General features: G+C 45.9%; 4 protein-coding genes and 1 long non-coding RNA gene across 6 annotated transcripts; 2 read left to right on the top strand and 3 right to left on the bottom strand.

Moving 5' to 3' along the window:
* Positions 1–13589: 13589 nt before the first annotated feature.
* On the bottom strand, positions 13590–43632 carry STARD7 (StAR related lipid transfer domain containing 7). The gene is made up of 8 exons (XM_070572127.1): positions 36883–43632; positions 25014–25222; positions 24620–24669; positions 22955–23065; positions 22792–22874; positions 22029–22128; positions 16363–16447; positions 13590–15525 (listed from the first exon to the last, which is right to left on the bottom strand). The coding sequence occupies exons 1-8, from the start codon at positions 37185–37187 to the stop codon at positions 15341–15343; spliced, it is 1128 nt and encodes a 375-aa protein (XP_070428228.1). The 5' UTR covers positions 37188–43632; the 3' UTR covers positions 13590–15340.
* LOC103564057 (uncharacterized) lies at positions 37144–43947 on the top strand. The gene is made up of 2 exons (XR_011525897.1): positions 37144–37754; positions 43627–43947. It is a non-coding gene; the product is annotated as an uncharacterized lncRNA (long non-coding RNA).
* A 5893-nt stretch (positions 43948–49840) lies between these two features.
* Positions 49841–61894, bottom strand: TMEM127 (transmembrane protein 127). Of its 2 annotated transcripts, XM_008539588.2 has the most exons (4): positions 61585–61894; positions 60856–61173; positions 53055–53219; positions 49841–52271 (listed from the first exon to the last, which is right to left on the bottom strand). In XM_008539588.2, the coding sequence occupies exons 2-4, from the start codon at positions 61097–61099 to the stop codon at positions 51964–51966; spliced, it is 717 nt and encodes a 238-aa protein (XP_008537810.1). In that variant the 5' UTR covers positions 61100–61173; positions 61585–61894; the 3' UTR covers positions 49841–51963. The 2 variants fall into 2 exon arrangements, with proteins under 2 accessions (XP_008537810.1, XP_070428230.1); XM_070572129.1 differs by lacking the exon at positions 60856–61173 and having other exon boundaries at positions 61585–61819.
* On the top strand, positions 61797–67694 carry CIAO1 (cytosolic iron-sulfur assembly component 1). The gene is made up of 7 exons (XM_008539589.2): positions 61797–62177; positions 62723–62871; positions 63047–63158; positions 63273–63361; positions 63604–63805; positions 64470–64557; positions 65405–67694. The coding sequence occupies exons 1-7, from the start codon at positions 61811–61813 to the stop codon at positions 65643–65645; spliced, it is 1248 nt and encodes a 415-aa protein (XP_008537811.2). The 5' UTR covers positions 61797–61810; the 3' UTR covers positions 65646–67694.
* A 699-nt stretch (positions 67695–68393) lies between these two features.
* Positions 68394–96299, bottom strand: SNRNP200 (small nuclear ribonucleoprotein U5 subunit 200). The gene is made up of 45 exons (XM_070572126.1): positions 95990–96299; positions 95315–95478; positions 93861–94032; positions 92923–93115; positions 92383–92438; positions 90927–91025; positions 90407–90559; positions 90207–90306; positions 89893–90029; positions 89199–89282; positions 88929–89102; positions 88492–88629; positions 88101–88256; positions 87347–87517; positions 85957–86150; positions 85640–85763; positions 83132–83281; positions 82779–82889; positions 82082–82213; positions 81724–81912; positions 81168–81365; positions 80603–80755; positions 80409–80489; positions 80042–80125; positions 79279–79385; positions 78817–78935; positions 78357–78511; positions 78056–78245; positions 77677–77850; positions 76509–76669; positions 75964–76191; positions 75420–75611; positions 75154–75332; positions 74800–74951; positions 73831–73939; positions 72901–73009; positions 71969–72158; positions 71707–71871; positions 71356–71477; positions 70939–71082; positions 70667–70843; positions 70220–70380; positions 70038–70119; positions 68941–69033; positions 68394–68836 (listed from the first exon to the last, which is right to left on the bottom strand). The coding sequence occupies exons 1-45, from the start codon at positions 96032–96034 to the stop codon at positions 68693–68695; spliced, it is 6411 nt and encodes a 2136-aa protein (XP_070428227.1). The 5' UTR covers positions 96035–96299; the 3' UTR covers positions 68394–68692.
* Between the last annotated feature and the right edge of the window lie 18154 nt (positions 96300–114453).

The following is a 114453-nucleotide window of genomic DNA, read 5'->3' as shown; positions in this document are numbered from 1 at the left end:
ACCTGTCTAGGGCACTTACCACGAATGGAGCCTGCGGGACTGGAAGTTGCTCGCGGTGAGTCAGTGGGCGAGTGGTGAGTGAGTGTGAGGCCGGGGACCCTACTGCGCACTCCTGGAGACTCGACAACACCGTACACTTAGGCCACGCTAAATTTGTTTTAAAAAGCTTTTCTTTCTTCATAATGAATTAACCTTAGCTTACTGTAACTTTTTTACTTTATAAACTTTTTCATGTTTTTAAACTTTTTGACTCTTTTGTAATAACACTTAGCTCAAAACACAAACACATTGTACAGCTGTACAAAAATATGTTCTTTATATCCTTATTCTCAGCTTTTCCTATTTTTAAAATTTTTAATTTTTGTTTACTTTTTAGGCTTTTTTGTTAAAAACTTAGACAGAAATACACACATTAGCCTAGGCCTACACAGGAGCAGGATCATCAACATCGCTGTCTTCTGCCTCCACATCTTCTCCCACTGGAAGGTCTCCAGGGGCAGTAACACACATGGAGCCGTCATCTCCTCTGATAACAGTGCCTCTTCTGGAACACCTCCCGAAGGACCTGCCTGAGGCTCTTCTTGAGGAGGTGCCACTCTTTTCAGAAATATGTCCTCAGGGGCTGGCCCCGTGGCCGAGTGGTTAAGTTCGCGCGCTCTGCTGCAGGCGGCCCAGTGTTTCGTTGATTCGAATCCTGGGCGCGGACATGGCATTGCTCATCAGACCACGCTGAGGCAGCGTCCCACATGCCACAACTAGAAGGACCCACAACGAAGAATATACAACTATGTATATGGGGGGCTTTGGGGAGAAAAAGGAAAAATAAAATCTTAAAAAAAAAAAGAAATATGTCCCTGGTGGTTGGCTTGGTTTGTTCTTTTTTTCATTACAGAGTTACTTGTAAGCAGATAATGGACCACGAACATTTCTCTCTGTTAATGAAAACCTTTCAGGGTTGGGGTCCATGTTTTCAAACTTTTTAAGCAGATGGTTAAGATCTGCAAAGGCTTCTGCTAAGACTTTCGCTATGAATTTTCTTGGGGGTTCGTCTTCTCCTCCTGCAGTTTCCTTCTCTCTCGCCTCTTCTTCAGCCGAGTGCTTCTGTTCTGGTTCCATCAACTCATTCGTCAGTTTCTCAGAAACCACCTCCAGCAGCTCCTCAGAGTCCTCCTCAGCCACAGCCAGGGTCAAGTTGTCTGCCCTCTCAGCCACAGCCTTGTCGCCTTCTGCAGCCTCCTCATCTTTGGCAAATCCTTTGAGTCATGGACAAACCTCTTGAGTGTCTCCTTCCAGATGCCATTCATGCACTCCTTGGTGACATCACCCCAAGCCCAAGCAAGGTGCTTGATGCAGTCACAGATGTTGTCATCCTTCCAGAATTGCATCAGTGTCCTCTCAGTTGCAGCAATAGCCTGGGCAAAGGTCCTCCTCAGGTCGTAGGCCTAAAAAGCTGCGGTAACTCCTTGATCCATAGGTTGGATCAAAGCGGTGGTGTTTGAAGGGAGAAACACCTCTTTGATATTGGGATGAAGATCACCAATAAAAAGGGGATGTCTGGGAGCATTATCAACAATAAGCAAAATCTTGAAAGGTATGTTATTCTCCAAACAGTACTTCTCCATTTTGCTGGCACAGCAATTCAGGAGGGCATCTTGGAAGAGGCGCTGGGTCACCCATGACTTCTTATTGCTCCTGTAGCGCACTGGCAGTGCGTGTTTACTGATATGCTTGAAGGCCCTGGGGTTCTCACTGAGCCAGATCACAAAGGGTTTCAATTTGTAGCCCGCCACATTGCCTCCAAGCAAGACTGTTATCATGTCCTTAAAAGCCTTGAAACCTGGGGGCAGGCCCGGTGGCGCAGTGATTAAGTTCACACATTCCCCTTCTCAGTGGCCCAGGAGCCCGGGGTTCGCCAGTTTGGATCCCCGGTGTGAACATGGCACCACTTGGCACGCCATGCTGTGGCAGGTGTCCCACATATAAAGTAGAGGAAGAAGGGCATGGATGTTAGCTTAGGGCCAGTCTTCCTCAGCAAAAAAAGAGGAGGATTGGCAGTAGTTAGCTCAGGGCTAATCTTCCTCAAAAAAAATTTAAAAAAAAAAGAAAAAGCCTTGAAACCTGGCACTGACTTGGCCTCCTTACAGCTGAAAGTCCTTTCAGGCATCTGTTTCCAGAATAGGGAGGTTTCATTCGTATCGAATATTTGCTCTGACAAGTAATTTTCCTCCACAACCAGATTATGTAGAGTTTCCAAAAATTCTTCAGCTGCCGTCACATCAGCACTCGCAGACTCACCGCTCACTTTCACATGATGTAATGAGCAATGATTCTTGAATTGTTTAAGCCACCCAGAGCCGCAGTAAATTCAACATCGTAGTTGGGTCCAGTCTTTTCTTTCAACATCACAAACTTTCTGCTTTGGCCATGATCGTCATAGCACTGAGAGGGGTACACTTCTGTGTCTGGTCTTCAATCCAGGTCATCAGAAGTTTCTCCATGTCTTATATAGACCCTTCTCTAATTTTTTTTTTACATTTTATGTATTTATTTTTAATTCCTTTTTTATTGTGGTAATAGTGGTTTATAACATATAAATTTCAGGTGTACATCATTACATATTTCGATTTCTGTGTAGATTACAACATGTTCAACACCCAAAGACTAATTACAATCCATCACCACACACATGTGCCTAACAACCGCTTTCGCCCTCCTCCCTCCCCTCTTCCCCTCTGGTAATCAGCAATCTAATCTGTGTTTCCACGTGTTCAAATTTTTGTTATTCTCGTTGCCTTCAATAAAGCAGATCCTTTAACAACTTTTGTCACTTTGTTCTTGTTCTTTTTTTTTTTTTTTTAAAGATTTTATTTTTTCCTTTTTCTCCCCAAAGCCCCCCAGTACATAGTTGTGTATTCTTCGTTGTGGGTTCCTCCAGTTGTGGCATGTGGGACGCCGCCTCAGCGTGGTCCGACGAGCAGTGCCATGTCCGCGCCCAGGACTCGAACCGACGAAACACCGGGCCGCCTGCAGCGGAGCGCGCGAACCCAACCACTCGGCCACGGGGCCAGCCCCACTTTGTTCTTGTTCTTTAAGATTGTAACTATGGTGGAATGGGACATGCCTGACTGGCGAGCAATAACCATCACAGATTTTCCACCTTGTAGTCCTTAATCACTTTTTTCCCCCAGGGGAAGATTTGCCCTAAAGCTAACATCTGTTACCAATTTTCCTCCTTTCTCTTCCTTTTTCCCCCTAAAGCCCCAGTACATAGTTGTGTATAGTTGTAAATTCTTTAGCTCCTCTATGTGAGCTGCCACCACTGCATGGCTACTAACAGAAGAGTGGTCTGGTTCTACACCCGGGAACCAAACCCAGGGAACTGAACCCAGGCCACTGAAGTAGAGTGCACTGATCTTTAACCACTAGGCCATCAGGGCTGGCTCCTTAATCACTTTTAATTTCATTTGCAGGTCAATCACTCCACGTGGGCTCCTACTGGCAACATTAGCAGTGGATTTTGTACACTTAGGGGCCATGCTGAACAAAACAACGTGAGGTTAAATCAAGCACAAGAGAAATGATGCAATCAAGAGACGTGGTAAAGATGAGACGTGACGCTGCTACCAGCGTAACACGGCATCCTGCTTCACAGAGAACTTTTTTTATAAGTAGAAAGAGTACGTTCTAAAATAATGATGAAAAGGATAATATATTAAATACACAAACCAGTAACATAGTTATTTATTATTATCAAGTATTATGTACTGTACATGACTGTATGTGCTACACTTTTATACGACTGCCAGCACGGTAGGTTTGTGTACACCAGCATCGCCACAAACACGTGAGTAATGTGTTGCCCTAGGATGTTAAGATGGCTACGATGTCACTAGGCGATAGAAACTTTTCAGCTCCACTATAATCTTGCGGGACCACTGTCATACACGCGGTCTGCTGTTGACTGAAACATTGTTATATGGCGCGTAACTGTAATAGCAATATAAAGGAATGAACCATTGATAAATGCACCATGGACGAATCTCAGAATCATGCTGAATGAAAGAAGCCATAGAAAAAATAGCACGTACTGTATGATTCCATTGATATAAAATCCTAGAAAACGTAGGCTATTTTATGGAGACAGAAAGCAGATCAGTGCTTGCCTGAGAACAGGGCTCTGGTAGAATCACAAAGTGCCACAAGGTAACCTTTGTGGAGGATAAAATCTTCATTATCTTAGTTGTGATAATGATGTCACAGGTGTATATACACGTAAAAATTGATTCAATTGTGTTTGTTTTTTTTTTGAGGAAGATTAGCCCTGAGCTAACTACTGCCAATCCTCCTATTTTTTTGCTGAGGAAGACTGGTCCTGAGCTAACATCCATGCCCATCTTCCTCTGCTTTATACGTGGGACGCCTACCACAGCATGGCTTTTGCCAAGCAGTGCCATGTCCGCACCTGGGATCTAAACCGGCAAACCCCGGGCCACCGAGAAGCAGAACATGCAAACTTAACTACTGCACCACCAGGGTGGCCCCCTCGATTGTGCATTTTAAATACATGCAGCTAAATGTATTTTGATTACACTTCAATAAAATTGGAGGAATAAACTACATAAAGAAACAAACAAGAACAGAGCTGGGTAAAAATGTTGGATTGAAGAAACACATTTACTTCTGCTCCTTCCTAAAATCCCACTTCAACAACAGCAAAGGAAACAAAATTTAAGGCAAACCCCACACAATCAAAGAGAAAGGAGAGGAACAACAGGAAAAATGTTTTGGAGACTGGAAAGCAGTGCACCAAATGGTAAATGGCTTAGGGGAAACAAAAAATTGAATTCTTAACCAGTAGTGGGGACAAGAGCCAATCCAATTTACAAAACAAAATCCTCAAAAGGCTCAGGATAAGTGAGGCACCAAGTGGATTAAAGAGAGGGGCTAGAATCAGAACCAGTTGAAAGTCTGTGTAATACACAGTCAGCCCACCCTACAGTGAAGTTCATAGCCAGCCGCGAACACGTACACGCTCAGAGCCCCCAGTCCGAGTTTCTTCATATGAACAAACCACCAGTGGCTTTTAGCCATCCAAGCAAAGCCTCCATCATGCAGGAGAGGGACCCAATAGGAAAAAGCAGCTTGGACAAAACAAACGATGCAGGAAGAAGAAAACATTAACAAAAATCACTAACATCCTTAGAAGGGGAAGATACTGCACCCATGGAACAAGGAGAGCTACCACAAAAAGGGAACATTCAGAAAACAGATCTCTTGGGTAAGAAAAACAAGAAAGCAGAAATTAAAAACTCAGTATCAGGATTGGAAGATAAAGATGAGAGAAACTGTCAGAAAGTAGAGTGAGAAGACAAACGGTTGAAAAACAGGAGAAAAACGTTAAGAAGATGAGAGGACAAGTCCAGGTGATTGAACATCTGAGTGACATGAGGGCCAAAAGAGAGAAAAGGGAGAATGAAATAATTCAAGAAAATTCTCCAGAACTGAAAGATGTGACTTTACAAATGACGTCCCAACGACAGCACAATAGATAAAAACAACTCAGACAGAAGACCAGGAGCAAAGAGAAGATCTCAAGCTTGGAGGCTGGAGGATGGGGGAGGCTACACCTCAGATCAAAGATCAGGAATCAAAACATCTTCTGCCTTCGCCAAAATTCTAAAGGAAAAGTATTTTCAACTAGTTTTTCTCTACTTGGCTGAATTATCCAACATGTGAGGATCTGAAAAATTTTACCTCCTGTGTACCCTTTCTCCTTTGACAATCGAAGAGGAAATAAACCAAGCCGGAGGAAGAATGCAGTACAGAGAACACGGGATGGACATGCAAGGAATCGCAGGCGGAAGGAGCAGGGAGCTCTCAGGCGCCAGGTGGGCACCCAGCGCAGCACCATCTGCCCAGATCTCCTCAGGGAGGAGAAACTGTTAATACCTGATGTGGCTGAAGATCAAGAGATCACAACCGACACAGAGGGTGGGGTTAAATTTGTGACAAGAACATGGAAAATGAAGCAAACAAAAAACCAAGTACTCACTTTGGGAAAATAAAAAGGTGTTCAAGAAAGAAGTAGTCGTGGTGTCTTATCTTGTCCCCGAAAAATATTTCCAAGCTCCTAACAACATAAATGCTAAATAATGCTGCAACTGAAATTCGATATAACCACTTTGGGAGGATGAGAGGATGGGAAGAGTACAGGAGGGGGAAGGAAGAGAAGAATTTTCAGATAATGCCTAAGATGAAAAGTCAAGGTGTGGTAATACGAGCACATTATTTAGAGACCTGGAGGAAAATACCAACACGATCCCCCGTGAGAGGTGAACCTGGCTGTCCGTGAGAAGGGAAATGGTAGGGAAGAGGGTTCCACAACAAACCTTATAAGAACTATTGGACTTTTTCAACTATGTGCATGGATGCTTAGATAAGACTACAAAAAGAAAGAAAGAAAGAAAAATGTTATATACAGACATAAGTATAGAAAAAAGATACTGATTCTCTGGCTTGCAAGGATTACAGATAACTTTTCTTTATATGTTTATGTATAAAATAAATGCATTACCTTTTTAATCACATAATTATTACTTTAGAAAACAAAAGACTATGAAGGCAAAATCCAAGAGTATCAAGAATGCTCTCCTATATCAAATTAAAAAGCTTCTGCACAGCAAAAGTAACCATCAACAAAATGAAAAGACAACCCACCAACTGGGAGAAAATATTTGCAAATAATATATCCAATAAGGGTTAATTTCCAAAATATATAAAGAAGTCATACAACTCAACAATAAAAAAACAAACAACTTGATCAAAAAATAGGCAGAGGCTCTGAACAGGCATTTTTCCAGAGAAGATATACAGATGGCCAACAGGCACATGAAAAGATGTTCATCATCACTAATTATTAGGGAAAAGCAAATCAAAACTCCAATGAGATATCGCCTCACACCTGTCAGAAGGGCAATTATTAACAAGACAAGAAATAACAAGTATTGGAGAGGATGTGGAGAAAAGGGAACCCTCATACACTCCTGGTGGGAATGCAAACTGGTGCAGCCACTATAGAAAATCATATGGAGATTCCTTAAAAAAATTAAAAATACAAATAGCATATGATCCAGCTATTCTACTTCCAGGTACTTATCCAAAGAACATGAAAACACTTATTTGAAAAGATACTTGCTCCTCTATGTTGACCACAGCATTCATTATTCATAATAGCCAGGAGGTAGAAGCAACCCAAGTGTCCATCAAGGGATGAATGGATAAGGAAGATGTGGTGTATATATACACAACGGAATGCTACTCAGCCACGAAAAAAGATGACATCGTGCCATCTGTGACAACATGGATGGACCGTGAGGGTATTATGCTAAGTGAAATGTCAGACAGAGAAAGACAAATACCACATATGAGTGACAATAACCACATATGAGTGACTTCACTCATATGTGGAAGATAAACACACACACAGATATGCAGACCAGAGGGAGATGGGGCATGGGGAGGATGAATGGGGTAAAGGGACACATTTGTATCCTGATGGATGGAAACTAGACTTTTGGTGGTGGGCATGATTGCAGTTTATACAGAAGTTGAAATATAATGATGCACATCTGAAATTTATATAATGTTATAAACCAACGTGACCTCAATAAAGTAAATTTTTAAAAAAGAATGTTCTCAGTGATGAATCAACACAACACTATCTTAAATATATTCCAGACTGCTCGCTGGTCTTGTGAATGGAGAGTTCCACTTCACACCGGCCTGCCCTATCCTCGCCACACACAAGTGACATTCTGTTTGTCCTCACTGCTGTGTTGTTTAATTCTGTCCTCTTCAGTGTTGTCTCCCCAGCTGCTTCGTAATTCTTTTGAAAGTCATGAGGCACATAGTGGGCCTTCCTTGCTGAATATCATCATCATGCTTTCTTTCCTAGACACAAAAGTACAGCAAACAAAAAAAAGAATTACAAGAGGAAATGCGGGAATTGTAATAGGAGGATTGGAACATCAAACAGCTGGGTCCTCCACTTAGCCTACCAGTCCTGGCTGGATCTGGCGGGGCAGACCCACCTCCCTGGACTGGGAACTGGATTGGCCACCAGGAGCCTCCTGCTGCGAGGGAGGAAGCAGCAAATCACAGCTGCTACCTCCTTATCTCCATCTCTCTCTCCCACGCACACACTCCTGGTCACCCGGCCGGGGGCCTGTGACTCTCCCACTTGCCCTCGCCTCCTCTTCCCACCAACCTACTATATACGCCCACACAGGCTGTGGTCGTCTGACCCATTTCCTCTCTTGTTTATTCATAGGTCTTGATGCCACTTAAGGCTTTGAGGAAGAGTTGGTGGTGCCCAAATAACCACACTGAACTCTCAGTTTTGTGAGCTGTAAAATCCTTCCAGCAGCCAAGGGCGGCCTGAGGAGAAGAGGCTCCTAGCAGGTGGCGCAGCCCTGCCCCCTGCTGCTGCCACACAGAAGCTACAGGACAGGCGCCTGCGGCCAGGCAGGAAAGTCTTTCCAGACTCTGTAAGGAGCCATTTCCTTTGGAAAGTCATTCTCAAATTGAGTTCTCTGTGATCTCCTCTTGTTACAGTTCGAATTGTGTCCCCTCAAAATTCATATGTTGAAGTCCTAGCCCCCAGAACCACAGAATGTGGCCTTACTTGGACAGAGTGCCATTGCAGATATAATTAGTTAAGTGAAGAGAGGTTAGTAGAACAGAGTGGGCTCTGACCCAATGACTGGCGTTCTTACAGAAGGTGGAAATTTGGACACAGACACACGCTCACAAGGAGAAGCCATGTGAACTCGAAGGCAGAGATCTGGGTGATGCATCTACAAGCTGAGCAACGCCAAAGATGGCTGCCAATCACCAGGAGCTGGGGGAGGCGTGGAACAGTCTCTCCCTCGCAGCCCTCAGGAGCAACCAACCCTGCTGATACCTTGATCTCAGACTTCTAGCCTCCACAACTGTGAGACAATGTTTCTGATGTTCAAGCCACTCAGTTTGTGGTGCTGTTACGGCAGGCCTAGAAAACAAATATCTACTGGCATCTTTGCCTTTTTAACTGAACCCAGAGCCCCTGAAGTGATGCTTTTTAAGTTGTAGGTGAGTATGTTTTAGCTATAATTTGGCAAAGCCAGCCTGTGGCCCTCTATTTCCATTCTTCCTCAGCAAAACTACCTCTGAATTTTAACTGGGCACACGGCTGCTCAAAGTATAGACTATTTCTCAGAGGCTGGATGTGGTCTTTTGACTGAGTTCTGGCCACTGGGCTGTAAGCAGAAATGGTGACCATTCTGGAAAGTGTCCTCAAGGGGAGAGTCATTCTTTTCCCCTTTGCTCCTGCCCCCTGGCAGAATACAGACATGATGGCTGGAGGTGGAGCTGGCCCCACCTGTGAACAGACACAGTCCCTGTCCTCACAGTGCTCACTGCCATGGAACAGAGTTGGGGCCAGCCCTGGGCCCCACATTTTAGGAAGAGCATTGACAAACTACAGTATATCCAGAAATATAACACAATGCTTGAGCCTCATCCTGAGATCCTGATGTAACTGTGATTCCACCTACGTGTGACGAAGTCAAGACCAGAGCAGGAGCCTGGGTCTTGGAGAACTGAGGAGCTACCACACCAGCCCCGGATTGGCTACATTCACAAGAGAACATCAGTGTTAGCCTTGTTTCAGCCATATTGTGGGTTTCTGTCCCTCCAGGCTGAACATAATTCTATCTCACGTACACACCAGTTTTGTTTGTTTGTTTGTTTTTGAGGAAGATTAGCCCTGAGCTAACTGCTGCCAATCCTCCTTTTTTTGCCGAGGAAGACTGGCCCTGAGCTAACATCCGTGCCCATCTTCCTCCACTTTATATGTGGGACGCCTACCACAGCATGGCTTGCCAAGCGGTGCCATGTCTGCACCGGGATCGGAACTAGGAAACCCCAGGCCGCCAAAGCGGAACGTGCACACTTAACCACTGTGCTGCTGGGGCCGGCCCCCACACCAGTTTTAAGATATGATAAAATGCATTAACCATAAAAACACCCAAATATTACTACTTTCCAACATTCACCCTATCTTTCTAGTTGTGGTTAGGCTCTTTAAAAGTAGATGATGAAGTTAGGTCATTTATAAGTTAGCCGTTTGAAAATCTTTTGAAGTGTATTTGTGGATCAGAATCAACCATGAGGTTATTAAAGCAATGTGACAGTGTGTGGCCTGGGGGTTCTTTTCGAATGATGCTCTATCAAACTGAGGTTTGTAGGAACAAGCACATTTTACATTAAGATCACTTCCATTCACACACTATAGTTTATTTATTCATTTTGCTGAGGAAGATTAGCCCAAGCGTCTGTGTCAATCTTCTTCCACTTTATACATGGGTTGCTGCCACAGCATGGCTGACAAATGGTGTAGGTCCACGCCTGGGATCCAAACCCATGAACCTGGGCCACCAAAGTGGAGCGCACCAAACTTAACCAGTACACCACAGGGCTGGCCTCTAGTTTAATTTTTTAGACACTTTCAAGTTTATTTGTTAGAAATCAGAATTCTCAAATTTTATGAAGAGTACTTTCATTTTGAAAAGAATTTCCAAACTCCCATCCTATCATGCTGGTACAGAGACTGGTTACTTTGTAATTAAACACTTTTAGAAAATGCTACCTCAAGATGTCCCCAAGAATACTACCCCCTCCCTTTGTATTAACCCACGCCATGCTAGTGGTGTACATCCTTAAGTTTTCTGGAAAGAAGTGATCTTTATGCTTCCAATACTCACAGAGCCCCATCAAACAACTGGCAATTGGATGACAGGACTAGGGGATGGGGAGGTTTAACCACATAAAAATTAACAAGGATGGATAAAAAGAAAGCCTATGATCCAGGTTCCAAAATAAGTCCACCTCCCTGGGAAGGAACCTAGCCTAACAGCATTTATGAGAAACTAACCTGAGGTTGAAGCCATGCTGCCAGAGGTGTCTTTGGAGAGGTCAAAATTAGGTCTGTGTCCTGGCTCCATCACTTCCTGTCACCTTGAGCAAGAAAATTACCTAACCTCTGAGGCCATTTCCTGGCCCATAAAACAACGACAGCTACTCACAGGGCTGTTGTAGGATTAGATGAGATCCTGCATGAAAGCACGTACTGGTGCACAGCCCAGCAAGTACTCAGTAACAGTGGCCATACTCGCTGACCCCAAGCCCAACTAAGCCAACAGTGTGACAAGAGTGGTGACAAATTAATGACACCTTAGCTTCTATCAGTAGTATGCAGATCAAGGGAGACTGCAGCCTATTCCATATCCTTGTGATTGCATTACCATTCACTACTTTCACCCCCAGCAATTCTGACATAATTGGTCTGGGGTGGGGCCCAGGCAGGGGAGTTTTCAAAGCTCCCAGGTGCAGCCAAGTGTGAGGATCACTGCACTCCCCTCCACAACCTGAAGCACCCATGGAGCCACACGACAAACAAAGGGCAGCCTACCGCTGACTTAGTTACTCAGCTGCTGTTGACCAAGACACAAATGCAACACACGCTTAATTGGATCCTGGATCGGGGTGGGGGCAACAGTGGAACTTGTAATATAGATTGAATTATTAAATTAGATACATAACATTATTTGTCTGTGTGCTAATGGTAGAGTGGTTACACAGACCATCCTTAGTACAAAAAAGCATGCTCAAGTGTTTAGGGGTAAAATATCACGTTTGCAACTTACTTTCAAATGGTCACGAACAAGTGTATTAGCCCACTCAGGCTGCCATGACAAAATACCAGAGACTGGGCGGCTGAAACAACAGGAATTAATTTCTCCCAGTTCTGGAGGCTAGAAGTCCAAGCTCCAGGTGCCAGCCGATCCTGTTCCTGGTGAGAGCTCTCTCCCTGGCCTGCCCTCAGCTGCCTTCAGCGTCCTCACATGGCGGGGGTGGAGAACAAGCCAGCCTCTGGTGTCTCTTCTTCTAAGGACACTAATGCCATCCTGGGGCCCCACTTTCACTACCTCATCTAAACCTAATCACCGCCCCAAGGCCGCCCCTTCCAAACACCACCACACGGGGGTGAGGGCTTCAGCATACTCACTTTAGGGAGAGAGTCCCATCAACAGCCAAATGTATACAGACAGAAAAAGATAAAGAACACACTACAGCAAGTTGTTAACAACCAGCAAGGGGAGGGAAGGGTATACAAGGTTTTATTGTCATCACTCTTGCAACTTCTCCATATGAAAATTTTCAAAATAAAAAGCTAGGGGGTTTTTGAAGTTGCTAGTGCCATAAAGCCTAGGAAAAGCTTAGGGTCACATGAATTCTGCCTTCAAGAACATGAAGTGCTATCCCATAGAAGTGTTTCCCGGGGGCCGGCCCGGTGGTGCAGCGATTAAGTGTGCACGTTCCACTTCAGCAGCCCGGGGTTCGCCAGTTCGGATCCCAGGTGTAGACATGGCACCACCTGGCACACTATGCTGTGGTAGGCATCCCACGTATAACGTAGAGGAAGATGGGCACAGATGTTAGCTCAGGGCCAGTCTTCCTCAGCAAAAAGAGGAGGATTGGCAGCAGCTGGCTCAGGGCTAATCTTCCTCCAAAAAAAAAACAAAAAAAAAAGAAGTGTTTTCCCTGTGTCACTCCGAGGACAGGGCTGGACCCACGGGTAGACGTTGTCAGGAGGCACATTTAGTCTCAACGTAAAGAACTTCCTGAAAGCCAGAGCTGTCCAACGACAGAGATGTCGCTTTCAGTTAAGAACTCAGGTGCTTCTCAGCGGAAGTGTTCGCACAGAGCCTGGAGAACCACGTCAGGGATGCTGTGCAGGGGCCTCTGCAGCAGGGCAGAGGCTGGCACAACCAACTCTCCACTTTGAGACGATACAGACACACACGCACTCACAACACACAGCCTCTCACAAGCAGTCTGTAAGTCTCTCCAGTGATCAGCTCAGAGCAATTTGGAGGAACAGTGGTGACAGTTTGGATGTGTATTTGTGTTTACCTACTGTTTCCCACAGGCAAAATCACGCAAACTCAAAATTCACGTTATGCTCCAAGTATCTCTAACACATCAATTACCTGAGACAAATGTGCGTTCTAGCAGAACTGCCTCTAAGTGTGACCCAACTTCCCACCATGGCGAGTGGGTTGAGCTCACAGCCCTCACTCTCCAACCAGGGTGCTGAATTGCCCTCCACAACTCCAGACCTAGGCTGGCTCCAGCTCCCTCCTCTCCTCACTCCCTCCCAAGTTTTACCATCAGCATAGCTCTAACAGTTTCCTCAAGTTGATCCTTCTTTAAAAGCCAAGGACATGGGTTAATAGATCAAGATGAGGAAGTAGAATAGACAATTTGTTTTCAGTTGCCAAACTGGTCACCTGGAAAGGGCTCGCAGTCTCGACCAGGTGGTTAGCTGTGTGTCAGCACTACCAAGAAAGCCCAGGCCCTGCTACTGCCACGCACCAATGCCAGGGGTAGAAACACTCTTCTTCACACCGGTATCATCAGGAAGAAATGACAAGCCCAATAGGCAAGATTTCCCCACCACCATCTGTCCAAAGACAAACACTCTCTCGTACCAATCTTTATGTATTTATTCACACATTTGATAAAAATGTCACAGTTAGGAGTGAAATCATTACAATGACATAAGTAACCACAGATCAACCCCAAGTGCAGAGTCAAAGTGCCAAAAATCAGAACATGAGCAACACACAGCTCCTTAACACCTGTGCACTCATACACACTCCTGCCCACACCCATCCACATCCCAACAATCACAGGCCCTAAGTTCAGACACAACCCAGGGACTCTTCCCTGGCTTCTGTCAGGTCCTGGGGATGAGAAGGGAGAAATGAGCAATGGTTAGAAGCCGGGACTGTTCAGTGCAACTCTCTACTCTGCCGACGACTCAGAGAAGACAAGACATGAAACACCGGGCCAGTTACTTCGTTGGCACAAAACTTAACAGGCAATGAAAAGGCCAGGGGCTTAAGTTAGTCTCAGGTTTAGATACCTTTTTCGACAAGACAAAAAGGTAGCAGGTAAGGAAAAAAGGGAAAAATCCAGCCGTTTAAATTCTAGGAAAAAAGAGAAGGAAGGAGGATTTAAAACTTGATCCCTATTCTCCCGTCACATTGCACCATGACCATAAGCAAAATCAGCTAGGCCAAACTGCTGTCATCTGATGGTGACTTCATCCAAACGGCATGGTTTGCTTTTATTTCAGCTCTGAAGAGAGGAGGAAAAACTTTTCAGAACAAGAGGGTGACATAAACCACATCCCCACTGTATCAGTACTTGAGGCAAGATTACATCTGTTTGTTCACACAGCTTGTCTACACCTCTGAGAGCTCCGGAGTGGCCCAACCCCCATTCCTCTGCCTTTAGCCTTCCAAGACGGACAAGTCCTCAGCATCCAGTCAAACCTGAAGTGTGGAAAGTAATGCCTGAATCAAAATGGTGTTTTCTACACAGTGGGACTATGGAGAAATCCTATTCAGCTCCCCTAATTCCTACTTTTAGACACAAAGGTTAAAAAAAACCATGCAGTGTGATGTTTTGAGCATCTCCACTGACGCTATCAAAACACTGATGATACAGAAAGCTGTCTAAAAGGATTTACTTCCCAGTGTTCTTGGTAAATATGCTAAGGAAGGAGCTGATGATCCAAATTAATGCAGTGCATGAATACAGAAGGACTGGCCAATTCAAAGGAAACTGCTTTGGATAGGGTGAGTCAATTGGGTGATATCTGGGAGGCAAAGAGAGAAATTTCTTGGTACAAACTTTACATCCTAAAGATAGAAGCAAGGTGAGGACAAGGCACTTACACTGCCAAGCAACAGTTCACATCCCTCCAACACTAGGACTGTTACCAAGAACACTCCCAGTGACCCTCACTGAAGACTCAACCAGCGCAATGCACTTTCCAGTTGGACCTTCAGAACTGAAGGGAATCCAAAGGGCTGCAGAACCGATGATGGGAACTGGAATGTTGGCAGAGGAAACAACTCAGAGGAAGCAAAAGGAAGTCATCTCCTTCTGGCCTGAGGTGAGAGGTTTGTTCCAGATTAGCTCAGTGAAATACCGAATTTCAAAATGCTTGGCCTGAGAATATGACACGCCCCCATGGATGCCTCTTTCTTCTCTCTGTTTTGATAAAGAGCGATAAGGGCTCTGAATGAATTCGGACACCAGACATTGAATTATCTTGCACTGGTGGTTACAGCAGATGCCTTCTAATACACGTTTCCGTTCTGTAGCAGAGTGATAAGGGACCAAGACAGGGCCAGAAGTGACCTGTCCCTTCTTATCCCAAAGCCCTTCAAGCGTACTCGATCCGGGCAGGGCCACAACTACCCTCATTCTTCCGCTCAGAAGATGAGGTGGTGGCCTTGGCTTCACTGCTCATTTCCAGAGGCTTAGATGAGATATAGTCCTTAACTTTGATCTCCATGTTCTTGGCTTTCAGAGTGGCCATGTGCAGCTTCTCCAGGAAATCCGGCATGCCTGTTGGGAGAGAGGGAAATTTGGGTAGGGCTAACATACAAACCAATAGCAGTCTCAAAATTAGAAGGCCCTATTTCTTTTATGGTAGGGAGCCAACTCCTCCTTATCGAGATCAGAGCCGGGCAACAACCTGGGACAGTTGCCCCCCAAAATGTGTAAGGCATGAAAACAAGCACTCTTTGAGAAGGGGTACTGATCAAGCCACATAAGCCCCAAAAGGCTTTCTTTCAGGTGATTAAACCATCACTTATCAGTAGCACAGCCTAAATATCTGCCAATTTTATTTAGACAAATGTCAAACATAAACACCTAATGTCCTCTCCATTCTCCCCCTGAAGTGAGAAGAAGCTGCCTATGGAGGACTAGAAGAAAATCACATGAAGATGCTTCTTAAGGCAAGCAATTGGAAGGGAAAGGTGCAGATACAGCCATGATGTACAGCCTTTGTTAAGATAGTTGGTGGCCCCTTTCTCCAGGCAACTGTCCTATAACCACATTTTCTACGCCCTATTTTATGGCCTCCAACACTAAGAAGAAATTTTTTTTTAATGCATTAATGTACACAGTCCATATTTAAGAGATTAAGCATATGTCCTTCTCAAAACTCCCCTCTGGGCACAAGTTCCTTTCTGGGGCTCCATAACTCTCACTCCTCCAAACCCCAGCTGCAAGCTTCAATATCTTCACAGTCTTCGAGAAAGAACTTGGAAGGCTGTTTAATTCCCCCAGTAGGGCTCCAGTGAGACAAGTACTGATTTTCTTGCTGCCATTAGAAAGCTAGAGAAAAACACAATGCTCGACCCAGGTTCCAGACCCTGTTAACAAGGGCTCACTCACCACTGGAAACCATCCAACTAACGCAGTAACGAGGAAACACAGTCTGGGGATTGTCACTGTATGTCAACAAGTAGTCAAAGCCATTCTGGAAAAGAAAAACAGTAAAGATGAAGGGATTGGAATTACCCACCAGAGCCTCATATCCAGTACCACAGAATAACCATGATCTGATTCTGACGCAGAGAGGGGCATTTTTTTGACCCTGTGCAGAAAACAGTTAACACTGAAGACCTGAGAGGCTGCTGTCCGCAGAAGGGCCTGCGTGCAAGGTCGCAGCTAGGCTGCTATCTGGGACCTCAGCTCCCGGAGTGCCTCAGTCAACAGTTAACTGCTAAGAGTAGCTCCCTGTGTCTCTCTGTGCGAGCCACATGGTTTATGCTGAACACCTGCTTTCCTTCTGCGGATGTGCAATTTTGGTATGTGCTAGGCAGAGGGTGCCTATGTGACCAGCCCCCAATAAAAATCTTGGGTGCTTCCCTGGGCAGAAACATCACACACACGCTGCTGTATTTTTGTTGCTGGGAGAAGAACATGCTCTGTGTGACCCCTCACGGGAGGGAGAGAGCATGAGGACACCTGCATGTGGATTCCTCCAGACCCCACCTGTGTCTTTTCCCTTATGATCCAGCTGTATATCCTTACTACACCACTGTAGAAAATCTTAGCCATGAGTACAACTACATGCTGAGTCCTGTGAGTCCTTCCAGTGAATCTTCTAATGTGGGGTGGTCTTGAGGACCCAAACACATACCCCCAATGTTTAAAGATCTTAATCTTTACCAAAATAGTATTAACTCTACCACTAATAACAACAGCAAACATTTATATAGCACTTAACTATGTGCCAAGAACCGCTTCAACTCCTCACAACAATCCTGTAATAAAGGTACTGTTATCCCTCATTTTTACAGATGAGGAAACTGGGCACAAAGAGACTGAGTAACTTTGCCCAAGGTCACCCACATCTCAGCAAGAGCCACGATGAAGCCAGAATTCTGAGTGCAGGGCCCGTGCACCCACTCTTTCTGGCTCTGATACGGTGAAGAACATTTACAGGGGTCCTGCTCCTAGGAGAGGTCTGAACCAATTACGCTCCACCCAAAGGGGTAAGAGAACCACTACTACATCTGCACTTTGTAAAGCAGACTGGCCACAACTCCGGGTGGCAGAGCTAACGACTTTAAACTCTCATGCCTCTAAACCAAAAGCCATCTTCTTTCTTCCCTGAGTGAACTGTTTAATCTTTTATTCATTTAACTCAACATATATTTGATTGTCCGCTATGTGTCTGGTACTGTGCTAGGTGCTATAGAGGAAACAAAAACGTGCTAGTCCTTGCCCTCCGGAGCTTCCAATTAATAGGAGAAACAGGTGCCATACCAGAGATACAGACTGAACATCATAGGAGCAAAGAGGAAGGAGAGGTACAGCCTCTAATGGGAACAGTGACAATACCTACCACAAGGCTGGTTATACAACTAAATGAGTTAATGCATGTAAAAGACTATTCTTCTCATAAAACACCTGGAGTGGGAAGTCAAAAGACCTGGGTTCTCATCCGCTACTGCTTATACAAAAAAAAAGAAGCCCAAACCCAAAACAACAGTTACCTATAGAAAGAAGGAAGTGGACAGAGCAAAGGGGATATGAGCTAAATTATTCCAAATACTTATAAATCTGACTTTGGAAACATAAATTTTTTTTCATAATTTAACAAAACAAAACTAAATTTAAAAAGCAGTATCTAAAAATCAAAAGTAAAGTGGAAAACAAGGAACCTTACTATGAACTGAGTTGGTAGGAAAAACCACAAAGAGGGGATTTATTTCAACTATTTTGTACACAGTGCACATACCCTAAGAACAAAAAGACAGACAAATTTTTAGTTATCACTTATTGGTGATCTTGTTGGTATTATTCTGAGGCTGGTGTGTGTGTATTTCAGGCTAAAGCAAATGAACAGTTATGTTGAGGGGTATGAGAAGTGAGCTTTTTAGCACAGAAAAAGATGATAGACATAAGATATAGAATATAACTAAAAACACTACAACCCTGAATTTGAATTAAAAGTATTAGCATGCACCCAGGATTTACCTTTGAAATAAACAAACAAAACTTATTACTTAGTTTTATCTTCTGAAGGGGCCTAAAAGCAACAAGTACGCCAGTAGCTATTAAGTACTCCTAGAAGCCAAATTGTGGTATTTAAATGACATTTCCTTAAAAGGAACCAGGGTTCCCTGAAGAAATGCTAATTTCCAGGTTTAGAACAAAAACTACACAAGATGAACCTGGAACATCATCTAACACCAGAAAACAAGAGAGCTCCTGAGGTCAAGTCAAAAGGACTCAAGCCAGTAAGATGAGGCTCCTAATGGCCAAAAATGAGATAATTTGAGAATCAGTAAGAATAACTGTAATGGATTAAAGCTAACCAAATGTTTAAACGTGTGAGTTTCTAATGGTATTCCTTTAAAAAATAAAAATAAAAACAAAACCTTTACCTTTGGAGGATCCCTAGTTGAAAAAACCAATTCATTATTTTGAAAACTAATAAATAAAGGAAATGAATCAAGCGTTTCTCTTATTTCCCTTTCAAATATAAACTACAGGAAACCAAACAGGTGATGAGGAAAATTTTCCCTAAAGTATTTCAACTAACAAATGGAAATAAATGAAGGAAAAAGGAACTACAAAATCAGCATTTTGTAACCTATAACGAAATAACGGAGCCGAGCAATAGTCATCGATTGCTTCTAAATTCACAAAGAAAGGGACCATCAGACATTATTTGCCTTCTAATCAAGTGATCTTGCCCAAAACAAACAACCTCAAGTTATTCAAGTCTCTAGATCTAACTACCAACGTGCAGGAGATACAGGGCACAGAGGAACTGACACTGTGGACACTGTGGGGATACAATCAGCAAGGTCTAGGATCAAGAACCCTGCTCTTCAAATACAACTGCAAGAAAAAAAGAGGGAGAACTTACTGATTTCAAGAGACTCAAGAGATAGTAGGAATAAATTTCAATGTCCGAATCTTGTTTGGATCCTGATTCAAATAAACCAACTACAAAAATTCATGGACAATCAGGAAAATCGGAACACTGACCAGATATTTGATATTAGGGATTATTATGATATTGAGGTTATATTTTCAAAAATGTCTTTTCCTTTTGAGATAAATACTAGAATATCTATAGAAGAATTCTTCTATGGGTTCTTCTACAGCAAAGCTAAAATCTGCTTCAAAATAACCAGGAGAGTGGGAAAGGGTACAGATAAAACAAGTTTGGCCATGAGCTAGGGATGGATACACAGGGCTAATTATACTATTCTACCTTTTTTTTTTTTTTTAAGATTGTCACCTGAGCTAACATCTGTTACCAATCTTCTTTTTTCTTCTTCTTCTCCCGAAAGCCCCCAGTACACAGTTGTATATTCCAGCTGTTGGTCCTTCTGGTTGTGCTATCCTCTCTACTTCTTTATCTTTTTTATACATTTCAAATTCTCCATGGCAAAAAGTAAAACAAACAAAAACCATACCGTGACTCAAAGATCTACTTTCCATCTGGCAAATCCAAACTTAGCTGCCTGGTTTTCAAGTACCCTCTGTACACGGTCAATGTAATTTACACTCGTCCCGAACCTCCCCCTTCCTTTCCAGGCAGTGCGACTCTGAACGGAACCGTGGCTCGCTGCCATCTCCATCCTTGTCTTTGGTTGAAGCATGTCTTCCACCTCCAGTGCCCTTCCTCTCCTCCTCTATCCACAGCCTGTCTTTTCACGAGAACCAACTCAAGTCTTACCTTTTTCATAAGCGCTTGCCACAAATATACTAAAAGAATTATACAGATTATTCATATCGGTCCCCCACCCACCACAAGTGAAAGAAATTATTTATTGGGTGCCTACTAAACGCAACACACTCTGCTAGGTGCTAAACTACGCCTTGGCAGTCTCATGGTCACAGTTTCTAAAGGCAGCAATGCTGGAACTCCAGTTGCTTTTTTTCAAATAGGAAATACATCGGCACAGTTCAAATTTCAAAAGGAACACAAAGGAAAAAGAGTGAGGCATTAAGCCTGCCTCCCACTCTGTCCCGGGCCGGCCCAGGCTCCCCTTCCTAAAGGTAACTAACCATCCACAGCAGCCTTCCTTGTCCCCCCCCCATCTTCTCAAGCAGGGGCTTTCAAACATTTCTAACTACAACACACTGTAAATAACCCTTTTCACATTGCAACCCAGTTCTGTCTCTCATACACACATATTCATACATGCTTATGGAACCAAACAAAAGTCTCATGAAATACACTTACACTCAGTTTCTATTCTGTTCTATTTACTCTTTTTTTTTTAAGTTGGTCATAATGCACTAAATTAATTTTGTCTTCCACTAATGGGTAGTAACCCATGGTTTGAAAAATACTGCTCTAAAAATAGAACAGATGTAAACACACAGATCATCTAGTAAAAGAGTCAACCACACACTGGCTGAGGTGAACCACCATTTCTCTATCATAGTTAAAGTACTGCTTCAGGTGGTATGAAGAAAACAACTTGAGGAAAACAACAAAACCATACTAAAGAACACAGTTCATACAGCTCTAAAACAAACAAAAGTGATAGCGCGAAACAAAGCCATCATAAAGAGAAAGAGAGCCAAAAGCAGCAACTACTGGAATCGATATGTACGCTCATCGGAGATTTGGCTAAAAAACAAAAATTAAACACCCCACTAAGTCAAAGACAATATTCTTCTCCAAGAAAGGTCACAGAATTTCAAAGAGGCAGACAGCATTAGTCTAAGCCTCTCCTTTTACAGACAAAGAAAGAGAAGTCCAGAAAAGTTTTAAGTGCTCTGCCCATTGTAGTGAAATTTTTTTTTTTCCTTTTTCTCCCCAAAGCCCCCCATATACATAGTTGTATATTCTTCGTTGTGGGTCCTTCTAGTTGTGGCATGTGGGACGCTGCCTCAGCGTGGTCTAATGAGCAGTGCCATGTCCGCGCCCAGGATTCGAACCAACGAAACACTGGGCCACCTGCAGCAGAGCACGCGAACTTAACCACTCGGCCACGGGGCCAGCCCCTGTAGTGAAATTTTGACGGGAAAAGTACTCGCTCTAGTTCCTAAAGAATGCTGCTGGGGGGTTGCGGGTTCGGATCCTGGGCGCAGACATGCACTGCTCATCAGGCCACAATTAGAAGGACCCACAACTATGTACTGGGGGGGATTTGGGGAGAAAAAGCAAAAAACAAAAAGATTGGCAACAGTTGTTAGCTCAGGTGCCAATCTTACAAAAAAAAGAATGTTGCTAATGATAAGCTGATGTGTCAGAGGCTATCATCTCTCAGATAAACGGGGGCCAACAGGTAATCACTACTTTGTCGCGGGGGATCTTCTAGGTACATCACACTACAGCAGGGGTTCCCAAAGTATGGTTCCCGGCAGCTTGAGCCTCACCTGGGAATTTCTTAAAAATGCAAATTCTCAGGCCATACCTCAGCACTGTATTTTAACAAGCTCCAGTGGATTCGGACCGTGCCAATTTTGAGAACCACTGCCAGAGACCAACTCACGCCTTCCCCAGATCAGAAAAAAGGTATTCCCTGAGAAAATTCCAAAGCCACTACACATCACCTCTTGGATGATGTAAAACTCACCTCATCAAACGACTTGTGGGGACGGATAACCATTTGGGATTCGTATGATCTGACCCTTACAAATTCTGGAGACTCTGGCACACTAGGGTGCTCCACAGCACTGGTAAGGAGAAAAGTTAAGGAAACTCTTAGTAATGTCTATGTAAAACAGCACAGGAGCTAAAGTCGAGGGAAATCCAAAAAGCTGGCTCTAATTTTTTAAATAAAACAGAGTCGTCACTAAGATGAACGAATACAAACTAAGTTTTAAAAACAAAGTGAGGAGCCGGCCTGGTGGCGGCAGCGGTTAAGTTCATGTGCTCTGCTTCCGCAGCCCCAGGGTCCACGGGTTTGGATTTGAGGCCGGGACCTACGCACCACTTATCAAGCTATGCTGTTGTAGGCATCCCACATATAAAATAGAGGAAGATGGACAGAGATGTTAGCTCAGGGCCAATCTTCCTCCAAAAAAAACACAAAAAAACAAAGTGAGTTCCCTGGGTGATTCCTGGCTCACTAGGCTTTGTGAAGAAGAAGAGAACACTTTTTTATTAAATTATCAACATTGAGGAACTGAAAAAACGGCATAATGAAAAGCTTATATCCATCCCATCTTCCCAGACAGTCATTAGTCACAGCTCACCCACGTTCTAGCTGGGATGGATGGGGCCCTGGCCTCACATATAAGGGCACTGCAAACGTGCAAACTCCCACCAGACAAAAACGAATGAAGGACACAGCTAAAGGGACCCAGCAGGGGCCACAGGTAATGATACGTACGTACCGTGACACCAACACCATCACGTTGTTTTCCTGATCCACGCTATACCGCCGAACATAAACATAATCCCGTGAGTACATTGGATACTAAGGAAAAGAAGGGGCAGGATTAGTGTTCTGCCTCACATGGACATGACAAAAGTAACACCAGAAGTAAAAATACTCACAGGAAAATGGGTTACCCAGTGAAGAACCTCAGAACCACTAACCACATCCCTCTCAATCACTTCCAGCTTGATTACCAGGGCATCCCACTTTTTTCTGTACTCTGTATCCAGCTGCACAAAGAGAAAAGACCATGAACACCCAAGAGATCCAAAACGAAGCTGCAGACGCTTCTCCAGATGCTTGGCCCTCTGACCCAAGGACCTTATTCTGAAACAGTGATCCGACCTAAAAGACAGTGCCAGAGGCCAGCCTAAGTGGTATACCAGTTAAGTTCATGCGCTCCGCTTCAGCAGCCTGGGGTTCACGAGTTCAGATCTGGGCATGGACCTACATGCCACTCACCAAAGTATGCTGTGGCAGCATCCCACATACAAAACAGAAGAGGACTGGCAATGATGTTAGCTCAGGGACAATCTTTCTCAAGCAACAAGAGGAAGACTGGCAACAGATGTTAGCTCAGGGCCAATTTCCCTCACCAAATAATTAAATAAAAATAACAGATCGTGTCAAAGTATGAAAGACATGGCTGTGTTTACTACAGATGAGTTTTTTTAAATCCCTTCTTATAGGCCAATACCATTACCTTGAAAGTGAATCTTAACAAGAAAAAGACAAACCAAACAAAAGTGTGAGAAAAAATATCATAACAGACACGTCTGGGGAAGATACAATAGATAGTGATATAAATGTCTAACGGTGAAACAATTCTAAAAAGTTTTTTTGGGGGGGGTTTCTTTCTTCTTTCTTTTTTTGCTGAGGAAGATTGCCCCTGAGCTAAGATTTGTTGCCAATCTTCCTCTTTTTCTATGGAAGCTGCCACTACAGCATGATCACCGACAGAAAAGTGGTGTAGGTCTACCCCTGGGAAGCGAACCCGGACCACTGAAGGGGAGCACACCGAACTTAACCACTAGGCCACCAGGGCTGGCCCTCTAAAAAGTTTTAAACAGACAAAAAGTCCAAAAGTATAAGTCCGGCAAAACAAATGAAAAATCCAGGAAGGAAAAAATTTTTTGACTAACTCTGGGTGATCCCACCTCCCCCTTTCACGCGTTTCCCCCAAAGGAGGAAGGCAGCCTTTGAACAGATACTCTTCATCTTTATTAAATAAACACCTTCACTATGGAAATGTTCCAGATTACTAAATCCTAACTGGCTCTGTACTGAAGGGGAAAACGCTATAAAGCATTTTAGGCCCAACAGATAAAAGTGGAATATAAACAGAAGATACAAGTCCCACATCAATGTTAAATTTACTGACTTCGATAACGGTACCATGGTTAGTTAAGAGAATATGTCTAGTTGTAGGAAATACACATTGAAGGATTTTGGAATAAAGGGCCATGTATGTAATTTACCCTCAAATTGTTTAGGGAAAAAAAATGATACAGTCTTATAAAACATACTAAAGCACTCAAATCCATTCCTCTATTTGATCTTCCCAACAGCCTGCGAGAGTGTAGAATCGGTTTCATCCCCACTGCACACAGAAATTCTAAGTCAAATATTTATCCAGACGCTATTTAACGTGAGATGAGAGGTACAGAGATAGATGGATGTACTGAAGTCAATGTCTTCTGAGTCAAAGAAATTATTCACGTGGACAGCGGTAAGTGGATTTCTAGGCTTAGAGACTCCAAATCTGGGAAGAAAAATTTACTCACCTGGACGTTGAAGAACTGCCGGGGTGTCACATCTGTGTAGGTGCCGAAAACTAGAATGACAAGAAAGAATAAGGGATGTTTGCCACACTCTCATCATTCACCTTACTCCTGTCTCCTCATTTCAATTATTGAGTCCTGATAGATCTTAAAGGCAGATTCAGCAATTGGAAGTCATACTGGGGCAGCAAAGTAAGATAAAGACGACCTATAGCAGAGTACAGCAAAAAAGACACTGAGACTCGTCAACTGGAAGACGAAAAATAACAAACAGTAAACGGTGGCAAATTTTCTGAGAAACAACCAGAACAGACCAGATTAGAGAGTCTAAGGAACAGAAGCCCTGTGCAGCTAGGCAACCATAGACCACATAACCAGGGAGCCAAGCAGGGCTCACCTCTGTACTGGTAAAGGTGGGTGCCTGTGATAGGGCGCCGCCACAGCTTAAAGTGTTTCTTATCCATCACCATTTCCCAGGGTTGCTCTTTGCCCCCTGAATCTTCACTCCCTTCTGTTTGGGATTTTGGTTCTGGAGGGTGGCGTTCAACTCCAGAGCTCTGAAACATGTTTGACATTTCTTCCAACCGTTTCATCTCATCAATGGATCTGGAAAGGAGAAAAACAACAAGCATGGCACAGGTGGTCGGAGTCAGCCCTGTGAAAAGAAATGTCCACACAGACTTGCGTAAGAATGGTATTAAAACAATACAGAGTGTAGTGAACAAAAACATGAGTTCCCGAGTCTGAACCCAGTCCAACATTCGTTAACTAGAGTACTAAATTACTTAATTGGTCCCTATTTCTTAATCTGTGAAATGGCAATAATAATAGTACCTACCTCAAAGCTTGATTGCAAAAATTAAATAAATTTCTATGTAAAGTGCTTAGTACCTGGCACATGTTTAGCCCTCAAACATTAACTATTCAGGTTTATGACTGTGAAATGTCATTTGGTATCTTTTTTTTTAAAGATTTGCACCTGAGCTAACAACTGTTGCCAATTTTTCCCCCCTACTTTTTCTCCCCAAGTCGCCCCCTGTATATAGTTGTATATTTTAGTTGAGTCCTTCTAGTTGTGGTACATGGGACGCCGCCTCACTGTGGCGACGAGTGGTGCCATGTCTGCGCCCAAGATCTGAACCAGCGAAACCCTGGGCCACGGAAGCACAGTGCGAACTCAACCACTCGGCCACGGGGCCGGCCCCTCATTTGATATCTTTTGTCCATCTTTTACTGGGTTGTTTGTCTTCCTACTACATTATAAAAGTATTCATATATTTCTCCTCTGCTTTTAAAGAGAGATAATTAGCATCCCATAAGAATCATCCTTTTACAGCATACAATTCAATGCTTTTTAGCACAGTCACAAGGTTGTGCAACCATCATCAATTCCAGAACATTTTCACCACCCCCAAAATAAACCTATACCCATCAGCAATCACTCTTCATAGCCCCTGACAACCACCAATCTACTTTCTGTCTCTATGGATCTGCCTATTCTGGACATTTCATATAAATGGAATTATACAATACATGGTCTCTTGTGTCCGGCTTTTTTCTTTTCTCTTTGAAGACTGGCGCTGAGCTAACATCTGTTGCCAATCTTCCTCTGTTTTATGTGGGATGCTGCCACAGCGTGGCTTGATGAGCAGCACCAGGTCTGTGCCCAGGATCTGAACCTGCAAACCCTGGGCTACCGAAGCAGGGCGCGCAAACCTAGCCACTATGCCACGGGACTGGCCCCACGTCTGGCTTTTTTTCACTTCGCATGTTTTCAAGGTTCATTCCTGCTTTATTGCTTTTTTGGCTACGTAATATTCCACTGTATAAAGATATCACATTTTGCTTATCCATTCATCAGGTGATGGACATTTAGGTTGCTTCCACTTTTTGGCTACTATGAATAAGACTGCTATGAACATCTGAGTGCAAGCTTTTGTGCAGACATGTGTTTTCAGTTCTCTTGGGCAGATTCCTCGGAGTGCATTTGCTAGGTCACGGCAACTCTGTTTAACTTTTTGAGGAAGGGCCAAATTATTTTCCAAAGCAGCTGCACCATTTTGTATTCATACCAACAATGCATGAGGGTTCCAACTGCTTCACATCCCTGCCAACACTTGTTACTGTCCATCTTGATTCTAGCAATCCTAGTGGGTGGGAAGTGATATCTCACCGTGGTCTTCGATTTGTATTTCCCTAATGACTAGGGATGATAAGCATATTTTCATGTGCTTATTGGCCATTTGTGTACCTTTTTTGGAGAACTATCTATTGAAATCTTTGCCTATTTTTAAGTTGGGTTGTCTCTTTATTGTAGAATTCTAACATTCTTTATATATTCTGGAGACTAGTCCCTTATCAAACATATAATTTATAACGATCTTCTCACATTCTGCGGGTTGTCTTTCCAGTTTTTTGATAGTGATCTTTGATGAACTAAAATTTTTAATTTTCATGAAATCCAATTAATCTGCTTTTTCTTTGTGTATGTTTTGGGTGTTATATCTAAGAAATCACTGCCTAATCCAAGGTCATAAGGACTCATGCCTATATTTTCTTCTAAGAGTTTCAGTTTTAGCTTGCATTTAAGTCTTTGATCCATTTTGAGTTAATTTTTATGTAGGGTGTGAGATAGGGAGTCTAAATTCATTCTTATGCGTGTACATCTCCAGTGATCCCAGCGTCATCTGTTTAAGACTATTCTCTCCCATTGAATTCTCTTGGCAGCTTTGGTGAAATCAACTGACCACAAATATAAGAATTTATTTCTAAACTCTCAATTTTATTCCAACAATTTATATATCTATCTTTGTGCCAATACATTATCATCTTAATTACTGTAGCTTTGCAGTTAAGTTTTGAAATCAGGAAGGGTGAGTCCTCCAACTTTCTCCTTCTTTTCCAAGATTGTTTTGACTATTCTCGGTCTCTTTCATTTCCATATAAGTATCAGGATTAGCTTGTCGATCTCCACAAAACAGCAAGCTATGATTCTGATAGGGATTGTATATTGCCATCTTAACAATATTAAGTCTTTTAATCCACGAACACAGTAAATCTTCCCATTTATGTCTTTTAAAACTTCTTTCAATAATCTTTTGTAGTTTTCAGTGTGTCCTGCACTGTGTTTGTTAAATTTACTCCTTAGTATTTTGTTCTTTTTGATGCTATGTAAATAGAATTGGTTTCTTAATTTTATTTTCAGACTGCTCATTGCTAGTATATAGAAATATGCTTTTTGTATCTTGATCTTATATCCTGCAACCTTGCTGAACTCATTTATTAGCTCTACTAGGTTCCTGTGGATTCCTTAGAATTTTCTACATACAAGATCGTGGCAGGGGCCAGCCTGGAGGCACAGCGGTTAAGTTCCCATGTTCCGCCTTTCAGCCACCCGGGGTTTGCTAGTTCGGATCCTTGGTGCGGACATGGCACCGCGTGGCAAAAGCCATGCTGTGGTAGGCATCCCATATATAAAGTAGAGGAAGATGGGCATGGATGTTAGCTCAGGGCCAGTCTTCCTCAGCAAAAAGAGGAGGACTGGCAGTAGTTGCCTCAGGGCTAATCTTCCTCAAAAAAAAAAAAAAAAGGAAAAAAGAAAAAGATCATGGCAGCTGCAAATAGAAACAGTTTTACTTCTTCTTTTCCAATCCGGATGCCTTTCATTTCTTTGTCTTGCCTAATTTCCCTGGCAAGAACATGCAGCACACTGTTGATTAGACATGGGAGCAGACATCTTTGTCCTTTTCCTGATCTTAGGGGAAATGCTTTCAGTCTTTCGCCATTAACTATGCTATTAGCTGTGTTTTCCGTAGGTGCCCTTTATCAGGCTGAAGAAGTTTCCTTCTATTCCTAGTCTGTTGAATGTGTTTTTATCATGAAAGAAGGCTGGATTTTGTCAAATGCTTTTTCTGCATCTACTGAGATGATCAGGTGGTTTCTGACCTTTACTCTATTAATGTGGTGTGTTAAATTGATTTTATATGATGAACTAACCTTGTCAGTAATTTGTTTAGGACTGCATAAAGCTTTAAAACATTCAAAACAATACCATATATCATACTATGTGTCATTATATACCATTTAGGGATGTACACATATGTGTAAAGACAGAGATGGGAATGAAACACAACCAGCTGGATAAACTTGGGGAGAGGAGATTTTAATTGGAAAAGGGTAGAGAGGAGGTTTAAATTGTATTTATAATATTTTACTCCTTAAATATAACTGTATTTGTAACATTCATGTTATTCTTTAAAACTTTTTATAAACATTTTATAATACTTTTTTAAAAAATGGCTTGTATTTTCCCCTTCACCTTCAAACAGCAGATCAGAAAGGTTGCTAGCTGTCTATGTCATATACAAGTCTCCTGTGAGCCAAGACTGAAGAAGACACCAACTACAGATACACTCTGAAACGCCCTTTCACTCCTCTTCAACCTTCAAAACCACACGAGGTTCAAGGTTAACTTCTAGGCAGAGTTAACCACGTACATTGACTTTTATTCCTCTACAGAAACACATCACACTATATTATAATTAATCTATCTTTGTGTCTGCCTCCCTTACAGAACTATGAATTCTCTAATGGCCCAGAATCAGTCTTTTTCATGTTTCTATTTCCAGCTCCTAGCAAGTGCCTGGTCAACATTAGACGCTCAACACATGTTTACTGAATAAGCCAAGTAAATCAATAAATATAGAAGTAGGCCTCAGCAATTCAAATTCTTATTAAAAGATTATACTAATACATTGCTTAATTAAAAGCCAAAAATTCAGTGTTATACTGGTAATGCAAGATTAAAAGTTTAGAGCAATCCAAAGTGGTGGTAAGTGTAGAGATCTGTGTTCTCATCTGGCTCTGCCAGCTAGCTGTGCGATCTTATGCAAGTCATTTTACCTGTAAAGCCCTCCCTGTTTCCACGTGTAAAGTGAGGACATTATTTCTTGCAGGCTTCTATTAGCTTTAAAATTCCAATTTTCTGAATTTTAAACTTTGGACTTAAACAAAAATACTTATATAGGGAGACACTTGCTATTTTGACTGCTTGAAATCTTTTCTTATTTGGGGAGAATCCCAAAATAGGTGGGATGCAGTAAGCCCTAGTAGTTAGAGCACAGCTCCTAATTTAAGAGAGGTTAATTAGAGACTTCTGGTAGCAGTTCTGAATCTTGAGAAAATAATGCAAGGCACAGGATCTTTTAGAAATTATTCTCTGTGATCTTGGGAGAGCGTAGAGTCCAGCAGGGCAACTGATCCAGGGGAAACAAAACCAGCAACACTGCCCAAAGAAGATTACTCCCGTAGCAAGTCTTGGCTGTTCTCTTGGCCAACCTGTACTCTGGCCTTCTCGTCAATGCTTTGTGACCTAACATCTTTCTAATTAATTCCTTTCTGGCTTAAGTTAACCAATATCAGTTTCTTTATTTGTAACCAAGAACCCTAGCCAGTAGAATTTATAGTGCTGTTCTGATGAAAAATGTTTAACCATTTTTTGAAAGTTTTAATTTGAATTAGAAGTGAGAAAACAGGATTGCCTGCTACCACTGCCAACAGTATAGAAACAGGGAAGGAACTTCAGAGTAAGCAAGAAGATCTCACAGGAGAAAGCAAAAGCAAAACCAGCCAAACCAATCCTGAGAAAAAGGAACAAAGCTGGAGGCATCACACTCCCTGAATTCAAAATACACTACAGAGCTACAGTAATCAGGACAGCATGGTACTGGCAGAAAAAACAGACACACAGATCAATGGAACAGGACTGAGAGCCCAGAAATAAGACCACACACCTACGGACAAAGCTAATCTTCAACAAAGGAGCCAAGAACATACAATAGAAAAAGGAAAGTCTCTTCAATAAATGGTGTTGGGAAAACTGGATGGCCACATGCAAAAGAATGAAAGTTGACCATTATCTTACACCTTACACAAAAATTAACTCAAAGTGGCTTAAAGACTTGAAGGTAAGACCTGAAACCATGAAACTCCTAGAAGAAATTATAGGCAGTACACTCTCTGACATCGGTCTTAGCAGCATCTTTTCAATTACCATGCCTATTCAGGCAAGGGAAACAAAAGAAAAAATAAACAAATGGGAAATCAGACTAAAAAGCTTCTGCAAGGCAAAGGAAGCCATGAACAAAATAAAAAGACAACCCACCAACTGGGAGAAAATATTGGCAAATCATATATCCGACAAGAGGTTAATCTCCAAAATATATGAAGAACTTGTACACATACAACAACAAAAAAACAAACAACCCCATCACAAAATGGGCAGAGGATATGAACATTTTTCCTTAGACAATATACAGATGGCCAACAGGCACATGAAAAAGATGTTCAAGATCACTAATTATTAGGGAAATGCAAATCAAAACTACAATGAGATGCCACCTCACACCCATCAGAATGGTTATAATCAACAAGAAGAGAAATAACAAGTGTTAGAGAGGACGTGGAGAAAAAGGAACCCTCATACACTCCTGGTGGGAATGCAAACTGGTGCGGCCATTATGGAAAACAGTATGAAGAATTCTCAAAAAATTAAAAACAGAAATACCATGTGATCCAGCTATCCCACTACCGGGTATTTATCCAAAGAACATGAAAATCAACAATTCAAAAAGATTTATGCATCCCTGTGTTCAATATGCAGCATTATTCACAATAGCCAAGATGTGGAAGCAACCCAAATATCCATTAACGGATGAATGGATAAAGAAGATGTGGTATATATAATACACAACGGAACACTAGTCAGCCATAAAAAAGGTGAAATCATGCCATTTGCAACAACATGGCTGGATCTTGAGGGTATTATGCTAAGCAAAATAAGTCAGACAGAGAAAGACAAATACCATATGATTTCACTCATATGTGGAAGATAAACACAGAGAAAAGGAGAACAGATCACTGGTTACCAGAGGGGAAGGGAGTGGGGCAGGGCAAAAGGGGTAAACGGGCACATATATATGGTGACAGATAAAAACTAGACTTTCGGTGCTGAACACAATGCGGTTTACACAGAAACTGAAATATAATAATGCACACCCAAAATTTACACAATGTTATAAGCCACTATGACCTCAATAAAATAATTTTTTTAAAAAAGAAGTAAAACCAAAACCACAGCTAGACTTGCTCAGAGAACAATTCAGGCATCATGTGGCACCAATTATGGCACTTTTCAGCGCTAGGAAACATCATTCAATAAAAATTAAGCACCACTCCTGAATGTCATTCTTATCACATAATGAAGAGGGGCAAGAATGTCTTATTGAGGGGCTGGCCCCGTGGCCAAGTGGTTAAGTTCGCGAGCTCTGCTGCAGGCGGCCCAGTGTTTCGTTGGTTCAAATCCAGGCGCGGACATGGCACTGCTCATCAAACCACGCTGAGGCAGCGTCCCACATGCCACAACTAGAAGGACCCACAACGAAGAATATACAACTATGTACCGGGGGGGGGGGGGGCGCTTTGGGGAGAAAAAGGAAAAAAATAAAATCTTAAAAAAAAAAAAAAAAAAAGAATGTCTTATTGAAAGCACATCACAGCCAGCCCTGTGGCCAAGTGGTTAAGTTCACCCATTCTGCTTCAGCGGCCCAGGGTTTCTCTGGTTTGGATCCTGGGCACAGATCTAGCACCACGCATGAAGCCATGCTGAGGTGGCATCCCACATAGCAGAGTCAGAAAGATCACTGGTGGGCTTTGGGAAGAAGAAGAAAAAAAAAGAGATTGGCAACAGATGTTAGCTCAGGTGCCAATCTTCACCAAAAAAAAAAGGACATCAGAGGCTCATAAAATTACCTAGTAATAATGTTTTAAGAAAATTAAACTATATGACTACAGGTAATATTTTTAATGGCCTTCTGAAACCCAAGAGCTTCTGATTCACTGCTTAATCAGTCTCTCCTATATAATTAAAAGTCACTAGGTGGCCTTGTTAAAATTATGAAACAAAGTCCCTAGAAGGGGATAGAAATGTCTTGTGAAGTTACAACATTCATTCTTTGAATAGCACCATATGAATGCTGGAGCAAGACTGCATCATGATAATGCAGGTTCAAGAATCTCTGAAGGGTCTCAACCTCTAAAGCTGACATGGAGACATAATTAGCACACAGGTACACAGAGTCACTATCATATGTGTGGAGGAAGGAAAAACCTATCACCATGGATCTCTCTACACTGCTGTGCCAAATCTTGTCTGGACGGGATGGGTGTCTAAACCTTATCATCTTGTTATCTAAGTCTTAAACAAGTAATAAGAGCAGAGGAAAGGACAAAGGAGATTATTCCCAAAATAGTAACAGAAGCAGATTAGTAAGAGGATCAAGGAAAGACAGCCAATGCTTCCCTTTCTCCAAAACTAAACTTATTTCAATATTTGAGAAAGGCTAGACTGAGAGCTACAGCTACTGAAGCCACAAAACCATGAAAACAGAGTAAGAAGTATAATCACGTTTGGCTCCTCCATGGGTCCTCCCCTCCGCGTAGAGCTTGATATAAGGCTCCAAAACGATTCAAATGAAGCCATCCTTGTACTTAGTAATTTCAGTAAACAATTGCCTCATTTCACACAATCCCCTGTCAAATTCCAAATTACTGTCAAACTTAGAGACGCTTAAGTACAACAGCTATGGGACACACCTAGAAATAAAAGACATCAACCGGCTCACTGCAATTCTGGGCCAACTGGTTAATGGTAAAATAATGAAGACAATCTCAAAAACTTCAAGTCAGCTTTCACGTAGTTCTCAGGCTCTAAGAAGGGCATATCAGTAAAACACCCTCAAGTGACAGTGGGGAAGAAAAAAGTTCCTTTAGGCCAAAAGGATTTCTTGTTGAGCATTTATCTAGTTGGTAGCATACTGAAAAGGTGAAAGTATTCTGAATGCCCCGAAAGACAGAAATGGGAAAATGGCCAATTTTCTTTATGAAACTTTACTGGCACTTTATTTACTCAAACTTCCAGAGCAATGAACTATGACTTTATAAAAAAGAGGGGAGGTTAATGGAACATTTCCCCCTAGCATTTCATATTTCTTAACTTCCTTCCTCTTTTTGCTCCTATAATTTTTTTTAATGTTCCAGGGCAATCAAAAACAACTACTGTATTTTTCCATAAGATTTGCCCTCGGCTCAAGAATGCCAGCTAGCACCAAGAATAGTGATTGAAAGTCCTTTTGTTTGACTGTTTAATTGAAGACAATTGGGTAAGAATACTAGACCAAGCATTAAAAGACCCGATTTCTACACCTGGTCCCATCAGTGAGTCAAAGTCACTTTGTACAAGTTACTTCTTTTCTCAAATTTTCTTGCTATTGCTAGATTAATGAGATCCTACTTGTCAAGCACAAGAGAATATAAAGCAAGGTTATTCTTTTTCATTCTGACTAGACCCCCAAATAATATAAGAAAAAATGCATGCCACTTCAAAGTACACATTCAAAGAGATATCCTGCACACCCCATCACTGTTTAACCAAGACAGCAGTATCAGAAGTAGTTTGTACCAGGACAAGTTGGTACAGAAACACCACAGAAGAGTCAAAGGCTGTAATTTAGGGGCCATGGGACAATCATGCTCTTCTTCCACTAGTAAGAAATGCACTTGTCCCGAGGCACACTCAACTGTGCTCCATTATGGAAGCCACTTGAAATCTTCTCACTAGAACAAACAAAATCTAAGACATCTTCAGCAGCACCTCCTTTAAAGCAAATACGTAAACACCCAGCAAAAACAGTTAACCTGTACTCAGAATATTTTATTCAATAAAATATAAACGTAACAAGCCATCAGAACAAAGACCTATGGAACCACTGTACAATCAAGATAGTTGAATAGCATATTATTTGCCTCCCTATCAAGATAACAAACATATTTTTAAAAATCCTCAAAATGGACAACTTCATCAAATTTTAAGCACATGACTGATTTCAAGCATGAACTGGACAATGAAGTGTTAAATGAGGGCCTTCACTGTAACAACCCTGGAGAGGGTCAAAAAAGGCCTTCATCTGGCCTACTACTTCAGCTGGCCTTCATCTAAGCTTCTGAAATTCCCAGAAGCTTCTCTGGCAGATTAAGCCCGAGCAACACCTCTCCAGGAGTTGGATTAGAACCAAGAGTGTTTCAACTGCCCCCAGGGCTCAAAGACAGCCCAGAGAGAGGGAAATAGAATGGATACTGGGTCAGTTCATCAAGGGGTCTGATCTCTTTCCGCCACAGTGGGTAGTGACTACTGACTCCAATATTTACCACATTCATTTCCTATCTTGTTTTCCCCTCTAACTCCTGCAAGTGGGAGACCTATTAAACAGAGGCTCCAGGCCATAGTGTCCACAGCAATACATGAAGTAAGCCAAAGAATGTCATCCACCACCTAGGCCTCAACACTATTCAACTCCCACCCCCAAAACATCTTCCCTCTCTTTTGCACCCAGGAGCCCTTTTCTGGTCTTTCTCCTCTTCCCCAAACAGATCCAACTGGGAATTTTCCCTTCAAAGTTCATCAATGTAGAACCTAGGTATTTCATCGTTAAAAACAGAATGAGGGGCCAGCCCCGTGCCAGAGTGGTTAAGTTCAGGCGCTTTGCTTCGGTGGACCAGGGTTTCACCAGTTCGGATCCTGGGCGCAGACATGGCACTGCTCATCAGGCCACGTTCAGGTGGCGTCCCACATGCCACAACTAAAAGGACCCACAACTAAAATATACAACTCTCTACTGGGGGATTTGGGGAGAAAAAAAAGAAACACACAGAAGGAAAATTCAAATAGTTATTTCTCAACTTACAAGTTTCCCTCCCATAAATTCTTTTATTTCTCACACCTGAGACTGCTTCATTAGAACAAAATGAATAGCAAAAGAACACTAACAGAAACTAGACAAACTACCTATCATGTTTTGACATCTTAACTTTTTTGTGAGTAAGGTTGTTTGTGAATATGATTTTAAATTGCATTTATAAAGTATTAGAGTATTAGCAGTTCTTAAAATACACCTGCATTTCCCCCCAATCCAAAGTATGGCACAAACAGCTGCCTGGCATCTGGGTGCTACATCTCCAAACAAGTCACAGCGTTAATTTTTTTTAAGATTTTATTATTTCCTTTTTCTCCCCAAAGCCCCCCGGTACATAGTTGTATATTCTTCGTTGTGGATTCTTCTAGTTGTGGCATGTGGGACGCTGCCTCAGCGTGGTCTGATGAGCAGTGCCATGTCCGCGCCCAGGATTCGAACCAATGAAACACTGGGCTGCCTGCAGCGGAGCGCGCGAACTTAACCACTCGGCCACGGGGCCAGCCCCCAACAAGTCACAGTGTTAATTTTATTGAAGCATTTCTAATTTTCACCTAACTAAAATTAAGGAACAAGAAATATCTAGAATAAATAGATTTGTGTGGCATTTATGAGGGAGAGGGGACTGTCCCAGGTTCCTGAAATCAGTTTCAGAGTTTAGGGGACAGAGTTAGTGTGGAGAGAGAGCAGAGTTTAAGAATATCTATTAAAAAGAAAATACAGAGACAATATAAACAGTAAAGCATTGTTTCTCCAGATTACATATCAGGGCTGATTCAGAACCACAGATAAACAAATTCCATCAATGGTACTGCACTTTTCACACAAAAGGTTTTGATGATAACAAGAGTGATTTCAGAGCTTAATGAAACAGCACCCCCAAAGTTCTAGTTAAAGTAGCAAAACAGTGACCTAATTCTTATAGGTTAAACTGTCTGGGCTACTGGTTTGAAGGACGAGAGGAAAATCCCTTCCAGCCTAATTCTGCCACAAGAGTCACAATGACAAAGAGAGCTTTCCTGGTATTTGTTACGAAGTCCCATTTGGAATGAAGTAATTTTGCAAATTGCATAACTATACCTGTAAGTCAAGTTAAAACCCGTTTTGAATTTGACCTTTCTGGATGTATTAAAGATTACCTGCATAATGGCCTACATGCCTTCAACATCGTATGTGTTTTTCACAATGTAATTTCTGTAGTGTCATGCTCCCCATTCAAAGTCGCCCTGCTAGACTAACCTACACTTCCAGTTATTTCTAACCCGACAAACGAAATTAACAGAGACAATAAACAACGTGGTTTGCTGAAACAGGATCAAGCTGGTGCATCGCCAAGTCAAGTAGCCCCGGGGAAACGGGAGACATCGGCTGCACAGGCAGGCCCCTGGGTCCGATGTCCCAACCTCCCCACCCGATCGGCCCCCACCCCGGGGCACAGGAACGGCCTCGCCCCGGGCCCACCTCTGCAACTCCTCCTCCTGGATCCTCTCCTCGTCCCACACGAAGACGCCGGCGAGCGCCGCCATCAAGGCAGAAGCATGGCCCGGGCGGCCGCGCAGCCGGCGCCAGAGGCGGCCGAGGAGGACGCGGCGGGAGCTCTCCGAGTACAGGCGGCCGTAGAGCTGCGCGATCTGCTGCGCGCGCCGCACGCGCAGGCCCGTCACGAAGCGGCACTGATTGGCCAGCAGGGCGAGCAGGCCCCCGCCCCGCGCCCCTGCGCCCGCCAGCCAGGCGGCCAGGGCGGCCGGCGGCCTCCGCGGGAACATGCCGCCCGCGCCCCGCCCAGGCCCCTGCCCCCCTGCGCCCGGAGGCGAGCGAGGCCTCCCTCACGCGGCAAAAAGAACGAGCCCGGGAGGGCGCAGGCGGCCCTAACAGGTCCCCCTAATTGGCCGGCCCCGAACTTGTCTCACTGTCCAGCAGGCCCTTCATCTCTCTGCAGCAACCGCCGAGGAGGAGTCCCCTTTGCGGAGAATGTGGGTCATGCCACCAGCCGCGGACGCTGCAAGACGCGCTCCTGGGCTCCGGCCGCGGGCGGGCGCGTGGGCGGCCGGTCGGCACCGTCGGCCGCCTGCCCCCTCGGCGTCCTCACGCCGGCGCCAGGGGCCGCGGTGCACAGCGCGCGGGAAACGACGAGGCGGCCCGCTCCGTTCCGGCAGCCGGCGAGGTCCCAAGCGTTCGGCGTCCGCCACATGCACAGCCCGCCTGCAACCTACTCCTGTTTCGGCCTTCCGGGCCCTCATTGGGCACGGCCCGGGCTCCTCGATGCTGATTGGCGCCGCCAAGTGCTTGTCACCGCCCCCTCGCGCCGCGCGCCGGGGCCCTTCGCTAGCAAGGTAGGTGGAGCGGCGGCGAGAGCCAGTCAAGGGCGCCTCGGAAAGTGACCATAGGACCCCGCCGCCTCCGCCGCCGCCATCTTCAGGCCCCCCCCCGACCCCGCCCCCCAAAGGGGCGCGGCCAGGTGCGTGTTAAGAATCCAGCGCAGTGCTCACTTGTCCTGAGAGGCGGGGACCGTCGCCTCCTGCAGTAATTTGAGTCTAGGGTGCGATGGGGTCTCGGCTTTGCGCCTGCGGGGCCCTGAGGGCGTCCAGGTGGGGCGGGGCGGGACAGGTAGCCCCCGGGGTAAAGAGAGACCACGTAGGCCTGGCGGCTGCTGCCATCAAAGCTTCCTCGGCCTCCCAGGCTGGCTCTCCCGGGTGCGCCCTGGAATATCCGGGCGCCAAGACGGTCCCCGAGACTCGGAATCTGAGCAACTCGTCTTCTCTCTGCGAACCCCGCGACGCGAGAGTGGACCCGTGTGACATCCTTCAGCCCGGGACACTTTCTAGAGAGCTACGTGAGCAGGTGGCCCTCGGTAAAAGGGCAGCAGAGTGGAGTTCCTTGGGGCAGATATCGTAGTTCGAGCAGTAGCTGTCCCTCTCCCTTTGACCACAAGGTGACAGCGTGAGAAGGTAAACAGGTTTGCACCGCCCACGAACAGCCTGGCTAAATGATCTCAAATAGCATTAAATTACTACTCTGTGCCCAGCCTCGTTAAAACGAAACTGCTGGAGGTCCGACGGGAAAACTTTACACTAAATGGTTTCCCTTTTTTACGCTTATGTTAAGTACCTTACTGAAAAACAAAAAAATATTGTGGAAGGCCGTCTTGATGAAAGGGGCCGTGCTCATTCCAAGGCAGTGCATTTAGATTCTTACTGTAGATTCCATTCTTACTGTAGCTATTTGAGCAATTTTCGATGTTCTTAATAAAAGATGTTTCTCCAAAAAGAGAGAAAATTATGCTTTACTGGGAGCTGAAATTTAGATCTATGTAAGCCAGACTGTCTGATTTTACTTTGGGGATTGTTTCTGATGTTTATTTTCCTTCAAAAGCAGGTAAGGAAAAATAGGTATATAACAGAAGATAGTATTTGACACGTTGTTGAGCAGGCTTTTCTCAGTGATGGTAGGATGGCCAGGGAGGGGTGGGGGGAGAGGTTGAAATTTCCTACTGTTCTGCTTTCCTTGATTAAAAGGAGCTTAGCACTTCTGCTTGGTTTTTTGGTTTTGTTTTGTGTAACAAAATGAGTTCTCAGAAACTCCAGCAGAGCCCCTCTAATCAGGCCATTTTTCCCCATCACTACTTCCTCTTTCCCCTCAGTACATAAACATAAGTCCATCTTCAAAAAAGCTATGGGAAAAAAAAAGAGGCTTTAACTCTTCGTATTTCCAGGTACTACCCCTTTCTCCTTCCTTTCACAATGATTCTGTTTTTAAAAGGATGGCATAAATATGCTTGCTGTCTCCATTTCTTTACCCACCTATCAATTCTTCCTCTTTAGAATTTTAAAAATCAACTTCTTCTCCACCATTCTCTCTACCACTTTTTTGCTCAGTACTCTCTAGTCTAACTTCCTTTCCAATCCATTATTAAGAAACTTTTTTCACTTGTGTATCCCCAGAACAATGTTGAAAAACTTTATTCCCTTTGTATATTTGTAAGTTGCTCCAAAATTCTTCATTATGAGTTTGTCTTATGTAAGTTTGGTTCTGGCTATCACACCCACCAAAATTTAAAGCTGAGTAGGCCCAGCAATAATCCATAGTAAGACAGAAATGGTACATCCAGAATGGGACATGAGCAGGGCCAGGGGCACAAGTAAGCTAGAGAAGTAGGTGGTCTAGACATCCGTGTCACCTACCATTTGTGCACCAATGCCTCTCCCTCAGCTCATACCTATGGCTGCATAGGAGGGGGGTCCCTTTATGACCAGCTGACAAAGGCAGGAAAAAAAGCAAAGTTTGATTCACAGATAGATCAGAATGGTTTGCGGGTACAAGCTGAAGATGAAATGTGGCTGCACTATAGCCCCACCCTGGGGTGATCTTGAAAGACAGTGGCCAGGGAAATTCTCCCAAGGGATAAATCCTCTCACTGGTACACCTGGCCATTCACTTTGTGTGGACAGAAATGTAGCCACGGTTAGAATATATATAGACTCATGGCACTAGCACTTGGCTAGCTGGTTGATCAAGGGCCTGGGAGGAGAAAGATCAGGGACAAGGAGATCTGGGATAGAGGCATGTGGATGGATTATGTGAGTGGGCAAGCAGTATGCAGATGCCCACCAGAGAGCATCTACCATGAAAGGGGCACTGAAGAACCAGGTAGAGAGAATGACTCGCCAAGTGATGTCAGCCAGATGCTATCAGCCACCTCAGTACTGGCACAATGGCCACGCGAATGGAGTAGCCATGGTTGCAGGAATGGGAGCAATACAGGGACCCAAGAACATGGGCTCCCATTCACAAAGGCTGCTGTAGCTACTGCCATGCTGAATGTCCAACCTGCCAGCAATGATTTCAGTGTTGAGCCCCCAAAATGGCAGTATTCTCCAAGGAGAGCAACAAGCCACTTGATGAAAAGCTAACTACATTGGATACCTTCCATCCTGGAAATGGTGGTAATTAATTTTGACTGGAATTACTACATTCTGGGTATAGTTTACCTTTTCTGCCTGCAGAGCCTCAGCCAGCACCATCTTCAGTGTTTATTGAGTGTCTGACCCATTGACATAGGATCTCACACAATGTCCCATCAGACCAAAGGACCCATTTCACAGCAAAGGAGACATGACAGTGGCACATGATCATGGGATCCACTGGCTTTATCACGTTTTGTACCATCCAGAAGATGCCAGCATGAAAAGAATGGCCTGTGAAGGCAGAGCTGAGATGTAGCACAGAGATGCTGCCAACTAAGGATGGGACACCATCTTCCAGGACTCAATAGACACTCTTATCAACAATCAGGATGGTGCTATGTACCAAAAGGAAGAAGGGATAGGTCCAGGAACCAAGGAGTTGAAGTAGGAGTGGCTCCACTTACCGTTAATCCCAGTGATGCCATTGGGGTATCTCTGTCCCCACAACTCTGAGCTTTGAGGGTTTTAAGGTCCTGATTCCCAAAGAGGAAATATTTCCATCAGGGGATATAGCAAAGTCCCACTGAACTTTAATTTACAGTTTCCACTAGGTACTTTGAGCTCCTTGTACCCAGGGACCAGCAGGCAAGAAGCAGGAGTCACCATCCTGGCAGCCAGAATTGACCCTGATCATCAGGAGGAGGCAGGGCTGCAGTTATACAATGGGAACAAAAAGGAAGATGTTTGGTACCCAGGCGATGCAGCTGGGTGCCTGTTACACTCTTGCTCAATTTTGATGGTAAATAGATAGGAACATGGCCTAAAAAGGGCATGGTGACCAGGGGCTCAACAGAGGTGCTTCCTGAGGGTGTTAAGAATCTAAAATGCACAGTAGAGGAGAGAGATGATGAGTATCATTTGGGGCCTCAAGACCAGATGCAGGAGTAGGGACTGTGGTTTGTCCCATTAACTATCAGTTTCCCCCAGGAAAAGTAGAGCTGCTCCCAGAACTTATACAAAGAAGTGGATCTGAGTAGCATTAGGAGTAGCAGGACCTGCCACCCAGGTCCACCTTCATGACTGAAGGGCTTGGCCTCTACCTGCTGGCTAACAGCCCTCAGTTATCAGCCCTCTTCAGGAATTGCCCCCCAGGGAAGAGAGCTTCCTTACCCAAGGTCACATTCTCCTCTCTGAGAACAGCATGCATCCAGTGATTGGCTGAAGCTGCGGTATAAAGGCCTGGTTCCCTCACCCCGACTCAAGACAACTTGAAAGGCCATCCCTGCTTCAGAACTCTCTGTGGGGTCAGCTGAGGCCTTTGTTGAGACTACTTTGCACCACACCTTCTCCCTCTGACCAAGGCTGCTTCCTTCCCTTCCTCCGTAAGTGTTGAACCTGAAAGCACCCTGAGTACCACATGCTAATCATCTCAAAGTCTGCTGCCCAGGGAACCCAACCTGTAGCAGACTCTGTCATTGAGCTCAGTAGAATATGCCTGTCCAGAGCTGGTACTGGGAGTGAGGACATGAGCTCTCTCTCTCTGCCTGGAAAGTGTTAGGGGCACTGCACACTCCCCTCTCCAGCCATCCTTCTCTGGTGTCCCTTAGCAGATGCACTTGCCCTCTGTCCTCCCCTTCCTCTTGGCCTGCAGGTTCCAGGTCCTAGACTGGACATCAGCTCTCCCAGTTTGGGGATCTGACAGGGTTAGGAAGCACCGATTTGTTGGCTTAGCAGTGGCATGTGTAGAAATTATTTCTCAGGCATTACACCTGTGGATAGGTATTCCCCAGAGGGTTACATGGCTCTACTCTAAGTTAATCAGGGTTAGCTTTGATGCCTATGCTTTGGTCCTTTTTCCCCAAGTACTTGGAAAGTAAGTTGTCTGAGTCTGATGCAACCCACGGTCTCCAACTGTCAGGCCAAAAGGCAGCAGTAATTGCCTTCTCTTCCCTTCTAAGTGGTATGTAACCCAAAGCTCTATTTATCTATTATTCAGAATGGAAAGTGTTTACAATATTCATCCACTTACTCATCAGTACGTGAAGTCTCCTCATAGCAGTCAATTGCCCACTAATTCATAACCTAAAAACAAGTCATGAAAGCATCTGTTGTGTCATCAAGGATGGAGCTATACATGGAACTTTCAGGCCAAAGGCACCTCTTCTCAGAATCAGATCAAAATCTGTGGTGAAAATCATATTCAGGCAGACTCCACCAACACCCCGCTTCCAGAGAGCAAGGCTTTCCTGCCTCATGTAGGCAAGAATTGCCCCTGTTTTTCCAACTGGGCAGTAGAGCACCTGGAGCCCAGGGAGTGAAGTAGTGCACATGACTCCTACTGCTTCCTTCCTTCCCTGTGGTAAGTGCTTTTCTGGCTCAGCTTAGGTTACTATCATATCTTCAGCCTGGCCCAGTTCAGAATGGGAAGAAGCCCAACAGCAGGAGCTGCTGCATCTGGAAATGGACCCGCTCAATGCAGTGTAGCAGATGCAGAGGAACCAACCCAGCTGCAGCAGGGAGAGGGTCTTAGGGTACAGAGATGCACAACCACGTATGAGCAAGTTGAGACCCAAGTACCAGGGTCTAGAGGTACTACAACCCAGGCCGGGAGGCAAGCAGGACAGCCATTAGAGCCATGAGACAAGGGTAGGGCCACAGTGGGGGTGACAAGAAGCTGCATCTAAGAGTGTTAGCCTGAGGCCTCTTCAATCCCTCCTACTTAGGACCTAGGTAGACCCATCTTAAATGCCACCTTCCATAAACCTTTGGAAACCTTACCTGTTTCCTTCCATTTACAAGGAGCTCCACTAGGGGTAACACTCCTATCCTCTCTCTACCCCTTTATTTACTTTGCCTCCTGGAAAGTAAAAGATGACTACTCTGGTGGGGTAGGAGGACTGGTCATGCATGGAAGTGTCAGCTGCCTGCAGGTACAGAATCCTACTGCTCTTGCTGAGGTGGGTTCTACCCCATAGGGATCAAGGGTCAGGGGAGGCTTTCTCTGGTCTAGTGCTGTCTTGACTAGGTGGGTTAGTCAGCCTCATTATAGGATTGTATTAGCAGTCTACTTAGCAACAGACCTAAAACTACGTCCTCCAACCCAGCCTCTCTATCAATAGTAAAGGAGACACTTCGGCCTCTGGCTGCTACTCCTTTATTTCTCAGGGCCTCAGAGACCCTACAAGAGCTTTCCTCACCCCTTCAATCTTACCCTTCTTTGAATTCCCATTGTGGCTTTTGGTATATCCTTAGTAGGATGGTTCATAATTTGGGTAACTACCTTATTTCCTTCCCTTACTAGTTGCAAAGATCTAAGAGAAGACACTCTGGAGGTCAGCTGAATAGACAAAGATGAATGAAGAAACTAACTTGAGGAGACAGACATGGAAACAAACAATGACTACGCCATGTGATGAGCTTGCTAATGGGGGTTGCAGGCAAGGCTCTGTTAGTAGCACCAGTGAGGGGAGCCCACCTCTGCAGGGGAGGGGAAAGCTTAGCATGTGTGACAGCTTCACCAGCCCAGTGTCCTCTCCATTTCTGGGAGACATTTGTATTTCAGCTGCTTAGCATCCATACCTCCCTGTTTTAATAAAAATACTTTGCTTTCCTTTTCATGGAACCCTCCTTTGTCTCATCCATGTGATTCGATTGCCAGCATCAGGGGGAAACAAGGGACCCTAGACCAAGCCAATCAGGGCATTGAATCCTTATGGCTGCAGGGACTCATTCAGGAACAAGGTCAATCCCAAGTTGGTCAAATCAGAGTGAACCCTGGAACCTTTGTAAACTGCAAGGAAAGAGAGCTCGCTTTGTTTTCTGCTGAACTTAGTGCTCTGACGAAAGCCTGGAGCTAAGCAGCCCTTTTGCCACCATTAGGGAACAGCCTGGATAGGAAATGGAGCCAGCATCCAGGAATGGAGCTGAAAGAGAGTAAACAGGTCCAGATAGCACCTCTGGAGCCCCTGAATTCACTGCAGCATTTGACTTTTCTAGTACCCAGCCAATAAATGCCTTTCTTGCATGACCAATTTTGGGTTTTTAGTCATTTTGCAACTAAAGTGTACTGACTAATACCCTCTTAGGTAAGATCAGAAAAGAGGTTTCAACATGTTTCCTTAACCCTAAGGTTTGGTGAGGGTACCTAAAGTTCTATTTGTTAAAAAAAAAAAGAAGAAGAAGAAGAAGAAAAACGTTCTATTGCAATGGAAAGTAGCAAGCCATATTTTTCTATTTCTCCAAATTGTTTTAAATGTGTATCTCTTGGGCACAGATTTTAGATCCCCTGCCACAGTCACTCTGCCACCTTGATAAGGGTCTAGTATCCAGAATATATAAAGAACTCTTACAACTCGACAATAAAGACAAATAACCCAATTAAAAAATGGGCAAAGAAATTTCAATAGATATTTCTCCAAAGAAGATACATAAATGGGTAATAGGCACCTGAGAAGGTGCTCAACATCTTTAGTCATCAGGGAAAGGCAAATCAAAACTACAATGAGATACCACTTCACACCCACTAGGATGACTAGAATCAAAAAGAAGGACAATAACAAGTGCTGGTGAGAATGTGGAGAAATTGGAACCCTTACACATTGCCGACAGGAATGTAAAATGATGCAGCTGCTTTGGAAAACAGTCTGGCAGTTCCTCAAACTATTAAACATAGAGTCACCATGACTCAGCAATTCCATTCCTAGGTATATAGCCAAGAGGACTGAAAACTTATGTTCACACAAAAAGTTGTACACAAATGTTCATAGCAGCATTACTCATAATAGCCAAAACATGGAAACAACCCAAATGTCCATCACCTGATGAATGGGTAAACAAAATGTGGTATATACCTACAATGGAATATTATTCAGCCATAAAAAATAATGAAGTACTGATATATGATGCAACATGGATGAGCCTTGGAAACATTATGCCAAGTGGCAGAAGACAGATACAAAAGGCCACATATCCCACTTATATGAAATGTCCAGAATAGGCAAATCCATTGAGACAGAAAATATATTAGTGATTGCCAAGGGGTCTGGGGGAAGCAGGAATGGAGAGTGACTACTGATTGGTACGTGTTTCTTTTGGGGGTGATAAAAATGTTCTGGAGTTATTGGTGATGGTTGAACAACCTTGTGAATATACTAAAAACCAGTGAATTATACTTTACAAGGGTACATTTTATGGTATGTGAATTGTACCTTAATAAAAAGAAATGTAGCAAAAATGTTAGCAATTGGGAAACCTAGCTGAAAGGTGTATGGGAACTCGTTGTCCTATTCGTGCGACTTTTCAGCTAGTACAAAATTTTTTCTAAACAAAGTTGTCTTTTAAATGCTTAAAATAAATTCAAAGTCATTCCTTCTTGATCCCCCAGAGTGAAGGGTGGCATTCCCCACTCAGGAAGTCAGATGGCAGAACTTTCAAGTTATCTAGTTCAGCTTCTCAGTTACAAATGAGGAAACTGAGTCCCAGAGAGAGATGTCTGCCAACGCATCTAGTTGGTAACTAATTATCCTCTCACACATTTCAGATTGCTATTCCGTCCTTTTCTCTAGAGCTGTTTATTTTTCTTCCACTTAGAATGCTCATCTGGACGCTCTCCAATTTCTCAACATCTTTCTGAAGTATGTAGGTTGGGGAAGAAAACCCACCATAAAGACATATGTTAGATATTGAACGTGTGTAAGACATCATTCCAAGATCAGAAGAAATTTCAGTATGGAGGAATTAATGCAAAAATGTACCCAAATGGTGGCACATGGCATCAGCCCCACTGCCTTCTGCTCGTCTGCTGCTGCCCGCTCCCTCCTCATCCCATTGGGCTGACTTCAGAATGGAGACGTGGGGATGGGACTGGAGTTAGGTAGGCGGTTCCCCAAAACAGCCAGGATGTGTGCAAGCTGTGTCTTCAGGAGTGCCAAGCACTACCCAAGCAAAGCACTGAGCTCAGAGTGGGAAAGAAAAACAAAATCGGGGAAGTCAGAAGCTGGGCGGGCATTGGAATGGAGCTGGAAGAAAGGGGCAAGCAAAAGAAACAATTTCCAAGGATAGGGCCAGTGTAATGAAGGCCCAGTTTGCCTATTTGAAAGTGGGCAAAACTGATTTCAAGGCTCAGCCCTGTTCAAAGATAGGACACACACAACTTCTGTGAGAAAGCAGAGCTGGTCAGTGGCCGATTGCCCTATTATCACAGTAAGGAGGGCTGAGGGAGAGACTATGGGAGTCTCATCTCCATTTCATAGGCTCATGCCAGCAAAGATCTCTGATTGGTGTAGGCCTTGCCCTTGTGCTCCCACATCCCAGTCACCATTAGTGGCACCATCTCTGAATCCAAGACCACACATGTAACCAACCTCATCCTGGGCCATGGTATGAAGCTGCAAGTTCTTGGCCACAGTTCAGGGAAAGGGACATGATCTAAGTTGAGCCAAAGTGACTCATCTCAGGCCTTAAACAATAGGTTAGTGTGAGCCTGGGGCTGCTGGTGGCCATCTTCACTACCTTGAGGGAGACTGCCTGAGCCCATGAGTGGAACAGACAGATGGAGAGAAATCCTGTCTTCACATCATCATTTGAGTCCCTGGATCCAGCCAAGTTGCCTTTTCAGTTACATGAACCAATAAATTCCCTTTAATTAAGACAGTTCTATGTTGAGTTCTGTATCTTGCAGCTCTAAGTGTTCTGACAATAACCCTGGCATTCCAGGCCCTCACAGGCTGGGCCCATCCACCCAAGCACTCCCCTCTAGTGGGTATCACCACTGCTCAAAATACTGACTCAGTGTTCCCCAAAGCCCATCCCTTTCTTTCGTGCTTTCACACCATTGATTACACCATTCTCTCATGAAAGCCTACCCATTTTTCAAGACCCATATAAAGTCTCTCCTCCTTCATGAAGCCTTCCTGGACCATTACAGTCTTGAGGGGCATCAAGTGCCCCTTGTCAGGTTTCCTCTTTCCTGACAGTTGGATCGTTAGGCCCTTGACGGCAAGGACTGTATGCATTAATATCTTTGCATCCTTCACAAAGCACATTGTGTTCAGTGTATTTGGTGAGTGAACACTGCATAAGAAAGCATGACTCCCTGGCCCAAATGAACTTCTAATGTAAAAAACAAGAAAGACATAAAACCTGTCAACATAATAGAAATAGTATGTATGTGTATCTGAGTGCACACACACGCAAATTTCCCTCACCACTCTGCCAGAGCACAAAGAGGCAAACAGGTGGGAAAGGATGAATAAGGGACACCCTCCCTCTTATTAAAACAAAACCCACCCACCACCCCAAGGTTATTCCAGAAGGAAACCCCCCACCAATAGTGGTGGCACTAGAAAGCTAGGTGAGAACCCCAAGAGGAAGGTAAAGCCAAACTGGGGAACTGGGCTACAGGGTCTAGCCAGACGTCACCACGAAGAAAAGGTCTTTTACTGGATGCTACTGCTATTTTGCTAGAGAGACAGAAAACAGGAAGCTTCCAAACAGGCACACCTTCAGGCCCTGTTCTCATAGTGCCGTACAAGCCCTTAAACAAGATGGAACCACAGACACCTCTTTGAAAGTTCTTTCATGACTGAACTCTTCAGACTCATGGTTGGGCTGAGAGAGAGATCTCTCCTTGAACACCTTACGGAGGCCCTCATCCTCCACTGTGTTGTTTTCCCACTCAGCTGAGTGGGCTGACCAGGCCAACAGAAATCCTTCCTGAGGAAACCGCCCCTCCCTCTGGCCCCAGCAACAAAGCCAAGCATTTTCTCCAAAGCTTACTGTGAGGAACTGGTATTTTAATTCTCAAACTGTGTCCCTAATAGAGTGTCTTCACTTCAGGTGGACCCACTCAAAGAGGAGACATGTTCTCCCCTAAATGCACCTCTCAACCCCTGTTAAAATGCCATTCCCACAGAAAACACAGGGGAGGAGGAAAGGTTCCTGGCTATTTGAAAACAAGGGCCACAAAGTTTATTAATTCCTTTGTGTGGTCTCACAAAACCTTGTGACCCATTAATTTAGTGGCTGTGTGTGTGGACATTTAAGGGTGAGATGTCAGCTGAAAGGATTCTCATCTTAAGATAACTTCTCTCTCCCAAGACACAACCACCTCTTCCTCTGTTCCCAAGGCTCTCTCCTTCTGCCCTTCACATCCCACATCTCATGCAGGAGCTCCTCTAGGCCTGTACCACTGGCTCCTCATCCATCACGTGGCAGGCACCGGGGCTCCCAGCTTCCCTACTCCAACACCTGGCTGAGACACACCAGGTCCAGAGGACCAACTATGACTGCTCTCTCCTTCCTCTTCTGCCAGGTCCCAGGTCCTCCACACCATTTCCCATCTGTCCCCCACTTCCCACGCCCTCAGACTCTTCCACTTACCTCCAGGCTGACCCTCCTTTATACTGTCATGAGTCATTAAAATAAACCTGGGTCCCTCTTTTCTCAAAATCCTCCCGGGGCTCCCCACTGCTTTTAGTGCCTTAAATGGGCCCCTGTCACCTTTCTAACCTCTTTTCTCACCACGTCCTGGCCACCAGTTGTGCTTCTGCTCTTGCTATTCCCTCAGCAGGAAGTCCCTCCACCCCACCTCCAAATACTCTCACATAAACCAGCTCAAGCTGCTTCCTCCATGAAGCCTTTCAGAATCACTCCAGTCAGAACCAGCCACCCCTCTTGGCACAGCACTTTTCCCAGCTGTCCATCAGACCACTCACTTCACTGTGCCTTTTCATGGACAAGTCCCTCTCCTGAACTAAGAATATAAAATCCTTGGAGACAGGAACCCTGAAGGACATTCCTCTCATGGTGCCGAACAGTGCTTTGTACCCAACACAAGGCACCTTTCATAAATGTCTGAAATGAAGTGAAATGAGAGAGAACACATTCCTAGCACCCAAGACATATGCTCTTCCCAGGAATAAAAAAAGAACACTGAAATGGGCTGCTCCTCAAAGGGAGCTCCAAGCTCTTACCACAATACATTTGGGGCCCGGTGAGACGACTCAATGTATGAATGAATGAACGAAGGGAATGTGTGTAACCGTTCGAGGCACTGACACTGAAAAGTTCTTCTACAAGTTATACTCCCAGAACTGCTTCCACTCACAGGCCTCTCCCCGTAAGTAATCATTCCCTGTGGTTTCAAAAGAAAGTGCGGTTTCTTCTGCTAGCCCTAGCCCTAAAGAAGTCTGCTTTTTCCCACGCAATGGCTAGTGCTCCGAAGCAGCTCTCTTTTCTGCAGCTAACCAGCAGATGTAGAGAGAGAAGCTCAGGGTGAGGTCAAAGGCCTGGGCAGGAGGCGTCCATGGCTCCTAGCTGTGGCCCTTGGTGTGGAAGTGGTCAGGATTAGGAGGATCGTACAGGTGGGAATGCCTTGCATGGAGTAGGCACATGCAAGTCCCTTCTAACTTTTTTTAAAATTACATACTTCATCATTTTCTCCTGCTTCTCTAAGAGGAAGGGAACAAACCAAATCAGGGAAACTGCAACAAAAAAACGACAGGGAGCCATTGGCATTTACATTCTTATTTGCGGTTTCTGGTTTTTTGTTTTGTTTTGCTTTTTAATTTTTTTTCTAGAAAAAAAAACACAACCAGGGGAATTTATATGACAAACTATCAGTGTCAGGATGGCAGGGGAAAAGAGAAAGAAAGGCCAGAGGCATGGGAAGCTAATAAAAACCGGGCTCCAAATCATGTGGAACGGCCCACAGGGTCACGTCCGGGTCCTCATGAGATGACCGGTCACATGGCATGCTTGTTCAGTGCCCGGTCTCCTGGTCTGCCCGCTCAGACACCCATGGTCAGAGAGAGCTGACCACACCCTGGAAATCTCACATAGACAAACTCAGGCTTTACAGAAAGACAAGACTTAATTTAGCTCCTTGGCTTTGTGCTCAGGTATCATATGGCAGTCTTTCTTGCCTAAGAAGAGAGTCTGGAAGAGTGTGAGAGTCAGCATGGGACACACTTTGGCATAACAATGAACTCCAGGCAGCCGCTCACTCATGTGTGGATATGCTCTTCACTACCCACACACCTATCTGTCCAGACATCCCCAGGCAGTCTGCCAAAGAAGGACAAGGGAAATGACAGTCGCTTTCTAGCCACAGTTCAACAGTGATGTCCATTCTCCAGTCTTGCTCTATCACCTGGGGGAGGAGACTGGGATCCATCTGCTTTTCAACCCAGCACTGGACACTGATTCCAAAGAAACTTGGCCATCTGGATCCACACTGAACGTCTCAAGTTTTCCCTCTTTATGCCCCAGATGTCAGGGCAGAAAATTCAGCCAGATCCAGAGCCACACATGTGGCAAACAGGATAGCCAGAGTGATGGCTAGGCAAGAAAGAGCCAGTAGCACACTGCGAGACCAGAGTACATTCAAGAAGGGGAAAGGGGCATGCAGCAAGCTGTTGCCCCAAGTCATGGTCTAGGGGACACACTGAGCCTGAGGGACACAGGCAGGTCCACTAGTCTGGCAGGGTGGTTCTGACACCTCACGCAATGGGGCCCCACTGGTTGGGGTTCCTATGTGGAGAGTGGTGGGTTTCCCGCCCTGCTGTGGCCCCTGTTCCTGCACGGAGGCCAGGTTACATCTCAGTGCCACAGTCCTGAGGAGCACCACGCTGGCCAGCCAGCCAGGCAACAGTCCTCAGCCCCTTGGGCTGACAGGGCTCTGGGTTCCACAGGAAGGCCCCAGGGAGCCGTGGTCACTGGGAGGGAGGGAGCAAGGGGATAGGGCTGCATTCTGCAGGGAGAGATTCAGAGAAGAACTACCATGGGCTGGAAGGAGCTGCGGCCCAAAACACTGCAGAGCCAAAGGGAACAGGATAAATATCTGAAAAATGACAACAGTCTTGTCGCTAGTTTAAAAAGAGAGTATTGTTGCTGTTGCTTGGTTGTTTTTTTTTTTCCTTTTAAAACCACTCACATTTTAAAAGGTGAAGGGGCTGGGGAGATTCAGCCCCCTTCACTCTGATCCTTTATGGGCACCAGGTGCTGCTCTCCTTGCCTGGGCTCCAGACACCCAAGCAAGGGCAGGACGGGAAGAGCACCAGCTCTGCCTCCCAGCAGCAATTCCTTCTCCCCGTAAAACCAGAACACACTCAATGGGAAGTCCAAAGACTAAAGTGCAGAGAATTCCACAGAGTGCGCGGCCTGGTACTCGGCACTCCAAGAAGGAATGGGGGGGGCCGGGGTCAGTCCAGAGCCACAGCTGTGGAACACACCGTGACTATTATGAAGCATGCCTGCAGGGCACAGTCCCTGTTCCCTTGGGCCCTGTTGACACTTCTTCTATCTGGGACTGTCCACTGTCAGCAGCTCCCCAAGGAAAGTCCTGGTCTCAATGAAGGGAGAAAACTCGTAAGACCATCCCTGGTTGGTAATGTAGTGACTGTGAAGGGAGGGGAAGGTGGCAAGAGGGGAAACAGTGCATTATATAAAATCGGTGAATCCCAGGTTTCGAGAGCAGGGATCATGAACAACCCTAAAGGCAGAGTCTCTCCTGGGGAAGGTTTGGTAAAGATGGTCAGGATCCTACCAGTGAGGCCTGCTGGGGAAAGGAGCTCCTCAGGGTGTGAGAGGCGCTGCAGAGTGGGGGAGGGGTTGCAGAGGAAGAAAGCCCAGGCTGGCATTAGGGTGTGTAGGCCGGAGGCGGCTGGAATTGGTTGATGACTTCATACTCTGCTGGGTAGGGCTCATTCTCCTCCATCTCGGACAGCAGCTCCAGCGCCTGCTCCTCTTCCTCCGTGGGGTAGTGGCGCAGGAGGTTGGCTGCTGTAGCCAGGATTGAGGCTCCACCAGCTCCTGCCACCAGGTAGAAGCTAACAGCAAAGGTGACATAAACCTGGGAACCATGGTACTTCTTATGTTGCTGTTGCTGGGCCAGGATGAGTTCGGAAGCCCAGTAAGAAAAACCGATGACAGTGGCACACTGCAGGACTGGGGGACAGAAGAACAACACAAAAAGGGGGTTAGCAGGCACCCTGCAGCCGGGATGCTTAAGGAACCAATTGCAGCCTCGCTACTCAAACCCCATTCTCAGAGAACCTGCCTGGCCCCAGGCCCTGCAAGGGGGAGCTCTCTTGGCCATAGGATTCTCAGGCTGGGGCTAGGGACGGATACCTGACCCTGTCTGGGCCAGGCAGATTCTGTCTGTCTTAAGAATCTGGAATTGGGCTGCTAGAAGTCACGGGTGCTTGAAAGGAAGAGACAAGGTCATGCAGTTTGGGAGGGCAGTTGGCACCACCGTAGTCAAATCAACACACCCGCCCAGTCCTGAGCGAGGAGAGAAGCCATGTACAAGCAAAGACAGCTGGTCTGCAGGGAAAGAGGAAGGGGGAGGAGAGAGAATCCACTGAGAGCAGGCTTTCCAGGGGAGATACAGTGAGATACTCTGGTTCCTTCCTTGCTCGTTCCAGGACCCACGAGCCCGGCTGAGCTTCAAATCCAGTTCTTAGAGAGCCATGAGATTTCTTGTGCACTTCTAACAATATTCCCTCCCTACAGCTGGGCCAAGTGGGTTTGTGGTCCTGGCAGGCGTACATGCAAATGACGGAAGCAAGCTGCTATCACGCCCCAATGCTCTGTGAAAGGCTAGAGCTGAAACGAGCATCTGGAACTGTGTCTGCTCATAGAAACGCCTTCATCCCCAACTGCAACTCCAGGCAGGATGCCCCCACCCTGGGGTAGTTCCTCCCCCATTGAGAGCAGGCCCGGGTTTACCTGTGAGGATGTGAGCGAAGGCATAGCGACGGGTGATCTTCAGGGCTGGGTGCTTGGGCCCAAAGACATCCAGAAGGAACGCGGAGAGACTACACAGGATGCCCAGGAAGCAGAAGGCAGCAATGACCCGCAGGAGCAGTACTGTCTGAGGATTCATGCAGAAATCTGTATAGGGAGAACCAAATCTTCAGGGCCTCAAGCAACAGCCTAGTGTAGGAAGTCCTCACCTGGGAGAAGTTTGTCTCCCTCTGCCACAGTCCTAGGGAGCCAGGGAGGCCCGGAGGGCGCAGTCTTAGCGCCTGCTCCCAGCTGCAGGAGGAGGTGGAACAGCCTCCGTATTAGCAGACAGGAACCCTGGGTGGCTGCTCCCACGTGCCTCAAGTCCTTCTCCCCTTCCAAACAAGACAACTCTAAGTGCACGATTCCACTTCATTGTACTTGCCACACTCTTCTAACCATTTTTAAAGACCCTGACGATCAAGCCAACATGTTAACCCATTTTGCTAAAGCATGCTTTGGGCTAGCAGAAAAAGTCCATTGACTTCTGAGCTGAGGCAGCCAAAGAGGCTAAGGGCAGAGGCTGATTAACGCCAATTCTCTATCCAGTCACTCATTCATTCACTTTTTGTTCAAAAAGAAGCTGAAGCAGTTTAGAGAAATGTGTAATTACAAGAGAGTACTAACTAAATTAGGAAAGGTGGCAGACTGGACCTTCACATTTATTTTTGCTCCCTACCTAAACTCTACGAAAACCAAAGAAAAAAAAATTTTAAGGCATAAACCCATACCAAGAGGAGAAAAGCAAAACAAAATTCTGGAAACTGGAAAGTAAAGGGACTTAGAACTACTTAGAACTGACTTAACAGACTAGAGACGCTGAAGTGTACGCGAGAAGTAGGAAAAGCGAAGAAGCAACTAGATTTACACCAGAAAAGCCTGAAAGGCTCAGAAATTGACAGTACCAAATACCTTCTAAAATGAGGGCAAAGCCATTAAGGGGTGTGTGTTCTACCAAAATGAGGGAGTCAAGCAAGGGAAAGGAAGATGCTCAAACAGGGCACTCAACATTCAAAGAGTCCCCAGGGTCATGGTGAAGGGAGGTCCCAGGACAACAACTGTACACCCGATACCTAGAGCAACCTATATTTCCTTCTAGGACTTAATACCATTTTTGTTTTTTTAAAATTTCATCTAAACAACACTGTCAGTTCCCTCTAATATCTATGCAAACTGCCATAGTTCCCAGAAACACACAGACAGAATAAAGGCTGATCCAAAAAGAAACCACTTCAAGCTTTAATAAAAAGTAGGCAACGGGCCTTAACTTCCTCTCCTTCCTCTCTTCCAGCCAGTGGCAAGCTCTTCTTTCATTTAGGCCATTGGTCACCAAGTGATTTAGGAAAATTTGGAAAGGGCTGGCAAGAGTTAGACTATAGGCTCCTTCCCTGAGTCTTGATCTCAGGCTGAGAGGCTGTGGGATGGTAGGCATCTCTCTCTAGTGCACATCCAGAATCACTGGGGTGCTGGTTGAAAGCATGTTTCCAGGCCCCAGAGATTCTAAGCTCTCAGTCTGGAGCAGAGTCTAAGAATCTGGATTTTAACAAGCAGCCCAGTTAATTTCCACGCAGGTGGCTCAAGCCTTACACTCCAAGAAACACTGATCCTGGACCCAGGGGAAGGTGGGTCCAAGAACCTGGGGAGGGGGGACCTGGACCCCACAAAGCAGACTCAAACCAACAGACATTGGCATCATGGGGTCTTGGGCAGAGGGCCCGGCCTCGCACACCAAAAGAACCAGACATCAAGAGGCCCTGGGCCTTTGTGACAGCATGCATTCCCTGCCTCAGGCTCCGAATTCACCAGGCAGATGTTGGCTGAGCCCGCACAAGACTCATATGCTTCAGTCTGGCTTCAAGTCAACCACTATGCTGCCCTCAGAGCTGCTCTCTGTCACTCTCTTGTCAACTGACCGTTTTGGGCCCAATCATCCAGCCTGGGTGAAAGCGTACAGCCAGGAGGCTTGCCTGTGCTTTAGCTCTGCCAGCAACCAAGACCAGCCTTCACTGAACCCGGCCCTGCCCAGCCTAAGACAGCACTGGGCACCTGAAAGAGTCTAGAAACCCACGGGGCTCCCAAAGACGGGGGCTGTCTCCTGACTTTATTTTGAATATTGCTAAAAGCTCTCTGTGATAGTTCTTCTTGACGTCCACAGGGCATGTAGCAGGGACGGGGCAGGACGAAAGTGTTCTTTTAGTGCTTGCAAGAATAACCTGGGAGCAGCAGAGCGTGAGGGCTTACATCACAGTGCACTCTGCAGCAGGCTGTGTGCAGATTCCACCTGCGTTACTCACAGTGGCCAGGCACTGGGGCGGTGCTTTAATTGTGGTTCTGAAAAATCAACTCAGTTTTAACTGAAAAAAGTACTACATGAGGGCTTCAAAGATACTTTCTTCAGCTGCACTGTGAGTACAAGATTTCCATTCTATTAGCATCCTTAAAAATGTACATCTTTCGGGGCTGGCCCCGTGGCCGAGTGGTTAAGTTCGCGCGCTCCGCTGCAGGCGGCCCAGTGTTTCGTTGGTTCGAATCCTGGGCGCGGACATGGCACTGCTCATCAGACCACGCTGAGGCAGCGTCCCACATGCCACAACTAGAAGGACCCACAACGAAGAATATACAACTATGTACCGGGGGGCTTTGGGGAGAAAAAGAAAAAAATAAAATCTTAAAAAAAAAAATGTACATCTTTCATATACACTATGTGTCTGATGTTTCATAATACACTTATTTGAATAATAAAGACTTGCATATGATACAAAGCTTCAGAGAGGACGTCCTTCCCCTTCCAGATGTCCAACCACCCTTCTTAAGAGACAATCATTGTTGGCAGTTTCTTTTGTACCCCTCCAGAATAGCCTGTGCACGCAGATGGGTCAAATGTTATTTTAGTCAAGCCTCACTCCGCTCTGGGGGCTTCATCACACAGCTCAGATGAGAAATCGGAGGCTCCTGGAGGTTAAGTGACTTCCTCCAGGTCACACAGCACAGAGCCAGACCCCAAACTTGGGTCAGGCTCCCTTGCATCATGATGCTAGGAATTACCAAGCACCAGAGTTAGCTATTTTATTTTTCCCTGATGGAGATAATCAATCAAATTCTGAAGAGGTGTACTTGAATGAAGGGTCAAAAGCTAATACGAATGCTGTCAGAGCCACCCTCAGAGCCAGCAGCTGCTGAGCTCACCAAGGGAACAGCTGGAAGCATGAAATCTTTTAGGCAAAAGTTTTAGGTCATTAAGCGATGAAAAGGGCTCATACTGGGAATTATTGGGCAAAACCTGCTTGGTGTGGTCTAAGTTTCTGCAGGCATCAGAATCTGGCTCTTAGAAACAGGGGGGACACCAGAAAGGCACCAGACTTGGCATCAAATCTTAGACCTACCACAGACTACATTACCTTGAGCAAGTCACTTAATTGCCCTTGGCCTCTGCCCTCTCATCTATCAAATGAAAGCAGTAACACCTGACCCTTCTACACAGGGGCACACGGGGAGAGTCAACTCAACTGGGCCACAAATGAGCAGCCACTTGTACTGTTACTGCCCCACTACCTTTGCATGGGGCTGTTTCAGCTGGGCCACAGCAGTGTCACCCATGGTGTGCCTTTCCTCCTTGCACCGAGACTCCCTCATCCACACATCAGTCAGTGTGGGCCAGAGAAAGAGCCCACTAGAGCCAGACTAAGGATGTGCCCCACCAGAGTGATGACGCAATACAGAGAAGGGGCTTTTGACCCCAAATTCAAACAGGTTTTGTTTCAAAGTGACTGCCTTTCTTGACTCCAAAGCTGTGAGTAAACCCTCAGGCTTGGTGGGGAAACCAAATGTAAACTTCCACGGAGTGATGCTAATAGACACCCCAGAAGCCTGCCCCACATCCTAGGCGCTCTTTCATCAGAGGGTCTCGGAGCACACAGAGAGGACAGCCAGGGCTATCCCACACACGCTCAGAACCCAGCGCTGACTCTCCTGGGGGCAGGATCTCAATGTCTCCTCCTCTCCTGCCCTGCCGGACATCAGCATGACAGGCAGGGCAACAAATATCTGCTCCCTTGAGAGAGCTGCTAAAGAGAAACAAAATTCTCAAATGTTATGTATGTATTATTTTATTTGTGGAGAGAAATGGCACCTGGGGCAGGGTCCTAATTTGAAATTCAAACCAGTGGTGCAGTCCACTACACTCTGGTAAGACGGCAAGCACATCCTATCCTCCAATTGTGCTGTGGCCTGTTTATTTTGGTAAGTATTGCTTGACTGTCCCCTTCAGTCACCAGGGAAGAAGGCAGCTGCTGTGTAATAGGATCCCAAGAAACTGACTTTGCCCAAGGTCACTGGTGAGTCACTGGGCTGGATTTGTTTTGAAGGCCCTGGCTCTTCCTGTGTACCTGCCCATCGCCTCACCGCCTCCTGACCCAGACAGGCTGCAGGCAGGAAGGTTAAAGTGGCTTCTGGCCAGTTTCCTTCTTCTGTCCCATCCCCCCTCCCTTCCCCCACTCAATGGAGTTTCTGTGAATTAGAGGAACTTCCACAGCCCCAGTCCTTCTCAGAGCTCATCGTCCCCACTGTGACTCTTTAGCTTCCAGATAGGTTCTGCCACAGGACTCCGACAGGGCCCTCTACTGCCCGGCTGGGTCTTCACCACAGATACCAATGGTCTTGGCTGAGCTGCCTCTGAGGACAGGCCCCACAGGATGCGGAAGTGCCACGTGCCTCAGTCACCACCCTTCAGGCATACCAGCCCTCCCTGGAAGGCCCTTGATCTTCCAGTGGCTTGCTGTCAATCATGCTTCACCTGACTTCAAATCCCAAACTTCCTCATTCTCCAAAGATGCTTCCTGAGGCTGTTGTCAGTGCTGCCCTTTGCTGGCCATACTTGAGAGGCAGAGAGGGATTGGGGCTCCCCCTCTTGGGGCCACTAAATGTCTGAGGATGTCTCTGGACTTGGGCCAGGCCAAAGAGCTATGTAAGAAGCAGGCACCCCCTGGGGAGTGGAAGAATTCAGGACAGGATCTTTTGAGCTGGCCTGCATTTGCTACAGGCTCTGGGGCTCTGCAAATGGCAGAGGGAGATGAGTGGCTTTGCCTTAGGATCACCAACTTGAAAAAGCACAGCTTTGGCTAGGCTTGTGGAAAAACCTCAACTAAAATGGGGAAATAAGCCTTGGACAGCTCTGACAGAAGGAAAAAGAAACACAGAGCGCACTAAGGTGTGGTAGTAAGAGTGGAGTCAATGCCACACAGATCAGCTGTGTGCCCCTGAGCAAGTTAACTGACCTCCCTGAACCTGAGACCTTTGTAAAGTGGGGCTGATGACAGTGTCTGCCAAGTAGAGATATTGCTTAGGAGAAATTAAGCCAGGCAGGGAGTGTGCTTAGCACAATGCCCGGCACTCAGGCAGAAGGCTGAGAAACGGGAAGGCACTACTGCAAAGCCCGCTGGCCCTGCCCACTGCCCCACTCCCCATCACCTGCAGAGACCTGGCAGTGTCTGTTCTCCCTCTGGATGCATCTAGAGGCACCAGATCTGTGCCCCACAGCTCTGCTCCCTCCTGAGATGGGGAATACGCCAGGCTTCCACGCTAGGACATGTTAGGTCCTGAGGATCGGCATAATCGCACAGGATAGCATATGTCTGAAGGCCCACTGGGTACCAAAAAACAACAGGTACAGAGAAGCAACCAGGGACCTCCTGATTCTTCCCTTCTGTGACAGCTCTTGAGGTACCACTGTCAACTCTCCTATTAATGGACAGCAAGTGTTCCTAGCTTGCAACGGCCAAGAGATGGCCACAGGAAAGCAGGTTGAAACCATCCATGGATTAAGATCCGTAAACACATGTGCAAACGTGATGTAAAGGTTAAGGCAATCTGCTTTATAAAAGACAAAACCTGGCTTGAATAATTTCTCAGAAAGGATAAATATATATGTGAACAAAGGAGAACCGGCACCAAGAATTCATTTTTATTTTTTACACGCCTTTGACGAGAATGCACACTAAAGTGGTATCATTGTGAGCTCATTCCTTATAACAGCTGAAGTAAAATAAAGGTTAAGAAACATAACATCATTGTAAAACGACAGCATCATTTTATACTGGAGTCAACAGATGTGACCTAGACTCAGCTGTGTCACCCCCAGCTGTGTGGCCCTGGAGAGAGCACTTCACTTCTCTGAGACACAGCTTGCTGGACCTCTGAAATAAGGACATGGGATCAGCTTGCCTCTCCCTCCATCACACGAATTTTATGAGCCTCCCCAGCATGATCTGAAAGGGAGAAGCATCGTGGACTCTCTCCCAGTTTGTAGGAGACACCAAGCTCTTGAAACACTGAAACACCAGCGCATCAACTATAAAGTCTAGATGAAGTGGTGGAAAAGTAGCAGCTGTGCTTCAAATAAAGCAAAGGCAGGGGGATGCGCTGAGGGAAAAACCACCCAGACTCAACTCAAGCTTGATAGCCTTTCTGCCATCAGCTACACGCCAGTGAAAAAGTGGCATGTCCCAAGGCCTCCATCGTGTGTATAATTTGGTCTTAATGAGGCAACCCAGAAAAGGCTATCATCACAGTGAAACCTGGAGACAAACCAGAATGTTTCTCTACAAAAGCATCCTAAAGCCTCAGAAACTCCAGAGAGACGCAAAACAGTACGAGAACTCTCCGAGAAAGACAACATTAGGCTACAGGATAAGGCTTTTCAGCCTAGACCTGCAGAAATGGTACATGATCCAAGGCACAGAGGAGAACTTGACCTTTTTACCAAATCCCAGGGCCTGAATCCTTAAAGAGGCAATGTGAAGATACCCAACAGAAAGGGCTTCTGCTATGTGGGGCTTTAAACATCTGGAAGGCATCACAGCCGGGGAGTAGCACAGGGAGAAAATATGAAGACCTTCAAGACTGGTTCAAAAGACCTTGGCAGTGATGAACTGTGCTGTTACTAAGGGCTGTCTGGGGTCTGCTGACAATTTTTTGGGTAAAAGCCAGGCAGTGCAGTCCTGCCCTCACACCACACAGCCCTTATCACTGGAGACAGGGCTGCGCATGATAAGCTTCGGGGCTCCCTGGGACAGGCCCCCCTATAGGCCTTGGCCTCCCCTGTGTCCAGTAAAGAGAGCAGTCCTTTTCTCCTTTCCTCTGTCTACCTGGGTGGGAAGCACGACGATGAACAAAGCAACCTCACCTCAGTCCAGCAAACCTCTAATGGCTCCAGGAGCCACATTCCGATTGTTTTACCGAGGGTGGCAAAGGATCTGACTGCTGGTTACAGAAAATGCCATAGACTCCCTTTTTCTCTAATGAAAATCCGACTACTATAGAACTAGAAAATATCTCTTAAAATCTAGCCATATTAAAAGTTCCTTTTTCTCTATCAATCAGGCTGCCCCAAAGAAACTTTCCTATATCCCACAGGCTGCCTAGAAGGGGACAGCTAATTGTGATGCCTAGCACCCCATCTTCTCTGGATATACAGCGCCCTTCCTCCGGCAGAATCCTAAAATAGCAGCAGTTCAGATTAGCATGGCGTGAGGAGTAGGTGCTTGGCTGAATAACATCAGAATTAATGAGAGGCCGGACCCCAAACAGAGCCACCTGGTGGGCAAGAACACCAGGCAGGAATGGGGCTGTTTCCTTCAACTAAGTGCCTGCCCCCGGCTATCTCAGCTCCAGCCCGGACTACATCCTGCTCCCCGCCAAGGAGGCCCTGTCGCACAGAAGGAAGAGGGCCAGCGCGCAGCGCCCTCACCTTTCAGCAGATCCGGGTGCACGTAGCCCAGCACGTCGGAGACCCCCAGCTCCTGGCGGGAACAGGTGCCACCGTGGATGTGCAGCCAGGCAGGCTCGGCGAGGGCGGTGCACAGCGCCGTGATGGACAGGGCGCCTGGCAGCGCCGAGGCCAGGCTACGCTCCGGCTGCTTGGGCAGAGCGCTGCCTCCCGGGCTCCTCCGCCGGCGCCCGCCGGGCAGCCCTGCGCCTCCGGGGGCGTACATACCCGGGGCCGCCCGCCGTTGCTCCGCGGTCGCTGCTGGTCGCCGCCGACCTCCGCGGGGCGCACAGAGCCTGCCTGTCCCGGGGAGGAGAGCAACGCGCTGGGTTCGCGGCAGGTGAGGACAACGCAGTGCTGTCAGGGCCGACCCCGGAGGATTGGGGGTGGGACCTGGGGCCGACAGGGACTGGAGGGCTGCAGGGATTCGGGGGGGGCGGGGACGGGGTCCTTGAAATGGGGCTGCGGAGATGCGGGATGAGGACTCGGAGAGGACTGGGGGCCGGCTGGGATCTAGGTAGACTCAAAGGGGAGGGGGGCGGAGGTATCGGCTACTGGTAGCGGAGAGAGCGGGGGTCTCGGCCATCCGGTGCCGAGGGGCGGAGGAACAGGCTGGGCCGCGGGGATCGGGGACCTGGCATCTGGGAACTAGATCTGGGGTGCGACTTGTGCCCAGAAAGGACCCTCCCCACACTGACTCCTGTTCCTCACCAGTCAGCAGGCCTCAGGGCCGGGATGGCGCCGCTCCGTCCCGTCACGGGCTCCTCAGCTGCCCCAGGCAGAGTGATCCCAGGCCCCAAACCCGCAACGCCCGGACCGACCGGGCCCAGATCCACTTCCGGCTTCCTCCACCTCTACCTCCGCATCCTCCGGTTCCCCGCCCCGTCGCGTCACAGCGCAGGGCCTCACGGGACTGGTAGTTCAAGGCGGTCCCAAGATGCTTTCCGCTGGGTGTGGGTTAGGAGGCCGACTACAACTCCCAGAGGGCAGCGCGGCCACATCAGCGGGCGCTTCAGTTCCCCGCACGAGCTGGGCCTCCGGGAGGAAGGGGCTGAACCCGACAGCAGCGGAAGGCCGGAGGGGCGTCGCGGGGGTCTGCGTGGGGGCACCCGCGGTCGGCGCGGCTGACTCTGCCTGGCTCCTCCACACCCTGCGCCAGGCCGCCATGAAGGACTCGCTGGTGCTGCTGGGCCGTGTCCCGGCGCACCCGGACTCTCGCTGCTGGTTCCTGGCCTGGAACCCCGCGGGAACCCTGCTGGCCTCGTGCGGTGGCGACCGTAGAGTCCGCATCTGGGGCACAGAAGGTCAGGCCTGGCCTCGCTGCGAGACCCCTGCCGCCGAGGGTTCCGCGTGCGCATGGTGTGGGGGGCAGGCGGGCAAAGGAGAGGAGGGAGAGGCTTCCCTCCAGTTGAACGTTGGCCGCTCTGAGAAAGACTTTTCAGGCAAAAGTGTAGGCAAGTGCTAGAAGCAAAAACGTCAATGGATAGGCTGGAACTGTTGAGGAAATTGTGATAGTTTCTACAGGAAAATGAGGAGAGAAGGGTGGTAGGAAAGTAGCCTGCAGAGTAATTTGCTGCGTGATGGTCAAGTTTGAATTTTATTCCGAGGGCATTTGGGAGCCATAGACAGTTTTAAATCAGGAGGGTGACTCCTCAGATTTATTTTAGAATGATGCTTCCAGAGGAAGTGGAGTCAGTTACCTCTTTCTAAAAGCATGTTCAATATGAGGCTGGAGCGTGGTCCCCCAGCTTGGCTCCAGTACTAGCCCCCGTTATCGAATGACGTTAGTAGTGCTTCAGCACCTTCTTGTGCATCCAGCTCCAGAGCCTGGCCTGTCCTCTGTTTTTAGGTGACAGCTGGATCTGCAAATCCGTCCTTTCTGAAGGCCACCAGCGCACTGTGCGCAAGGTGGCCTGGTCCCCCTGCGGGAATTACCTGGCCTCTGCTAGCTTTGATGCTACCACTTGCATTTGGAAGAAGAACCAGGATGACTTTGAGGTAACTAGCTTGGATGGGACCAGGATCACTGCCTGTGTCATCCCCATCCCCATCCCCACCCCTACCCGGGCTGGTTCAGGAACCTTAACCAACCCAGGCCAGTTTGGCTGTACCCATGAAAAGGACCCCAGGGGTCTTAGCTGCTGTTATTCTTGTCTGTCTTACCTTTTCACAGTGTGTAACCACTCTGGAGGGCCATGAAAATGAGGTCAAATCAGTGGCCTGGGCCCCATCTGGCAACCTCCTTGCCACCTGCAGCCGAGATAAGAGTGTGTGGGTCTGGGAAGGTGAGTCTGGGTCCCTCCAGGTAAAGTTGGGAGCCAGCAGATGGACATCGCCCTGTGTGTCCCTCAGTCCCTTACAGGATCAGCTCATGGGCTCCTTTCTTTTTTCTCCCACAGTTGATGAAGAAGATGAGTATGAATGTGTCAGTGTCCTCAACTCCCATACACAGGATGTCAAGCATGTGGTTTGGCATCCGAACCAGGAGGTAAGAATCAGGCAAAGTGTCTTGGTGGAAAGGAATTCTGGTGTGGAGGGTTGTACCTAGCCTTCCTCCACTTTTCAGCCTCAGCCTGACTTTTAAAGGGATCTCTGTCTGTGACCAAAGGACATTAATCCCTTTATAAAAGCAGACCTCTGGGACTGTCCTGTTCTAGCAAGGAGAGATACTGGAATCACAGGCACTTCCTGGGCCATACAGACAGGTGCTGTGTTTTCCCTCCCCCCCAGCTGTTAGCCTCTGCCAGCTATGATGACACAGTGAAGCTCTACCGAGAGGAAGAGGATGACTGGGTGTGCTGTGCCACCCTTGAGGGCCACGAATCCACTGTGTGGAGCTTGGCCTTTGATCCCAGTGGTCAGCGCCTGGCGTCTTGCAGTGATGACCGTACTGTGCGCATCTGGCGGCAGTATCCACCAGGCAACGAGCAAGGTGAGGGGCGAGTTGGAGAGCTAAAGGAGACTCATCTCTCATGAGCTTTACAGTCTACTAAGGGGCCAAGACACCTACATGATTCACGGCAAATTGGGGTAGAAAGGGAGATGTGTCACAAGAGGGCTCCAGAGAGAGTGCTGGAAGAATGAGGGACACCTGTGTGGAAGAGAGGCCATTTCATCCAAATGTGAAAGGGTGCGTAGGATTTTAACACAAGAAGAATTGAACCTGAGAAGAGAATTCTGAATGAAAACAGAACAGCGTGAGCAAAGGCAGTGAAGATGGGAAAGCCTAGACTTAGACCAGGAGCAGTGATTCATTTAGATGGAGCATAGGGTCTAAAGGGGTTGGGGACAAATAAGGTGGGTTGGGCTGCTGGTGGGTGGCCTTGAAAGGCAGGCTAGTCAGACATAGACTGCAGCAAAAAGTTTTTTAGGGAATGGGACATTTCCTTCTCAGAATTCTGCTGTAAAAATACCAGTCTGGCCAGTGTGTAAGGCAGATGGGCAAGGATGGGGACAGAGGCGTGAAGATGAGACTCATGATTGAAGGTGGGGGCGAGGGTGGACAAGTTAGGATCTCCTCTGCAGTGGGGCAGTTACTCCCCTGAGCTGCCCAGGACACAGACACGTGTTAGGCTCAAGAGAAGTCTGTCGTGCAGGGGTGGCATGCAGCGGCTCTGACCCCAGCTGGAAATGTATCTGCACCTTGTCGGGCTTCCACTCCAGGACCATTTATGACGTCGCTTGGTAAGACCTCCATCTCCCCCCCCACCCCCCCACCCCCACCAGTTTGGAGAGATTTTAGAGAAGGCAAGACCCTGTGCTGCTCTCTGCCACCTTTGGGAGTACATGGGAATGGAGAGCAGCCACCTCATGTCTTCAGTCAGGCCCGACTCCTATGCTGGCTTAGAGCTGGCAGGTCTGGGCTTCACAAGAGCGGGGAACAGACTTAAACCCAGGCCTGCACCTGCGTGAAGATCCCAGGCTGTGAGGGCAGCACCTGCCTTTGGGGCTCACAGAGCACCATACCATCCAGAAATATTATTCAAACTGTGGCTTCGTGGTTGGGTTTTTTATGGTTTGGTAACACTGACTCTACCCTTATGCAGTCTAGAAAAACCACACTATTTATATAGGAGAGTCAGGCATAGGAAATAATCCTAAATAATGAAAAAAGTTGATGTGCATCTAAACTTTATATTAGCAAACATTTGGGAATAACAAAAAACAGACTTAAGGATGGTAAAATTCAATGGCCTACTATATCACTGTGTAAAAAAATGGTGACGAATACTTCGTGACAAGGGAAACTGTTTATGCTAAGTGAGAACAGTGCAATTCAGAATCATATGTAGTTTTCTAGGTTAATTATATTGGGGGAAAACCTAGATGGCAGCACTTGAAGTCTCAGGGGGCTCATGCTTATGGCTGTATATTATTTAGGGAAGCTCTTCAGTAAGAGGCTTTTAGCTGAGGCCTGAAGTTTGGGAAGAGAGCAGGCCAGCAACTGTAGAACCAGTGTCTTCTACCTAATTTGCCAGGTTGGGGAGGGAGGAGCCACCTGCATACACATTGATGCACGTGTTCCTCCCAGGTGTCAGCTGACAGGGGCCCTGGCTACAGCTTGTGGGGATGATGCCATCCGAGTGTTTGAGGAGGATCCCAGCTCAGATCCGCAGCAGCCCACCTTCTCCCTGACAGCCCACTTGCCTCAGGCCCATTCCCAGGATGTCAACTGTGTGGCCTGGAACCCCAAGGAGCCGGGGCTTCTGGCTTCCTGCAGTGATGATGGGGAGGTGGCCTTCTGGAAGTATCAGCGGCCTGAAGGCCTCTGAGCCACCTCAACTTTGGACAGCATCATGGTTCCCCAGAAAATGTCATAAGACTTTTCCAGCCCCTGAGAGGACCTGGGGGAGCATCCTTGACCTTCGTTGCACTTGGCTCTCTTCCATTCAGACTTGGGTAGAAGGGCAGAGCCACAGAACCACTCGCTCTTCCCCTCCTTTGACACAGGGCCCTTGGTAAAGAGCTACAGAACATCAGCACATTGTAGTTATGCCACAGATTTTGCTTGCTTTAGGGCACAGAGTTAAATTTTGGAGAGTGAATATACTATTTATAATCACAGCATCTATATGTAGGAGGAGTGTATCTCAGACCTTTCTGAAATTGTAAGCTTTTAGAAATAATCCATCTGAGTCCCAAGTCCTGTTTTATATTATAAGGACATTCACAGTTTAAAAGAATTCCATAGTGAGTCTTTTCTGAAATAGGTTCTGCCTTCCCACTGTTTGGGTAAATCCTTGCATTTAAGACATTCAATCAACATTGAAGGAAACTTTTTAATGTAGGCTGGTTTAAAGTAAGAGACACCTCTGCTTTCCCTTAGAAACCCTCATGTATCTTGTGTGCCATTATGCTGTGAAGGCAACTGGGGAATGCTGGAAAATAAATGTGGAAGGACATGAACCCTAAAAGGGAGAGTTATTATTGGCCACAGGCCATACATTGTCAGTGGGGATGAAACTGGGTTCTTGGGTAAAGGGAAGAAATCTTGGAGACAGTAATTTGTGGCACTCTAAAGGACCACAGTACATAAACACACAGTATGACCATGGTATTAAATTTTCATGGTGGGAGCGAGTAGGACAAAGATGTCTAGCAAGGCTCCTTAGGGGAGTGATAATGGGAAAAGGTTGTGGTAGGCAATCAGTTCTTCAGCCCCACTCAAGTTGTCTTCTGACACTCCCTTCCAAATGGGTTTCGACTTCAAGTGAAGGCTGCAGCTTTAGGAATAGCCCTCTAAGTTTTCACATCACAGAAATCATGACCTTAGATTTTGGAAAGACAGCTGGGACAGTACCTAGAGCAGTGGTTCTCAAAATGTGGTCTGCAGATCCTGGAAGTCCTGAGAGCCTCTCGGGGGCATCTGAGATCAGCCGTTCGCACCTTGGCAGGAATCAAGGCAGTGGCACCAAATACTAGTAGTCGTCACTGCCTTGATCTCAGTAAAAATATTGCCAACTTCACTTAGAAATGCCTTTGATAGAATTAACATCCTTAATAAAATTAAATTGTATTAAATCTTGACCTTTGAGATTGCTAAGATCCTGTGATAATGGGAAGCATGTATTCATCATTTCTGCTGAATGATGGAGTAATGCTGTCTTGAGGAAAAAAAGTTGTGCGATTGAGTTGCAAACTGAATTAGCTGTGTTCTTCATGGCATACCATCTTTACTTGAAAGAACTAGCAAACTATGGTATTTAGACTTGGCTATTTGGCAGACATTTTCTGGAAAACGAGTGGAATGAGTCTTTCACTTCAAGGGAAACTGAGTGTTGCCAATGATAAAATGAAAGCTTTCAAACAAAAATTAGTTTTTGAAAACCTGTATTGCCACCACAAGCTTGACATCTTCTGAGTGGACTTTTCTGAGGAGATTGGTGGTGATATTAACAAATGTGATTTGTATGATGCTATACATGCATTTGGAAAGTCTGCATAATTCAGTGAACCAACATTTCCCAAATGACTAATGCAAGATGTTACAAAATCATTCATGGGCAAGAGACTCATTCCAAGTGTGAGACAGACCAGTGGATTTTAATGTAGCAGAGTACAAAAAGCTTATTGATAAGGTTTCAGATTCCACACTGCCTGTAAGAAACGACCACTTGTGGAGTCTCAGTGTAGTATCAAATAGCCACAATTACCTGAAAAGTCTATTTAAAAGCTCCTCCCTTTTCCAGCTCCGTATGTGTGTGAAGTCAGCTTTACGTAATTTTACTTCAACTCAATATTCAACAGATTATAGAAGCAGCTGTGAGACTCCAACTGTCTTCTATTAAGCAAAACATTAAAGAGATTTGCAAAATGTAAAATACCACTCTTCTCCCTGGATGTTTTGGAAGTTATTTTTCATAAAAAGTTAACATAATTAAGTTACTGTTTCTTTAAAATGCATTTAAGTTGTTTTAATTTTTAATATAGTAAATATCAATGGATATAACTTAGATAATAAAAGCTCTTTGGGGTCCTCAATTGTTTGTAGTATAAAGGGGTCCTAAGACCAACAAATCATTTGAAAACTGCTGGCCTCAGGAAATTATTCTTCAGAATTATCTTCCAAATGTATGCATATTCCTAAAGAACACAGAGGGCAAGAATTTGAAGAGGAAAATTTGTAGATCTGGATTGCAAAATTGGTTTACCAAACTCAGCTGGTGCATTTTAATCCCCCTTCTGGTGCTGCCTCCTTATGGGAGGAGACCCTGCGGATCTTGAGAAAGTTGCTCTCTACCAAAGTTCAGTCTTAGTTCCTGCAGTAGTGCTGATCTCTGCATTATATACAGAAGAGGTGGACCAAGGGAATAAGCCCGACTGCAGAGAAGCTGCCGAACACCTTCCTTCCTCCACACTGACTGCAATGGCTACAGATGACAGCCCAACTAAAAAGCAGCCTTGTCCTCTAGAAGTGTTTATTATACCCAAGTTCAAAGGCTAAAAAACCCAAATCTTTTTTGGCCACAGGCCTTAGGTTGAAGAAAGGAAACATAATTTGGAATCATTGCAAAGACAAATGGTTTCTCCAAGTTATTTTATTAGAACGTCTGACAAAAGGAACTACAAACGACATGCCTAAAAATGCTATGGACAGTTTATGCTTGACAACTACATGACACCTGCAGACACAAGATCCAAAGTTTGGATGGCAAGGTAACAAGAGGGAAAAGTAGTGGAGGTGGGGTGGGACAGCACCTGCACTGACCAGCCAGACCTCACACCAACAGACCTGGTCTTTCACAACTGAGATCCCGCAGACCTGTGCATCTTCCTAATTCAGGTTCAACTCCTCTACATGAGAGTAAATCCTCTGGACTCAATCCGAGTCACTGTCTGTCTCAGCTTCTTTCACATCCACGCTGAATTTGTATTCCTGGTCACATCCCATGTAAGCATCACTCATGAAGTACAGAGTGTAGTTGTGGGCGCCAGTGGCTGGGGCCACAAAGTCAAGCTTCACCTAGAAAAAGCAGGCAGAAGTCAGGGTGAGCACAGACACAAGGGCAAGAGTTCTCACTCTGCCCCCGTCTCAGAACAAATGCTGGGGCCAGTGGACACACTCACCTTGGCCTTCTGCTGCAGGGTCAGCCTCTTGATGGAGATGAGGCTATTGGACTTGGCATCTCCAATCACCACCCACCAGCCCTCTTCACGTTTCTGCAGTGACCAAAAGCCAAGAATTTCAGCATGTAAAACTTGATGGCCAAATGAGACCATGAGAATGGTCATAAAAGTAGGAAAACAAAAACCAGATAGAAGGGTTTCTAAAATTTCTTCCTGAAATGCAACTTGATATAACTGAGATTTTCAACTGTCGATGGTGTCTCAGATGAACTCAGTTTTTAAGTAGGTAGATGAACTCATTTGTTGGTTCTGGTTCATCTCCTTATCCCAGAGTACCTTCTCCTATTTAGTACCTGCCACTGAATCTAAGCTTTCACTATTAGAGATCTAGTCTTTGGGGCCTGGCAGTGTTGGATTCCTCAGAGACCCTTTTAAGTAAAAGGCATATATGCCAGATGAGAAAAACATGTTAACAGGCCAGGAGAGAATATCCAAAGTAGGCCTTGCCTCTATCAAGAACTCCTCTCTACTGGCCACTCCACTCTCAGAAAGCCCAAGTATTCCAGTTTAAAGTGCTCTTTCCTCAGAGCCTATTAAACAACTAGTTTGTAAAATTAAACATTATAGTGTATGTAATTTCTGCTTTCAACCTTCAATTATTCTCCCACGTATCAGATTTTCTTTCTGGTGGTAAAGAACCAAGCAACTGGAAGCAGAGTAAGTGACAGTGAGAAACAAGAGAGAAGAAACACCAACTAGAAAAGCCCAACTGTCCTGGGGCCACTTAGGGTTACAGAGAAATGCATCCTAAACAGTCACAGTTACAGACATACTGCACAACTGAACTGATGTTTTCACCCATCAACTGGATGGTTTTGTGTGTGTGTGAGGAAGATCAGCCCTGAGCTAACATCCATGCCAGTCTTCCTGGGTTTGCGGGTTCACATCCTGGGTGCAGACCTATACCACTCATCAGCCACACTGTGGTGGCATCCCACATATGAAGTAGAGGAAGACAATGTGCCCCTGTACCCCAACTCTAGCCAATGAACAGGGCCTCAAGTAAACAACAAGTAAAGGCAGCTAGCAGGACATACCTGTGGAAAGAGAGGTGCAATCACGGGGCCTGTGACTTCCTCCTCTCGCTCTAGCTGCACCAGCACCACAACTGGCCCACCACTGTGGGGGAGAAAAGCAGGGCAGCACATTAGTGATGTGGCAGTGGGGTCACAAATCACACCAGCATGCTGTACCCAGAAGGGACCCCTCTCCGGCTCACCTGCGGATGCTGTCCTTATCCACCACTTCGTAAGACAGCTCGATATTAGGGTAGCGGTTACAGAAGCGGGCCACATCCGCAATCTGGCTGTCAGACAACTGAAGCAATGCATTTCGTTCTTCGTCCTCCATCTCCATGATGTCGAAAACACTCTCCACTCCCTGCAATGGGTATTCAGAGGTCAGAAGAAAACACATACTAATAGGAAATGAAACTGGCTCCAAACAGCTGCTACTTTTACTTCCTCCCTAGAAGACAAGGCTCCAGAAAGAACACAGCCCACAATCATCAAGCTCGCTAGCATCTCAGTATCTCAACAGCACCTCCACCTTCAGAGGAACCAGAAGTTTCCCTTACTGTGACTCACCTCCCACAAGCCATCCCCAATCTAGGACACTCGGCTCTCAGGCTCAGCCACTCAACACTCTAGGTCCAGACCCAGCTCACCTTGTCTGTGCAACGTTTGATATGCTCTGAGGTGAAGTGTGGCAGCTGTTTCAGGTAGGAGTCCTTGGACCACATGGCTTGGGTGACCATCTGGGCCAGTTCCATAGCTGCCAGAGCAGGACTGAGCCACCCATTGCTGGAGAGGACATCTACGCAGGCCTGGATGAGCCGGATTGCCTGCACAGGGACAGGAGTGCAAAAACAGGCAGGGTTGGAACTACTTCATAGGCCACCACTGGCCCCTCCACCCCATACCCACACCCACACCATACCTTGCTAAGGATTTCCTCTGTATCTGACTGCAGCTCAGCACTCAGCTGCATGCGGGACAGGTGAGCCTGCAGAAGCAGGTTGGTCTTGACGTGCGGATCGTTGAACTTAGGGTTATTCAGCTTGTGGGGCACCTTCTGAGCCAACTGCAGAGTGGAAGAAAAACAGCTGGTGACTAACAGGTGACCCTGCCTAAGATGAGCTCTCAGGCTAACAGCACCACCTGTCCAAGGCTAACAACCCTTCAAAATGCAGAGAGGTGTGGGTGGTGGGGGTAGAGATGTGTGTGGAGGTGAGGGAGGTATGGAGGTGTTGGGAGGGGATTGGGGTTGTCCTGTGGTGACAGGGATACCACGTGCTCTTGGCACAGGCCACATTTGAACTCCAAGGATGTTCTCCTGAAGCCCAGACGTCCGCACCTGCCGCAAGAGGTTGTCTTCATGGTGCCGGATGGGAATGTTCTCATACTCTGCTGCATTGGAGATGATCTCGATAAGCCCACGCACCTTGGTCTTGGCATTCAGGGACATGCTGAAGAGCTCTGACAAAAAACGAGAAGGAGATTTAGGAGGAGTCAAAAGCAGGCAGGAAAGAAGCAGGGAGGAGACTGCCTGGGCTACCCTAGCTCCACCCTGCAATATGTCCCTCTCACAAACATGGGGGCTCTGGAATCCCCATCATCTCTCATCCCTGTGGGCCGCAGACCCCTGTAAGATTCCTTTAGCTTAGGCTCCCCACAGACACAAACCTAGCCCCTGCCAGCCCCTTACCAATGGTGGTATAGTTGATATAATAATAGGCAGCAATCATGCCCAGGTTCAGAGGTGCCACATCCATCTCATCCTCAATGCTGATGCACTTGGACTGCTCCAGGTCACTCAGGGTCTGCTCCACGAGCTCTGACAGGTGGTCAGACAGGTGACGATGGGAGATGCCTGTGAAGGTGAGAGGTAAGTGGGGAGTCACAGGGAGATGACCAGCAAGGGCTGTGAAAACCACAAAAGGATAGTGTGTACTCCAAAGTCCACTGACCCTGCAGGTTGTAATAATTGGGGTTCTGTGTCATGCGGCGGTACAGAAAGGTCCAGGTGAGGTAGTCCACAGCGTCCTGCTTATTCTCAATGGTCTTGGTGACAATCTCAGCATTGAAGTGGTCATGCATACAGTGGTCCAGATGAGACTCTACTGGCAAGGGCTCATATAGGAACTTTTTGAAGAAATCCTATGGATTAGGGGAGGGGAGACAGTAATAAAGTTCATGACAACATAATCACAAATAAGGGTCAAGGGCAAATTAAAAGGGGATGGCCCTTGTGTGACAGCTAACACACAAATAGAAGAAACCAGGTGCAGAGACAAGGTGAGGTAGTCTGGACCTGGAATGTTGGGTGTGTATCTTGTTCCCACTGGCATCACTGTCATTTTTAAAGTGGGATCAGGGTACACCGCGTCCCACAGGCAGAGCAGTGCATGAGGAAAGACAGAACCAGCCAGAAGGCGAGGAGCTCAAGGCATAGAGTCAACAGAGAAGCAATACAAAATCCCATGTGGCTGAGAGGCTTATTACAAAAGCAATGTGGAAAATAAGAGAGGCAGAAGTTGACAGAAAGAACACAAAAAAGTAACTGAAGACATCTATCAAAAGTGAGATCTGGGGCCGGCTCTGTGGCCAAGTGGTTAAGTTCGCCCGCTCCGCTGCAGCGGCCCAGGGTTCAGATCCTGGGCGCGAACATGGCACTGCTTGTCAGGCCACGTTGAGGCGGTGTCCCACATCCCACAACTAGAAGGACCTGAAACTAAGATATACAACTGTGTACAGGGTGGGTTGGGGGAGATAAAGAAGAAAAAACAAAAAAAAAGATTGGCAATAGTTGATAGCCCAGGTGCCAATCCTTAAAAAAAAAAAAAGTGAGATCTGTTCGGAGACCCAGGATCTCTAGGTGGTGCAAGAAGCCAGGACTGACCTTTTTGGAGCCCTGACACATGATAACGCAGCGCCCCTCATCATCCTGCAAAGGGCGGTTGGCATGCCCCACCATCTGCAGCACGTCATAGATGGGGTAATCCACATACCTGGTGAGAGAGGGGAAAGGAGGCAAAGGTGCGTCAGCACGGAGACCGCACTCCCTAAACGTCCACGGATAAAATGCAAATATTGGGAGATATGGGCGAATTGCAGCAAAACTCTGTGTTTATGAGCACCTGTGCTTAGGCACTAGTTTCACTTGCTTATCTATTCATCACTGTCATTTTCAAGTGTAAGAGTCGTCACTTTGTTGCTCTGGGTCCTTGAACCAAAGCTATAAACCCACCTAATGCCAAAAGCAAAATCACCCCCGATTAAAGGATCAAATATCTAAGTCAAGCTGCCTAACCTTAACAACTGCATATTTCATGAGTTAGCAAGTCACCTAACTTAAATCCAAACCTAGAAGCAGGTTCAGACATTAAAAATAAGCCCATAATATAAAAACTCATTTGAAAATAATCTGCATTTTGGAAAAACAATTATTTTTAAGAGTTAAATTATTCTAGCTTTTTCTAGAAAAACCGAACCTTCTACTTCGTGTCACCACAAAGGTATGTGACCTGGACCAAGTCACTTCTCCAGTCTGTAAAATAAACAGGTTGACCATGTAACCTCTAAGGTTCCCTCTGGCTCAAACTTCCTGCTTCTCCAACTTGCTGAAATATGGGAGGACGACTATAAAAGCAGATGTGAGCCCAGGTCCTGAGACTAAAAACTCTCTCGAATACCTGGCTGTGGTGGAATCTCAGCTAGCTGTTTACTTCCCTGACACCTTTTCTTCATAGTAGCTAATTTCTGGATTTTCAGACAATATGTTCATTTTAGGAGGGAGGTTCCCGTTAAGGCAGAGCACAGCTAGACTCACGCGTGGATTTTGCCATTGTAGTACTGAGTATCCATGATGATCACCAGGTGGGCGGCCACATTCATGCCCCAGCAGAGACTCCGAGAAGCTACCACCACTTGGATAGCCCCTGAGAAGCAGAGGGGAGAAGACGACTGAGTGCAGGGCTCCCTGGGTGAGGCAGGATTTTCTGTCTCCTGGGCAGGCAGGGGCTTATCTTGTGCTACATTTCAGAACTCAGAGCAAAGCTTACTAGGAACAAGGTCTAATGTGACTAAGAGGACTGATGTGGAAATGTAAGAGGTGGCTCCATGCCACTGTTGCCCTGCTTGGGGGACTATCCTAGAGGAAGCAAGGTAATGCTGGAACAGAATGCCAAACCCAGGGAAAGCTAAGGTTAGACACCTGCCTGACAGACCAGCCTTGCTGACTGGAAAGTGCTAACGCCAAGTCAGCCATGGGCTGGCTCAGTACATGGCAGGAAAATCGAGCTCTCTCTGAGTGTGCCCCAAACCCAACAGATTCAAGGGTCAAAGAGTGACAGTAAGTAATTCTGGCGGGAGCATCTCCATTGTAGCACCACCAAGCAGTGTCAAAATGATAATACTCCACGTGAAATGCCACGGGTCAACACGACCACCCAAGGGAGGCTCACGGTTCTACCATTTCTACTCATCTCTAAAGTCTAACAACATGGAAAACCAGGTCCTAGTGGCCAAAGGTCCTGGTCTAGAAAACCAGGTTCTGAAATAATACAACCTTTTATGTGCCTGCCTGTTTTCTCACCTAAGAAGTAGTGATATTTGTCCCACCTATATCACAAAGTCATTGGGAAGATTCAAATGAGACAAAAGATAAAATAATCAGAAAAGTATTTTCAAAATGACTACTGTGCTATAGAGAAATACCACCAACACCCTAAAGTTTAAGACATAGCAGCTGTGATATCCTTGGATGTAATCTCACGCTGTGCCACAAGTTACTTTTTACCTGAGCTGAAGAGCTGTTCCACTAGGCGTCGCTCCATGGGGCTGAGCCCCTCATGCAGGTAGCCCACCCCATTCAACAGTGTTTCCTTGAGTGTGCTGTCACTTAGTTTCTCCAGGTATGGGATCAGATCCTTCTCGGTGCAGTGCAAGAACCTGGGTGGCACAAGCACTGATTCAGCTCAGAGCAGTTCCAGTCCCTGGCAAATACCCCTCAAACTGCAGTTGCCCAGTCCCTAGCCAGATGGGGGCCAACCCCCACCCTCAGAAACAGAACACCATTCAGGGTGGGCCAACCTCACTTGAGCTAACTCCCCCTCACATCCACCCCCAGAAGCCAGGCCCCACCCCACCCCACCTCTGCCGCTGGATGTCTGCTGCACATGTGGTGAGGATGTCAATCGCAGTGAGGCGGGTCTGCTTGCGAGATGGAACAAAAACAATGACAGGCTTCTTAGGAGAGTGCTTGGTGATAGCATGGTATACCGGCTTGGCCATGGACAGCAGGCGAGTCTGTGTATGGCTAATGTTGAAGCCCTGAAGACAGAGGAAGAAGAGAGACACAGGTTACAAGACCTGGTACTGTGCATAGGAGGCCACACAGGACTGAGGAATGGGTCCTACCTGGATGTGCAGCTCCAAGGGTACGGGACGCACGTTAGGGTGGAAGTTGAAAGTGGAGGTGGCACTGCACCCAAGCCAGTGGGCTACATCCTTAGCATTTGAGAGCGAGGAGCTAAGTGCCACAATGCGAATGGGTCGCTCAATCTGGGAGGAGATGTAGCGCATACGGGAGCAGATCACTTCTAAGACAGGCTTGGAAAGACAGAGGAGGGAATAACTACAGGCCCACGTGCCCCATCCTCTGCCCTGAGTTACCCTTCATGTATAGGCCCAACAAGCTCGAATGATCTCCTAATTCTTCCTTCTAACTGGGGGCTCTCCTGTCTTTGGCTCCATCTCCTCCATAGCAGCCAATCTCCACGAAGCAATGCTATTTTCCCAGAGCACTACACACAAGTCTCACATCAGCCTTTGGGAATTAGGGAAAACCAGAATCCTCTTGGAGGAAGCCCCTAATCTCTGGCCTCAGACCCAAACATAAAGCCCAAAGCCAGGTCACCTGGCCAGTCACAGACCCTCTTCTGTGCACAAGATCAAGCCATACCCCATTCTCGCCCCCGATAAGGTGGACCTCATCCACCACAAAGAGGTTGATGTTCTGGACATTCTTGCGCTGCTTCCACCGCCGGGAAAGGATGTCCCACTTCTCAGGGGTGCTGATGATGATATTGCCTTTGCCCAGAAGCTTCAGGTCCGTGCTGGTCTCCCCCGTCAGGAGCACCACTTTCTTGTTCAGCCTATCCTGGAACTTCTCATACCAGTCCATGTAAACCTGGCAGGCAGGGAGACAGAGGGCAGAAAAATATCAGGCTATGCCAGGCATCATTTATCATGAGAAAAACCTGAGAATCCAAACAAAGAGACCTATTGATCTGTAGATCTCAAGCTACTTGACAATCCCACACCAACCTTTAAGTGATGGGAGTGCTTTTCTTTACTACACAAACTCAGGAAACTACCAAGGGAAAGCAAACAGTCTTGCCCCAGTTGACCCGGCAAATTTCACCGCATAGAAAACCTTGTTCTGGACTCACAGATAAAAACTGCTTCTAGGAAAATTCACATGTGACACACCACCACATCACACACCTGCTCTGCCAGAGCCTCCATGGGGGTGATGTAGACACAGCGCCCCTCCGAGTTCTGCAGCAGCATCCTCAGGATGGCAAACTCTGCACAGATGGTCTTCCCGCTGCCCGTGGGGGCCCCCACAAACACGTTGTCATCACTGTTGTACACAGTATTAAACACTGAAAACAGACAGAGAAGCAGCATGAATATCGAGGAGAGAAGAGACTCAAACCGCTCATCAGAACAGAGGACAACCTGAGAAACTCAGCCAGTCAGCCATGGAGTGCCAACAACCAAGGGGTGATGGCATGAGGGCCTCCAACTGCAGCTGGGCCTGCTACATCTCCCCCTCCTCATTTTCTCCCTCCCACACAAAGGGAAGAGGGGAAGAAATCAAGATCAAGAGTTCAGGTCCCATGGGGATCTGTGGGATGACAACAGAAGCAAAAGAGACCAAGCCTTCTTTGCTTCTCTGCCGGTCTTCTCAGAGACCAGGATGCAGAACAAAGGGGAAATGGCGACCTTCCTCTGCCCCTCCAACACTCTCTTATGTTTCTTGGGAAAAGTCTAATATAGACAGAAAGTGAAAACCTAAGCCCTGGCATCAAGACTAGGATAAAGTCCAAGTTCTATTTATTAGCTGCTTCAACTGGGATGCCTCTCTACGCCTCAGTTTCCTCATCCATAAAATACGACGCTAATAGTAGTATTTTAAGTAGTAAATCCCTCATCGGATTGGCAGGAGGAATAAAAGAGAAAACATCCAGGATGTCCTCAGCGAAAAGCACACAGAGAACAGGGTGTGCTCTGTGAATGTGCAGTCATTTAAAATGATGAGGGGGAGGAGGCCTCAGTCAACGCCGCACACTCCGGTTCAACGCTTGAGCATCAGGGGCAGGCAACCGGCCTCCTGAGCCTGAGAAGGACAGTGCGCTGTGATAAGACCTTGCTCTACTGACCCTCCCCAGGGGGACATGAGAAGAAGCAAGGCAAATCTAACAGTAACCGAGGACATCCAAGAAAGGAAAATGCCCCAGTGTGCTCCAACAGTTGGGCTCAAGGAGCTCCCATGCCTGTCAAGCACCTGAGCAACCCTACTTCCCTTCCTGCCACAGAACGTATCTACCTCTAGGTGACCTTAAAAGGCCTCCACAGGAACCGACCACATGGGAATGGAAACACCTACCTTGGGTCTGGATGGGATTGAAGAAGGGAAATTTATCTTGGTAAAGGCTCTCAAAGGCACTGTTTCTCAGGGCCGACACGGGCAAGGGCTGCAGGTCCAGAAGCTCGGTTGGAGGGGGGTACTTCTCTGGTAGGATCAGATGCCGGAAAGAGACAGGCAGCTGGGTCTCACAAGCTGTGAGAAGAGAAATGGGAGCATAGTGAGCAGTCTTCTCTTTACCTAACAAACCTCCAGAGCCCCTCCGTGCACACTGGAAACCCCAAGGCAGCGTACGTATCACTCCCCAACAAAGTCTGGCCCAGTACAAAGTGCAAGACATTCTTATAATTGCACTGGGAGGACCTGTTCCCAGGGGACCATGCAGAGGAGACACACTCACAGAGCCAGCGGTCAGACACCACACGGATGAAGTACTGAGGAGGCAGCGGTTCAAAGACAGGCACGAAGAACGTAATGAGGTGCTCGTCCTGGGCATACTTGGCCTTGAGTAGAAAATACTCATGGTGCAGTATCACCTCGCTGTCCACATCCTCCACCAGAATCCAGAATGCCTCTGACGAACCATGGACCTGCCAACACAAGCACAAATAAAAGGAATGTGAGCCAGAGAGTGAATTTAGCACCTCCAATCCAGCGCTCACCGAGATCACTCTGAACCCAGGCCCTCCGCAAAAGCTTACTTTTTCATCCCACTGGAAATCTGGTGTGATGGTCAGCTCCACTTTCAGGGTGGAGCGTGTGATGGGCTGCAGGTGCACTGACAACTCCAACTTGGGAAACAAGTGGACATATTTGTGGATGGTCTTCCCCATCTTCGGCATGCGGATAAGCTCCCCTATGAGGACACAAGAGAGGACAAGGGGCTGCAGCCCAGCCTGCCTAACAGATCTGCAAACTGGGCTCTGAGGGCCACCAGAGGAAACCGGCCGATTCGACTCCAGTGGGGCAGGTTCTTCCCTTCACTCTCAGGGAAGCCCAGAGGATTCAAAGTCTCAAGACCAAGAGCTGGCCTAGTACTTCAGTGGGACACGAGAAATGAACACAAGCTATTAGGGCCCAGGGCCCAGGAAGGGGAAAGTGTAAAGGCTCAGAAAGGCAGCTGAGCTGTAAGGACACGAAGAATGATAGCGTCCCACACACCTATCTCGTTATGATTCAAGTCATATAGACGCTCAAAGGGGAAGTTTTTCTTCTCAATCTTCTTCACTACTTCCTCAGGGAGTTTCCGGAACTGGCGCAGAGGACACATGGACTGCCACCTATCCAGGAAGGAAACAAAACTAGTCCCTTGTACAGGGCCTGTAACAAACTGCCCTCTTTATGGCTTCCAACAGATTAGCCGTGACCACACAAGACTCAGTCATTAAAGACTTTCGAAACTGTACCAGCAGTGAGACATGAGAGCCAACACTCGCCACCACCCTCCCGTCACTCCCCGGCTCCACCCCAAGGGACCTTCCTTCTTCTCAACTTTCACTGAGGTACAGGTTACATTTCATTTTCCAGGACCAGAAATAACATGCACTCTAAGGCTTTCCCGCTACACTCTCAGCCTGGGAACCCAACTCATGGCGATCAGCCTCCAGCTCAATGCACCCTTACATGCGTTTGTCGATCATCTTGCAGAGGTTCAGGGTCTTGTCTGTAAGCTGTGCCCAACCTCGGTTCAGGACAATTTCAAAGATGGCACGCATTAACCGGCCCGCCGACTGGGGAAAGATGGAGCATGCCCGCTGTTAAGTCCCCACTATCTCCAGACCTAACGAAGCCACTCTATACATGCTTCACCTACCTCACGCTCCGATGCAATCAGCCGCACCAACTCAAAAAAACAAAGTCCCACTGTAACTACTTTCTCCCCGCTCTATAGTGTCGACATTTGCTTAACGCATAATAGAAAAGTGCAGCTCGAGTACACTGCACATTTTAACCTAACGCTCACTGCATGATTTTAAAGCTTTTGGCTCATTTAGCATTTAGGGTTCTCACAAGAGTGAGGATGTGTACCCTCAGAGATAAAGACAAAGAATAGTTACTACATCCTTTCGCCATTTCTGGATTTATTTGAGCCACACAGCCATAATAGGAAGTCACTCTCTGTAGGGAAGCAGACACTGTGTCTTGCGGATCTCCCTGTGGAGCCTCCCCAGCGCTCTCTCTCAAGGCCTTACCTTCTCCACACGCTCAAGATCAGTAAAACAAGTGCCTACACCATACATGCATCAACTGATAAGCCAACTTGGGCAAAACTCAGCATTCCTTCTCCGCCACTAGCATCAGGCCTGCCTTCTCCAAGACACACACAGCACACAAGGATTGGAACGGTGTAGGCCCCCTTCTCCCAGCAGCACAACCCTGCCCTCACCTGTGTAACATATACCATGTCGGCCATCAGTGCAAAGCCCTCCAATTTCAGCTGTGAGATGAAGGCTTGGAGAAGCACATTGATCTGGAAAAAAACAAAGTCAGCCAGAAGTAGGCTAACCATTGAGCAGTCCAAGAAAGTGAACCATATCTCTGCTCTGGGCATAAATCCTGGGTAAGATCTTCCATAGCTCTTGATTTACAGACATTAAACAATTGTTATTCCATACAAAAACAACATATGAGAAGGACGCAAAAACTAGGAGAACTGCTCAGGTTAAAGTATAAACTCAAATTCGAGATTCATCTTCTAAAAGGTTATGAAAACTACCTGGTCCTTATTCCAAGCAGAGAGGAGGTGCACTCACCTTTGCACTGGGTTCCTCAATGCTCTCCTTCACAGGGATGGGCACCCTCTCCAGCAACTTCTGCAGCTCCAGCTTCTCCTCCTGCCACAAGAGGTTAACAGATCAAGGAAAAGCCAGGGAGCCAGGGAGAGAATCCATCCAGAGACTTGGTGATGAGTTCCAACTCACTGTCCCAATACGCTGTGTGGACTTACCTCTCTCACGGTGATGTTCTTGAACTCTGAGGACAGTGAGAAGACTCTGAAAAGCTCAATCTCACTCAGCGTGGGCTTGAGCAGCTGGTTGTAGGTTTGTACTGTATCATTGGTGATGTAGTAGTGGCTAGCTATACGGCCCAGTTCTGTCACCTACAAAGATGTAGCACTCAATCCAATGCCAATCATTAACAAGCTGCAACCTCTCACTGTGGACAATAGATGCCCACTGGATGAACTCAGCAATACAAGTGCCTGGCCCAAGTACATGAGGAAAGATGGTACAATAAATTGACCAACAGTGAACTGATGCCCGCACAGAAAAGATAACTGAATTAGCCACCTTAACTCAAGTTATGGAAAGGAGGCATTGTCAGGTTTTATTATACCATTTTACAAGTTCCTAGGTTCAAAGGGCACATTCCAATCCCATTTGTTTTTCTACTCTTGCAAGCAATGGGCGATTAGACAGGCAGTACTCAAATCAAGACAGCAACTTGAAAAATTGTCTCCTGGGGCTACAACTTTTGCTGAGAACTTCGCCTCAATCCCTCAGCCCGCTCACCTGGAAGTTGCCTGTCTTCTTGTCATACTTGACCAGATTGTTCTTATCCAGCATCAAGGCAGCAGTATGAACCAGATCCAGTCGGCGCTGGTCCAGGAGGGGATCTCCCTTGAGGTCATCATGAGAGATGCCATAGAGGGTTGGGGATCGGAGCATTCGGATATACAGGTAGGCATAGCCCAGCCAGTTCACTGCATCCTACAAGACACAGCTTAGGTCTTAGCATACAGAACTGATGTCCAAATGAAAAGTTCCCATGGATCACTTAGAAATTAATTCCCAACATAAGGATGTATATTGTATTGTCTTCTGAATATTTATAATATTTCATTTTTAAAAAGACAGAGTCCTTTCTAAGATCTTGGTAACAAGGGGAACTGTCAGCCATAGATCTAAGAAGCTTATGAGAAACTGCTTACACTGAAGATGTCGGGTGCAGGGCTGGAGGACCCTGGATGCTGGTGGCCCACTGCACCACAACAGAGACCATCCCACTCCTGGTACTTTGGCCTCTCTGGAGAAGGCAAGAAGCGCCAAGAGCAGAGCCCTTCCCTACCTTTGCATTCTGGACGTTCCCCAGCACGATTTCCGCATTGAGCATGTCAGGCAGCTTTGACACCATCTGGCTCTCGATAGGAAGCTGCTGATTGAGGAGGGACAGATAGTACTGCAGCTCCCCGTGAGACGTGATGAGTATGCCTTCGCCCTTGGTATCATACTGGGGTCTTCCAGCACGTCCCAGCATCTAGGTCAGAGACAGCAAACCAAGAGGCCTATGGCCACAGAGGTTCTGGGTTTGATTCTGGGCTTCCACTTTACAGAACCTTGCTTTCCATCTGCCAGCTTTTTTGTACCCTTGCATTTTATACACAGGATACTTTTTCCCAAGGAGGATAAACTCAAAGGCTCTGTACCTGCAGAATGTCCAGTGCCCCCAATTCTGTCCAGCGCCCCTTCTCTGGACTGTACACCTGGGTGCCCTTGATGATGACTGTATGTGCAGGGAGATTCACACCCCAAGCCAGAGTTGCTGTGGAAACTAAAACCTGCAGAAGCAAGGGAAGGTAATAAGGAAAATGGATGTTACTACCAGAGGGTTAATATCCCCAATTTCTCTAAGCAACTCGCCTCAGAGCTTCAAAAGGACTGAGGTGGGTCCCACACTTGTCAACCTAACCGTGGAATAAAGGAGGAGTCCTTAGGTTCCCCATCTATTCAAGAATTAACATTTCAAGGCTCTAGAGACACCTAAGAGGCAGAACTGCAGACCTATATTAACCAACTTAAGGTTACTAGACAATTAAAAATACAGGCAACCCTGAGACAGGGAATGAACAAAGTCCCAACCCTGTGAGGCCTTGTTTGGCAATATCTGGAGTGACCAACGTGCTTGCTTCGCCATGCTTCTCAGACACTTTCCTAAACTCACTCATCTGCCCTCATGCGGCATGTGGAGAGTTGGGAGAGGTGGCACGAAGTTATATTTACTGTACCTACCACCACTCTGACCTGGCTTACTTGAGCCAGAAACAATAAAGTACCAGGTGCAAAGATATAGCACAACCTTTGACATTTCGTGTCTTCTGAAGTCTGCACTTGGAGGACCCTCACCTGAATGTGTTTATCGGCAAAAAGATCCTCTACGAGTGTCCGGTCAACTCTGGTCATGCCTGCATGATGAATAGCAAAGCCATAGGGCAGAAGATCCTTCAGTTCCAGGTTCTGTGGAACAGAAAAAGAACAGGTGATGAGCTGAGGCTTCCTGTGGGAACTCTCCCAGAGACTAAGTAAATCTTTTCACGTGACACCCGACCCCTTCCTTATTCCACATAACCACATCCAGACAATCAACTTTAACCTGTGTGAAACCACAGCACCATGATGCAGTCCTAGAGTGTCTGGACAACCTCCAATGGAGCCAGTTACCAGGTAGGAATGAGAGAACAGGATCTGTCTTTCCTCACCTTGCACTGCTCAGCTTCTGTCCGAAGGACTTCTGTGGAGGCTGAGCCCTCTCTCAGAAACAGACCCAGAGTATCCTTCTCTAGGCACATGTCCCGGATGGCCCTGGCCGTCTTCCCAGTCTCCTTCCGGGAGTGGACAAACACCAGCACCTAAGTAGAAACCACACTTTGCCACAGTCCCAACAGCTGCTCCAACAGCCCCGGGGCACCAGCAGCAGGAAGCAGAGGCTGTACCACTGTAAGGCCAAAAGCCAAGGTCTTAAAGAGGAGCAATGGCAGGAATGTGTACTGGTTCAGAAGCCTGAACAAGGCCAGCAAGACCCTAAGTGAATGAATTTACCGAGTACAATGATAGAGTCCTGTAACTGGAAAACTCAACTCACTCTTACCACCCTATCTTTAATAGCAAGTTTAATATGGATGCAAATTCAGGAATCTCAATTAAGAATTTGTGTCTATGGGGCTGGCCCCATGGCCAAGTGGTTAAGTTCGCATGCTCCACTTCGGCAGTCCAGGGTTTCGCTGCTTCGGATCCTGGGCGTGGACATGGCACCACTCGTTAAGCCATACTGAGGCGGCGTTCCACATGCTACAACTAGAAGAACCCACAACTAAAAACATACAACTATGTAGCTGGGGGCTTTGGGGAGAAAAAGGAAAAAATAAAATCTTTAAAAAAAAAAGAAAAAAGAACTTGTGTCTAGGCACCTGACAAGATGCTAAGCCACCTGAAGAATGTGTCTTCAAAATAACAGCAAAAATTTTACATGAAATAACGGGCACTGGCCTTTATAAAAGGACTTAGGAAATAACTCTCAGTATAAGACTAGCACCATTTTGTAGGAAATAAAGTCTTCCAAGTATCTAGTTGCAATGAAAGATTTGTCTCTTCATCTAAACTCATATGCGTTTTGGTTTTTTTTTTTTTTGCTGAGAAAGATTTGCCCTGAGCTAACACCTGCTTCCCATCTTTCTCTTTTTGTTTGAGGAAGATTCGCCCTGACCTAACACCCATGCCAATCTTCCTCTATTTTGTATGTGGATTGCCACCACAGCATAGCCACTGAAGAGTGGTGTACATCCACGCTGGGGACTGAACCTGGGCCACCAAAGCAGAGCACACCAAACTTTAACTAGGCCACAGGGCTGGCCCCTCATATGCTGTATCAGAGAAAAATAAACACATAACCTGTTACTTTTCCTTAGCTTTTGTCTTGGTTAACATGGCTAAACTCAGTGTTCAATTAAAAAATACTATCATACTTTCTAGTAAAATGCCCTCTTCCACTAGTTTTTTTGTTTTGTTTTGTTTTTTAAGATTTTATTTTTTCCTTTTTCTCTCCAAAGCCCCCCCAGTACATAGTTGTATCTTCTTCGTTGTGGGTCTTTCTAGTTGTGGTATGTGGGACGCTGCCTCAGCGTGGTTTGATGAGCAGTGCCATGTCCGCGCCCAGGATTCGAACCAACGAAACACTGGGCCGCCTGCAGCAGAGCGCACGAACTTAACCACTCGGCCACGGGGCCAGCCCCTGTTTTGTTTTGTTTTTTAAGATTTAATTTTTTTCCTTTTTCTCCCCAAAGCCCCCCGGTGCATAGTTGCATATTCTTCATTGTGGGTCCTTCTAGTTGTGGCATGTGGGACGCTGCCTCAGCGTGGTTTGATGAGCAGTGCCATGTCCGCGCCCAGGATTCGAACCAACAAAACACTGGGCCGCCTGCAGCAGAGTGCGTGAACTTAACCACTCGGCCACAGGGCCAGCCCTCTTTCACTAGTTTTTAATTTTCATCTGTATTTTTACTGTGTTATATTTTTAGTGTAAGCCACCCAAATCTCTTATGGAAGGACCCTTGATAATGTAGATAGAGAGCATGATTATCTGTGCCTGGGGATTTCTCTTTTGCTAGTTTTTTTTTTTTTTTTTTTTTTAAGATTTTATTTTTTCCTTTTTCACCCCAAAGCCCCTCTGGTACATAGTTGTATATTCTTCGTTGTGGATCCTTCTAGTTGTGGCATGTGGGACGCTGCCTCAGCGTGGTTTGATGAGCAGTGCCATGTCCGCGCCCAGGATTCAAACCAACGAAACACTGGGCCGCCTGCAGCGGAGAGCGCAAACTTAACCACTCGGCCACGGGGCCAGCCCCTTTTTTTTTCTTTTTTTTTAAGATTTTATTTTTTGCTAGTTTTTAAACGACAAATTCAATTTCTTTAATGGTTATAGGACTGTTCAGATTATCTGTTTCACCTAGGCGGAGTTTTGGTAGTTGGTGGTTTTTGTGGAATTGGTCCATTTCTTCTAGGCTGTCAAATTTACGTGTAAAGTTGTTCATAATATTCCTTTATTATCCTTTCGATGGCTATAGGTTCTGTGGTAATACCCCATTTCATTCCCGATGTTGGTGATTTGTGTTTTGTCTTCTCTCTTTCTCTCTGCCAGCCTTGCCTAATGATCAGTAAGTCAGAAATTCAAAAGAATAGAGTTAAAGAATAACAAGAAACCATGGACAGACCTGATTTTTTCCAGCATGTTCCATGATTTTCTCATAGACTATTTCATTCATGATCTGGAAACGCTTGATAGCTTTTTTCTCTGTGATGCCCACGTAAGTCTGTTCCAGAGGCACTGGGCGGAAGCTAGAAGTTCAACAGTTAGACAAATGAGGTTTTTTGGGCACAGAATACTGAGGAAATAACCAGTCCTCTTTTTGGATTCACACGTCAAAACCCAAAGGCCCTTCTAAAACCCAATCCAACAGAGCTCCTTGGAAAAGGAGGAGGACAGCAGGAAGGTCACCCTGGCTAAACTTCTCCTTGTCTTTTTTTATACCTGTTATCAAAGTAGAAGAGGCCCTTGGCAGGATCAACACGCAGAAAGGTGGCCACATCTTCATAGTTGGGGAGAGTGGCACTAAGACCAATGAGTCGGACATCTTCTTGGGTCATCTCAATGTTTCGGATGGCCCTGGCCACCAAAGCTTCTAAGACAGGACCTCTGTCGTCGTGGAGAAGATGGATCTCATCCTAAGGAAGGAGAGGGCAGCAAATTACCTCTATGACTAGAGGAATGTAGCCCCCTTTCCTGAGAGTAGTCCCATTTTGTAGGTACACACCTAATATGCCAAATAAAGAAGACAAGAAAACGGATCCCAAGCCAGAGAAACCCAAAGGATGAGACAATATTCACCGTGAAATACTCCAGGAAAAAACGCTCTCTGACCATGAGCTGCTTTGCTACAGTTCAGTGAAACATAGTGCTTTGTGGCAAGAAAATCTGATACTTCAGGTAAATGAGTTCATAACTTCACTCAAAGGTAAATTTCTTTACTAAAAATGAAGCTTCTGACCAGAGCATATTTCTGTCAAATAAAGCTTCACCTCTGGGTAACTATCCTTACCAAGAATAAGATGTCAGGCATCAAAGGACAGTTCACATAGCCTAAGGCAGTGCTTCTCAAATTGTAGCAGCAGGGGATCTTATTAAAATGCAGATTGTATTTCAGTGGGTATTCCATAGACTCCACATTTCTAACAAGATTTTGAGAAGCAAGGCTCTAAAGCAAGGGTTAGCAAACTTTTTCTTAAAGGGCCAGACAGTCAATATTTTAGGCTTGTGGGCCAGCCGGATCTTGTTTACAAATACTCAATTCTGTCATCGCAGCACAAAAGCAGCTGCAAACAATACATAAACAGGTATGGCTGTGCTCCAATAAAACAAAAGCCAGCAGCCACAGCTTGCCAACCCCTGCTCTAGAACACTAAAGATCAGTGTGTGAGGTCTCCTTTCTGCTTTCCCAGACAACTTAAAGAAACTACACTCAGACTCGAAGTCATTCCTCCCTGGATGCTTCTGTGTATATGGAACACAATATCCTGACTCTTTACTCATTCTCTCTGAGAAGAGACTATTTATGTATAAAGGCCTTTAATTTAATGTTCTGGGAAAACACAATTAGTTCTTTTGCCTGTTTATATTTATTTCAAGATATTTCAGACATAAGAAAGATATAAAGAATAATATGGCAAACGCTATGCACCTACTGGAAAAGTCCAGATTCTCATTTAACAGTAACAGCAATGCTGACAGTAGCTGCCATTAGAAAGGCCAGTGACCAGAGAAAAGGCACTGAAGAAATGTTCAGCGCTGAAACTCAGCCAACTCTCCTTGACGAGGCCGGGGCTCACATTCCCACTACGTTTCCCGAGCACTCCCTGCTCACCAGAATGATGAGCCGCACCAGCTGGGTGTAGGTGCGCTCTCCACCCTTGCGGGTAATAATGTCCCACTTCTCCGGGGTGCAGACAATGATCTGAGTGGCACTGATCTCCTCTTTGCACAGCTGGTGGTCACCAGTCAGTTCTGCAACAGTGATGCCATATGTGGCCAGGCGCTGGGTGGAAGAAAGGCATGTCAGGCAGGAATACTTGAAGGGGGCCCTGATACCACACTTTCTGTCTGGGAAGTCTGAGCGTAGGGTTTTGAAAATAGGTACCAGCCCATCAGGGAGATATCAGGCAAATTAGATCAATCATCTGAGATATTTCTACAACAAACTCAAGTTTACACTCAGACAAATGAAGCAGACAAAGGATCTCTGGGAGCTCTGCACACAAGACAGGGAAATGGAAACTTGTCGATAACAGGACCTAGGATAACACCTCTAGGTCTCTTATCAACCATATCCATGTGAGTGTTTCATAAACACTCCAATAATGCACATGACAACAACTGCAGAAAACTGCTATGGAAAGGATGAAATAAAGTAAACCTTTGCTAAAGCCTTTCACTGTAGACAGCTCAGTGTTTCTACACTTAGGAACACTGTACCTGGGTCAAGTTCCATCTTTGAAGTGGAAAAGAAACACCATATGAGGCATTCCAGAGATGCTCCAATACAAAAAGCAGTGATGTGCCAGGCCTGGTCCCAATACTCTGACAGCTGCACCCAATATATTCTGGAGAAAAGCTCTAACCTTTCCAAAGCTGCCCACCATCTCCTGCACCAAAGACCGCATGGGAGCGATGTAGATGATCTTGAAGTCATCCACGTTGATCGTGCCGTCCATGTTAATGTGTTTCCCTATCTCTCGGAGCATACACATCAGGGCCACGTTGGTCTTACCAGCACCCTACAACAGAGGTCAAGGATGAGACGGTCTGTTTACCTGGATATACTCACTGCCCAACTTCCATGGACTTATCACCAAAAGAAAATAGAGCATGTCCTGGGAATTTGATCTTACCATTTAATCTCTTCCATCAAAGAATAAAGAATTGGAGGGGGGCATGTGCGGAGATGAGCTATCTTTTCACCAAAAACATACAACACATTCTACAAGAAAAAAGCAGCAGGGCAGTGCTTACGGTAGGTGCACACAGCAGCAGATTCTCATCTGTCTCCAGAGCAGCACGGTAGAGTTTACTCTGGATCCGATTCAGTGTTTTGAAGCCCTCAAATCCAGCCTGGGCGTACTTGGGCAGCTTCTCTACTGGAAGCAGTTGCTAGAAGGAAGAAATGCCATTCACATCACACTGGCAGCACCTTGAGCAGACTGTGTTTTTGCAGGATTTCCAGGATTGCATTTCCTGGCAACCTCCCTATGTAACTCTCCACTGAAGGCCAGAGCAAAAAGATCAATATTGTCCCCTAGGCTCCAAATCAAAATGGGAAAACTGTGAAGCAGTGTCTACTTCTGGAATAAACTATTTATGAGACAAGGCCACATTCTGGTCAATGGGTTGAAATCCAAACTGGAAGGGAGGTGAACTAAGCAAAAAACTGAGAAAAGCAATTTACTCACTTCCTCTGAGCCGAAGGGCTTGGGCTTCAGAGCAGGCACATGCACCTCTTCATAGCCCTTGCGCTGGCGACGAAAGGATCCATCAGGAAGCTGACAGCGTTTATTGGCCATGAAGTGGCTCCCCTGGGTAAAAACCAGGTCCTCCAAGTCCAGAACCTGCCGTGGAGCCAGTGCCTGGGAGTATGAAAAACAAACATACAAAAGAGGTGAGCGAGCTGAGCCAAGGAGTTTTCCATCCATCACAGCCTTGGAAAGGACCCCGATACCCACCTCTCCACCCTGGTCCAGATCCATGGTTTCCAGATCTGTGTCCATTCGGGACTGACGCACTCGCTCTCTCCTGGACCTTTCCTCCTTTAACAGGGAAAGATAAAAAGAAAAACAATAAGTCATCATCATTCTAAGTTTTTGTCCTTTTCAGTCTCTGCTTAGCTGAGCTGGACTCATGGGTGCTGACTAGCTAAGTCTCATAACAGAAAGACATCCCCTTACATTCAGACACTTGCTATGGGGACAACCAGAATGATAAAAAGCAAGCAAACACCTTTAAAGGGACAGTGCGCAGTGTAGGATTTCAAAAGTAGTCGTTCAGCAAGTCAACATCAAAGGCTATCCCTGAGGGGCAGAAGTATGGGTTCTGTGTTCAGCAAACATGTGTCCTGTGCCTGTATTTTCAGTAGATACCATGACACACCGTATAAACAAACAGTAAAGGCCCACAGTGCTGGTGAAGACAGCAGCAGGTCAGTGGTCTCTCAACCACACCAATGTGAATGTGTTGATTCTAATCTATACCACTGAGAAACCTCAAAGAATTTAGAGAAATATTTGACTTCTTCAACTTCCTCTTTTAATAGGAATTTAGCTTTATGCTGCAATCTTCTAGCCAATGTCTCTTTTGCAAAGCAGATGAAGCAAACACTATAGTTCAGGAATCAGACAGATAAACCAAGCCAGCCCTTACCCGGATCAGATCCTCCTTCTCAGTTTCATGGAGCTGGTAGAGGAACTTCGATAGCTCTGGATCAGCTTCCATCTTTCCCATGATCCTTTCCTTTTCAGGTTCACTCTGTGCGCTAGCCAGCAAAGTACAGTATAAAACTGCCAACAGCAAAAGGAAGAAAGGGAAGGTGAGAAGGAGGGGGTGAGATAAAACCAAACTTCAACCTTGGGATAGAAAGAAAAATAAATGACACAAGTGCTGAAGTTGTGAAAGCAACAGCACTTCCAGCACACGTGCGCGTGCATACACTACAGGAGGGTCCGCTATATACTCACTCATCATCCTGTGCTGCCGCAGCACTTTAATAAAATCGAAAGTGTTGAAACCAAGGAGCAGAACCAGCTGGTTCTCACATTCCCGATCATCACTGGCCGTCTGCAGAGAAGGTAACACCATAATTAAGAACGCAACCATCTGCTTCATACGCTGTCCCATCTGCTCAGATCCACTGAACACAACGTTATCCTGGCCATACCTTCAAAATCTCCAACACTTCATCTGCCTTCTTCTGCGACACAATGGCATCATCATAGAAGCGACTGAGCTGCCGCTGTAGCCAAAACGCATCAATATCCCGAGGGTGCAGATCCTTCTTCTTGGAACTCATCAGTTCACCTGAGGCTACAAGCTACAAAGGCAACCAGCAACTTAGCTCACCTGTCTGTTCGCCCCAATTGCTTTCTCATCACCTTGCAACAAAGTTCTATTCGCCCCCATAGCCTTCCCTCTTTTGAGGACTTTCCAGAGAGGGAAAAAACTCTGCTATGTTGAGTTCAGGAGCACACCAAACTAAGATTTCATAATCCATGCCTTTGGGAAGGAGGATGACTGACTGAAATCTTAAGAAAATCAAGGCACTAAATGTTTTCTATGGCTCACCCTATAAAAAGGTAGGTCAATAAACAACACTTAACAGGATCTAGGTATGGGAAAGAAGTGCTACCCTCAGAAATAACCTGGCCTTGCAGCAATGGGCAAGAGCAAACTGTACTTACATTAGCCGAGAGGGTGCAGCGCACCACAGCCTCATCCCCTTCCATGTCATCATCAGACGCCTCTTCGCGAACCTCCCCATACACATCCTCGTCACCTTCCTGTGGAAACAGTCCCAACCCCAACTCATCATTTGAAGCTGACCCTGACATCACCGCAGAACCTCCCCTCTGAGTCATTTAAAATTAGCTCCACGGTTAGAGCAATGGCTTTGGGGTGAAACGAAACAGCTTACTGGGATCCAGGATCGGCCTTATTCCAGAGTGCATTTAACAGAATGACCTCCCCACTCTAAGTTTACTTGGTATAGTGAAGTTCACTTGGCATGCTTTTCTTCTCTATTCTGCTTCTCACCTTAGGCTACCACAATGGCAACCAACTGGATCACAGTCTCTCTCATATACACACAACCAATAAATGAAAAACAGAGCTATCAGCTAACAGGAGAGAAGAGCTACACAGAAGGCTGCCTGGGAAAGCATACAGTGATCTAGAAATGCAGACATACACACAGCTTGCTCACCACTGTCTTCACTCCCACACTTGCTCCCCCTGTACTGTGTACTCAGCAGTGTCATGCTGAAAGCAGGCAATTAATAATAAGGATTTGTTAAATGAATGAACACTATGAGCAAAGCATTCTTTTAGTTTGTTGCTACTTAAAAGTATAAATCCTACTAACCACGCTGCAGGAGGGGGCTTAGCAGTCACCTACTTCAATCATCTCATTTGATAGATGGATAAGCTAAAGCAAAATCATGTGCGCAAGATACAGGACCGAAATTCAGACCTCTTGGCTCCCCATTTGGTGCTCTTTCCTCTGACTCTCCCGTGCTACCCCTTCTTCCTGTCCTAGTATATGATATTCCAAGGCTGGCAAGGGCCAAACTCGCCCACTGAGAACTCTAAGGCAAGTCTGCAAATTTTTTCAAGCGGCCCACTAGTTCCTATTTAGTTATATTCAAGAAATTCTGATTAGATGGCAAACCTCAGTGGCTGCTGCAACTGTTACTTAAACAATCATGTACAAAATACGCCCATGATCTTGGGCAATGTGTATTCTACTGAAACTGGCAATAGAACACAGTACCGAAAAGTGGGAAATTATCACAATACGGTTAAAATGCAATAAAACGTGGCGGCATACACCCTCAATGCAGGTATACACTGTACTTATCTTTTGTCTTTCTTTTTGCTGACCCCCTTGGTTTATTTTAAATTATTTTTTCTATATTTCTATTTCTACTTTTGTATTTCTAGGTTTAAATCTGCTTTATAAAACCTCGATAACTGTAACAATTTTTTAGCAAAATAACATTTACATCCATGTTTGGCACCCACACAACATCATAAAATTTATCTGGGTTAAGCTAGGGAACTTCTTTACATTAGAAGTGGTCCCCTCACCTTAACAATCTCAAAAAACAATAGACTGGGTCCATTTGCTTTATCACTCACCTCCTCATCAGACTCAAACTGTACATTCACACCATATGTCTCATCAATATTGTCATCTGAAACAACAAGGGAGTGAGAAAAAAAAGACAGTGAACAAGGTTAGTCACAATGCACTATGGAACTAATTGCTTCCCCCAATTGCCTGACCTACGTTCCTCGAGACAGATCTAAGGTCTAAGGACACACAAAGACACTTAGCGATCACCCCAGGAGAGCCATCTGTACTGCCACCACTGAGGCATTCTCCAACCTGCCAACCTGGATTAGGCCCTGCTCTGCCTTCTCAACCACTTGAGCCCCCTAGGCTCTGCCCAGGTTTTCTCCCACGTGTTCTATACAAAAAAGGGTCTCAGGGTAAGAAACGCCTGCCGTAATCTAGGGATTCTGGAGTCCATCAATCCTAACTCCACAATAAGCACCAAATAGGTTATGGGAACTGACTGACACGGTCAGGTGCTTTAATGACTGAGGCCAGAAGATCACATTTAGGGGTCAAGAAGCAACCAGTTAATACGATCAGAATATAAAAAGCTCAGTTACCCATATTCTGGATTTCCTTGTCTCCACCGTAGTCTGTGATCTTTTTGCCCAGGTTCACTAGCACATGGTATCTCGTATCATCTGTCTGACCCAGCAGCAGGTCAATCTCCTTTCTCCTTTCCTTGTCCCGAAGCTTTTCATTCTTTAGGACAGCTAGAACTTCATCAGCTGCCCCACAAAGGATATCACGTGGCTGGTAGCAAAAAAAAAAAACCCAACAACAAACATTTAGAACAATGAGACATAGCACATCACTGACAAGCTTTATGTGACAACAGGATGTGAAGAGCCATACCTCTTTACAACCTGCATAGCAGGTTTTATTTTCATTTATGTTAATAAAAAATGCCACCAAGAATCACACAACTGAAGGAAGACCCATCTGTTTTAAAAAAGACTAGCTGGTGGTCTAAGGAAACAGGACACAGCTTCCACAACAGTTGGCCACATTTCTCCAGGTGGCAGAGGCTCCGAAGTCCTCTAACCTGCCAACTTTGGTAATTCTTTGTCCTCACCTTCTCTAGCACCCCCCTCACCAGAGCCTCTGAGACTTTTAAAGGTCCTTAATCTAATCACACACGCATAATGGTCAAAAGTACAGACTCCGGATATAGACTACCGAGGCTTATATCCTGGCTCTGCCAAATATTACCTCTGTAACTTGAGAAAATTACTTAACTATTCTTTGCCTCGCATCTCTCTTCTGTAAAATGGAAAAATGAATATTAATAGCACCTAGTTACAGAGCTCATGTGAGGGTTGAAAGAGAGAAGATACATAAAGTTCTTTCGCACATAAGTAAGTGCTCAGTAAATATTAGCCACTTCTACAAACTGCTATGGCTTACACAGGAAAATCCACACACGGTTCTTCTGGTGCCCCCGAGTAGTAACCCTCTCCCACTCCAAAAACATGGCTTCACCCTCTGGGTGTCTCACCTGGTCTCCAAGGGCAGCCTGGATGAAACTGAGCAGCACCTCATAGGTCTCTCGGGTCTCTTTAGTTTTGGGCTTATAGATGATGCCCACCATCTCATCAATGCCCTCCGAGAGCAGAGTATAGCCCTTCATCTTGTTGATGTCATGCCGGTCCTCATCACGCTTTCTTCGCCTGATGAACACATAGTGTTATGTTGAACAGGCAGAACCTTCCGTCCCAAAGGCAAGACTAAATCAAGCCCACTCTACTCTCCTCAGCTTCACGGCACACAGGTAATATTTAAAAACATGAACGTGTGGGGCCAGCAGGTGGCTGGGTGCTTAAGTTCACGCACTCGGCTTCAGCGACCCGGAGTTTTGCTGGTTCAGATCCTGGGCGTGGACATGGCACTATTCATCAAGTCATGCTGAGGCGGCATCCCACTGAGCACAACTAGAAGGACCCACAACTAAAATACACGACTATGTACTGAGGGCTTTGGGGAGAAGAAGGAAAAATTTCTAAAATAACAAAAAATACTCATGAATCTGTACCTCAGCAAATAATTCCCAATTGGCCTTAGTCACTTGAAGGAATGTTTTTTAATGGAAACGCAGTAACAGAAAGGGACTCTTCTGGCATTCTCTCCCTAGATGCACTATACATTACAATGAGACATCCTCCTCACTTTTTTAAAAAAGATCGCCTTTTACTTTGTATGACATTATACAATTGGATTTTGACTAGTTTTTCACCCCTCAGACACATTTGCATCTTCTAGCCAGAGAAACTGAAGCTCCAAAGCAATCTACTACCACTGATTCCCAACAAATTATAACAAAACTGGAAAAGAAGTCACACTCTGCAAAGTGGAGGACCAATGATGTATTAACACATTTCAAATATAACTAATCAAACCTGGCCCTACAAATTTTTGAGACTTCATCAAGGGAAAGGAGGAAGACAGATGATCAGAGACAAAAGATAACGGTGAGATAAAGTTCAAAAGTTTTTAAGTTTTGAAATAAATCCCCCAAAAAGTAAAAAAACAAACAAAAAAAAACCACCTGCCATTCATATTACAGATGCTTAAATGTTAGCTTGTAACAAAAGTAGGAAATGGGTAACAGGAGAGGAAAGAAGTAGGGGTGGGAAATTAGTAATGGAAGAAAGAAACGAGTTGCTGAGACAAAGGAATAGCAAGGGTCTTGAAAATACCATGAAGAAAATTAGGATCTCTCTAGAGACCAGAAACACACGTTGGACGAAGGTCTAAAGTTTGTTTTCCACTTCAGGTACCCCTGATACAGCCAAAGAACCTTTTAACTCTAATGTTCTGTTTTTACCTTCACTCAGTTGTTTTAATGCCACTGATGTCTCCTCCTGCACGAAGCATTTCAGCAAAAACACTGCTCAAATGCTCCAGGGCAGACAGCCTTTGATCTGAAGAAAAGTCATTTTCCCAGGTACTCACTTCGCTCTTCTTTCCTCCTGCATCTGTGGTTTGGTCCGTTGAGCCTTGTCTCCCATCCGGGTGCCCTCCAGCTTCCCAACCAGGGATAGCACCTCTCCTGTGGGTTCATCCCGGCGGGTCCGGTCAATGAGAGAGCGGTCAGCTTGGAGGACAAGATTTGAGTTCTGAAAAGATCACAAAATTACTGAAGCTCTGACATGAGCAGGGCTAATTCACACATCACAGGGATTCCAGCTGATGATAAAGGAAGGAAGAATCGGAGCAACTAAGCGCTAAGCACGGGCGGGAATAAAGAGAAACAGCTTCGTATAACTGCGCGTGAGCAAAGGGCAATCAGATCAGCTGAACAATCCTTGCTTCTCACACTGCCCACAACCACCCATACCTGGGAAAGGTGCTGGGCACCTTGGGGGTGACATGTGGAAGTGGGCGGGTATAGCGCCGAGCGGACAGGCACAAACACTGCTGGCAGAGCTCTCAGCCCATCCCGCCCGCGCCAGACCCCCGTGGGCTTATTCATACACCCCCACCTCGTGTACCCGCCCTTCGCCGCGATCTGACTTCCCCTCGGCTGCCGCGGTTCTCCTGTAGGCCTTCAGACCCAGACTCCCTTCCTCAGCCTCCCGCTCCCCGCTGGGCTCCCTGAGCCGGGCTCCTCCCCGAGCCCACACGCACCGCCTTGTACTCGTACTGCAGGCTCCGGGCAGTCACATCCGCCATGGCGGCGGCTGCTCCGGGGCCTGAGAGCTCAGCTCGCCCTCACCGCACGCTACAAACCGCCGCCGCTCTCCGCTCCCGTCCGGCCGAGCGACGCAGGGAAGACGCACCGGAGGCAGGAAAATACGGGCCACCTTCCGTTTCCGGGTCGCGTACCGGAAGTGCGCGCGGGGCGTGTCTCCGGCCGGTGCCCGCCGAGTCCCTGCGGCCTTCTGGGCGGGGTGAGCGGGACCAATGCGCCCAGGCCCCGAATCCGGAACACGCCCCCTCGCACTTAAGACCTAGGGCGAGTGTTTTCCCCGCGGTTCTGCCCGGCTTTGGGTCCCTAAGACCGGCACATTATAACCATGGATGCAAAATAACCAATAACTGTTCTATAAATAAGTGAAATATTGTGTTTTACTTGAGCCGGAGTGAAGATTATAACGGGGGAAGGCCTTTCCTAGAAAGGAAGCGTTCCAGAGAAGCATGGTTTTCAGTACAGTCATATCTTTTTAGAACAAAGAACATACATTAAATGAGCCAAAGATACACATTCATCAAAGTTTCAGAGAGGTATTCAGTTGCAAATTAGCAGGTCGGTGTCACCGAGATGCCAGGAAAGGGACTGATACAGGGGTTGCCAATAGGGCGTAGGAGGGGAAGTATGCATTTTTATCTTGAGAGTGCATTCTTTAATGGTTAAAGCAGATGTATAATGTATGTTTGATAGGTCATAAGTCAAGCTTCTTTAGTTCAAGCTTTTATTTTTTTAAAGATATGCTTTTTTTTTGGTAGGAAGCTTGGCCCTATACTAACATCTGTTGCCAATCTTCCTCTTTATTTTTCCCTCCCCAAAGCCCCAGGACATAGCTGTATATCCTAGTTGTAGGCCCTTCTAGTTCTTCTATGTGGGATGCCACCACAGCATGGCTTGATGAACCATGCAAACCCCAGGCTGCAGTAGCGGAATCTGTTTTGAACCCTAATAGTTACCCCATATACCACAATATGTGAAAATCTCTTGTCATAATGAAACGTATGCCTGCTTAGTTCTCCATCCTATCCCAAGCACTTTTCCACCAGCTTCTTCCTTTGGCTTGTGACAAATAGAAATGACAAGCAATAGGATACATTGGAGTATGTGAGGAAGCCATTTGATGTAAACCTAATTTGGCGGGACTTGTTTCTCCAAAAGGGCCTGATACGGCCGTTGAGCATGCATTGTATATCCACTTTAAGCATTTCCTATGGCAAGAATAAGTGCCTTTGAGATAAAGGTGCAACTTCCCCCACACTGGCGTTTCCTTAAGGATAAGCATCTCTCCCTAGGCTAGGAACTGATTGCTGCGCTCACCTGTGACCACCCAGCTTGAGACAACAGACCTGCCTCCCTGCTGTGTCCCCCTAGACAGCAGACCTACTACCTGCTGTGTCCATCAATGGCCGTGCAGACAGAGCAGTCTCCTGACTCTTGTAAAAGGGACATTTCAATCATATGTGAAACATGCTCTTTGAGGGTATAGAACCATTCTGTACCCCCCACTTCTTTGGTACCCTTCCTTCTGAAACTGGCTCAATGCAAGGTTGACATAACAGAAGCCATATTGTAGACAAGATACCATGTCATAACTTTGAATGACCTCTAACTAACCCAGCTGGATTTGCACCCTCCAGGAGATCTACCTGTTCTGTAGTTTTTCTGAGGCCTGCTAGTGCATATACCTCCCAATTGCAATAAGACGATAACTTCGTTCTTTTGAGTTCCTTAGGAATGTGATGACCCCCCAAAATGAGAGTCTATGCTGATAGCCATCATCAATGAAGACTGAGAGATCTGGCGTGGCAACTCCCAGTCTGTAATACCAGAGGGTAAACATTCCTATCCCCCTCCCCTATAACCCACTGGCCTATATAACTGCTTCAAGTTTCTGTGCCCCTCTTAGGATGGTTCTTTCGGACATTAGTCGGCCATCTTCCCTCTTGCTAGCAAGCTGTAATAAAATGTCTTTTCTCTGCCACCATCTTGCCTCTTGGCAATTGGCTTTTGTCTTGTAGCGAGCAGATTGTGCCCTTTGTAGGGTAACACTTCCCTGGGGAAGGAAGGCCCCAGTCCTCACATTTTGGCTCAGAATAAACTCACCCAAATTTTCATTTATAGATCAGTTATGGATCATTTGCATCAACACTTAGCTACAGTCTGGTGAGCTATGCAGGCAAGGAGGGGCTAATTAGCCCCATTTCTGGATGAGAAAGGTGAAGCACCCGTGGAGCGTGGAGCGAGCATTGTGTGTGTGTGTTTAGAGAGAGAATGACTGCTTTCTTCCTGTGAGTTTCTCATATATTTAACAATTGAAAGAAAACTCTGTCCTCCACCTGTCCCACCTGAAGGGCATGCTTTCAAGACCCTGGTTCTGGGTCAGACAGGGCCCCTCTATTTGCTCCCAAATGCTTGTCGCGTTCCACTGCAGGCCCGTCTCCACAGCCCAAGGAACTCTGGTAAAGGTCGCTGCTCTCCTGGTAGGCCCAGCTCCTTGAAGATAGTGACTTAATTTCTTCCCTAACGACAAAGCCCCGGGAGGCGCCCCCCTACCCCCACTCCAATCAAGCACTTCTCACCTGTGGAATGGCAACTAATAGCTGAATGGTTACCGCACCAATAGCCTCTTTGCTTTTGAAAGATGAATGAAAGGGAAGATGGCTATTAAGCCACAGGAATTCGTCCTCAATGGCACTCTCCTGAGCCAAATTTGACCTGCAGGGTTTTGTTGCTGTTTTTTTGGTTCACTATTGGCTCCTTATTTAAAAATTGGGATAGTTGACACATCTAGATTTCCAGCATCTATGGAGAAATCAGTACACCGGCCACATGAGAACAGTGTTGCTACATGGCATACTTGCCCCTTGCTAATCAGCAACTGCCGCCCTTGGAGGATGCACATGCTCCCCCACGGCTCCTATTTTCTCATACCTGGCCTCCTCACTCCTTGGTGTTACCTGCCTGGCCCCTCTAGCACGGAGTTGCAGCCCTGACAGTGTTTTTGTATATCTAACTGGGCCTTCCAAGGGGCAGTGAATTCCTCGTGGCAGCTTTGCTCCTCAGTGACTGTGCGACTTTAAGCTAGCTACCTGGTCTCTCTAGGTGAGTGTCATTTTGTCATCCTTAAAATTGAGGCAATAAAACATTTTTCATAAGACTGTTGTGATCAAATGAAGTAGTATGTTTAAAAGCACCAATGAAGTGCTGGACTCAAGGTGGGGGCTCACTGAAGGTTATTTAAATCTGAATCCTCAAGACTGAGTTTTATTCCATGGCCCTGCTGTGGTTCATCCACCTGACACAAAATGGTCTGAAAGGTATTTCAGGGATTCTGCTCTGCATTTCCGTAAGAGTGGTACTCATGTTCACAGCTGAGCCCAAGCCACAGGCAAATCTGCAAAGCAGGAGAAAAAAGAGAATTCTCCCATCTCCCCTTTTCCTCTCTAAGCAGTCTCTACCAAATATAATCCTCCATTTAGCAATTTCCGTGGATTTGCAAATTTCCATAGACCATCAGAACTGGAAGTGATGCGGGGTCGGTGAGCCGAGGAGTCGAAAGAAAGATTTCTTAGACTCTCAAGATCTGGCAGTAGTGCTCTTTTATTCAGAGAATAGTGTGGAATAGCATGGGGACAGGACCCATGGGCAGTCAGAGCTTCTGCTGCTGCCCCCACTGGCATGGGGACAGGACCCATGGGCAGGCAGAGCTGGTGCGTGGGGACAGGACCCACGGGCGGTCAGAGCTCCTGCTGCTGCTGCATGGGGACAGGACCCATGAGCAGTCAGAGCTCCTGCTGCTGCCCCGAGTTGAGGGTTATGGCTAATTTTATAAGACATGGGTACGTGACTTATTTTTACTGGAGAAAAGAAAAGATGATGTAAAAAGTCATTAAATGATTTCAGTGCAGATGGGGTCTGGTTATTGTGCGGTCATATAACTTTAGATACGAATCTGGCCATATAGATCGGCATGTAGGTGAGGATGCCCTGGGCTTCTCTCCCTGGGGCAGTCCTAATTCATATCATAAAAAAAGTCCACTGGGTCATGTAGTTTGGCATGTAGGCCAGGTCACCTTGGGCTTCTCTAGCTGGGGCAGCCTTAATCCACATCAGAAGGAGCTTTAGAGACGGAGTGGTTCAGCTTCCCACACTGAGAAGGCTGCAGCCAAGAGAGGATTGTCACACTGAAATGTATGTGCAGGAAGAAAAAAAATGCGATTTAGAAAACAAAACGACAGCTATGCTTCCTCACTCTGGGAAGGGGCAGAGCTTACATCAGAGATGGGAGTTCTCCTATTGGGGGAAATGCATGGCGCGGGGAGGAGGGGCGCTGGAGGCAGGCACGGAGACAGAGGAACAGAAAGGTATCCAGGAAGCAAGCGAGCCCAGGAAGATGACAGTCAGCTGGGACCTGAAGGAGCCACAAGCAAAGAAAAACTTCCCATCACACAGATTGGCTGATGTACTTTTAGGCAGTGATGTTTAAATTGTTTTTAAATTTATACCCATATGAGCTTTGCAGGATTCTCCATTCATTTAGTCAAGTCTCGAGTAGGAGTTTGCCACGCACTGTTGTGTTCGTGGTACTCTAGGGGATGAAGGAATGGAGGTGGGAAAGTGGAAATGGAGTGGGAGGGGCTAGATTATAGAAGACCCAGAGCTGAGAGAATTCAGTGAAAGCAAGGAATTGTGTAATTCCATTTATATGAAATGTCAAAAATAGGCAAATCTGTGGAGACAGAAAGTAGACTAGCGGTTGTCTGGAGGGGGTGTGTAGGAGAGGAGGGATAGGAAGCTACTACTGATGGGAACAAGTTTTCTTGTTGGGGTGATTAAAGTGTTCTAAAATTAGACTACCGTGATCGGCACACTACTCTGAATGCAGATTAAAAACCATTGAACTGTACATTTTAAATGGAAGAATTATATGGTATTTATATCTCAATAAAGTTATTTAAAAAGAAAATTTTAAACAGGATTATCCCCAGGAAGCTGAGTGACCTGGGAGCACCCTGACAGGCACAAACCCTTGGGGTACATTAGTTACCAAGTTGGGCTCAGCTTTAGCTTTGTTCCCGTCTACGTGTGCCCCCTTGTACTGCCTCTCTCCAAAGATGACCTTCAGAATTCACTCCTCCCTAGCCCCAGACCTGGACACAGGGTTACTCAGGCTCCTGGGCCCTGAATTTCTGTACCTTGAGACCTCTCACTTCATTTAGTCACCTCTCAAATATTTATATGTGCACTAAACTCTGTGAGGACTTTTAGGGACTCAGAGAAAAACAAGATGCAATTAGAACCCTTGAGAAATTAGTCTTGAAGGAGAAATTGAAACATACAAATAAAAAGCTGAATGCCACTCACAACTAGAATATACAGCTATGTACTGGGGTACTTTGGGGAGAAGAAGAAAAAAAAAGATTGGCAACAGATGTTAGCGCACGTGCTAACCTTTAAAAAAAAAAGCTGAATGCTGTCATTGCCACAAGGGGGCACTGTGGGGAATCAGAGAAGTTGCTTCTGATTTAGGAGACCAGGGGAGGCTTTGCAGGTATCATGTAAAGGCTGGCTAGGAGTAGAGGCAGGGGGTGGGGAAGATTTCAAAGGATACAGAAAAAGCAAAACCATGAAGATGGAAGACAGAGGCATGTCCCAGGGAACAGCTAAGAGCTCAATTCAGCTGAGTATGGGGCAAATGTTAGAAATGGAACAATGTGATATAATTTGGATAGATATATTTAGAATCTCTTGAAAAAATACTGCCATTGTAAAGAGTGTTTACTTCATCCTAGGAGACAATAGGAAGCCATAGCAGGTGGCCGGTTTAGGGGTTTTTGTTTGTTTGTGGCAGCTTTATAGCAGGTGTTTGATTAGAGGGACCAACATTTAGATTAAGCAAACATTTACTGTTTATCACGTGGCAAGCATTTGCAAAGTGCCACCTTAGCATCCATTATCTCATTTAATCTTCATAAAGCCCTATGAAATATACTGACTTCCTTCCATTTTACCAACGAAGAAATCAAGGCCCAGAGAAGATAACGGACTTGCCTGGCCTCACCTGCCTCAAAGCCAGGCCATCTCGTTCCAGACGCTCTGTCGAGAGGCTTCCTCACAGAGCCGGGCTTCAGAAAGGTGATTCTCACAGTGCTGTGTAAGATGGAGGAGGGGCAGGGGACAGAAGAGAGACAGAGTACAGCTGGGAGGCTGTTGCAGGGGGTAGAACAAGAGGTTAGGTGTGCCGATGGAGGTACGACGGGCAGAGGGTACGGAATGTTAGAAATGATAGCGACACCCGAAAGGACTTGGTGATTGTCTTTGGTGTGTTCAGGAAGCCCTTAGGTTGTCTGAACTCTTGAGGCTGGGACAGAGGAGCGCTGGGTGACCAAAACCTTCCTGGTAACTTGCATATTGGATGGTGACATGCCTCCTGACCTAGGACTAAACATACACCTTACAGGCTATGAGTGAGGCTAAATCGAATGACTCCAGTAAACACAATGCCCCACATGGAGAAGGGAGTCAAGAAATGGTAGTTCCCTCTCTGTTTGCCTAGAACATCAGGTCACCTAGTAATGCACACTTTTGAACTACTTTGTTCATTCATTCACTTCTTCACTTAGCAAAATTTTATTGTCTCCTATGTGCCAGTCACTGCACTAGGTTCCAGGGCTGCACAGTAAACAAGGCAGATATATGAAGACATGTGTAAGATTTGGGGCTGGCCCCATGGCCAAGTGGCTAAGTTCGCACACTCCACTTCGGCAGCCCAGGGTTTTGCCGGTTCGAATCCTGGGCGCGGACATGGCACTGCTCATCAAGCCATACTGGGGCAGCATCCCACATGCCACAACTAAAAATACACAACTATGTACCAGGGGGCTTTGGGGAGAAAAAGGAAAAATAAAATCTTAAAAAAAAAAAAGATATATGTAAGATTTAACTATGTGGTGACAAAATTGATTTTCTAATGAATTCATCTGGAGTTTGTCTCTAAACAGGCTTTGTTCCCTTCCAGGTCTCCACGTTAGGAGCAATGCCCTTGTTTTAACCAAAAGGGAGTTTGATGTAGTGATTAAAAGCACGGACTCTTGTGTCCGACTTCCTGGGTTCGAATCCCAGCTTCACCTTACTAGTCGTGCAGGCTTGGGTAAGTTCTTAGGGACTCTGTGCCTCAGGTGCATCACCTGTTTAACGGGGATAGTTTTACCTACTCATAGGTTTGCTGGGCACCTGAAACTACGCCAGGAAATCACAAGTGTAGGGTATTGTCCAACAGAGCTGCATTTCTCAAAAGCATTTATAAAACACTTTGTGTGTGGAGGCGGTTTGTGACTCAAACAGGAACACTGCCTCACTCTTTGTCATATCCTTCCTTTCTTATCCCAAATGGTCTTATCAATCCTGATGGCCTTTCTCCCCAGCCAACTTGGTTATGACTGACTGTAGGCTCTTCCCCAAACTCCGGGCCTCACACAGAAGATAACAGTTTGCCAGCATTAGATGTATCCCAGGAGCGTGGCTGTAGGTTGGGTGGCTGTCCCAGAATGCTGTGCGCCGGGCCACACTGTTAGTCTAAGTATGTGGCCTCCCAGGTGACTGATCTGCAGGGATTGAGAACTCATTTTGGTATGCAGCTTGCCACATGCTTGTTTAAAAATGAAATAACATCATAACTGTATATGAATGTAGCTCTTTTCAAAGGCATGTGTCAAGGCGTGGCTCACACTGGTTCCCAGATGGATCCATTCCTAGCCAGGCAGCCGGTGGCTTGCAGAGTTTCGAGGACTGGCTTCTGCCACAGATAGAGGACAGATTTGTGAGTAGGTGCTGAGCCTCCTGCTTTTACTGAGCAGCTCCTCTGTTAGGCTTCCCCCTCCCTACCATCTCGTTCCCTCTGATTTCTATTGCAGAGCGGCGCTTACAGGTCATACCTACACTGCATCTCCCTGTGCTCCTGCCTACCTTCCTCTTTGGGCTCTGATTTTCATTCGTCTTGGTAGCTCCAAGTCCCTACCTATTCATCCTCCCAGCCCCAGACTGCTAGCTGGGATGAAATCCAATCCTACGCCCTAATCACTTTTTCCTGATACACTGTAGCCTTCCCAACTGTGTATCCAGCCAACTTTTTAATAAGCCAATATGCATGGATGTAGTGTCCACCATGCACTCAAGACAGTGCCAAGCATAAGCTCTTCTCAGAGGCAGACACAGGCAGCCGAGGGCAGGCTTAGTGAAGGTTTGGACTGCTACTTCCTGCAGAGACCAGTGTGACAAAGAAATAGGAAACACCAATGCGCTGATCACCCCAGTACCTCAGAAACCCCTGAGGAGCCCTCCCTAATTGTTCTTCCCATGCTACTACTCTCACCAGAGGTAACCACTTCCCTGACTTTTATTTGCAGGAGAAGATTTGCCCTAAGCTAACATCTGTTGCCAATCTTCCTCCTTTTTTTGTTCTTTTGCCTCTGCAAAGCCCCAGTACATAGTTGTATATAGTTGTAAGTTCTTTGTTTCTTCTATGTGAGCTGCCCCCACAGTATGGCTACTGACAGACCAGTGGTGTGGTTCTGCCCCCAGGAGCCCAACCTGGGTCACCAAAGCAGAGTGAGCTGAACTTTAACTGCTAAGCCATCAGGGCTGGCTCACCACTTTCCTGATTTTTATGTTAAGCATTCTCTTACTTTTCTTTATAGTTTTAATACTTATATATGCTCTGTAAATAATATATTGCTCGGCTTTGAGAAAATGAGTAGCAAGCACAAACCCAGCTCTGCAAAGAAAGGACAACATGGTCCCAGTAGACGGAGGCCCCAAGAGAAGGACAGGTGAGGTGGAATGTCTGTATCACAGGCTAGCCTCAGCTTCTGTGAGCGTCTGCCAGGTCACTCGGGCCATGAGTGGGTGAGGCCACAAAGGAGGCCAGAAGTACAGGGTTCAGGGCAGTCAGGTATCCAGCAGGATTGTGGAATGGACCGGTACAGCTTCCTGAAAAGGTGTGGGAGGTTTGTTTTTTTTTAAACTTGCATCGCCAAAACTATATTCTACTCTCACATTTGTTTCATAGTTTGGCTGAGTATAAAATTCTAGACTTAGAAACCCTTTTCCTTCAGAATTTGGAAGGATTGCTCTTTCATCTTCTTGCTTCTAGCACTGTGCTGAAAAGTCTGACACCATTCTTTATGATCTTCTGTATGTGATTTGTTTCTCTCCAGAAGCTTGTAGAATCTTCTGTTTGTCCTGAGTGTTCTGAAATTTTCTGACAAGGTACCTTGGTATGGGTTTATTTTCATCCATGTGCTGGACGCTCAGTTTCAGTCTGAAAACTCCGTCCTCTAGTTTTGGGATACTTGTTTCATTATTTCTTTGACAAGCTCTCCTCCCTTCCATTTTCTGTTCTTTCTGGGGCCCCTAATTGTCATATATTGGACCTACCTGTCTGACCCTTGTAATTTTTCTCTACTCTTTTCCAGCCCTTTGTATTGTCACTCTAATTTTAGGAGATTTCTTCTGTTTTATTGTTCAGTTTCTCTATGGGGTTTTTCATTTCTATTATCAAGTTTTTAATTTCCAAGAACTCCTTCTGGACTCTAATTTTTTAAAGAGTATCTTGTTCTAGTTTCACGGATGAAATATCTTCTCTTAAGTCTTTGAGGGTATTAATGATAGTTCTTTTGTGAAGTATCCTTCTCACTGCATAGTCTCTATTTCCTTCAAATTGCTTTGTAATGAATTCAGAATCAATTGAAATATGTAATAGTGGTTTAGTTAATGATGCTAACATATTGAATAGAATGTTATAATTATTACATTTATGGAAAAGACTAATAACCGAATTGTCACACATTTTAGAGTAAAAACAATTAAGTTAAACGGCATTACAATATTATATGTTATTTTCCCCATATCTCCTATTTTTTAATGAAAAATTTTAATCACCCGGAAAAGATGAAGGAATTTTATGATGAGCGCTACCTCAATTCTAACACTAACATTTTACTAAACTTGCTTTATCACATATCTATCCACCCTCTATTTTTATGGATTTCAAAGTAAATTACAGACATCAATACCCTTTCCCTTAAGTCCTTTAGCATGAACATCATTAGCAATATTTCAATATTTATTTACAGTTCTTTTTGTACTTTTGAAATAAAATTTACATACAATGAAATACACAGACTTCAAGTGTAAAATTCTCAGAGTTTGACAAACACATATACCTGTGTAAACTCAAACCCCACCGAGGTGTAAAATGTTATTATTACCCCAGAAATTCCCATGCCCTTCTTAATCAGTCTCTCTCCCCAGGGGCCATCACTGTTGTGATTTTTTCTACTATAGATTAGTTTTGCCTATTATGATATTTCAGTTTAAAAAAAAGAAAATTTAGGGGCTGGCTCCGTGGCCGAGTGGTTAAGTTCACGCGGTTAAGTTCCCGCGCTCTGCTGCAGCGGCCCAGGGTTCAGATCCTGGGCGTGGACATGGCACCGCTCGTCAGGCCATGTTGAGGCGGCATCCCACAACTAGAAGGACCTGCAACTAAGATATACAGCTGTGTACAGGGGGGTTTGGGGAGATAAAGCAGAAAAAAAAAAAGAAAATTTATGTAACATGTGTGTTGTTTTGCCATATCCCAGGCATTGTTCTAAGTGATTTATAAATATTAACTCACTCCTCATATCGACCATTTGAGCAAGGTAGTGTTTTCTCTATTTCATGGATGGAGACATTGAGACATAAAGTGGTCAAATAGCTTGCCCAAGACCTCACAAATGAAAACAGTGGAGCAGGGCCCCAGAGCCCACACTGTTAACCATTCTTTGGCCTCTGTGTGGACATCTTTCCAACCTATGTAAACTCCAGAAAGCCGACGGCAGGCAACTTGGGTGATGGAGTGATGGACGATTTTTGTTTTCTTCCTTTTGCTTACCTGGATTTTCTAAGATTTCTTCAATGAACACATATTACATCTCTTGCTTGTACACCTAAAACTTCAACAGTTGTTTTAAAATATTCCTGACATAGCCCAACACTACTGCTCTCTAAGGCACAGCACCACTCTGGCCCGAACTCTCTCCACACTCACAGCCAAACCCTTGAACACTGCCAGGCATGGTCACATTCTGTGTCACAGTGTCTTTTCCCAAGGCTTACCTTCGTGTGATATTCATGTGATCGATCACTTCAACCAAATAACATGCAAGTATCATATGAGAACCATGTCTGTTAGTTGACGGAAGGGTAACGTTTGCTCACAATGTGCTCTGTATTGTGGAATTAATAGACTAAGTTGTTAGCACAGATAAATTTCATTTTTCTTTTTAAAAATTTTATTTTGAAGTAATTTCAAACTTATCTGTATGCTTTATCCACATGAAACAATTGTTAACTTTTTGCCACGTTTGTTTTTACCATTCTCTATTTCTCTAATGTTTTCTTCTGAAATAGTTCAAAGTTGCATATGTTATGCCCCTTTACTCCTTAATATTTCAGTGTGAGTTTTTGAAGAATAAGGACATTTTCTTCCCTAACAGTAGTATAATAATATTTCCATATTCCAATTTTGACAGTTATCTCAATCATGTCTTTCATAATATTTTTCCAGCTTCCAAGATCCAATGCAGGATTATCCATTGCATTAACTGTCTTCTGTCTTTAGTCTCCTTAAATCTGGAGCTATTTCTCCCCACCTTTTTTTTTTTGGTCTTTCCTGACACTGTCATTTTGAAGGGTATACACCAGTTATTTTGTAAAATGTCTTTCGATTTGATTTTATATTTCCCCACAGCATGGCTTATACAGGTTATGCATTTCGGTCAAGAATATTATCCAGGCGATGTTGTGTCCTTCTCAGTGCATCCTACCAGGAAGCACGTAATAGTGATGCAAATTTTGATCTCTTGGTTATGATGGTGACTGCCAGGTCTCTCTGCTGTGAAGCTACCATTTTTCCTTTTGTAATTAATAATCAATTTGCAGGGAGACAGAATGCATTTCTGACCATGTGTTTACTCGATAAAAATGTTTATGCATTTTTTAATGTTTATTTTACTCAAAAGCTTAAATATTTAACAAATGTATAAATGGCTGAAAATCTGTGTAAGAACTCTAAAAACCTTTGGGAAAAATGCTAATGAAACACAAGAAGAAAAAGTAAATAGACCAGACTATGGAAAGAAAACTCCATAACGAGAGAACGGAACATTAAGGAGAGAGAAGAATGGTAATTAGCAAACCAAGAGCAAAATGGGAGAACAAACGGGAAATTTGTGCATATAACTGAGATCTCTGCTGAGAATTTTGACCCTGTTCTCATACCTCTCATTGTATCTGGTCCCAATATACCTTCCATAGTTATTAAAAAAAATGTTCAAATAAATATTTGTTGAATGAATGAACAATTCATCAAAACAGACTTTCAGGCCGGCCCCATGGCCCAGTGGTTAAGTTCGCGTGCTCCGCTTCGGTGGCCCAGGGTTTCGTCTGTTCGGATCCTGGGCGCAGACATGGCACCACTCATCAGGCCATGGTGAGGCAGCATCCCACATGCCACAACTGGAAGGACCCACAACTAAAAATACACAACTATGTACTGGGGAGCTTTGGGGAGAAAAAGAAAAAAAGAAAAAATCTTTAAAAAAAACAAAACAGACTTTGGACAGAATCTGCTTATATCTTTAAAATCCCTACTTAATCAAAAGCATCTATTTGTTGTCCTCCCAACAATACAACAATTAACAGAGACTGTTCATTGTTTTTCTGAATATATGAGAAGTAAATAACATGCATTGATATGTTATTCAGATTTATTAAGCAAGAGTGGTGCATGTTATGGACACGTAGCAGCTCCTTCATTAATAATTCTCCTCCACAGAACATTCCTGGCTGATTGAAAACAAGGCAGCAATTTTCTACTCTCCCCTTACATTCAAAAGCATTAGCAACAGACAAGTGTGTCCACATAGGCCTTCATTGTACAGCAAGCTTCACAAAATGTTTGTCACCAGAGCCAGGTAAGTTTTTGAGCTTGTGATAAGAAATTGGTTTGATGAAAATCTTGAGTCGTAAAAAAAAAAAGGATTTTTTGAAATTTGTGGTTGAAAGAAACGGCTTGTCATGTACTTGTTTATTGCATCACAGCTATATTGCCTGGTTACCCTGATCGGCTGTCTCTAGCCCCAAACCCAAATATTTATTTAAGATCTAAATGGTTTTTGCTTATCTGATTCTTGGCCATAGACTCAGTTTCTTCACCCTTTTGGTCAGAATTCTGTGTGGATCCTAGGGTTGCTCCCTGTAAGGTATCCTCAACTTCCAAACAACCTGTACAAAGAAGGTACAGTCCCTACCCCACCCCAAACACTCTCCTGCTCTTCATGGCTGGAACACCCTGTGTCATTGATTCATTCAAAAACACTTAGCTGTTGCACAACGAGAATTTTGGTCCCTGTCCTTAAGGGTCTCAGAATTTCATTAGCGAAACCAACAGATAACCAACTAACCAGGATGCAGTTTTTAAGTGCCATGGTTTTTCTGGGTTTTTCCCCCTGCTTTTTCCCCCCAAAACCCCCAGTATATAGTTGTATATTTTAGTTGTGGCTCCTTCTTGTTGCGGCATGTGGGACACCGCCTCATCGGGCCTGATGAGCCTACGATGTCCACGCCCAGGATCCGAACCCCGTGAAACCCTGGGCCACCTAAGCGGAGCTCGCGGACTTAACCACTCGGCCTGGGGCCGGCCCCCAGTGCCAAGTTTTGTAACGTGAACACAGATGACAGACCCCGTCTACGGGGTTTTCCTTTGTGGGGGTAGGTCCCTCCAAGGAAGGATCAGCCCCGGCTGCAACAGCTGCCCCGTCGGAAAGCACGCCTTTTTCATCCTAAAATGCAATTTGTAATTAGTTAAAATGATGCTCATGGCCAGTTTTTAAACGAAACGCTAATTGTAACACAAATAAAAATAAAAGGAAAGAAATTTATAACACGACAACGGGGCTTCACTGCGTCCCGGCCGGAGGCCAAGCGCCTCCGAGGGCGTAGGGGCGGGGGTCGCGCGTTTCCAGGAAAGCCCGTGGACGTTCAAACTGTGCACAAGCACTCTGTTTGTGAAATGGAGCGGAGTTGTGGCTCAGATCCTCATTCATGGGCTCTCCACTTTCGGGAAGGTAGCGAGCTGCTCGCAACCACGCTCCAGCGTCATTATGATCCACACCCCCGCCCCCCAAACTCGCCCGCCGTGACCGATGTGTCCCCGGGGGGCCGTCCCGCGGCCGAGAGCCTGGAGGGGGCAGGAAAGGCGCGTGGGAGGGAGAGGCGCCTCCGTGGCTGCTGGGACAGAGGCAGGATGAGGGGCGCAGGGAGGCGTGGGCGGTCCGGGCCTGGGGAGGGCGCTCGTGGGGCCCATCCGACCGACCTGGAGGAGGAAGCCGCTTCCCCTTGTGTCCGGAGCCTCAAGGACGCCGCCCCTGCACAAAGCGTCACCCGAGGTTACGCTCCTGGTTAAATACGCCGGCGTGGGCGCACCTGTTTTTTCAGAAAACGCATTTTGAGCTCCAGCCAACCCAGACACACTAGAGCTTTGGGCACACGGCCCATTCATTCATCAACTGGGCGCTGGATGTTACTTTTATGTTGTGAAAATTGTACCTTATAATTGTTAAATAGTTCGAAATAGGCATAGAAAGAGGTAAAAGTCACATGTAATGGATCCCTCCAGCCTGAGAAAATCACTTCAGACATTTTAGAATCCACCCTTTGAAGCTTTTTTCCTAGGCATATAGCGGACACACAGATAGTGGGATTAAACCATAGCATGCTTTCTGTAACCTGCTTTTTTCCGTTTCATATGTTATGGTCTATTTTCCATGTTAATGTAGATTTACACATTCTATTTTTTATATATACAGTATATTTCTGTATTTTTTTTTATTTTGAGGAAGATTGGTCCTGAGCTAACATCTGCTGCTAATCTTCTTTTTTTTGCTGAGGAAGACTGGCCCTGAGCTAACATCCGAGCCCGTCTTCCTCTAGTTTATATGTGGGACACCTGCTACCACATGGCTTGCCAAGCAGTGGCATGTCCGCACTGGGATTGGAAGAGGCGAACCCAGGGCCACGGAAGCAGAATGTGCTAACTTAACTGCTGGGCTGCAGGGCAAGCCCCTATTTGTGTATTTTTTTTTTTTTTAAAGATTTTATTTTTTCCTTTTTCTCCCCAAAGCCCCCCGGTACATAGTTGTGTATTCTTCGTTGCGGGTTCTTCTAGTTGTGGCATGTGGGACGCTGCCTCAGCGTGGTCTGATGAGCAATGCCATGTCCGCGCCCAGGATTCGAACTAACGAAACACTGGGCCGCCTGCAGCGGAGCGCGTGAACTTAACCACTCGGCCACGGGGCCAGCCCCCCTATTTGTGTATTTTTATAGGTATATTGTGTAATGACCAGAACATGAGTGTAAGGTTTATGTAGCAGTTTGATTAATTTTGGTAAAAATATTGGAAACGTGTGGGTGCACCAGAAAAATCTGCTACAAAAACTTTACGGTTTGTGTATCATTTAAAAATATCTTCACAGAGCCGTTACATCTTTCCCAATGATTATAATTTTTTCATGCATAGTCTGCCATTCACTCCATCAGTGGGAGTCCTCTCTGTGTAGCCTCTTCCCACTTTTTTTTTTTTTTTTTTTGGTGAGGAAGACTGTCACTGAGCTAATATCTGCGCCAGTCTTCCTCGATTTTGTATGTGGGGCACTGCCACAGCACGGCTTGATGAGCGATGTCTTCACACCTTTTTTAACATCACCTGAGATGGGTCTAATCATGGCTCCCTCACTTTCAAACATCAGCAAGATGTTCTAGGCTCACCTGACTTTTTGGATGTCCTGACATGTTGTGCTGTCACCCTCCAAGGACTTCTGATTCCTTTTAGAGGAGAATAGCACAGTGAGCCCAAATCTGGTCTTAAGAGTGGGGATCCAAATGTATTTGAACATAGCTGAAGCAGTGTTGTCTCCAGTGTGAACTCATAGACTGGCATTTGTTGGAGACAAGCTTGGGTACCTTCAGCAGTGACATGTGCATCTTCTCTGTACCTGAAGGTCCTCTCTGCACTTTCTCCTCCCTGCTCTGTGCCCTGGGGCACTGACCTAGAAGGTCTGCATCAACATCAAGGGGCTCCCTTGTTCTTCGGCTTCCAGTTGGTTTTGACCAATGGGAGGCATCAGCAGGAAATGAGTCTTGAGAAACTCAGCTCACTTCCTGTGGGGGTCCCAGAGGGTTGACTTGTCTTCTCAAGTGAAGACCAACTTTTCTTTTTTTGTTTTTTTTTTTGGTTTTTTTTCTTGAGGAAGATTAGCCTTGAGCTAACTGCTGCCAATCCTCCTCTCTTTGCTGAGGAAGACTGGCCCTGAGCTCACATCCGTGCCCATCTTCCTCTACTTTATATGTGGGATGCCTACCACAGCATGGCTGGCCAAGCAGTGCCATGTCCGCACCCGGGATCCCAACTGCCGAGAAGAGGAACATGTGAACTTAACTGCTGTGCCACTGGGCCAGCCTCGAAGATCACCTTTTCTTATCAGACATCCTGTCCACACAGCCACCCTCTCCAAGTTCTGGTAACAAATCACTCCCTCCTCCTCACCCTCACCCCGAAGTGGGCTCCGCATTGGACTGGGTCCAGGAATGATGACCATCCCTTTTAGTTTTTCCTAAACTCTGAAACCCTTTTGTACCTTTATTAAACTCTCCTCAGTTCCCCGGTTTGAGTGTGCCATCAAATGCTGCTGGGAATCCTTTCTCATATCACGGGGTTAAGGGTGATTTTTTAAAAGCCGATTTTTAATACTTTATTTCCCAAACTTTTCACAATGATCATGTTTTGCATTTATGAGTTTTTAAAATGTTATCAAGAAACATACAAATCCTCTTGTTGAAAGCCATCTTGAGCAACTAGTGTCCCAAGGGGCACATTTTTGGAAATACTGGCAGAAATCATGTCTCGAAGGTGCTCCCCAAACTTGTAATACTTCCCTCTGGGTGGCGGGGTGTGAGTTATCTCTAGGTAGCTTCTTTCTTCTATTCCTTCTATAAAGTATGCATTTTTACAATGAGCATGTATCATTTTTAGATAAAGATAAAACTTTAAAAATAAATTTCTGGGGAAATGTGCACATTTTAATGCTTAAAAGCCAAGATCTGTTAACTTTTTCTGTAAATGGCCAGATAGTAAATGTTTCAGTGTTTGCCAGCGAGGAGAGAGAATTGAGGATATCATATGGGTACTTACATAACAAGAGAGAAAATAAATTTCCACAAAATTTTTATTGACAAAATTCAAAATATAATAATAATTGTAATATGGGTCTAACTAATGAGAAAATGAAATTTTTTTTTTTTTTTTTGGCTGAGGAACAGTCACCCTGAGATAACATCTGTTGCCAATCTTCCTCTTTTTGTATGTGAGCTGCCACCAGGGCAAGGCCACTGACAGATAAGTAGTGTAGGGCTGTGCCTGGGAACCGAACCTGAAGGGAAGCACACCGAACTTAACCACTCAGCCAGAGGGGCTGGCCCTAGAATTCCTTTTTTCATTTTGGAAATAACATGTCACTTAATCAGGATTCAAAGTTAGTGTTTCCCATCATCTAAATTAATTGCAGGGGCCGGCCCTGAGGCTGAATGGTTAAGTTTGCGTGCTCTGCTTCAGCGGTCTAGGGTTTTGCCAGTTTGGATCCTGGGTGCAGACAAGGCACTGCTCATCAAGCCATGCTGAGGTGGCGTCCCACATAGCACAACCAGAGGGAGCTACAACTAGAATACACAACCATGTACTGGGGGGCTTTGGGGAGGAGAAGAAGGAGGGAAAAAAAAAAAGATTGGCAACAGATGTTAGGTCAGGTGCCAATCTTTAAAAAATAAAAATAAAAAAATAAATTGCAAATGTTCATCTGTTAATGCAGATGTGTAACGAGCTATTACATATTGCTTCTCTGAAAATGTCTTTTCATACAGATAGGTACTGCCAAATACTGAGATATTAACCTGCAAGCATATGATTTTAATCGAGCATGTTCATTGCTTGGAAAGCATTGATATAATTTGATTCTTCTCTCCATATTTGCCTCTGAGTATGTCATCACATTGCAGATTAATCACTTCTAATTGAAGATAATTTGGGAAATCCTTGGTTGCAAAGTTAAATGGATTTTGAAATATGGAACTATCCTTTCCACTTGCACTGACGTCTAATAACCTGCTGGAACTGTAGTTTGAACTCAGAAAATATATCTGCTGCAAATTTATGTGGGAATGGACATCTTGCTTCTTGTTTTATTTTTTGACAGCAAGAGAAGCTGCTTAATGCAGCTTGTTATTACTTGTGATTCAAAGTTGTTGAAAT

The sequence above is a fragment of the Equus przewalskii genome, chromosome 14 (assembly GCF_037783145.1).
Source record: "Equus przewalskii isolate Varuska chromosome 14, EquPr2, whole genome shotgun sequence".
In the NCBI taxonomy this organism is placed as follows: Eukaryota; Metazoa; Chordata; class Mammalia; order Perissodactyla; family Equidae; genus Equus; species Equus przewalskii.
This window is presented reverse-complemented; position numbering and strand designations above follow the sequence as displayed.

Bases quoted from the DNA above. Each gene is read 5' to 3' on its own strand.
- STARD7 (XM_070572127.1), bottom strand. From the start codon at position 37,187: ATGTTCCCGCGGAGGCCGCCGGCCGCCCTGGCCGCCTGGCTGGCGGGC. The intron at 16,448-22,028 runs GTGAGTTTTACA...TTTCTTTTCCAG, and splicing joins CCCACAAGTCGTTTGATGAG to AATGGCTTTGACTACTTGTT. The intron at 15,526-16,362 runs GTGAGTGAGCCC...CTCTCCCAACAG, and splicing joins TAGTTGGATGGTTTCCAGTG to GCATGCCGGATTTCCTGGAG.
- TMEM127 (XM_008539588.2), bottom strand. From the start codon at position 61,099: ATGTACGCCCCCGGAGGCGCAGGGCTGCCCGGCGGGCGCCGGCGGAGG. The intron at 53,220-60,855 runs GTGAGGGCGCTG...CTCCCTATACAG, and splicing joins GCACCCGGATCTGCTGAAAG to ATTTCTGCATGAATCCTCAG. The intron at 52,272-53,054 runs GTAAACCCGGGC...TCTGTCCCCCAG, and splicing joins CTTCGCTCACATCCTCACAG to TCCTGCAGTGTGCCACTGTC.
- CIAO1 (XM_008539589.2), top strand. From the start codon at position 61,811: ATGCTTTCCGCTGGGTGTGGGTTAGGAGGCCGACTACAACTCCCAGAG. The intron at 62,872-63,046 runs GTAACTAGCTTG...ACCTTTTCACAG, and splicing joins AGAACCAGGATGACTTTGAG to TGTGTAACCACTCTGGAGGG. The intron at 64,558-65,404 runs GTAAGACCTCCA...TGTTCCTCCCAG, and splicing joins ACCATTTATGACGTCGCTTG to GTGTCAGCTGACAGGGGCCC.
- SNRNP200 (XM_070572126.1), bottom strand. From the start codon at position 96,034: ATGGCGGATGTGACTGCCCGGAGCCTGCAGTACGAGTACAAGGCG. The intron at 88,257-88,491 runs GTAAGCACTGCC...CCTCTGTTGTAG, and splicing joins TGCTGCTGTGTGCACCTACC to GGTGCTGGTAAGACCAACGT. The intron at 78,936-79,278 runs GTAAGGGTGCAT...CTTCCTGGATAG, and splicing joins AAGATGATCGACAAACGCAT to GTGGCAGTCCATGTGTCCTC.